The following is a 144,179-nucleotide window of genomic DNA, read 5'->3' on the forward strand; positions in this document are numbered from 1 at the left end:
TGAGTTGCTTGATGTTGGAGAAAATGGGACACAGTGAACTCTTTCCTTTCTGCTTTATTCAATTCATCTTTTTATTGTTATACTACAATCTGTCACTACGTTCTCTCAACTTACCTCTTATGCTAGTAGTTCAGGGCTTGCTCAACTCAACTTATTGGATCCGTGAAACTAGATAAGCAAGGATTTATTATTAAAATTATTATTGTCAGTGACATCAATCAAGGCACATGTAACTCTATCTAGTAACTTGAAACTATCCTGAACATCTCCTATTGCTAGCACAGTACTATAACAGTCTGGACACATACAAATAAGTCCATGTTAGAGTGCAAGTAGGGAGACCCACCCAGATCCATTTCTGTTTCCTTGATGCTGCCAAATGAATTCTTGCTTCCTGCAGGCAGCAAGCATGAAAAAAGACACATAGCCAGGTAAACCCTGTACACCTGCAGGCCACAATTGGAGAAACTTGCTTCCTTTTCATAGTCTTTGCTCACTAGAAGAATCAGACAAACACACCTCTGTGTGCCTGCCACCATAGGAAATTAAAGATGATTACTGTGCTATATCCTGATATTTTGGGATAGCAGTATCTTCTGCTGTCTTTTTAAAGACTATTCTTCTCCTTTCACTCCCTCAGGGTGTACTGAGTATTTTTGGGTCTCCTCAACACCCTCGGTTTTATATTGGACAAACTGCTATTTTCCTAAGTGTTTCCAAATCCTTTCACTCCTGGACTTTATCCCTAGTGGTATTTCTTTACTTATTAAAGCCTATCTCTCCAACCTATCCATAAATACTGGTCCAATTGCCCCTATTACTCTCTGGTTCCCTAACACATAGAATTCTGTTTTCTGATATTTGATTTTGGTCCATATACCCTTCTTCAGGTTAATTTTATTTCCAATAAAATGTATCTCAGTGGATCCTACCACTTGATCCACTCTGCCTGCAATTCTGTTTTTTTCCTTAATTTAGTGTATCTAGGCCACCTATATTAGAAATTATATCTAACCTTCTCTACCTCATTTCTGTTGTGCTCTTTTTCCATCATCAGTTGTTTGTTTGTCTTCTTCATTTCGCTTTTTGCTCCATTCACTGGGGCCTCTTTGCCACCATTCCTGAAATCCTGGTGCTTTTCTCTCTCTTCAGAATGTCCTGTAGTATTCTCTGTAGGGCTGATTGGTGGTTGTGAATTCTGCAAGTTCCTTCCTTATCTTGGAAGCATCTTGCTTCTGCATTAATTTCCAGGGACATTTTTGCAGGGTACATAAATCTTGACTGGAGGTTGTTTTCGTTCAAGACTTGGAATACTTCGCTCCACTCTCTTCTTGATTTGATAGGTTGTGCCTAGAAGTCTGTCGTAATTCTGATGGGTTGTCCCTTGTAGGTAATCTGTTTCTTGTTTCTGACAGCTTTTACTACTCTGTTCTTATATTGGATTTCTGGGATCTTGATTATTGTATGCCTGGGTGTAGTTCAGTTTTGGTTGTAGGTGGATGGGACTCTGTATGCCTCATACATCTGAGCAACTTTTCTTTTTCCTATGTTTGGGAAGTGTTCCTTAATCATTTCTGTGAACAGCCTTTGTAGTTTCTTTGTATGTACCCCTGCTTCTTCATTCACATTCTTTATTCATAAGTTATAGATCCTCTTGTTGTCTCCTAGCCTTTGTATTGTTACTGCTTGTTTCCTTGTTATTTTTAAGAAATTTTTCCTTTCATGATCCCACATTGCAAACCTGTCCTCTAGTTTGGATAATCTATCCTTAGTTTCTGTCAAGCAGTTTTGCCAGCTTTCAATGGAGTTTTTAATTTCCTGGTAATCTCTTTGAACCTGCTTCATGTATTCTATGTTTTCTTTATTTCCTTTGTCAAAAAACAATTCTCCCCTTTTTTGTGGTCTTTCATCTGTTTTTTCTTGAGATGTGCTTAGTAATTCTTCAATTATTCTATTTATATCTTACTTTACTTGGTTAAATACTTCACTTTTGAACTCGTCTATGAGGTCCTGAAGATGTCACTTTATGTCTACTGGTGCTGTGTCTGATACTGCATGTTTGCTGTCCTCCTTCTCCTTTGCATTTACCTTTCCTGGATCAATGTTCTCAGGATTAGGGACTGGGGACCCATTCTTGTTGCCTCCTCTTCTCATATTTTTTGTTCCTTCCATACAGGTGTATACAGGAGGCCAAGCTTCTTTCTTTGTTGGTTACAGTTTGTCTGAATCATACTGGCTCTGTGCTCCCACCCACTGCAGTGAACTAGGGAGACACAGACTGGGGCAGCCTATGCTGGGCCCACCCCGCCGGATCAGCCAACCTGCTGAAGGCTTCACTGCATTAGGGTGCACTGCCAGGCATAGAAACTTGGTTTGGGCTAGCCTACTGGGACTAGTCCAGGGCATGACACAGGTTAAGTGCTCCCCACCAATCCTGCTTGAGAAGGGAGTAGCTGAATGAAGTCACTGCAGCCCCTTGTTCTGGCCAGTTGGCCCTGTCCCAGAATGTCGTCTGTTGGAGCCTCTTTGTCTATGGAAGTGTTTCCACTCCCGTCACTCACCACAGGTTGATGCAGTGTTCCCCACCACCTTGGCTCTCAGTTTGGTTCATGAATTCCTGTCTTTAGTGCGAATGTGTCTCCAGGGAGTTGAAACAGTGGCAGTGTGTTTCTGGGTAGCTTGGTAAGTTTCCACTGCATGGGTTCAAGTGCAGCAGTAGCAGCAAGTTCAAGCAGCAGTACTGAGACTGCAGCTGTTCTGATAGTAGCACCAGGACTGTATTTTTAATTAGTTTCTCTCAGCTTAGTTTGTACCTGGGTCAGGAAGGTCCTTCTCCCTCTGTTCAGAACTCCCCATGCTGTATTATTTTTGGAATCTAAGTTGACTATCTCTGAGGGCCTCTGTAGCTTGCTGTTGTCTATCTGCCATCTTTTTTAAGTCTCCAAGACTCCCAAATTTAAAGACCAAGTCCAGAAATGAGTGTCTGTGATGAATATATTTTTAGATGAAGACATACTAATAGTTTACACAAATTTAAAAATGTACAACAATACTGGTTACTAGAGAGATACAAATTAAACATCTCACTACAGAAAAAACAGCTATCATCAAGAAATCAACCAACAACAAATGATGGAGGGGCTATGGGATTAAAGGAACTTTTCTCTACTGCTGTTGGGAGTGAAGACTGATTCAACCAGTGTGGAAATCAGTATGGAGATTCCTCAAAAACGAGGTTTGTTGGTCTTATTTGACCCAGCTATTGTCCTGGATATCTTCCAAGAAGAGTTATAAATATCATACATCCATGATATATGTGCACCCATGTTTACAGAAACACAGTTTGAAATAACTAAATCATGGAAACAGCCCAATTACGTATCAACCAAGGAATGAATAAAAAATATGGATTTATTTACAATGAAATAATAGTCACAAATAAGGATAAATTTTAGACATTTCTAGGTTAATTGTTGTACCATGATACCATGATGTTAAGTTAAATAAATTGAGCACACATATGTAAACATTGCATTGGCTCCCTGGTGTGAGAAACTGAAAGAGTAAATGAGGGTAAAGATGTACATTATATATTGTGAAATAGAAAGAAATGATTTGTTACGGTTTGATTCTGAATGCTCCCCAAAATCTCATGCGGTCATGGGAAAAGATTTCTAAAATTTGTGACTAATTCAAAGCCCAATGTCTGGGTTATGGATGTGAGTGCTGTACCCAGCTTAGGGTGGGTGTGGCTTACATACAATATAAGGGACAGAAGTAATCTCTTCATACTCCTCTCATTTAGTGCTTGATGATTTTGCTATCTTCCACTGCCATGAACTGTTGCAGTCTGCCATGTTCCACTCTGCCTTGGAGTCAGCTGATTATAGACTTCAACCACCACAAACTGTTAGCTAAATAAAACTTTCCTTCCTTAATTTTGAGTGTCAAGAATTTTGCCTCAGCAATGAGAAAAAAGTAACCAGCTCATGGGTCTAAAGAAAAGAGGAACTAGGGAAGGGAATGGAGGAAAGGAAGGATGTGAAAAGAAAACAATGCTTTGAAAAATATAAAATGGCAACAAATCTTTGTCATCAGGGAAGGGAAGAGAAGTTGAAGAAGGGAAGAGAAGTGACTTGGGAAAAAAGAAGAGTCAAAATACATCATGTATGGGTACAAATTCTCTATGATGAATGTTGGGAGCCGCGGCCGACACCGGTCGCCTTACTTGGCGGACGTAGGGCCTGTGGGTGGGAGCGGAGCCTGAGCTAGATTGCCCCTCCCATCGAGTGAGCCAAGTTGGCGCCTGCTTCCTGCCCCCTGATTGCGCTGGCGACTTAAACAACCCGCTCTATAAGATAGTCTGCCTAGCAACAGCTGATGTTAGCCAGTCAGCCCGCATCGCGCGCTTTAAACTGATTGGCTACTGTCACCCTATAAAAGTAAATGCCTCTCCCGCCACGAGAGAAGAAGCACGAGAGAGATAGAGAAAGTCCACCGGCGAGAAAGGACTGGTGGCAGAGAGGAGGCCTCGCGGGGCCCACGCGGAGACAAATAAAGACAAGGTTGCACACCGCCAGACTTTGTCGTGTGTCTTTCCTGCCGGCCGGGAGCGACCCCGACAGATGAATATGATTATTACGTGTATTTAAAATGCCCCAATAAACTTAATAAAAAACACTATGTCCAATACTTAGGAGGCCATGTAATGTCTACTTGATAATAAAATATGCTGAAGGTTAACCAATATCATACAAAAAATTTCAAGTGCAGCTCTACACACTGTCGAGTGCACAGTGCATTCAGCTCTACAGTGAGTAGTTAACATTTTTCTGACTATAGGTGCATTATTTCTGTGGGTGCTCTCATTGATCTAAGACTCAGAGGTGTACTCATGCAAATTATCATGCTCCAGCTGGAGTTAGGTAAAAGGATCATGCCCTACCTAGCATGGAAGAAGGCCTCTGGTGTTGTTTGAGGTCCTGCAGTTGACATCCCAGGCATATTTGCCTGGGGCCACAGCCTCTGTCCTCTAATTGTAGACTCACAACTGAGTTTTAAAGAGATGGTACAAAATTTTACTTCCTATGAGAAGAAATAAAAAGTTTCTTCTCTCTGGTTTTCCATAATTCTATATATTGTATAAAATAAGAAGCTTCAATTGTAAGATCTATTCTTGAAAAAAGGAAGAAATAAAAGAAGGTATATAAAATAAGATCACAGTATCAAGTGACGCATGCCCATGTAAAAGTTACTTAATCATACAACAAAATAAAATGGTGACTAGCCACATGGCAAGGTAACATGGCAGCATCCTTGACCAAAACACAAATCATAAAAAAACTATTAATAAACTAGAGTAAGTAGAGACTAGGCTAATTTTAAAAATAAAGGTATCAAACACAGCATAAACGAAGAAAGGAAATCATTTATAAAACTGAGGTATGAGATTATCTGGTTAATTTCCAAGAAGAGTAACAAAGCAATACAAAAAAAAAAAAAAACAGAAACTGAGAAAGACATCAAGTTAATCTCAAAGTAAAACAAACAAATGCATCGAAAATAAGGTATACATCCATAGTAGCAAATGACTACAAAGAAAAATTGAATCCTTCATCCCCTTTCTCCATTCTTCATGGCTCAAAAAAGCAGCAAAGTGATCCCTACCTGCCTTGAGAACAGTCACGTATATTCCCAGCCTGAGAGACAGAATATAGGAAGGGAGAAAAAAATTCTAGAAGAAAAACATGATCTTTATACTGAAACTTCTTTTCCAGAAGTACCAAAGGACTCTTGTTCCTCAGACACACAGGAGTTGAGCAGAAGACACTCCTTTTCTTTCCATTGATCTTAAAGATCTGTTTCCTAAATTCCCTATTCCTACATTCCATTCAATTCCTAAGTTTCCATTTTCCATAATTCTGCTACATTCCATAGTCTTTACTAAAATATACATTTATTAGTCATCCATTTCTTAAGGGAAATCTGACATAAATTACTGTAATTCATGACATTATAAAAGTTAGTGGTGTTGTTGCTTTCTCCACGAGGCAATTACACAAATTAGTCATACCTTTTATCCAATAGGGAAAAGATTACTCTATCTCCAGTGCACTTTACTTACTTTCTGTCTCTGTCTCTGTCTGTGTCTCTCTCTCTCTTTCTCTCTCTCTCTCTCTCTCTCTCTTCTATCATGACTCATACCCCTGATCATGATCACTACAATTGCCTATTCTCCCAGTCATACATAAACAATACTGATTTGTATATAAATTTCACTTAAGTTATCAGTTAAATCATCAGTTTATGTATCAGTTTGTGATGGGTTAGGGAAACATGTCACTCAAAGTTCATGTGTTGGAAGCTTGATCTCTAATTTAATGATGTTGACTGATGGGTGCTTATTGTCATAAATTTGATTAAAAGGGCAACACTATCATGAAAACATTAATGTCATTAATTCAGGAGTAGAACATTTATTTTTAAAACTGAGTTTGCCCCTTTGACTTTCTATTTGGCCTTATGCCCCGGGATGACACAGCACCTTTAATCTTGAACTTCCTAACTTCCATAAATTTGATTAAATTACACAGATCTAGCATGGGAAGAAATTTCAGAGTGCTGAAAAGCAGCAATTCATACTCATAGATTCAGAATCCAGACACTAGAAAATAACAACGTGGTATAAAAAGAGAGAGATAATTAGATCCCCTTGAATCAGGAAGGAACAGAGAAGAAAATTAAAAACTACAGAAAAATTAAAGAAACAGGTCACAATCAGAGAAGAAAACAAAATTGTATTCTTTCCCTGGTCCCTGACTCACAGATGGTGAGAAAAGGAGACTGTGTTTGTATAATAAAGTAAAAACTGAGGACACCATGAGACCTCAGAGAGAAATGGCAGTAGTGGAATGGACTGATGGTTGTAATATTGCACAAAGACAACAAATAATTTCTCTTCTATGGAATCTTTTCACAGGCAACAGTGGGTGAGTGACCCCAATACTCAGGATCACCATGTCCCTTAAGAGAGCACAAGCTTGAACTCCATTCCAGGAAAGTGCTGGAGGCTTAAACCAGAGATTCAGAACAGCCACAGGATGAGTTCACTTCAGGATTCTCAGTGTTAAACTTCCAAAGTATTTGAGAGAGAAAGAGCCATAAGAAACAACTGTAAACAGTGGACAGGCTGGAAGGAGATATACGGAGGAGTTTGGGCTCTGCTGAGAAGATGAATATTTCTACTGATGAATAATTAATTTTAATTTTATAAATTTTCATATTAAACAATGAGTATTAAACAAAAAAGTACAAAAAGTATGGAACTTTTAATATTTTCTGAGCATAAAAGACTATCAAAATTTTCAACTTTGAGTTTTCTATTGTACAATATATAAAGAGGCACAAGAAATAAATTCTTATAGGGACTAAAATGAAAATACTAACCTGCAGTGACTCTGAGGTGCCTGCGCTCCACCTCATGAGCAGAAAGTGCATGCCCCCAGTTCTATCCTATGGTGCAGCCTCTGTACATCACTCTGAGCATGGTAAGACATCACCCATCTGCCACCATGATGAGAGGATCATCGAGAAGTTCCTTTCTAGTCTAGTTGGGCCCACCCAGCAACCTGAGTGGCCCAGAGCCACCTTCTCTCCAACTTGAGAGCTGAAAGTGTTCACAACAAACTCCACCCAGCCTTGCAGCCATGGCACATTGCTCAGAGCCTAGTAGGGCACTGCTCACAATCCCCCATCATGACAGGACACCCAGGAAGGTTCCTCATGGCCTAGTTGGGCCCCACTCAGTGACACTGAGAAGCTGGCAGTCACATAGTAAGGCTGTCTAATGACCTCCAGTCAACTGTGGAAACTTCCTGCAGTAGGGATAGATATTCTCAACCAAAGAAACAATTGAGGGTTTGTCTTCAGCTTCCCTAAGGGCATATAGGAAAATGACAAAAATGAAAGAGCAAAATGCAATCTCAAACTTCCAGTCTATCCAAAGCAAGCTTAGTACACATGGACATAGAAGAAAATGTAATCCATGCAGCTGAAAGCCCAGATATGGTAGTGAATGCAGTAAAGAAACAACTCTGGGAAGCTATAAAAGAACTCAGATCAAAAATAATCTTGCAGGTAAAAGAATAAATGATAAATGTAATGAAAGAAATGCTGAACACATCTAAAGAAGGCATAGTTAAAAAATTAGAGGAACAATGCAAAAAGATGGAAACCTTGAATGAACAATATAAGAAAGAAACAGAAAGCATGAAGCAGATACAAAGAGATATACAGGAACAAAAAATCGCCCTGAAAGTCGGCAAAATCACATCAATAAAAGTGAAGATAGATTTTCATACCTTGAAGACAAGACTTCAGCTAGTGAACAAGAAAAGAAAGATCTTTTAAAAATAACAAGGATTCAGGAAATAACAATTCAACAGCTGCAAGACAATGTAAAGAAAAACAACATTAGATTGATAGGTATAATCAAAACAGAAGGTGAAAACACAAATGAGATCAAAAGACTATGCATAAGTAATAGCTGAAAAATTTCCAAACATGAGAATGGAAACTGATATACAGATAAGTGAAATATATAGATCTCCAATTATGAAAATGGCCATTCTCCAACAATTGTTATACAGATTTAATGCAGTTCCATTTAAAATACCACTAGCATAACTGACAGATCTAGATAAAACATTTCTAAAGCTTATCTGGAACCTAAAAGCACCTAGAATAGTAAAGGTAGTTGTGGCCAACAAAGGCAAGTCAGGAGGCATCACAATCCCTGACTTGAGGTTATACTACAAAGCTACTGAAATAAAATTAGCATGATACTGGAATAAAAACAAACCTGAAGATGAATGGAATACATTAGAAGATAAAACTACAACTACAAACTCACTCAGCCAGCTTATCTTTGACAAAGGAGCCAAACACTTTCCCTGGAAGAAAGAAAGTCTCTTTAATAAATAGTGCTGGAAAAACTGGCTCCTCATATACTGAAAATTACAACTAAACCCATGACTATCACCATGCACTACACTAAAGTCTAAATGGATCAAAGATATAAATATTGAAACAGAAGCACTAAATATGCTGGAAGACAAAGTAGGTAGAAATCTTGAAGACATAGGGGTAAGCAAGGAATTCATGAAAAAAATCAAACCATAAGGGAAATACTTCCCAGAATCAACAACTGAGATCTCATCCTATTAAAAAGTTTTTGCATGTCAAAAGAAATCTCTAGCAGAGTAAAAAGAAAATCCATGAGTTTTGAAAATTTCTTAAGTCGACTGTCCCTCAGACAGAGGACTTCTCTCTAGAACATATAATTTTTAAAAAATCAGATGCCTGAAATTCAAAGACACAATCCAAAAATGGATATCTGAGATGAATGCACAGTTTTTAGATAAAGAAATACAAATGCAAATAAATACAATCAGCATCATTGGTCATTAGAGAAATGCAAATTAAGACAACACTGAGATTTCATTTCACTCATGAAAGAATAGCCAGGATCAAGAAAATAAACAATAACAAATGCTGGAGAGGCTGTGGGAAAAAGATCACTTCTGCACTCTCGGTGAGAGTGTAGACTAGTGCAGCCACTGTGAGGGTCAGTCTGGAGGTTCCTCAAAAAGCTGAGATTGGAGGTCCATTTGACTCAGCTATTCCACTTCTTGGCATAGTCCCAGAAGAACTGGAAATATTATGCCACAGTAAGATATGTGCACCCATATTTACAGCTGCAAAATTTTTAGTAGCTGATTCTTGGGTACAACCAAATTCCCACGAACTGAGGAATGTATAAAAAGATGTGATAGTTTTATATGATGGACTACTACTCAGCTATAAAGAAAGACCACATTGAGGTCTTTATAAGAAAATGAATGTGACTTGAGACCACACTTATAAGTGAAATAAATCAAATTCATGTGTAAATACCATGTTGTCTCCTTAGTGTAAGAAATGGTAAGTGTACATGAGATGCAAAATCCTCAGTAAATACTGTTTAAGGGCAAGAATCTGCTCAAAGGGGAAAAATAATATCTCAGGATAAAATGAGGGGAAAAAAGAAAAGAAAAAGTATCTAACTTTGTATAAACACATTTAAGATACCTAAGATAATTGTGTAATAAATTCTAGTAGTGATAAAAGGTGGTACTAGTTACTGATTCTGGGAAGTATTTGCCGTGCCGTTTGATTCCTGTTCATGAATTCTCTACCTACACCTATGTCTTCAAGATTTCTACCTATTTTGTCTTCCAACAAATTTAGTGTTTCTGTTTTAATGTTTAGATCTTTTATCCATTTAGACTTCACTTTAGTACATGGTGATAGACATGGGTTTAGTTTTAGTTTTTGGCATATGGAGAACCAATTTTTCCTGCACCATTTATTAAAGAGACTATCTTTCTTCGAGTGGACGTATGTGGCCCCTTTATCAAAGATAAGGTAGCTGAGTGTGATTGTAGTTGTAGTTGTATTTGTATCTTCTAATCTATTCCATTGATCTTCAGTTCCATGACTGAAGTTTGGAGATTTCTCAAAAAACTGGGATTGGAAGTCCCATTTGTTCCAGCTATTGCACTTCTAGGCATACTTCCAGAAGAACTGAAAATATCATACCACACTGATATATGTGCACCCATGTTTATAACAGCACAATCTGTAATAGCCAGATCTTGGAAACAACTTAAGTGTCCATCAACGGAGGAATAGATAAAAAAAGTTGTGATATTTTTACACAATGAAGTACTATCCAGCTATAAAGAATGATCACATTGAGATATTTATAAATAAGTGGACACAGCTTGAGACCATACTCATGAGCAAATAAATCAAACTCACATGTATAAATACCGAATAGTTTCCCTAGTGTATGAAATGGTAAGAATACATAAAAGTATGTGGTAATCACGATTCCCCATTATATTGTTTTGAAGCCTTATAATGTTTTCATTCATTAATTGTAATGGTATTATTCTGGGGTATTTGATTTTATTGTCTGTGATGGTATGAACAGTTATTTTGAAGAAAACAAGACATTATAGTAGCTAATGATGATTTAATATCAGCTTGTTTTGAAATCCCACCAAGCTCTTGTTCTTCTGTCTCCATTGGTTTTATCATGTTGTATATTATTGGATTTTATTATATGTGATAGTGTAAACAAAAATTTTATAGTCAAAGAGATAATATAAAAACTCTTGCTCATTTTCTGTTAGCTGGTTCTAAATACCCTGTTGAATGGTTTTACACTGTCATGTTATGTTTGATAGATTACGAAGGCATACTCAAATATTTCAAGGAAAGAGACACTATGGTAACTACTGTTGCTGAAAAGTCCAAATGCAAATTACACTCTGAGGTTTAAGACAAATTCTTAAATGTGAGTCACTGTGCAAATGAAAAAATAAAAGCTTCCAATGTACAACGACATAAGATAAATATTAACATTCCAAAAGGTACAACTAAGAGGATAGAAAGCAATAAGAACAAAGCAAGTCCAAAATCCAGGAAGGTATGTTCAGCATCCAAGTCATTCTGTAGCAACAAGATAGGTACGCCAAAGGGTTTGGATGTTTCTGCCCTTATGACAGTCAGTGGTTTTAGCTCTCACAGATTCTCCTTGTGCTGGCTTTGCACACTCCTTGCAAATTTCTTCAGATGATTCATGTTCCTGGATTCTGCAACCTCTTGGTGCTTAGCACTCACAGCTATACACACTGTCCTCTCAAGGGCACACGGACTGGCCTTTCAGGTCTTCTTCTGAAATCTTGGTGGAAACCTTGATTCCATAGTTCTTGAAATTTTCACACACCAAATCCAGCACCATACAAATGATGTCAAGGTCTATGCAAGCCAGAGCAGTAGGCAGGCTTCTTTTCTCTTAACTATAGGACTTGTGTACCAATGGACTTAATACCAACGTATGATGTTCTGTGGCTCTCTTCTCACAATAACGTCTTTCACTGATGTAATTCTAGAGTCCTCCTGATTCTTGTGATATCCTGAGGTCACCTTTTATATTTTACCATTCCTTCTCAGCAACCAAATTCTCGCTGCTCATTTTGAAGGCCATAGCTTTCCTGGAATTCCTTTGTGGCCAAATTCAAGACTTTTCAAATTATTTTGCTACACTAATTTTCTTAGATCTGGTTTAAAGCACCAAAATGTAGGCATGACAGCACATCAGCATTAGACTGTACTGAAATCTCTTCTGACCTAGTTAGTCTTCCACCCTTAATCTCAGTCTCATGCAAAGTCTTGGGACAAGAGCAAAATGCACACAAATTTCCTTATGCAACACAGTCTGGATTCCAAACCCAATGCATTCACTGTTCCTAACAGAATCCTTTTGAGTCTGGTCTGCATTGGCTGCAATTCTATCAACTTTATGGTCTTCTGAACTGTGACAGAATCTCCCATCAAGTACAGCTTAAAGTATTCCAAGGCTACTTCTTCATCTGGCACCACAAACCTTTCCAATCTCTTCCCACAAGCCACTTCCTAAAGCTCCTGAACCATATGGTTAGCTACTGTCATAGCAATGACTCCACTTCTCTGTTATCAAAATCTTTCCTAGATACATTTCTCATTGATAAGACAAATACCTGACACTGAAAATTAAAGGAAGAAAATTTTATTTTTGCTTTTTTTTATTTAAAGAGAAAGAAACAAAAAAAATACATGGAGATAAAAAAGGGTAGAAATAATACAGAATTACAGAAAAATAAGCAGTGAGAAATCACCAGTTGATAAGTTACATATTGTCATCTTAGAAATAGTTCTTCAGGTTACAAAATTAAAGTACATAGAGTGACATTCAAATAGTGACACTGCCAACAGTTCTGCTCAATGATCTAACAAAAACTTAGTAATATGGTTATCAGTCCTACACACTTGTTTTTTTTTATCTTAAAGAGTAAGGTTAAACATATCAAAACAGAACAAAACAGTTCAAAAAAACAATTTAAAGAAATACAGATTTCAAAGCAAGTCCACTGGAGATCTTCACTGTTTATCAAATTGTCTTTAGTTTCTTCCAAATAGTTGTCCCCACCTTCACACACATCAAATACATACTGTATATGATAGAACTAATCAAATCATTACAGGATGATGAAGGCTTTTTAGGTCTTCAAGATCTGACTTCGGGGAAGACAATAATAACTACCATAGTGTCTCTCATTCTCTTCATAGTAGTTGTCCTTATCTTTACATATGCTGAAATTGAACTTAAGAGACTAGACTAATATCACTCTGATCAGTGAATAATAGTATTGCTAGATTTTATATCATAATGCTACAGAATTAGCATTGGGTTTCTTAGTGTCTCTTCTTCTTCAGAGTATCTGTTCATTATATCTTGCATTATATAATCTGTTCCCATAAATAGTTTTTTAAAAAAATCTCTTGTGTGAATTTCTACATGTATATCTATTCTCTGTGTGTCGTAGGAAAAAATAAATCATAACAAGACAGCATAACAAATTCTTATAAAAACATGCAATGAAAAAGACACATAAGACCACAATATTAGGTGATCTACCATCGTTACTATGCTTTCTCTTGCTATTTTCAATAAACTTGTCCATATCATCAGGCTTAATGTAGTTAAGCATAGTATTACATAGCTATTTTTATAAAAACACAACTTTGAAAACATTGTAGGACTTGAGAGCTGTTAATAATCAATAACGGTATGGATATCTTTTATATCTTGTCACCTTCAGAGTAGTTGCTTCTACTTTTAGGGTTGATACTATCAAGCATACCAAATTCAAATACAATCAGCCAAGGCAAAACCATGGTCTAATGAGTCGGATTCAAATAAGATCAGTCATAGTAAAACAATGTAAGTAATACAGAGTTTCAATTTAAATTAATAGGAAATTAAGAATAATTACCATGGTATAACTTGCTATTTTGGGGTCAGATGTCTGTGCCCTCAAATCTGATATGAGTGGACAGACCAGAACAAATTAAATTCAAACTAAACAAGGTGATAAGACTACTGTGTCTTTTAAATCCTGATACACTATTAACAATGACCTCTGCCTTTTTATAGTGTATCAAAGCTATCTATACTAAAGATTATAGCTCACCATCTCTGCCTCATGTCTGCTACTCCACTTTACTGCTATAATTTGTCCACTTAACTCCCTCATTCCACTGTCTGCCCTGTTCATTGAGGCCTCTCTGCCACTGTTGCTGGAATCCTGGTATCCCTTCCTCTCCTTCTCTGGAATGTCCTTCAGCACTCTCTGTAGGGTTGGATTGGTGGCCATGAACTCCCACAGTTCCTCCTTGTCTTGGAAGCATCTTATTTCTCCATTAATTTTGAGAGAGAGTTTTTCTGGGTATATGAGTCTTGGTTGCAAATTATTTTCTTTCAGGACTTGGAATATTTACCCCCATTTCCTTCTCGATTTGAGAGTTTGTGTTGATAAGTCTGTTGTTATTTTGATAGTTTTTCCATTCTAGGTTATGTGCTTCTTTTCCCTGGCCACTTTTAGTATTCTGTTCTCTTGGTGGATTTCTGGAATCTTGATTATTATATGTGTGGGTATAGATCTGTTTTGGTTGTAGATAGCTGGTGTTCTGTATGCCTCTTTAATCTGGATATCATTTCTTTTTCCTATACTTGGGAAATTTTCCTTTAATATATCTGTGAATATTCTTTGTAGTTCATTTTTGGTTGCTCCTGCTTCCTTACTCACATGCTTTATTCTTAAGTTATGTATCCTTTTAACATCTTCTAGCCTTTGAATTGCTTCTTTCTGGTTCCTTATTATTTTTAAGAGATCTTTTCTTTCACAATCATGTGTCATAAGTCTCTCTTCAAGTTTCAGAAGGTTACCTTTAGTTTCTGTCAAGGCATTTTGCCAATGTTCAATGGAGTTTTTAGTTTCCTGGTAATCTCTTTGGATCTGTTTCATGTATTCTAGGTTATGTTTAAATTCTTCATCAGAGGTTTCTCTTTCTTTTCTGATTTCCTCCATTCTTCCATCTGTGTTCTTTTGGGCAGGGCTTATCATTTCTTTAATTAATCTCTTTATATCTTGCCTCACTTGGATCAGGAGTACAGTTTTAAGTTCGTCTATGTGGTCATGAAGCTATTTTTTATTTTGGCTGATGCTGTGTCTAGTATTGGGTAGTTACTATGCTGGTTCTCTTCTCTGTTTACTCCTCCTGGACTTATTTTCTCATGTTCGGCAGCTGGAGATTTTTTTTCTATCTCTTGTCGTGTTTTTGGTTTCTTTAAGATTGGAGTGTTCTTTAAGTTTGGCCCTCTCTGTATTGCTTAGAGCCTTTCCGAAGCATGCTGACTTGAGTTTTTGCTGCCCTCCCCAGTTTGCTGTTATCTGAGGTAGGCAGGGATGCAGGGATGGTTCAGGCTAGCCTCCAGCTTCTGTGCCAATCAATCCGCAAGTTAGGCTGTACTTTGTGGATGTCATAGAGTCACGACAATTTTGTATGTGCTTATTGTGTCCCAACCAGAGGCTTGGTTCAGCCCCAACAGATCCGGCCAGTTTTCTCTGTGCCAGAAGCAGCTGACTAATGTCTCTGCAGCAAAGGGCTCTGCCCAAATACCAGCTGTCCTCTACCAGACCTGTCTGCACCAGAAGCAACTATCTAATGCCACCAAGGCACTGGGTCTGCCCAATTCCAAGATGTCCTCCACTAGTTTTTTCTGTGTCGCTGACACCATCATGGCACCGGGCTCTGCCAATTTCAAGATTTCCTCTATCAGACTCTCTGTGTCACTGATGCTGCCATGGTGATGGGCTCTGCCCAATTCCAAGATGTCCTCCAGCCAGCAACAGAAGCTGCAGGGGACCCAGTCCCTAGTACTCACTGGGACTCAATGCAGATCTTTCTCTTGGTTCCACTGCACATTGTGCCGCTTGTCTTCACTGCGTTCCTGACACAGCACAGAATGGTCAGGAAACTGCACAGTGCCCAGCTTTAGAGCTCCAGAGCTTCTCGCAGTCTCCTCCGGCTCAGCCAGGCAGCACTGGCTGCTTCGCAGGGTCCCAGGTCTCAGTTTCCAGCAGTTGCACAAAGCCAACTGGATCCTCTTGGATCCACTGGTCAGTGTGCCGCGTTAAACGTGCGGGATTCGCAGACTCCCATTATCAGCAGCTGCAGTCAGCATGACCTTAAATCCTCTGGCCATGCCTAGTACAGCATGGAATGGGGCTCACTGAGTACATCAGGCTTCAGCTCTCCATCCATGCTTTTCCTTCCTTTTCTCAGTTTTATTTTTCCCTTTAGTAACTGCCTTGGCTAATAAGAATCATTATCCATTCATCTGGCTCTCTCCATGTTGTCATATTCTAGCATCTAAGGGCAGAGACTCTCTAGCCAATCTCCTAGCAAGCTGCCATTTTTGAAACTTTCCTATTTTTGCTTATATTTGTAGAGGCTTCAAACCATACTTGGCTGGGTCCAAGACAGGTTGGCATGGCAGAGGAACGTAGAAGAAACTGTTCATGGCAGAAAAAAAAGCAGCAAAGCAGTGAAGCAGCAGAATGACCCTCCCTTTCATCCCTTCCAGATTATCTAACTTTATGTTAGGGCATCCTAAATCCCAGCATCTATTGTTAATCTTAACATCACACCCTCTAGACCCATCCACTTTTGAAAAACCCTACCTAGGAGAGCATGAAAGTTTTTTGGGGGTACAGCTAGATAGAAATCATAACAGCATCCTTGGATGTGAGTGCAGCACTCAAAACACTGATAACTTTGAGGGGACAAAATGGAGAGACAGGCTTTCAGGTGTTGTGTCTGTTTCTCTGCTGATACTTGCTGCTTCTGTCTTCTAATCGCCATGCCACGAACTACTTCTTCTCTATAATGAACCTCCCACTTACTACTGTGCCTTAGAACCAGCTATGAAATAAAACCTCTGCAAACTGTGAGCTGAAATAAACCCATACTCGTTTAAATTTGTGTGTCATGTATTTCGTCACAGCAATGAGAAAAGGAACTAAGACAGTATGTTAATATCCAGTTTGACTTGGATATTACCATGCTGAGTTTTTTTAGATTTTCTTCATACATAATTGATATCATTAATGCATTTTATCTGTATGTGGATACCATGGTTACCTTTGTGGCATTAAGAATACTTGGGTACTATTATGTCTTTTAAATCTCCTCCAAAATCCTCTTGAACTCATAGATGCGAATTTGGGGAGGTGGCTCTATAATGAGTGTGTGATACAGGGTTAGGGTATGTGATAATTAAATTGGTTTAGCATAGCTCCACGCAATGCATCTTGCATGTGGGTGATGATAATCAATATACTTTCTCTCTGTGGGAACTGTAAGGGGAAAATTGGAGTACAGGATGCTTCTCATTGCCTCATGCTTGTCTTGTCATGGACGGTTTCTCCTCTGCCATGACCTTCTGCCTTGTTGCCTGCTTTGTGGGCAGTTGACTATAGACTGAAACCTCTACAAAGTCTGAGCTATAATAAAACTTTCCTCCTTTAAATTATGGGTGTCTGGTGTCTTTTCTCAGCAATGACAAAAATAATGAAAATATTTACAGTCTCAGAACCCAGTGGGAGGGCCAATTATACCATGTCTTCCACTCACAAATTAACCCACATGACTGGATTTTAGGATACAGACAATGGACAAGAATCAATCATATGACACTCACTCTCCCAATACAACTTTCTTTTGGTGCTATGGTTTAGATCAAGAAAGATCCTAGTTGGAAACCAATGGCAAAAAAAAAAAAACCACAAAAAATTCATAAGCATATGGAAATTAAATGGCACCCTCCTTAACAACCAAGGTTCACAGATAAAATTATGCATTTTAGACAGTTAAACAATAATGCAAGTACAGCGTAATGGAACTTCTGGGCCACAATGAAAGCAGTCCTAGGAGGCAAACTGATAATAGTGAACTCCCATATCAGAAAAACAGAATGAGCTCTAGTATACAGTCTGATGTTGAATCTCAAGTAGAAAAAAATGAGCAAGTTATACTGAAAGCATATATGAGGAAGGAAATTATAAAAATCAGATTAGAAATTGATGCAATTGAGAATAAGAAAACAATATAAAGGATAAACTAATGGAAGAATTGGTTCTTTGAAGGATTAAATGAAACAGAAAAACCCTTAACCACCCTTATTATAAAGGAAAAAACCCTCAGATTCATGCAACTATGAATGAAAAGTGTGAAATCACAAAATATCCTGAAGAAATCCAGATCTTTGATACTTACTGCAAACACTTATTCTAATAAGACGGAGAACACAGAAGAAATAGATAAATCATATGAATTATCAAATCTGAATCCAAAGAGTATAAGAATTCTAAGTAGCCAGACTGTTTGGGACCGTCCAGGCTTCCAGGTCCAGTGAAGTGGCTAAGTGGGTCTGAGGTGCCTACATGTGCCTCCCCATTCTGGCTGCACTTGGAGAACTGTGGAGTTTCCAGCAAGCAGGTGGGCACACACTATACCCGGAGCCCAGCCTATTTGGGACTCTTGCAACATCTGGGTGCAGAGTAAAGACTGGGCGGATCTGGAGTGCCTGCATCTGCCTCCCCATGTCTATGGAGGACTGTGGATTTCTCAGCAAGCAGGTGAGCATCACCAGTTCCAGAGGTCCTGCAGCGTGGGGTAAGAGTCCAGTACACTCTGCCCCAAGCCCAGACGGTTCAGGACCCTCCAGGCTACCGGGTTCAGTGAAGCGGCTAAGTGGGCCCCAGGCACCTATATCCACCTCCCCATTCCTGCTGTGCTCAGAGAACTGTGGAGCTATGAGCAAGCAGGCGGGCACACAGTGTCCTTGGAGGCCAGCTTATCAGAGTTCTAAACAGGCAGAAGACTGCCACTGGTTCCAGAGGCCCAGCAGCCTTGGGGAAATGGGTGCCAGAGTCCCCAGAGCTACAAACATAGAAGTGGATTTCCAACAGACCCTGAGGAAGCTTTCCAGTAACACTTGAAACACAGAAATATAGGAAAATGACAAAACAAAAGACCAAATTAAACCTCAAACCTCCAGCCCATCTCCAGAAAACCTAGGAGTGATGTATATAGAAGAAAATATATGCCATACACCTCAAATATCGGACATAATAGCTACTGAAATAAACAAGCAACTCCAGGAAGCTTTAAAGGAATTCAAACTTGAAATAATCTCCCAGGTAAAAGAAGAAATGATAAAAGAAATGAAAGAGATTCTGAATATATCTAAAGAAAACACAGTTTAAAAATTGGAATAACTAAACAAAAAGATAGAATCCCTAGATGAGCAATATAAGAAACAAACAGAATACATAATGCAGATGCACAGAGATATACGGGAATACTCCACTGAAAGCTGTAAAAACCACGTCAATGAAAGTGAAGATAGAATTTCAGACCTTAAAGACAGGATTGCAGCTAGTGAACAGGAAAGGAAAGATCTTTTGAAAATAACAAGGAATCAGGAAATAACAATTCAATAACTGCAAGATGATGCAAAGAAAAACAACATAAGATTGACAGGGATTAATGAAAAAGAAGAGGACGGCATAAAGGATGTCAAGAGGATATTTAGAGAAGTAATACATGAAAATTTCCAAAGCATGAGATCAGAAACCAACATCAGGTTCAGTGAAGCCTATAGAACTCCAAATAGTCATAACCAAAATAAAAATACACCCAGACACATAATAATCAACATCCCAGAAATCCAGAACAAGAATAGATTATTAAAAGCTGTCAGAGAGAAAAGACAGATCACTTATAAAGGAAAACCTATCAGAATCACAGCAGACTTGTCAGCACAAACAATGAAGTCAAGAAGAGCATGGAGTGAAGTATTCCAGACCCTAAAGCAAAATGATTTCTAACCTAGATTTATGTACCCTGAAAAACCATCATTCAAAATCGATGGTGAAATACGATATTTCCAAGACAGAGAACAGCTGAAGAACTTCATGAACACCAAGCCAACCCTGCAAAAAATATTGAGAGACAGTTTAGATACACAAAGGAAAAAACCACTAAGCAAAGCACATAATTAAACAGAACAGAAAGATAAAGATGCAACAGCAAAGAGACAACATGTCAACAATAAACCAGCATATAACAGCTATAACCATTAATGTAAATGGTCTCAATGCACGAATCAAAAGAAACAGACTAGCAGAATGGATCAAGAAACAAAATCCAACCATATGCTGTTGACAGGAAACCCGTCTAACTCAGAAGAATACTCACAGACTGAAAGTCAAAGGATGCAAAGCAATCCTTCATGCAACAGGACCCCACAAAAAAGTAAGAGTAGCCATTCTGTGCGCAGACAATGTGAACTTTAAACCAACAATGATCAGAAAGGACAAAAAAGGTCACTACATACTCATTAGGGGAAAACTCCAAGAGGAAGAGATAACAATCTTAAATATACATGCACCAAACTCCAGAGCACCCAGTTATGTAAAACAACTATTAACAGAAATGAAAACACAAATATCAGTAACACAATTGTAACACGAGACCATAACACGCCATTGACACCAAGGCACAGATCAACCAGACAGAAAATGAACAAAGAAATAACAGAACTGAAAAACACCTGTAAACAAATGGACTTGATAGACATATAGAGAATGTTCCACCCAACAAGATCACAATACACATTCTTCTCATCAGTACATGGGTCATTCTCTAAAATAGACCATATATTAGCTCACAGAACATATTTAAACAAACAGAAAAGAGTTGAAATCATCCCTTGCATGTTATCAGATCATAGTGCTTTGAAATTAGAAATTAATGATAAAAGATACTGAAAAATCCCACAAACACATGGAAACTGAATAACACACTCTTGAGTAATCAGTGGGTCACAGAGGAAATTAAAGAAGAAATTAAACAATACCTACAAGAAAATGAAAATACAGATACAAGTTACCGGAATCTGTGGGATGCAATGAAAGCCGTCCTCAGAGGAAAATTTGATGCACTGAGTTCCCACATCAGGAAAACAGAATGAATACAAATAAATAACTTGATGCTACACTTCAGACAGCTAGAAAAAGAAGACCATGTCAAGCCCAAAGCCAAAAGAAGGGAGGAACTTATAAAAATCAGAGCAGAAATCAATGCAATAGAGACTAAGAAAACAATCCAAAGAATCAATGAATCAAAGAGTTGGTTCTTTGAAAGAATAAATAAAATTGATAAGCCCCTAGCCAACCTTATTTTTAAAAAGGGAAGAAAATGCTCCAATTCACGCAATAAGAAATGACAAAGGTGAAATCACTAAAGATTCTATAGAAATACAGAAGATCATCAACACCTATTTCGAAAACCTCTACTCTCAAAGTTTTGATAACACAGAAAAAATAGACAGATTCCTAGAAACACGTAAAGTACTAAAGCTAGATCAAGAGGATGTAAAACTGCTGAATAACCCAATCTTTATTAATGAAATTGAAAACATAATTAAGTCCTTACCTACAAAAAAGAGCAAAGGCCCAGAAGGATTCAATGCAGAATTCTACAAGAAATACAAAGAAGACCTAATGCCGACAATCCTCAAACTATTCAATGAAATTGAAAGGGAAGCAATCCTTCCTAAGTCATTCCTGGAAGTAAATATTACTCTAGTACCAAATCCTGAGAAAGACCAAACTAAAAAAGAGAACTATAGACAAATCTCCCTAATGAACACAGGTGCAAAAATCCTCAATACAATATTGGCAAATAGGATGCAGCAAATCAACAAGAAGATTATACACCATGACCAAGTGGGATTCATCCCAGGAATGCAGGGATGGTTCAACATACGTAAATCAATAAATGTAATTCACCATATCAATAAATCCAAAAGTAAGACTCACATGATCATTTCTATAGATGCAGGAAAAGCCTTTGATAAGGTCTAACATTCATTCATGATAAGAACTTTACAGAAAATTGGAATAGACGGTCTTTACCTCAATATAATAAAAGCCATTTATGACAAACCAACAGCCAGCATCATACTAAATGGCCAAAAATTGAAAGCCTTTACTTTAAAATCAGGCACAAGACAAGGATGTCCTTTATCACCACTCCTATTTAATATAGTACTGGAAGTACTAGCCACAGCAATCAGAAAAGAGAGAGAAATAAAATGGGTAAAGACAGGAAAATAAGAAGATAAATTATAATTGTTTGCAGATTACATGATACCCTACATAGAAGACCCCCTAAACTCCATTGAAAGACTCCTAGAATCGTCTGATCAGTAGATATAATAAATAAATTCAGTAATGTACCTGGATACAAAATCAATACTCAGAAATCAATAGCATTCTGATACACTAACAACAAAATCACAGAGAGGGAAATAAGAGAAACCACACTCCACACTAGTAAGCAAAAAAAAAAGAAAGAAATATTTAGGAATTACTCTTACAAAAGAAGTGAAAGACCCATACCGGGAAAATTATAATACACTGAAAAAAGAAATTGAAGATGATCTCAGAAAATGGAAAGACATCCCTTGCTCATGGATAGGAAGAACAAACATTGTGAAAATGGCCATTCTCCCAAAACTGTTACACAGACTCAATGCAATCCCAATAAAAATACCATTAACATACATTATAAATCTAGAGAAATCACTCCTAAAATTAATCTGGAACCAAAAGAGACCTAGAATAGCCAATGCAATTCCAAGCAGCAAAGGCAAGGCAGGAGGCATCACAATCCCTGATTTGAAGTTATACTACAAAGCAACAGTAGTAAAATGAACATGGTACTGGAATCAAAACACAGCAGAAGATCAATGGGATAGATTAGAAGATACAAACACAACTACAAACACACTCAACCACCTTATCTTTGATAAAGGAGCCAAGCAGGTTCACTGGAAGAACGACAGTTTCTTTAATAAATGGTATTGGAAAAACTGTCTCTCCATTGGCTGAAAACTAAAACTAGACCCATGCCTATCACCATGTACTAAATTAAAATTTAAGTGGGTCAAAGATCTGAATATTAAAACAGAAACACTAAATCTTTTGGAACACAAATTAGGTAGAAACCTTGAAGACATGGGAGTGGGTAGAGAATACATGAACAGGACTCAAACCACACAGGAAATACTTCCCAGAATCAACAACTGGGACCACCTCTTATTAAAATGTTTCTGCATGTCAAAAGAAATCTCCAGCATAGTGGAAAGAAAACCCACAAACTGGGAAAAGATCTTAATGAACTCCCCCTCAGACAAGGGACTTTTGTCTAAAACATATAAAGAATTAAAAAAAACTCAGACCCCCAAACTTCAAAGATCCAACCCAAAAATGGGCATCTGAGATGAATACACACTTCTCAGATGAAGAAATACAAATGGCAAATAAATACATGAAAAAATGTTCAGCATCATTGGTCATCAGAGAAATGCAAATTAAAACCACACTGAGATTCCATTTCACTCCTGAAAGAATGGCCAGGATCAAGAAAACCAAGAACAAATAATATAAAGGCTATGGGGAAAAAAGAACTCTCCTACACTGTTGATGGGAGTGTAGACTGGTACAACCTTTGTGGAGGTCAGTCTGGAGATTTCTCAAAAAGCTGGGATTGGAAGTCCCATTTGTTCTAGCTATTCCACTTCTAGGCATATTCCCAGAAAAACTGAAAGCATCATACCACAGTGATATATGTGCACCTATGTTTATAGCAGCACAATTTGTAATTGCCTGATCTTGGAAATAACCCAAGTGTCCATCAACTGAGGAATGGATTAAAAAGTTGTGGTATTTCTATACAATGGAGTATTACTCAGCTATAAAGAAGGATCACATTGAGATATTTATCAATAAATGGGCGCAGCTTGAGACCATACTCATAAGTGAAATAAATCAATCTCGCATGCGTGAATATCAAATAGTTTCCCTAATGTAAGTAATGATTCAAATATATAAAAATATGTGATAATCATGATTTCCCGTTATGTGGCCTTGAAGCCTTATAAAGTTTTCACTTATTAATTGGAATGGCTTTATTCTGGTCTGCTTGATATTTTGCCTGTGATGAAATGAACAGCTATTTTGAAGAAAATAAGTCATCATAATTGCTAGTGCTGTTTTACTATCATCTTGTTTTGAAGTCCTACCAAACTATGGCTCTTCTGTCTCCATTGGTTTTGTCATGATGCATCTTGCTGAATTTTGTTATATGTGATAGTATGAACAAAAATTGTTATAGGCAAAGAGATAATATACAAACAATTGTTCATATTCCGTTAGCTGGTTCTAAATGCTTTTCTACAATGCTTTCATCCACTTGAATGGTTTTACACTGACTTGATATGTTTGACGCTATAGTATATAAAGTTATATTCAAATATTTCAAGGGAAAGACACTATGGTAACTACTAGTAAGTCGGGTTATTTGGTGATGAAGCACTAGGTTGCTGAAACTGCCATGCTTTGACCTGTATTGTTACGTTGTTATGTCCTTTTTTATCTCAATCTCTCCCTTATTCATTAAAAAATTATTTAGTTATTTTTAATGATTTTTTAACTAAGGGGAAAAATAAAAAAATTAGCAGGATATATTATAGTAACTTTTTTCATTTCCTATTAACTTGATTTGAAGTCCTGTAATACTCCCACTATCTTGTTTTGACTGATTAGACTCTGTTCCATTCTGCATGATAGTATCAAGTTTGAGGGTATAGGCAACTACTTTGAAGGCAATAAGATTCACTAAGATGCCCATTCCGGTTGGACTATTGTCTCCTTTGAAAGTCCTGTAATGTTTACAAGGTTTAGGCTTTATTGGTCTTGTTCTCTACTGTTTTGTTCAACTTTATAATACCTAATGAGATAGACAATTCTTTTTAAGGAAGCAAGAGGCATTATGGTAACCATTGTTGATAACCTTGTACTCTGTTTTTAAGTCATGTGCTGTGTCTATCGTTGGTTTTGACTGACAGCTTTGTTTTGCCATATTTGACTTTATTCTCTTCCAAAAAAAGTAATAAGAACTAAGGAGTAATAAAACCCAAAACGTGTAAATTTTGTTGTAAAAAAGAGGAAGAAAAAATGCTCTAAAGGACACAACTGCAAGTGTGTTTAGGGGTGTTAAATAGCTGACCATATTAATATTTTTGGTTGTATCATTGAACACAACTGTCTGCAGTCTCACTGTTTGAATGTCCACTTTTTATGCTTTGATACTGTTACTTGAGCAACTATCTCTAAGATGACAATGTGTAATCTATTAACTGGTGATTTCTTACTGTTTTGGTTTTTTTGTTGTTGTTGTTGTTTTTTTTTTTTGTAGTTCTGTATTACTTGGACCCTTACACCACTATTTTTTTTAGTGCTGCCTCATTTCTTTTTTTTAAATTTTATTTACAAGGAAAAAGAGAAAAAACAAAGCAATGTAAGGGTACAAGTAATACAGAACTACAAAAAAACAAAACAGTAAGAAATCACCAGATTAGATATTATCATCTTAGAGATAGTTGCTCAAGTCACAGTATCAAAGCATGCAAAGTGGGCATTCAAACAGTGAGACTGCAAACAGTTGTGTTCAATGATCCAACCAAAAACATTAATATGGTCAGCTATTTAACACCCCTAAACACACTTGCTGTTGTATCTTTTAGAGCACTTTTTTTCCTTCTCTTTTTTACAACAAAATTTACACATTTTGGGTTTTATTACTCCTTAGTTCTTATTACTTTTGCGGGGGGGAGAATAAACTCAAATATGGCAAAACAAAGCTGTCAGTCAAAACCAAGGATAGACATAGCACATGATGTAAAAACAGAGTACAAGGTTATCAACAATGGTTACCATAATGTCTCTTGTTTCCTTAAAAAGAATTGTCTATCTCATTAGGTATTATAAAGTTGAACAAAACAGTAGAGAACAAGACCAATAAAGTCTAAACCTTGTAAACATTACAGGACTTCCAAAGGAGACAATAGTCCAACCAGAATGGGCATCTTAGTGAATCTTATTGCCTTCAAAGTAGTTGCCTATACCCTCAAACTTGATACTATCATGCAGAATGGAACAGAGTCTAATCAGTCAAAACAAGATAGTGGGAGTATTACAGGACTTCAAAACAAGTTAATAGGAAATTAAAAATGTTACTATTATATATTGTGCTAATTTTTTAATTTTTCCCCTTAATTAAAAAAACCATAAAAAATAACTAAATAATTTTTTAATGAATAAGGGAGAGATTGAGATAAAACAGGACACAACAATATAACAATACAGGTCAAAGCATGACTGTTTCAGCAACCTAGTGCTTCACCACCAAATAACCCGACTTAATAGTAGTTACCACATTGTCTGTCTTTTTCCTTGAAATATTTGAATAAATCTTCATATACTATAGCTTCAAATATTTCCATATCAAGAAGCTTTGTTTTGTTTTGTTTTTTCTCTTTTTCCTTTTAAATAAAATTTAAAAAAAAGAATTCTAAGTAATCCATCATTAGTCATTGAAAACATACTTAAAAATCTACAAAGAAGGGCTGGGAATTTAGCTCAGTGGTATAAGCGCCTGCCTTGCAAGCAGGCAGTTGTGAGTTTGGACCCTGGTACCGATAAAAATGAAAAGGACCAAAAAAAATTTTTTAAAAATCTACAAAGAAATAAAAGCCCAGGTTCTAATGGATTCACCGATGAATCCTATAAGAACTTTAGAGTTCTAATGAGACTGCTCCTCAAGTCTTTAATGAAATTGGAAGGGATATAATATTTCCAAAGACATTCCTGGAAGCAAGCAGTACCTTATAGTAAAACCAGAGAAAGACCCAATCATAAAAAGACAGTTATAGGTCAATCTTCCTAATGAACATATATGAAAAATCTTCAGTAAGTTACTGGCAAACAGAATGCAGAAAATCAAAAAGATTATACAGTATGGCAAGGTAGAATTCACTCCAGGAATGCAGGGATGGTTCCACATATGAAAATCAATAAATGTAACCCACCACATTAGCGAAACCAAGGAAAAAAACCGCATGATATTTTTGGGGGGTCTTTTTCATTTTTATCGGTACCAGGGATCGAACTCAGGACTGCCTGCTTGCAAGGCAGGCGCTTATGCCGCTGAGCTAAATCCCCAGCCCCGCACATGATATTTTTGATAGAGACCCAAATAAAAGCATTTGAAAAAGTTCAGCATCCATTCATGACCACTCTTTAGAAATTTGGAATAAATGGTTTTTATCTATAACTCTTAAAGCCATCTATAACAAACCAGTAGCCAAAATTTTATTAAATGGTCAAAAACTTAAAGATTTCACTCCAAAATTAAAAATTCAACATAGATTTGGAAACATTAGCCAGAGCAATTAGATAAGATAAAGAACTAAATGGAATAAAGTTAGGATAGGAAGGAGTTAAATTACTATTATTTGCAGATGACATGATATTATACATAGAACGCAAAAACTCTGTCAAAATACTTCCAGATTGAATAAAAAAATTCAGTTATATATCTGGATACAAAGCCAGTATCCAATACCTAAAAATAAAATTAAAAATGTTTATTTAGCTCACAGTGAGACAGAGAGAGAGAGAGAGAGAGAGAGAAAGAGAGAGAGAGAGAGAGACGAGCCTCTTTGTGTTCTTTACATTGTATGCAGCCTATCTGCCTTAGTGTGGGTGTAGCACTCAATCCTTAATTCCAGCATTGGATAATGAATCAGTCACAAACTTGATTCAGCCACCTCTAAAAACCTTGCTCCTTATTACTGCATAAGGCTTTTGGAGGCATCTAGACATAAAACACAGCAACACTCAAAAATCAATAGCATTCTTGTATATAAATAACACACTGAGAGAAAAGTTAGGGAAACCATACCTTTTACAATAACATCAAAAATGAAATATTTAGGAAACAGTTTAATGAATGAGGTAAAATATCTTTACATTGAAAATTACAGTAATCTAAAAAAGATATCAAAGAGAATATCAGAAAATAAGAAATATCCCTTGTTCTTGGTTATGAAGAACCAATAAAATGAAAATGGCCATACTTCAAAAATTTATATACATATTTAATGCAATCCCAATCAAAATACCAACATGATATGTTACAAAGCTAGAAAAAACAATCCTAAAATTCATGTGGAATTAGAGGATACCTAGAAGAGCAAAAGCCATTGGTGGGCAACAAGGACAATGCAGGGAGGGAATCACAATCCCCAATTTATGCTATACTATAAATCTGTCATAATAAACACAGCATGGTATAGGGAAAAAATAAACCTGAGGATCCATGGACAGATTAGAAGATGCAGAAACATTTCCAGCACATTCAGCTACTTCACCTTTGACAAAGACACCGAACACCTTCACTGGAAGAAAGATACTCCCTTTAATAAATTGTGGCAAAAAAAAGCTAGCTTTCCACATGTCAAAAATGAAACCCAGACACATTTTTTCTCTCTTTTCTTTTTGTGGACGGTTATTGAGCTTAGGACCCTACACGTGCCAGGCAGGTGTTGCACCGCTGAGCTAAATCCTTGGCTCCTAGACACATGTCTTAAAGATGTAAATATTAAAACAGAAACACTAAATCTGCTGGAAGACAGAATGGGTAGAACTCTTTAAAACCCAGGTGTAAGCAAAGATGCTATGAACAAAACCCAATCTCACAGGAAAAGTTGAACAGAATCAACAACTGGGATCTCATTTTCTTTAAAAGTTTTTGCACAGCAAAAGAAACCACCAATAGATTGAAAAGGCATCTCATAAAGTGAGAAAAATTTTATCACCTACTCTTCAAACAAATAATATCTAGAATATATAACAATAATCATACACCTCCCATTTAAAGACTTAGTTCAGAAAATGGGAATCTGAAATGTATAGACATTTCTCATACGAACAAGTACAAATGGCAAAGAAATATATGAAAAAAATGTTCAGCATCACTGGTCATTTGAGAAGCTCAAATTGAAACAATACTGAGATTTTCATCTCATTCCAGAGAGGTCTACCATCAAGAAATAAACCAATAAAAATGCTAGTGAAGCTGTGTAGAAAAAGAATGTTTCTCTATTTCCAGTGGGAGTGTAAACCAAATGCAAACAATATGGAAATAAGCATGCAGAGTCCTCAAAAAGCTAAAATTAGAGGTTCCATTTGATCTATCTATTGCCATTCTTGGCATTTTCTCAAAGATTTAAAAGTATCATATTATAGTAATATGTGCATTCTCATGTTCACAGAAGCATAATTTGTAATAGCTAAAATTTTAAAACAGCCTAAATGTCCATCAATGGGTGAATAGATAAAGAAAATGTTGTATTTATATACAATGGAATACTCCTCTCACATAAAGAAAGATTAAACTTTAATTATTCTTAGGAAAATGAATGCATCTCAAGACCACAATCTTAAGTAAATAAATCAGACACACATAATCTTTATTTCCTTGTGTGAGAAATCCAAAGTGTAAAAGAAGAGAATAGTGGGTAATAGATATTGGGAAATATAAAGAACTTATTGAAATAGAAATGGAAACAAGTAGGAGGAGGGGAAAGGGAAGAAAGGGAAAAGAGGTAAAAGATAGTGGAAGCAAAACATGCAAATAAAATTTGTGTAAATGATGAGAAGAAGATGGTTGAAGGGAAGGGAGAGGAATGGGAGGGAAAAAAGAAGGATTAAAATATATTATGTACAAGTATTAAATCTCTATCATGCATGTGGTCAACATGAATGACAATTTGTACTAATAAAAATGTTTAAATATTTGAAAAAAGAAACACACACAATCTTAAATCTATAAACTGTTCAAAGGGAACACAGATTAAATATTCCATTGAGACACTGTGTATGTGATTTCCAACAGCTTCTTTAACAAAGAATATGTGTTCTTGTAGTCCAGTGATTACTCTGATCTCTCTAGCACCATACTGAACCTAACTTAGACTCAGGACTTCTTTCTGTCAGGTTTCAGATGTTCTTACAGGGTTCGATTCATTCTGAGTTCTTGGATTGTAACTCTTGATGTTTGTCTACCTGGGTGTGATGATGGATTGGGCAGACAGGTTCACTGGCACGAACTTGTCTACTGGGTCAGCATTATTATTATGCAGTCAAACCAACAGTCATAAAAGGTTAGCTCATAAAAATGGTACCTATCCACGCTAGTTGAGAAGTAACATACCATAAGATCCTATTTTGAGTCTCCCTTTAGGCAACCATGGACCTTCCAAAGTCAATTCAGAAGCAGCATACTACACTCTTTCTGCTGTTTTAATTTTGCCAATGTTTCTCTCCATCCTGATGCAGGCCTCTGGTTTTTCTTTAAATGTAATTAAGCTAGGTAAATACAATGATCACTGTTATAGGGAATTTTTATCTGTACATGACATACCTCGTAATTTTTTTCTTTTCCTACCATTCCCCTCCCCTCCCTTCAACCTCTCTTCCCTTCCTTATTTACAAGGATTTATTTCCGTTTTATTCTTCTTTTCTCATTTTTTCTTTTTGCTTTCTCCCATTCTGCCTTCCCTTCCCAATCTTCCTTTCCCTTTGAAAAATTTCTTCTCATTTGACCATGTCTCTTGTACAGTTTGGCTCTTGTTTACATTATCAGTTTCTCACACCAGTGAGAAATATTTACACATGTGTCTGATTTATTTCACTTAAGAATATGGTCTCAAGGTTCATCCATTTGATAATGAATGTCTCAAGTTTGTTCTTCTTTATGGCAGAGTAGTATTCCATTATATATTTAAAACACATCTATTTTATCCATTCATCAGTTGATATATATTTGGGTTGTTTCCAAGATTTGGTTATTACAAACTGTGCTGAACATGGATACACGTATATCACTGTGGTATAATGCTTTTAATTCTTTGGCGAAAGTATGAAAAAGGGTAATGGCTGTGTCTAATGGTATTACTAGGCCTAGTTTTTGAGGAATTCCTACACTGATTTCCACAGTCATTGCAGTTTTCACTCCCACCTACAAAGTTCCTTTTTTCCCACGGCCACCCCAGAAATTTTTATTGATTTTTTGTGATAGCCATTCTTTCTGGAGTGAGATGAAATGTTAGTGTTGTTTTAATTTGCATCTCTTGAATGATCAATGTTACTTTTTCATGTGAGAAGTATATATTCATCTCCGATACCCATTTTTAGATTGGGCTCTTTAGAATTTAACGGATGTGATTTTTTTCAGTTCTTTATACATTCTGCATATCAGCCCTTTGTCTGAGGGGCAACTAGCTAAATTTTTTTTCAATCTGAGGGTTGTCTTTTCACTCTGCTGGTGATTTATTTTGATGTACAAGACATTTTGAATAGAATGGGATTTCAGCTGCTAATTCTGTCTAGCATTTCCTGTTCAATCAAGGCTTTGTTTATGAGTCTTTGCCTATACCTTTTTCTTCAAGAGTTCTACCTATTTTATCTTCTAGCAGATATAGTGTATTTTTTAACTTAGATCTTTGATTCTTTTCAATCTCAGTTTAGTGCAGAGTGATAGACATGAGTCTACTTTTAGTTTTTGGCATGTGGAAAGCCAGTTTTTCCAGCACCATTTATAATAGAGACTGTCTTTCTTCAGTTAACATATTTGACTGCTTTTTCAATGATAAGGTTGCTCTCAATGGCATAGAGAGATCCAGTAGGCTCAGCCTGGCCTGGAGAAGCCACACCCTGAGACCACATATCAGTAGCCCAGAGAGATCCAACCAGCTTAGTGCTGACTCAGAGAAGAAGTCACACCCTGAGGCCTCACTGCCATCAAGGGAGCATAGATGAACTACTTCCCTGCACCTCTCCACCAGATCAGAGGATCCCAGGTGCCTAGTCCAATCCACTACACCAAGGAACTAGCAGCCAATGCAGGAAGCACTCAGGATGCAACAATGGGATGAATCCAAGGAACACAGGAAAACAAGAAGATGAAAGAGCAAATACAATCTCAGACCACTAGCCCTCTTAGAACACGTTCGGGAGACACAGACATAGTAGAAATTAGAGATCACACATCTGAAATTTCTGGAAAGTTAACAACTGAAGTAAAGGAGCAGTTTAGTTCTTGCATTGTTTGATTAATTTTCCATGTCTATGTCTGATGATCTGGGCAGCTATTTTGAAGATATTAAGAGGTATTGTGGTAGCAATTGTTAATTTCCTATTGTGTTGATTTGAAGTTTTGTATCACTTTTATTGTTTTGTTATCTTTGGTCTTATTCTGTTTAATTTTGTTTGATTTTATTATGTCTGATTATATGGGCAGTTATCTTGAAGATAACAAGATATATCATGATAGCCATTGTTGATTTCCTATTATCTTCCTTTGAGGTCCTTGTATCACTTGCATTGTTTTGTTTTGATTGGCTCTATTGTTTTATTTTGTTTGGTTTTATTCTAAGATAAAAAGATAAGGTGATTCAGTATATTTAGACTTTTTCCTGCATCCATTAATCTGTTTCAGTAATCCTTTGGGTTTTTTTTTTTTTTTTTTTTTTGCCAGTGTCATGCTGCTTTTATCACAGTAGCTCTATAGCATGACTTCAAGTCAGGGATAGTGATGTCTCTAGTCTTGCATTTTTGCCCAGAGTTGCTTGTGCTATTCTAGCTCTATTCTGGTTCCGAATGCATTTTAGAATTATTTTCTCTAATTCTGTGAGGTGTATTAATGGTATTTTGATTGGGATTTTATTAAATCTGAATAACAATTTTGGATTGAAGACTTTTCCCCTATGTTTGTTCTTCCTTCCCAAAATCAAAAGATCTATTTCCATTTTCTGATATCCTCTTTGATCTCCTCTTTCACAGTACTGTAGTTTTCAATGTAGAGGCATTTTACTTCCTTTGCTAGATCAATTCCTAAGTATTTCTTTGTTTTGATGCTATTGTGAAAAATATTTCCCTAATTTCTCCCACAGTGGATTTGTTATTTATGTACGGGAATGCTATTGATTTTCAAGTGTTGCTTTATATCTAGCTAAACTACTGATTTGATATTTAAATCTGTATGTCTTCAGATGGGGTTTTGGGGGTGTTCTATGTAGAGTTCTATGTAATATGCTGGCAAGGCACTTCTCCCTCACTTTGCTTGCTACAGGGTGGAGTGGGGTGCAGGTGCTGTCCAAAGCTACTCAGTACCAATTCCTTCTCCTCTCCTGAGGGTGGAGTGTTAACCTCCCAGCTGATTACTCTGTGAGTTGTAGTGCTGCTTACATCCCTCAATCTACTAGTAGCAGGGCAAGAGGGTGTCATGCTTTTACTTGTATATCTGTTGCCACTCCCACTCACATCTACTGTAGTATATAACCTCTTGTTTTTGGGCAAGGTGAATGAGGGTGCTATGGGGTGACTTTCTGCAACTGCAACTGGCATGTGGACATCCCTGGGCTGCTCAGTTCTGCATGCAAAGATGTTTGAGTCCTTCAGTCCCTCTAGCCACTGGTCACAGGAGGAGTCATGCCATTCCATTTATCACATGATCCTGCAGTCTTTAATCTTGTCCCTAGAATTTCCAGTTATTGCTCTAATGCATTAAAGAACAGAAATCAGTGCCAATCCATAAGCAGGTATATCTGATTCAAACAGGCAATAGCTTTTATCCTTAGCTTGTAAAGTCCCTTCTCTCACCCCAGTTATTGACTGAAGTTGAGGGTACTGTCTTTCTGATTGTCATTCAAGCTCCTTTCAGTTTTTTGGTGAACCTACTTTTCTATGTGCATTCTTTTGTGGAATGTCACTTGCTTACAAATTTACCTGGTTGTAACATCTTGTTCTGGGACATTTTGGGTGAGGTCATTTGGTGGTTAAGCTCAAAATAACTACCTTTACTGCCTGTGTATTGGTCAGCAAATTTCCATCCAAGCTGAAAATGGATTATCTAATATCTATTTCTCACACATTCTTAATATATGGGATATTTAAAATAGTAAATACGTTTCTAGCATGCAGCATACCATTAGTTTTTTATCCTTTCTGCCACTCGCTCAATTTGAGAGTTAAGACCATTTACATTGATAATTATCACTGAAAATTATTGGCTGATTTTTGTTATTACATTTTTTTTCTGTTGCTGATTTCTTTTTCTTCATGTTAAAACTGTTTACTTAGGTTGGGGTATTAATTCCAGTAGGCTGATTCTCACTGTTGTCTTCATTGTCTCTGTCTAGGGTATCCTGCAATATTTTTGTAATGCTGGTTTGGTAGTCATGGATTTCTTAAGGTTCTCTTTGTTGGGACAGGTCCTAATTTCTTCACTGGTTTTGAAAGACAGTCTTGTCAAATACATTGACCTGGGTTAAAGGGTTTTTTTTATTTGTTTGTTTGTTTAAGTGCTTCAAGAACTTTTCTCTGTGCTCTTCCAATTCTTTAAGATTTGTGCTGAGAAATCAGTTTGTTCTACTAAGTTTACCTTTATAGATGATTCACTGCTTTTCTGTGACAGCATTTAATTTTGTCCTTGTGTTGGACTGCTGGGATTTTGACTATGATGAGTCATGGAGAAATTCTTCTCCAGTTATGGCTATTTGAAGTTCTATATACTTTACTTACTCTTATGTTAAGTTCTTTCTAAGCACTTAGAAAACTTTCTGTTGCAATTTCCATAAACAGGGCTTTTTTATGTCATTCACATCATGTTGTTACTTTTCTCTAATTTCAATTAATCTTGGGTTAGTCTTCTGTGTCATAACAGCTGTGGTAATCTTGTTTACAAGGCATCACTTAACCTGTCTCAGCCTTATCTTCTTTTTTCACATTGCTCATTTCTGCTGCCCATAATCTCCACAGAATTTTTGTCTTGTATTTTTATTTGGCACCTTTTCTGGACTTTTTAATTCTTCGCTAACTTCATGTTTTGCATTATTTTACCTGAAGTACATTTTTATTCATGTTGTTAAATTCATTGATCATTTAGTTCAGTAAGTCTATTATCTCTTTAGTTATATCATCCTTGAGGTTACCACATTATTGATGTTTGTTCTTTAAACCGCTTCATATAATCCAGTCTTTTCATTTTTTATTTCTTACTTGTTGATGTCCATTTGATCTATTTTGGGGGACTTAGGAGTTTTTTGATGCATTTTGTTTTCTTTTTTCTCCTGTTGCTCTTTCTCCGTGTGTGTGTGTGTGTGTGTGTGTGTGTGTGTGTGTGTGCTGGTTGAAGATTAGAATTTAAAGACTTCTTTGATAATATAGTCATCTTTTTAGTTACTGTCTCCTTAGTGATGTGTTCTTGGATTTGATTGCTTTTTGGTATTTACCTACCTCTTCAACCTAGTCAATATAATAGGATCAGACCTGGCTACTGTGTTGCATGGAAAGAATCTCTATCAGTTACACCAACGTTGGCAGATCTAACCATCCATCAGTTATGTACATCAAAACTTGCACTGATAATTTCATCCTTTTTCAGTGCCTTATACAGACTACACTATACTGCTAACAGGTTGATTGGGACGTGGGTAAGAGGGGGAAGGAAAAAGAAAGGTAAATAAGTTGAGACAGAGAACTACTCATAGGTGAAATATCAAAGATTGGACTCTATGGGAATTACTTTTATAGCTGGACAGAAGGCTAGTGTTGAGGAGGTTTGAGAAAGTATTTATAAGAGCAGTAGAGGGGACAAATTGAGGGAAGTTGCAAGAATGTTGGAACCTGTTAAGAGTTAGCTTATGTTTGGATCCTCTATACACAATTTTGGTGGTTTGCACTAAATTGCCTCTGAAAGCTACCATTTAGAGTACCAGTTATTCTCCTTTCCATTTATACACACTTCATACACACTTATACTAGATGTAAAGATGATAGGAAGAGATAAAGCAATGAAAGAGGAAGAGAAAAAGAGAAAAAATAAGCAGCAAAAAATGTGGTTGCAAAAGCACATTATTTAAGTGTTGTCAGTATTAAAGTGTTGCAGTTTCGTTCAGTTCTTTCCCCTCTGTTCATAGGTGGATAAGGTGCAATCTGTAGGGAAAGCACAGGTGACCCTTGACCATGGTTCTCTATTGCTTCTAGCCTTGTTGGACAGTTGATGTTTTCACATGTTCTCTCTCTCCTTCACTTTTTCTGGTCCACAGTTACCTGCTTATTAGTGCAGGTCTCTCAGTTGGTTTTCCCCATGACATGCTCAAGTGGCTGCCAGTGAGGAAGTTCATAGATCTCAATGTTCCTCTAAGTCTTCTAAGCTGCAAGTGCTGGGAATGGCCACCTGTAGGCCTTTGTCCTTGTCTTAAGGCCAGACTCCCAATTGGAGGAAATGGTATAATGTGACTGGTTTAGTAATTAATGTTCACTGATTTCTGTCTGGGTCCTTCTCCATTCCAATCCTTTCCCTGAAAAACAAATCCTGCTGCAGCTTTTGTATTCTTCCTCACAAGGCTTCTGCCTATCACACCACTGAACACCCTCTGGCTAGTGTGCCTGATGTCTAGTGAGCAGAGAGCAGGATGTCCCACAGACATCCTGTGTTTGGAGGTGTTTGGAGGAAATATTGGCAGATTTCTATTCTGGGATCTATTTGTTCTCCTCTCCCCAGGTTCTCCTTATTCACAGATACTTCTGCTTTATAGCCTCTGAACTAGTCTTCTCAGTACTCAGATCAAGGTCCCTAATCAGGGTTATTAACACACCTGCTTTCAGCTTCCCCAAGGGCCCACCAAGACCATCTCAAACACCTCTTGTTCACTTTCCTTTCTCTAATGCGCTAGCTTTTAAGCATCTTGCTGTGTTCACATTGCAGGGGGGGGTGGAGGGTAGAAAGCTTAGGAGCAGCCTGGACCTTTCCTTTAATTTTAGGTAGGCATGAGGAATGAAGGAAAAGTCACTTTGAAATAACTTTCCACCTAGCCACATGCCCAACACGAGGCGCAAAAAGCCCTCCAAATCCAGTAAATGTCATAAACTACACATAGATCAGACAAGACTAGCCAATGTGCGAAGGAGCAATATGTAAATTACAACTTTCAAAAGAACCTTTAAATAATTATCTTATAGTGATGAAACTACAGAGATGTGCCCCTAAAAACACACAATTATATTATACAGATTTGCATTTTATTTTAATTTTGCATCCTGAGAATAATGTTTTGACAAGTGAACAATGACAGAAGCAGCAGTTAAAGTTCCAGAGAGGCAGGTATTCTTTATTTTGGCACAGCTGTATATAGATTTTTTCCAGAATTGTCATCCTTGGACTCATGGGAGAAACATGAATTGATTCCACAGGCTATGTAACACTACAGGAAGCATAAAAGTTCTTTGAGTGGACTCAGTCACTATTACTCTCTTCTTATAAAGCTGTCCCAATGAGGGTCTTCTGCCAAAAAGTAGAAATTACAGGCTTTTTGACCAGATGTTTTAATCAGTGCCCATTTTAGCTATCTGGATGTTCTTTTCTTGTCGCTGAAACTCACATTTGATTGTGATTAGTCCAACGATGGCAAACTAGTTTGGAGATTATATAATTTTAAGCATTTGTAACTTGCTCCAAAGTCCAGGCATTAAAGCAATTTTACACTATTTGATTAACAGGAAAATGGAAAATTAAGCCAAGATAAAAGCTTAAATATTATAAATATAAATTAAAATATTTGAGAAATTATTGCCCTGATTCATGTTGAGTTTATACACAGAAACATTTGAGACTCAGAAATGCATATATAAACCAATGCTAAAACTTAACACTTTCCACATTTGCAGTCATATATATATATATACATATATATATATATATATGAGAATTACTTGAACACACCTCAGTGAATTAGTTCAGTTACACTGTCCTAAAAAAGAAAACTGAAAATGAATTCTAACTTGATTTATAGACCTATCTACCAAACACACGCACATGCTTTCATTATTTAGGGACTAGGTAAGCAATCTGTGGAGAATCAAATAATCTTAGTTTCTTTACAAAAGTGGTTTCTAACATTTTCATCATGTGAATCTCTTCATGATTTCTTTTGCATATTTTCAAGTATTTAGTAAATTGCATGTAATATTTTATTAATGAAAATACTACTAGTCACACCTTCTGATCAGTGTGATTAAGCAGTGCTTATAGACAGAACTGAAATATAAGCAAAATGCCTGAAAATTCCATACCTTGATTGGCTTGTATAGTAGAAATATGGGTCAATATATGACTCCCAGGATATTTTTTAAAATAATTCAAAAGGAACAAGGATATCCCTCTTTTAGCTTCATCTGCCCCAAACTGGGAACAACTGGTTTACTCCATCTGCTTTTCTTCTCTAATCAATTATTACCACAGTACAATTAGTCATGTTTAGCAAATAGGGGATTAGTAACAAAATTTTTTGACTGAAAAATAAACACAACAGCAACATTCGTTCTGTAGGGTCTTACTGAGAAAGAAAAACACAGATTTAAGTGACTCTATTTAGGAATTACATAATTATGATATCTAGTATATATTTCAGTCAACTTCAGAATACATTTATATACAAAAAAATCCTCAATTCCCCTGTGAGGTAGGTACAGATTATTGTCTCCACTTCAGGAATGAGGACATGAGGTACAGAGGAATTAGGCAACAAAGCCAAGAATTAAATCAGAATTAACTTGGGTTTGAATTTTACATTCCTTTTCACCTAGACTTACCAGTTTGTTCCAATAGATAATTTTTGAAGGTATGTTACCTGACAAAATACTAAAGCAGATGCTGAGTCGGTTATGAAATTCCCCACATAAATGATGGACCATATATATTCACTGTCAAAGCTGTAATTCATTCCCGGATATCAACTGTACAGTCAGATTCCACATAGGTAAAGCAGAGACCTCAGTACTCAGTTCCTGGGGAATTATATTCACTTTTACCAACATGGAAAGACTAAGATCCAACAGGCATCAATTTGAGTCTAAGTAATAATAACACACTTGAACTAACAGCCAGCCAGCAAACTAAACTTTCACTGTGTACAAGGCACTGTGAGAGTTTCCCTCACAGGTAGTAGATCTGAGAAAAAGCATTCTAATAATGAGTAGAGTAAAAAATTGCTAAGAATTCCAAACATCACAGAGTATTGGTTAATCTCTAATTTTCTGTTCAGCTCTAGGTTCAACCCTGTCATTTACAAATCAAGAGGCTGACATGCAATTTAGGTGACTTGTATGGGGCTCAGAATATTAGATCATTTCTTCACTTAATAAGAGTTTGACAAAACCTATAGAAAATGGAATATATTTTCAGGCTGCCATCAACAAAATGAAAAGCTTGGCTTATAATCAGGTTATATTTCTGTCTATCATCTATTGTTTAGCTTATATATTACATGTACAGATATTAATAACTTATTCCTTTTCTGTGAAAAATTTTCCAAAAGTTCACCACTTATGGGAAATGGAATTTGGCATATGTTGCAAAACAGAATTTTTGTAAAGAGCAGACTTTTATAGGCATAAGATGACCTAATTTTAATAAATTTGAGCATTTATAATCAAATTGGCAAACAGTATTCCCACCATGTGGGAACACAATCACTGGATTGTGCTCCAAACAATCATTGGATGAATATAATTTCTGTATCCTTTGTATATATCTACATCAATATGGTAACTTCTAATGAAATATCACTTGGGAGCTTTATGTTGTAGTAGTAAGGTTAGATTTTTTTTAAAAAAGTGGCAGTTATATATAAAGAAAAGAAAAATGCTAATGATTTTTAGAGCTCCCAGACTCTTGAAAAATCCCTATTTGTTTAAGGCTTACAAATGCTATCAAACTTTACTCAAATTATGAAAAAACAAGAAAAATTTCATTAAAAGATTCATAAATATTGTTTCATTTCTTAGAATCAGTGTTTACAGACAGAATAATATGAATCGTACAGACATTAAATACTTAGTTGTGTTTTGGTAGGGCTTTAATCAAAGACCTTTATCCTTCCAGAACTATGTTAAATTATGATTACTAGCATTAAAATTACCCTAGTTCTTCAGTGACTAATAGTCCTGTTCTATGATAGTCTGTCCTTAATATATCACTTGATTAGAGGGAAACAAAAAAAAAAACAGGTTTTGTATAAGAAATACAATACATTGGTATTCTTGTATCTAGTTGAAGATGATGATTTGCAATCTAATAATATATCAATTAATTTATTCTGCTTCCTTCCTCATAATATGTTATCTTTGTTCAAAAAAGACAAGGCACTTCTACATCTACTGCAAAAGTCTTACTATAATGTTCTCTTGTTCTAAACTAAAATGGAGGTAGAAGACAACAAACAAAAGACATGCCTCAGTATGAAACTAAAATGTAAATGACACTTATTCATATTGTTATTAATAATATCAGTGATACTGGTCTTTTGGATGAGCTTAAAATGACAAACTTGATCAATTTATTAAGCCAGAATCTTGGGTCCAAAGAGAGGCATTCAAATGTGAATTTTAAAGATATCTCTTACCTTGTAACCTCAAAGCTTAATGAAATTTATATGCTTGGGCAAATGATGCAACTATGGTGGATTTTATAAACCAGTATAATGTAACAAAGAAATTCAAAATTACTTTTTTCAACCTTAAAACAACTCACAAAAATAGTAACCCAATGAAAAAAACAAACATTCTCCATCCTGAGGATAGAACAAAAAGACTTGATGGGCGAGGAATGTCATTTCAGCATTCATTGCTGCCAGTTTCATTGAAAAGAAAGTAATCTCCTAAACACTTCAAAATATCCACTTCTTGTCAGCCTCTTGTAAGAGAAAACAGTTTGAATCAGCAGTTACATGAGAAAAAAAATTGTGTTTTCTGAGTAGTCTAAGTCATCATCATGAGAAACAATAAAATAACCAATTTGGGTCACTAAAATTAGGAGGCACAAGTCCCAGGTCAGCTTGGTGACTTAGTGAGAAACTGTTTCCAAAACAAACACACACAAGATGTAGCTCAGAGGTAGAGCATTTTACTAGCATATGTACAAAGCCCTAGATTTGACCCCCATTATTGCAGGGAAAAATTATATATGTCAGAAAATGATTTTATGACAAATACCATACACTGTCACCTCTAGCTAGTCTCTATTCCTGTCTTAATATTTGTTTCATGAGAATAATTCAATACTTTCTGCTTTTTTTGAAGAAAACCAAGTGAAGTTTATACATGACATGGCAGAAAAAGTTACAATCATCAAATGGTCAAATTCCAAGTTTACAGAAGAAAAAGAGTTCAAAGGTTGATACTAAGAAGCAATTTATTCTACCAGTAACAATTAGAAATTGTGTATTATGCAGGAAATCATTTTTGGTGTTAAAATTTCACAGTATGAATCATAAATCTGATGACATTAGCTGGAACATAAGCCATATGTACAATTTTTCCTTGACGTTAGCTATAAGACAAAATACTACATATGCATTTTCAGAGATTTCCATCTTATCTACAAAAATACACCTTCAGTTTTATAGGAGGCAAACACGTATTTGCAGGCACACACAATATATTAAAAGTTAGAGATCTGGGGTTCCCGGGTGGCATGTGGATAAAGGAGCTCCACAGAGGGAGGTGGGAAAGCATTTGTGCAAACAACCATAATCATATATCAAATAAGTCTTTCTCCACTCCCCTCCTTTTTTACTGGTCAAAGATTGTGGATTTAAAATTAGGCATAAATTTTAAAAGTAGCATAAAAGGCTCGATCTTGTATGAATAAATAATGTTGTCTTCACTGGGATGAATGCTTGCCTACAAGGCTTACTAAAAGCAGTAAGAGTAGGATGGCAAATAGAGTATTATTCAGTCCCAGACACTTTTCACTTTTAGCACTATGAATGATAAATAACACATACACACAAAGATACTTTGCAGCTAATTAATGTGACATAAAGCTTTTGTTATGCTAAAATTTCCCATTCTACTCAAACTAGAGTGGTATTCTCCTTCATCTTGTGAAAAGAAATAGAAAAATACGCATACATCAATCAAATGGCTACTATGAGTTAAAATTACATGGTAAATTATATTTGTTTAAACATTTGTCTTTCTTCAATAATGTCCATGTGTTTAAAAAAATTCCTCAAAAAATGATTGAGAGTATTTTCTCAACTATGTGTCAGCCACAATACATTCTTTAGACAGTTTACCAACTAGCTCTTTCCCAGAACAGAGTATCTGAACTCCAGAAAAGGACCATCAGTGGCTTTCATAGGGGTCTAAATAATTCCCATGAAGATATGGGAAATTTCAAAATACTTCTTAAAAGTTTTATTTCTGAGCATTTTCAAAGGAAGGAGTAAATTAACAAAAGAATAGTAAGGCTATAAATTGTATCAGATGTCAAATAAATTATTTGATAGAAGCAGCAGAGGTGAAAATTGGAACTGCAGAATAAATGGGGAAACATAATGTCCTTAGTTTCAGGTGCAATGCATGATAGCTGAGGCAATGATATCAATTTTAATCTGCTTATTACACAAAAGGCAACCTTGCCCTACATCTGAAATTTTAACAAACTCATGGCTTTGCCATAAAACTGTATGTTAATGGTCTCTGCATTCAAAAGGACGCTTGCAAATTTCATTCATATTAAAATCTATGCAGAAGTGTTGGCAATACAGTAAGAGTAATATTACATTCTGTAAACTATGGCATACCACATTTGACATTATGCAAAGAGACAATATTTACAAGTCTTTAGAAGTTTAAATATTTTGTTCATTAACATAAAATAATAATTTAGCAAAGTGCAGGACAAAACCAGAATGATTAATTGCATGTCCTTTAAGAGCAGAGTAAAACCATTTCTAAAAGCTACTGAAAGCTTATTTAAGTGTTCAGTAAGGGATTACAGAGCATTAAGTAGTCTAGAAAAATGACACGTATTTAGAAACACTGAGTATGAAAATTATAAGGCAGCATGCTCAGAACAAGGTTGTTTTTGTTTTTAAACACCAGTATTGATGTTTTATTTTTAGTGGCAACTATGTATATGAATATATATATATATTTATATATATGTGCATGTGTATGTATATGTATATTTAAAAATTTTAGAGTGCAAAACACAAGCTAATTTAACAACAACAAAAAAGATGTGCAAATTTTCTTCTTAAATCAACACAAATAGAAGAGTGAGGAGAATATTCTACTATTATAAAGAATAAGCTGAATACAGCAAAGAAGACCGTCTTCATTCCAAAATCATCTACAAGGCACTAAGGGTAGGAAATGACAGATAACACAGAAGTGACTGAATAAAACTTCTCAGTCAGGTCGAAATATGGGATATTTTGGTAAGACTTCTATTAGTATTACCTGTAAAATAAAAACAAAATATTTTTCATTTAATACAGTGCATGTAACCTAAAAGTCTGGTCATTTTTTCACAAGACTGTATTTTGATCCCGCACTATATGAAGTAAGTAAAATTTATGACCAAATTCTCACACGTAACCTACCTTAAATTGTGATTAGATTGGCAATTTAAAATTTAAACTGGTAGATAAAAACTATGCCGAGCCACCAAACCCTATTAAATTATGCTATTACCATGTCCTTTTGCTTTTAGCTAATTAGCAGAGATTAAAACTGTATTATATGGAATAGAAAAAATGAATAATATGTTTACATGTTTTTCAATTAAAGCAGCTGATATTAGTTGAGGATTACTATCTTTTACAAGTTGTTTGTGAAAAATAAGAATGTCCAACTGGATTGACCAAAACATTTTATAGAAAGGTTTAGAAATAAATACCTAATATATTTTTGAATGTTTTATCCCTAATAGATTTTACATTTGTGGTCATTTGCACATTTTCCCCAAAACTATTCAAAGTGACAACAGATTCCATAATAATCCAGGTTTAAACAGTATCTTTATTATTAAGTATATACTGTATTACATGTCAGCAGCTTGAAGTTTGGATAAATTTAAAATTCTTTTGAATGTTAATGATGTTAAATTGATCACATTAGCTATATGCAAACTTATGAATTATAACTAAGATGTATAGCTTTCAGTAAAAACTGGAATCTATATTAAAACTTGTAGTTTCTTCATTAAAGAAGTAAATGTTAGGCAATAACAAAGCCAGAACTGTGAATCCAGAATGTATAAGTCAATTTCTGGTTTATGCAAGTTTTGACATTTGAAAACATTTTAACAGCAGCTCTTCTCACCACAATAATGTGGTTTTATGTCTGTATTAAAAGAACATATACAATGTTTGCATCTAAGCATATTGTTACACAATGCTATACAATGTTTGCATCTAAGCATATTGCTAAAGACTTTTCTACGATCTAAATAACTGTTAGCTTTCAGCATACTTTAAATTGGTTACAACAAGATACAGGGAATCCTGTACATTGCAAATGAAAGTTCAGATTGTGTAGAAAAATGGCAAGAAGAATAGAAGACAGATGATAAACATAGTAAAACACTACATTTAGGATGAAATCCAAAAAATGTAATCAAAACAACTTCGTACTTACATACTCCATCATATTGCTAGTTTCACATTTCCTTTTAGTCAACTTCCAGTGCAAAGCAAGCTAAGAAAGCATAGTTTTGTTAAGTTTTGTATGAACTTTTCAATTATAACCTATGTATTTGAATAGGTCATTGAAAGCATTCCAGGTATATGATATGAAACACAACACTGGTAAATACCTGGTAAACAATATATATTAAAAATTGAGTTATTAGTTCTCTAATCCATTTCTTCATGGCCTGAAAGATTCTTATTTAGTACTTATTTCTTTTTCGATTTAATAATGTGGATTTACACGTAGAGCATTCATTTGCTTGTAGTTTCTTTCCTTGTGGGTTTTTTTTTTTGAGACAGGCTCTCACTATATAGTTCAGCTTGGCCTTGAACTCACTATGTAGTTTAGCTGGTATTAAACTGGTGGCGATCTTCCTGCCTCAGCCATCAGAGTGCTAGGATTACACATGTGTGTCACCATGCCCGGTTTTGCTTACTGTTTCTTACCTTGTGATATAATCTGTTATTTTCCCATTCTAGTAACTTCTGAATTGATCTTCTGGTCTAAGAAAAAAGAGCAAGGCATTGTTACAAGACAAACTGAGGAATTTTGTAAACTGTATGTATCTATATTTTTCTGCTTACATATAAGATCCAATTAATTTTTCCTCGTTTGTCTATTATTAATCAGAAAATAAGCAATGTGACCAATAGAAACTGCCAAAAGGGAAATAATACAGCAAAACAGGACTGATTAGCATATAATTATTATAAGATATCTATCAAATTTTAATTTATACTTTTCAAAATAAAATATTTATGAACTGCTCTGAGCTGTGAGATCATTCACTGCCTTATTATACAAACCTTAACAATATTGCCAAGTTTAAATAGGAGTCCACTTATAAATCTAACATAGATTTTCACTTACCTTTCATAGGATTATTTTTTCAATGACTATCTAACATGCAAAACTAATCTTATTCCTCAGAAAAAGTCTTCTGTCAGAGGTCCCAATAAAGAACAATAAGGGCCCTACAACAGTCTGTAAAGGTCTAGCACAGGTGAGCCTGTCTTAGCATTCTGCACTGAAAAGAAAGTGGTAGGAATAACCAGTGGAAACATTTTTATTTAGAGGAAAAAATATAAATAAAAGAAACAAGTATCTAGTAAAAGAGGGTCAGAGACTGAGTTTTGCCATTCAGAATGTATGTTTTGGGTATGTGGTTAAGAAAAGCTTACAAAGCCTTTGAAATCATTAAGATTGTCATATGTATTCTATTCTTATTGGAAGATTTTTATAAGGTCTTTAATTTTTTAAAAATTTCTGGTAGGCACTATAACTTTGAAAGGTATTCTCTCAAATTAAATTATTTTCAAGACAGACTATTTCTTAAATAATTTCCAAAGTATCAATGTAAACTACTCTACCTGTTCCAACTACAAAATTTAACAATCAATGGCAGTTGAAGTCTAATTAAATTGATTCATTTATAGTTGACTAGATGAGCAACAGTACTAATTAGATTGTACCTTAGGGTCATTACACTTGATAGAATCTAGACAAAATTAGAGGAATAGCAAATAGATTGAATTCTGTCAAGTACTTTAAGAGGATGTAATTCCAATCCTTCACAAATTCCTCTGGAAAATGGAGAGATGCTTCCCAATTCATCCTAGAAGACATTATCTTTCTTATACTAAAGACAGACAAACATTTCACACACAAACAAAGAAAATTATAGATCTATATCCCTTATTAATAAAAACATAAAATTGTGAATAATAATAGCAAACTGAATCATGATCAAGATCAATCTACCCCAGGAACACTAAACTAATGTAATGTATTAATAGAATAAAAGGCAAAAATCACATGAATTTTTAAAACACATTTGGAAGAACACTGGGGAAAATCCAGTAATCATTCATGTTTAAAAAAAAAAAACTTTTAAAAACTAGGACCACAAGATAACTTCCTCAGTTTCACAGAGGATATCTATGGGAAACAGAGCTACCATCACACATTACAGAGAGAGAACAAATGTTTCACCCTTACAAGTGGGAAAAAGACAAGTATGTTTCCTACCACAGTTTTCAACATTGTATTTAAAGTTATAGCCTGGGCAATTAGATAACTATAAGAAATAAAAGGCATTCAGAATGGGAAATAAAATAGAAAAACTGTCTTCATTCACAAACATGATTTTGTGTATAGAAATCATCATTGAAACCTAATACTATTAGAAACAGTAAGTGGCTCAGTCAGTTTGCAAGACACAAGATTGTGATGAGTACATTTCTAACTTCTCATACAAGCAGGCCCTGGTATTACACTTGTGAATATGGTATGTTACATTACAAAGAGGATATTACAGATATATTAAAATAATGATCTTAATGTTCAACTGGTGTTAGAATAAGATTATGCAAAATTTTTTGCATAAAGCCAATATAATTGCATGAGCCCTTAAAAGCAGAGAATATTTCCTGCCTAATGCTAAGGCATATTTGAAACACAGAAAGGACCCAACTCACTACAATTGGCTCTAAGATACAAAAGGTCACATAAAAAGTTAGAAAAAAAATAAATTTTACCAAGATGTGAAAGGGATTAGAAGCAAATTCCTTTGCAGGACTGCCACAACAGAATGTAGTCCTGGCTACTCCTCAAATTTGGCCTTGTGAGATCCCAATAACAGAACCCAGGTGAGCTAGATTGTGCCCAGATTTCTGACTTGAAGTAATAGATGGGTGTTATTTTACATTTCTGTGTTTGTGAAGATTTGTTGTAGAAAGAATTTAAAAACGAAGATTAAAGAAGCAAGTAAACATAAAATATTCCACTTTCATATATCAGAAAATTTCATACCAAGAAGGCAATGTACATGGAACACTCTCTAGTATAGATACAGTAATATCCCTTCTATTCTGTTCATGAATAGAAGAGTTCAGCAAAAATTTTGCTTGTATTTTTGAACTCTGCATCAAATAATGAACACAACACAACCATCTTTTCCTGCTATGACACGTGATTGTAGATTTCTGTAGCTGAGATCATGGTCACAGCTTCACTTGCTATGAAGCTTTTTTACATGCTTTTTAGCACATACAGTACTGCACAGTACTATTCAATCCAGCACAACTCCAAAGAAACTGCACAGCAAGCATGGCAGTAAAAAGAAAGTACAGAGTGGTAATGAAGGCGACAAGCATGTGCAGAGCTGTACTGGAGATAACCAGAATGTGGACAGCAATAATGGTAAGAAGATATTTAAGAAAATAACCATTTAATTGAAGAAGAAAATTGAAGTAAAGCATGAGCATGGTATTTGTATGCCTGATCTGGCCTTAGCGTACAGGACAGAAAAGTCTAGAATCTCAACTATTTTGAAAAATAAAGATTCCATCAAAGGAGCTGATGTGGCAGAAAGCAGTAACATTGTTAACCAAGCAGAGGACACAAGCAATGGAAGAGGTGGAAAAGTTTTTGTTAGTGTGGCTGGAAGGTGATAGTGTTAGTAAAGCTATCATTTGTGAAAAAGGCAGAAAATTACACAGTAATTTACTGCAAGAAAATCCCTCTATAAGTGCAACAAGTGATGAATTTAAAGTCAGTAGAGGGTGGTTTGATAAGTTTGACAAGTGAGGTAGCATCCACAGTGTGGTAAGACATAGTGAGACTTCCGGTTCTGACAAGGGCACTGTAGCAGCCTGTAAGAAAGAATTTGTGGAATTCATGAAGGCAGAAAGTACCTTGTTCAACAAGTGTTCAACTGTAATGAAATAAGGCTCTTGTGTAAGATGATGCTGAACATAATTGCTGGGGCACAGGTCCTTGAAGGACAGATTGAATCTTGCTGTGTGCGAACATAAGTGCCAATCTGAAGATTAAGTCACTACTGGTACACCATTTCAAGATCCCCTCATGCATTCAAGGAACAGAATATGAACAAGGTCAGATTGCCTGCTGTGTGAAAGGCCAATGACAAAGGTTGAGTCACAAGGCAACTAACTATTCATGTAATGGCTGCACAAGATGTTCACACCCACTGTTAAGAAATATCTTTCAGACAAGCAACTGTGTAAAAGGTGCCTTCTGATGGACAATACCTCCAGCCTTGGTGAATGATATGGATGCTGAGCATGATTTCATAAAGGTCAAGTTCGTATTCCCCAAAAAAACACATCTTCTGTAGCCCACGGACCAGCAAGTGATATGCAGTTTCAAGAAGCTGTACACAAAGGTGCTCTTCACCAGGTATTTTAATGGCAATGAGGAAATGTCCTCGACTCGAAAGAGTTCTAGAAGAAATATGTCAGTGTCCTTCACTGCATCAACCTCATTAACAAAGCCTGGGAAGATGTCATATACCACACGTTAAACTCAGCCTGGAGGAAACTGTGGCCAGAATGAGTCACTGAATGTGACTTTGAGGGGTCTAATGTACTAGTAGTGGAGGAGGCTGAGTCCATGGGCAAGAGTTTGCTTCTAAATGTTGATGGTACAGACATACAGGAGCTTGTTGAGGAGCATAAGGAGGAGCTGATGATGGAAGAACTTGCTGAACTCCAGAGTAAACAGCAAAAGGTGCTTTTTGAGCATTTCACTAAGGAAGAGGAAGACAGGGAGAAAGTTAGCAGTGATGTGATAAAATTTATTAGGGGAAACTGAAATGAGTGCTAGGATTGGCATCTCAAGTGGTGTTTGACAAGCACCATCCTATCTCAACTCACCCTTCAGGTAAGAGACAAAGACAGTTTCTACCCCAATGAAGGAGTTCTACCCCTGATCTTATGGAGGGAAACTTTCCTTCCAAAATATAACCCTCTCACTCACCTTCCTGTCCTCCAACCTAGAAGTTGCCTCAAGCAACATTAGTGTTCTCAGTCTGCATGCTACACTATAATATACCTGTTTTACATTTTTATGGTTAAAAATACATATAGTTCAGAATAGATTCTTTATTTACATTGAACCTTGTGAGGTTCAATTCATGATTCAGTTCATGACCAAAACTGGTTTGTGAGCACACTGGTAGGTGCTATGGCTTGTGTCTAGATGCTCTCCCACATCAATGAGAAATGTAACTAAGACTGTGGGGTTCAGAATAGATGAACCTTATTTATACTGATCCTTATGAGGAAATTTAATTTGGTTTAATCAGGTTCACGACCAGAATGGTGGAATGAATTAAGTTTGTGAACCAAGGTACCTCTGTAACATGTTAAGCCATAAAAACCAGTCTTAACAAATCTAAGAGGACTAACATCCTATTATTTTAGGGAGCTAAGTTAGATAGGAATTAATACACAGTAAGAAATGGACTAGGCTCTTGAGGATATTGGTGAGATATACAGATATCAGAGTTGTGGCTGGAGGTATGTCTGAAGAAGGCTGGGCCTCAAGATAAAGATGCAATACCCAGGTCCACATGCCTGCCTAGAGATATGCAGTGATTTGAAATTACACTGCAATTAGCATCACCTGGCGCAGGAATATATCTAGGATCAATTACCCAGGTGTGTGACCAGAGAATTCAGACACATCCTTTCCCAAAAACGTTTTTTATTCTTTCCATTTAACCTTACTATACAAACCCACTTACCCACTAGATCAATTTATTTAAGAAGCTATACTTGTAATTCTATAGGTTGATTATAGTTTGACCTATTTTGTATCCACATTATAAATTTGTTGCATTAATTACCCCTGAAAAAGGGCCTCGATGGTAACCCATTCAGGACTCAGAAGCTGTCTCTCAATAAACCTTTCTTACTCTTAACCTGCAGGGTACTTTTAAATTCATTCTTCAATTCTAGGGGACATGAATGCAGCACATCTGACATCTAGCTTGTTGGGAGTAAATTTCTCATATATCACTATCAAGTGATACTGTTCCAACAATAGTGATACTGTTACTGTATGAACAAAGCTCACGGCTCCACAAACATGAAGGAATGAAGTCTTGAACCAAAGGAGATTAGGACCATTCTTATTGGAAAAAAGAATAGTTCTTGGATTTCCAAGAGGGGTCCTGAGTGGGTAGTCACATGATGCCTCAATCTACAGTCACTTTTATTGGTAAGCAGGGCACAGAAATTATTTGTTTAGTGGTCACTTATCAAGGGCGGCTCTGTGAAGTAAAAACAACAAATTGGAACTCAGGCCTTCTAATCCAGTTCTTTTTTTTTCTTTTAGAGACAGGGTTTCACTATGTAGCCCAGGCTGGCCTCAAACTCACAGTGATCTTCTTGCCTCGGCCTCCCAAGTGCTGGGATTACAGCTGTGCACCACCACACCTGACTCTAACCCAGCTCTGTCATATGCAGGGTTTAGAGCAAACTGAAATCTTGGGGAAAAACTTTATTTTTGTAGCTAATGTTCCTCAAAACTTGGGAGCTTGATAAGCAAGTGTTGAAACTCCTTTCAGTAGGGAGGAGGCCACATTCCATATAGCCCAAGGAAGTTTATTCTTGGTCCAAAATCCTAGTTTACAGTCTATTCTTATTTTTATTATCAATATGGCTGATCACTCAACTCTATCACATGCTCTTCCCTTAGTAAGCTATCTTAAACATAAACTAACTAAAACTATCTTTTACAACATGAAAGGAGAAGTCAGTAACATAAAGGGCCTCAGGAAATTCACAAATATGTGGACATTAAACAGCATGTCTAAACAACCAATAAATCAAATAAATAAAGTTGAAATTAAAAAATCTCTTGAGACAAATGAAAATGGAGACAATATACCAAAACTAATGGTATGAAACAAAAGCAGTTCAAGAGGAAAGTGTATAGTAAAATATATCTGCATAAAGATTGCAAAAGATCTGAAACAGTGCAATTATTATACCTCAAGGAACTAGCAAAATAGTAAACTAAAGCTAATTTTTGTGAGAGGAGACAAATAAAAGCCAGAGTAGAAATAAAGTGATACGCATATCATGAAGCAATGGGAAAGATCACAAAACTAAAAATTAGCTTATTGAAAAGAAAAAAAGACCTCTAGGGACCTCCATGTAGATGGCTACTGCATGTGAGCTGAAGCCTGCCACAGCAAACTCTACCTAGCTGTGCAGCTTTGGGATTTTGCTAAAAACCTGGTAGGGTCCTGCCTGGCATCCACAAACAGTTCAGGACCTTTGGATCCTCACTTGGTTCCTGGCTGGGCCCTGGCCAGTGACCTCCAGGTAGCCTGGAACTGCTGCGTGTGAGCTGAAGCCTGCCACATCGAACTCTTAACTAGGTGCACAGCCATGGGTCTTTGCCCCGAACCTGGTAGGGCTCCACCCAGAGACCTTAAGAAGCCAGGGAGATTTGGTATGCCACGTGACGAGAGCTTAAGGACTCGCAATTGTACTCCACATACCATTCAGAGTTAGTATACTGCTCATAAGCTAGTAGGGCCCTGCCTAATGACCTCAAGCAGCTGGGAAGCTTCAATGAGCCATGTGGAGTGTGCTGAAGGTCCAACCAGTGCACACCCCCCAGTCTGGGGAGCCTTTGAGTGCCACTAGGAATCCTATAAGGACAGCTTAACATCCCCTATTCAACAGGGGAAACTCCCTGCAGAATGGTCAGACATACTTAACCCAGGAAGCAAGTAAGACCTTGCATTTTGCATCCCCAGGGGAATACAGGAAAACAACAAAATGAAAAAGCAAAATGCAATTTCAAACCTTCAGCCAATCCCAAGTAAGCATAGGAGAAACAGACACAGATGCAAGTGTAAGTCATACACCTCAGACTTCTGAAATGGCAGCAATTAATTAAAGAAGCAACTCCATGAAGCTGTAAAGAAACTCAGATCAGAAATAATCTCCCAGAGAAAACAAGAAACAATAACATACTAAAAGAAACGCTGATCACATTTAAAGACACAGTTAAAAAATTGAGGATTACTGCAAAACGATGGAAAACTTGTGCGAACAAGAATAGAATAGAATGCATTAAACAGATTTAAGGACATATCCAGGAACTCCAAAATTCCACTGAAAGCTGGCAAAACCACCTGAATGAATGTGAAGATAGACATTCAGGCCTAAAAGGCAACACTGCAGCTAGTGAACAATAAAGGAAAGATCTTTTTAAAATAACAAGGAATAAGGAAGTAATAATTCAAGAGTTACAACATGATGCAAAGCAAAACAATGTAAGATTGATAGGTGTAAATGAAAAAGGTGACAGCACAAATGATATCAAAAGACTTCTTACAGAATAGCAGAAAATTTCCCAAACATGGGAAAGGAAACTGATATACAGATAAGAGAAGCATATACAACTCTCGTTAACCATAACCAAAGTAAATCTATACCCAGAAATAAAATAATAAACATCCCAGAAATTCAACGTAAGAACAGAATATTAAAAGCTGTTAGAAAAAAGACACAGATCACATATGAAAGAAAGCCCATCAGAGTATAACAGCAGACTTCTCAACACAAACAATAGTCAAGAAGAAAATGGAGTGAAGTATTTCAAATCCCAAAGGATAACTGACTTCCAATCTAGATGGATGTACTCAGAAAAAATTTCTTCAGAATTGGGGCAGAAATTACATACATTCATAAAAATAACAGCTGAAAATTTTCTTTTTCTTATTTGTTTTTTGTACCTGGGATCAAACTCACAACCTCACATTTGCAAAGCAGGCACTTACGCTGCAGAGCTAAACTTCCAGCCAGCTGAAAAACTTCATGACCAAACTGACCCTGCACAAAATACTGATAAATATTCTAGATAGACATAAAAATAACTATCACTTAGAGAACACCAAAAGAAACAAATTCAAAGCAGGGCAAACAATTAAACACAGGGGAAAGGTAAAGAAGAAATAGCAGAAAAATAATATGATAAAAGATATATATATATATATATATATATATATACATATACATCAGTTATAACCATTAATGTGAGTAGCTTCAATTCACCAATTAAAAGAAACAGACTAGCAGAATGGATCAAGAAACAGCATCCAACAATATGCTGTGTACAAGAAATCTATCTAACCCAAAAGGAAATTCATAGAATGAAAGTCAAAGGATGGACAATAGTGTTTTACGCAATAAAAATCCAAAAAAAGACAGGGACAGCTGCACTGTTTTGTGGGCAACATGAACTTCAAAGCAAAAATGATCAGAAGAGAGAAAGAAGGTCATAACATACTAGTTAGGGGAAAATTCAAGAGGAAGAGATAACAATTCTAAATATACACAGCAAATATGGGAGCATGCAGTTGTGTAAAACAAATACTAATAGAAATGAAAAATCAAATAAGCAATAGCATAATTATAATGGGAGAATGTAACACCCCACTGACACAAAAAGACAAATCAATTAGACAAAAACTCAGCAAACAACAGAATTAAATCAAACTTGCGAACAAATGGACATAGTAGACGTGTACAGAATGTTCCACCAGTCAACATCAAAATATACATTCCTCTCAGCTTTACATGGGACATTCTTTAAAATGAACCACATACCAGCCCACAGAACATGCTTAAGTAAATGCAAAATAATTTAAATTATCCCACACATATCATCAGATCATAGTGCTCTAAAACTGGAAAATAATAAAAGAAACTGCAAAAACTCCGTAAACACACGGAAATGAATTAATAAACTCATGAACAATCAAAGGCTCAGAGAAGAAATTAAACAATATATATAAGTAAACAAAAATAGAAATACAATGTACCGGAACCTGTGGGTTGCAATGAAATCAGTTCTTAAAGGGAAATTTATTGTCGTAAACTTCTACATCAGGGAAACAGAATAAAAACAAATAAACAACTTGATGCTATATGTCAAACATCGAGAAAAAGAAGACCAAGCCGAGCCCAAAGCTAAAAGAGTGGAGGAAATTATAAAGATCAGAGTGGAAATCAACACAACAGAGACTAACAAAACACTACAAAGAATTAACAAATCAAAGAGCTGGTTCTTTGAAAAAAATAAATAAAATTACTAAGATCCAAGCCAACCTACCTTTAAAAAGGAAAGAAAAAAAGTCAAATTCATGCAATAAGGAATGAAAGGGATGAAAACACTACAGACCATGTGGAAATACAGAAGACTACTAACACCTATTTCAAAAATCTTTACTCAGAGGTTTGATAACACAGAAGAAATAGACAGATTCCTAGAAACATGAATTATCAAAGCTGAATCAAGAAAATGTAAAAACTGCTAAATAATCCAATTACAGTTAATGAAATTGAAAATGGAATTAGAACCTTATAAGAAAAGAAAAGCCTAAGTCCTGAGACATTCACAGCTGAATTCTACAAGAAATTTAAGGAAGACTTAATGTCAATATTCCTCAAACTATGCAATGAAACTGAAAGGCAAGCAATTCTCCCTTACTCATTCCTGGAAGCAAATATTATTCTAATACCAAAATCAGAGAAAGACTCAAACAAAAAAGAGGATTATGAGCCAATCTGTCTAATGAACATAGATGTAAAAATTCTCAACAAATACTGGCAAACAGAATGCAGCAAGTCATCAAAAAGATTATACACCATGATCAAGTGGGATTTATCCCAGGAATGCATGTATGTTTCAACATATGTAAACAAGTACACGTATTACACCATATCAACAAAGCTAAGGATAAGAAAAACATGTTCATTTCAATGGATGAAGAAAAAGTTTTCAACAAAATCCAACACTCATTCATTATAAAAACCCTACAGAAAATTGGAACAGATGGTCTTTACCTCAATTTGATAAACACCATCTATGAAAAACCAACAGGCAGCATCATATTAAATGGTCAAAACCTGAAAGCTCTTACTCTAAAATCAGGAACAGGACAAGGCTGTCACTATAACCACTGCTATTCAATACAGCGCTGAAAACATTGGCCACAGCAATTAGACAAAAGGAAGAAATGAAAGGAATAAAGACTGGAAACGCAGAGGTTAAACTATAATTATTTGCAGATGATATGATACTCTACATAGAAGACCAAAAAACTCCATTGAAAGACTTCTAGATATAATAACCAAATTCAGTAATGTAGCTGTATACAAAGTCACCTCTCAAAAATCAACAGCATACCTGTACACAAACAAGAAACTCACTGAGAGAAATAAGAGAAACCATAGCCTTCACAATAGCATCCAAAAAATGAAATACTTAGGAATAAGTCTAACAAAGGAAGTAAAAGATCTATTCAGTGAAAATCACAATACTCTGATAAAAGAAATCGAAGAGAATTGCAAACAAAATTGAAAAGACATTCCTTGTTCATCGATGGGAAGAAAAAACGTTGTGAAAAGGGCCATTCTCCGAAAACGGCTATACAGATTTAACATAATTCCAATCAAAACAGCATTAGAATAGCTCACTGATCTAAAGAAATTGTTCCTAAAATTCATCTGGACCCAGAAAAGACCTAGAATAGCACAGGCAATTTTGGGCAACCAAGGTAAGGCAGAAGGCATCACAATCCTCAACTTGAAGATATAGTACAAAGCTACTGTGATAAAATCAACATGGTACTAGAATAAAAACAGACCTGAAGATCAATGGAATAGATTAGAAGATACAGCCACACAATACATACTCAGCTAACTTATCTTTGACAAAGGGGCCAAAAATGTTCACTGAAAGAAAACTAGCCTCTTTACAAAGTGGTGCTGGAAAAGCTGGCTTTCCATAGGCTTTTTTAAAAACTAAAGCTAGACCCGTGCCTATCACCATGCACTAAACTAAAGTCAAAATGAATCAAAGATCTGAATATCAAAACAGAAACACTAAATCTGCTAAAAGACATAATAGGTAGAAATCCTGAAGACATGGGTGTAGGCAGAGAGTTCATAAACAAAAAATCAAACTGTATGGGAAATACTTCCCAGAATCAACAACTGGGGATCTCATCTTATTAAAAAGTTTTTGCATATCAAAAGAAATCTCTAACAGAATGAAAAAAAAACCATGAATGGGTAAAAAAATCTTAGTGAACTGTCCCTCAGACAAAGGACTTCTATCTAGAATATATAAATAATTTTCAAAAAATCAGGTCCCCAAAATTCAAAGACTCAATCCAAAAATGGGCATCTGAGACAAATACAGTTCTTAGATGAAGAAATACAAATGGCAAATAAACACATGAAAAAAATATTCAGTGTCACTGGTCACTAGAGAAATGCAAATTAAAACCACACTGAGATTCCATCTCACTCCAGAAAGAATGTTCACAACCAAAACAACACCAATAACAAATACTGGAGAGGCTGTGCAGCAAAAGGAACACTTCTGCACTTTTGGTGGGAGGGTGGAATGTTGCAACCATTGTGGAAATTATTGTGGAAGTTCCTCAAAAAACTGGGATTAGAGATCTCATTTGACCCAGCTATTCCACTTCTGGGCATATTCCCAGAAGAACTGAAAACATCAGCACAGTGATATATGGGCACCCATGTTTGTAGCAATACAATTTGTATTAGCCAAATTCTGGAAACACCGCAAATGCTTATCAACTAAGGAATGGATAAAAAAGACACGGTATTTTTATGCAATGAAACACTACTCAGCTATAAAGAAAGACCACATTGAAGCTTTTATAGGTAAATGGAAGCCACTTGATACCACACTCATAAGTGAAATAAATGAAACTCACATGTGTAAATATCACATTGTCTCCCTAGCGTATGAAACTGAAAGCCTAAATAGGATCTGGAATTTTCAATAAATATTGTGAAAAGGTAAGAAGCTGCTCAAAGAGGCAAAAATAACTCAGACAGAGAAAAGGAGAAAAGAAAAGAAGTAAGTTTGTATATGTACACTTAATATTACTACAATGACTGTACTACTAATTGTTAGTTCTTGGAATAAAACAGTTCACATCCATAGGATTAGATCAATTTTGCGTGACTATACCTGGTAATTTGAGTAAGACTTTTGAAGATAACTATGCAAAACAACAGAATTTGTTATGTCCCTACCACCTTGTTTTGAAAGCCTACATTGGTAGTGTTTTGGGCTCTTATAGTAATTTATTTGTTGTTTTGTTTTTCCGTCCAATACAGAAAGGATAGATGTACATGTATAGGCTCATATTTGCCTAGAACTTCACCTAAGGTGTTTATAAGAATTGATTTCAGTATGTGTGATAGTAATAACAATTACACTAAAGAAAACAAGACATCATGTAGCCATTGATGATTTCCTGTCATTTTGTTTTGAAGTCCAATAATGCTTTTATTTTTAGTTTTGATTGGTATTATTCTGTTTTCAATTATTTGATTTCAATATGTATGAAGGTATGGACAGCTATTTTGAAGAAGAGACATTATGGTAGCCATTATTGATTTCCTAGTGTCTGGTCTTAAAAGACCTTAAGGCTCTTATTCTTTTGTTTCAATTGCTTTTGTACTACTTGAATTTGTATTAGCCGCTGTTCTATCATCCAGAAAAACGTGTTTCACTGGGGTGTTTGGCCTGAGCCCTCTTTAACACTCACGGAATGGAATGTCAATCCTCCTGTACCTCAGTTTCCTTTCTGGCTTGATTCTCCTCTGGCAAGGGAGAATTTTTAGCTTTTGATACATTTGCTTTGTGTTTTTCTGGACAGAGAATGCCAACTCTTAGGCACATTATTCCCTTAATTCACTGCCCATATAATGAGAGAAAAAACTCTTCCATTGTTATGTTAAAGACTGTTAACTACATCTTTCTCCTGCCATTTTTTTCTTTTCTCTAGACTAAAGACCAAAGAAACCCATCTTGAAAAGATTTTTTAGTCCTAATTTGTCTGACTTTTTGCCCTTAAGGTAGGGCTGGAAACTACAGAATATCTTCACTCTATTAATCTCCCCTCACTCTTCAGAAATACTAATAGGGCAGGGTGGACTAATAGGTTTTTTAAGGGTAGGGATATCCCTGTAAAGCTAATTACATTAGCAGATCTGAAAACAGTCTTCAACAGATCCACAAAGTCCGACAGCAACTTTGTTAGAAAGGACATTAAGGAAACCTTGAACTGCCTCTCTCTCTATCCCAACCTGTCTCTGTCTCTGTCTCTGTCTCTGTCTCTCTCTCTCCATGATTTCTCTCTAGAGCTTTATGCTAGTCAACAAATAGTAAATGAGGGTGGAAGGTCCGCTGCAGTTAGTATGAGCCAAAGGTCCATGATGAACGGTACGTATAGGTGCTGGTAAGAGTGGTATTCTAGCCCCATGTGACTTTCTTTAGAAAACATTAGTGGCAGGCCAGGGAATAGCTCAGCAGGCATAAGCACTTGCCTGGCAAGCGTGAGGTCATGAGTTCAGTACCCAGTACTATAAATAAATACATAAATACATACATAAAGATAACAACAGTGGCTGCTGCTACCATTGGAAGGAATGGAGCTGGGGAATTACCCAAGCTACTGGCTGAAACAGGCAGATAAAAGGGATGCCTCTCTGCTTGTTTATCAGAATACAAAACATGAACTTGGCACTTTCCTGCATGTTTATGGAATACACATTAACTCACCAGAGATCATTTCACCCTCAAGAGTTTATAAAGAAATCACCTAATTTTTTTCTCCACAGAACATTGGCCTGGCTATGACCTGAAAAATCAGAAATGAATGTATCAGAGAAATGTCAATTATGAAACTGTCTGCCAACTCAATCAGTTTTGCAAGAGAAGGTAGAAATATTCAGACAACCTTATGTCCAGGTATTTTCTGCTTTAAGAGACAATCCAGACTGCTGTGGCAAGGCAGGCTAATGCCCAAGTAACTTGTGGGCTTAGAAGGACCTGCTGAGACTCAGGCAGCTCAACCTATCCCTACTAGTCTACCCACAGAACACAAATTGCTGCACAGGCCAAAAGAAGCCTCCACAAGGGGGACTATATACTTTTCAGGAGGTGAGTAGGGGAGATATGTTCTGGATCAATGTGTCCTTTGCATTGACATACTTAAAGACATATAAAACAGGATTTAGGAAGGTTTTCTGATGACCTTGATTAAGCACATAGAGATACTGTGAAGTACAGCTCAATCATTTGATCTAGCATGGAAAGATAAGCTTCATTAAAGCACATATTAACCCCTAGTGAAAAGTAAGGAAACCCACATATAACAGAGGTCTGTGGAGATGAATTACATATGATTAATTATAGAATGCCTGAGGAAGTACAGACAGAGGAAAGACCATTTCCAACAGGAAATCAGGCCTTCCCAAGAGAGGACCCTGACGGGGGCCCTGATGGTGAGACAGGAGATTAGGCGCATGCAAAGCTGGGTAGGGTAGTAGCAGGTGACCTGTTAATTACGAAACACTGGACAAGTGCAAAGAACAATTTCAAAGCCCTGCACATGGACTTCTAGCAAGAATTAGGGGACATTTTAAACAGGATAGGGTAGAACTGACATTAGCCTGAGGTATAGGATGCCAGCACTCCTTCTTACGACCCATGTATAGAAGTTATTGCAGGTTCGTGCTCGCTTCAGCACCACATATACTAAAATAGGAACGATACAGAGAAGATTAGCATGGCTCCAGCGCAAGGATAACATGTAAATCCATGAAGAGTTCCATATTTAAAAACCTGTCAGAGAGAAAAGACAGATCAGGGAATCGGCGAACAGAGCTGAGAGCAGGACTGCCAGGGAGACCTGCATTGACCTACGGTGAGTGAGAGGAACGGGGACCCTTCCACAGACTAGGAATCTCTAAAGAGGACATTCTGGGAATGGGCAGACTAGCCAAAGAGGACGCTGCAGTGACCTTAGTCTCATATTCCTCTCTCAAGCGGGATTGGTACAGAGCACTTGGCCTGGGTGAAGCCGCAGACTAAGACCCATTAGGCTAGTCCAAAACAGGTCCCGGTGCCCGGCGGTGCACCTTAGCACTGGAGCCTTCACTAGGTTGACCTGAAGGGGTGGGCCCAACAGAGGATGCCCAGGTCTGTATCTCCTTATTACACTGCAGTGGGAGAGAACACCTAGCCGGCGGATTCAAAGAAACTGTAATCAATAAAGAAAAAAACTAGACATCCTATATACCCTTATATGGAAGAAACAAAAAGTATGGGAAGAGGGAACATCAACAAAGGGTCCTTGGTCCCCAATCCTGAGAACACTGATCCAGGAAAGGTAAATGCAAAGGAGAATGAAGACAGAAAACATGCAATATCAGACATGGCACCAACAGACATAAAGCGATATCTCCGGAGCCTCATAGATGAGTTCAAAAGTGGCATTTAATGAAATAAAGCAAGATATAAGTAGAATAATTAGAGAAATGCTAAGGATCACCCAAGAAAAAACAGATGGTGGAATGGAAGAACAGAAAAAAGGGGGAGAATTGCTTGATGGAGAAAATAGAGAAAACATAGAATACGTAAAGCAGGTTCAAAGAGATTATCAGGAAACTAAAAACGCTATTGAAAGCTGGCATGACAGCTTGAAAGAAGCTAAGGATAGATTATCTGAACTAGAGGGCAGATTTGTACTGTGGGAGCATGAAATGAAAAACATTTTAAAAATAACAAGGAAACAAACAGCAATAATACAAAGGCTAGAAGATGAAAAGAGGATTTATAACTTAAGAATTAAGAACATAAAAGAAGAAGTAGGGACACAAAAAAATGATCTACAAAAGCTATTCACAGAAAGAATCCAGGAGAATTTCCCTAATTTAGCAAAAGGTAAAGATTCTCAGATGTATGAGGCATACAGGACCCCAGTCACCTACAACCCAAACAGAACTACACTCAGGCATATAATAATCAAAATTCCAGAAATCCAATATAAGAACAGAATATTAAAAGCCATCAAAGACGAGAAACAGATCACTTACAAGGGAACACCCATGAGAATTACAGCAGACTTCCTGGCACAAACCATCAAATCACAAAGAGCATGAGGAGAAATAATTCAAGCTTTGAAAGATAATAACCTCCAGCCAAGATTGATATATCCTGCACAACTGTCCCTAGAAATTGATGGAAAAACAAGATGATCCCAGGATAAAGAGGAACTAGGGGAATTTGCAACCACCACTTCAACTCTACAGAAAATACTGCAGGATATTCGAAAAAAGAAAAATACCAAGATTCCAGAAACAGTGGCAGAGAGGCCAAAATGAATGGAGCAGAAAGCGAAATGAATAAGACAAACTGACAACTAATGACAGAAAAAGAGCTCAACAGAAATGAGGCAGAGAAGGCTGGATGGTAGGAACAACTATTTTGGAGAAAACAAGACATCGTAATAGCTGATTTAATATCATTTTGTTTTGAAGTCCCATCAAGCTTTTGTTCTTCTGTCTCCAAAGGTCTTAACATGTTGTATCTTATTGGATTTTATTATATGTGATAATATAAACAAAAACTTTTATAGACAAGACAAGATTATACAGAAACCATTGTTCATTATCTGTTAGTTGATTCTAAATACCCTGTAATACTGTCATTCTCTTGAATGGTTTTACATTGTCTTGATATGTTTGATGCTACAGTATACGAAGTTATACCCAAAGATTTCAAGGAAAGAGACAATATGGTAACTACTTTTATGTCAAGATATCTTGTGGTGAAACACTATTTTGCTTTATATTTTGACCTGCGCTGTTTTGCTGTTATGAACTCTTTTATCTCAGTCTCCTTCTTTTATTATTTACTTTTTTATCTTTTTAATTAAGGGAAAAATAAATAAAAAATAGCAGGATATATTATAGTAACCCACTTTGATTTCCTATTATCTTGATTTGAAACCCTGTATTGCTCTCACCATCTTGTTTTGACTTATTTTCCTCTATTCTGTTTTGCTTGATAGTACCAAGTTCAAAAGTATAGGCAACAACTGTGAAGACAGTAAGATTCATTATGACACCCATTCTGGTTGACTATTATCTTCTTTTGAAGTCCTGTAATGTCTCTAGTGTTTTGGTTTTATTGCTTTTGTTTTTTACTGTCTTGTTCAATTTTATTATCACCGCTGATATAGGCAATTCTTTCTAAGATAGCAAGAGGCAGTATGGTAACCATTGTTGATCACCTTGTATTTTGTTTTACATTATGTATTATGTCCATCCTTTGATTTGACTGACTCTCTTCTACTATGTCACATTTGGTTTTACTCTCTTCAAAAAAAAGTAATAAGAACTGTGGGAGTAATAAAACCCAAAATGTGTAATTGTCATTGTACAAAATAGAGGAAAAGAAAGTGCTCTAAAGGATATAACTGCATATATATTTAAGTATATAAGATAGATAACCGTATTACTGAGTTTCATTGGATTACTGAACAGAACTGTTTGCTGTCTCACTGTTTGAAAGTCCACTTTATATGCTTTAATCTTGTAACTTGAACAACAATTTCTAAGATGAAAATATATAATCTATTAACTAGTGATTTCCTACGGTTTACTTTTTCTGAAATTCAGAATAACTTGTACCCTTTTTCTGTTTTTTTTTTTCTTTTTCTCCTTAAATAAAATTTTAAAAAAAGACAGATCACCTATAAAGGAAAACCTATCAGAATCACAGCAGACTTCTTAGCACAACAATAAAGTCAAGAAGAGCACAGAGTGAAGTATTTCAGATCCTAAAGGAAAACGATTTCCAACCTAGACTGATGTACGCTGCAAAACTGTCCTTCAAAATGGATGGGAAAAGAAAATATTTCCATGACAAAGATCAGCTGAAGAACTTCATGATCATCATGCCAACCGTGAAAAGAATACTGAAAGACAGTTTAGATAAACTCAGGAAAAAAACACTAAGCAAAGCCGAGAATTAAACACAGCGGGAAGATAAAAATGCAACAGCAGAAAGATAACATTGTCAACAATAAACCAATATATAACAGTTAGAACCATTAATGTAAATCATCTCAATGCACCAATTAAAAGAAACAAACTGGGAGAATGGATCAAGAAACAACATCCAACCATATGCCATCTACAAGAAACCCATCTAACCCAAAAGGATACTCGCAGACTCTAAGTCAAAGGATGGAAAACAATACTTCAAGCAACATTACTTCATGCAACAAGAATCCAAAAGAAAGCAGGAGTAGGTATTCTGTTTGCAGACAATTGAACTTCAAACCAAGAATGATCAGAAGAGATAAAGAGAGTCATTACATACCATTTAGGGGAAAACTTCAAGAGGAAGAGATAACAATCTCAAATATATATATACACTTAATTCCAGAGCACCCAGTTATATAAAGCAAGTATTAATAGGAATGTAAAATCAAACTGGCAATAATAAAATTTTAACAGGAGACCTTAACACACCACTGACATCAAGGGTCAGGTCAAGCAGGCAGAAAATCAGCAAAGAAATAACAGAACTGAATCACACCTGGGAACAAATGGAGTTGATAGACAAACACCAAGTGTTCCATCCAACAACATCAGAATATACATTCTTCTCAGCATTACATGAGACATTCACTAAAATAGACCATATATTAGCCCATAGAACATACATAAATAAATGCAAAAGAGTTGAAATTATTTCATGCATCTTATTGGATCATAGCATCATGAAACTAGAAATTAATGATAAAAGATGCTGAAAAATTCCCACAAAGACATGGAAACTGAATAACACATTCTTGAGTAATCAGTGGGTCACAGAAGAAATTAAACAATACCTACAAGCAAAAAAAATACAAATACTACTTACCACAATCTGTGGGATGCAATGAAACTGTCCCAGAGGAAAATTTTTTGCACTAAGTTCCCAATCAGGAAAACAGAATGAAGACAAATAAGTACCCTGATGCTATACCTCAAATGTACAGAAAAAGAAGAGCAAGTCAATCCCAAAGCCAAAAGAAGGGAGGAAATTATAAAAATTAGAGCTGAAATTAATGCATTAGAGACTAAGAAAACAATCCAAAGAATCAATGGATCAACGAGTTGGTTATTGGGAAGAATTGATAAAATTGATAAGCTCCTAGTCAAGCTAATTTAAAAAAGGAAAAGAAAAGGCTCAAATTCATGCAATAAGGAATGAAAATGCGAAATCACTAAGGACTCTGTAGAAATACAGAAGACCATCAACACGTATTTCGGGAAACCTCTACTGTCATAGGTTTGATAAGACAGAGGAAACTGACAGAGTTCTAGAAATATATGAAGTACCAAAGCTACGTCACGAAGATGTAAAACTGCTGAATGACTCAATGTCCATTAAGGAAATTGAAAATGTAATTAAGTCCTTACCTACAAAGAAGAGCCCAGGTCCAGACAGATTCACTGTGTAATTCTACAAGAAATACAAAGAAGATTTCATGCCGACACTACTCAAACTCTTCAATGAAATTGAAGGGAAGCAATCTTTCCTAAGTCATTCCTGGAAGCAAATTAGTATGAAAAACTAAGCCTGAACTAAAAAAGAGAACTGCAGACCAATCTCCCTAATGAACACAAATGCAAAAATCCTCAATAAAATACTGGCAAATAGAATGCAGCAAATCATGAAGAAGATTGCATAACATGACCAAGTGGGATTCATCCCAGGCATTCAGGGAAGGCTCAACATACATAAATGAATAAATGTAATCTACCATATTAATAAAGCCAAAAGTAAGAATCACATGATCATTTCTATAGATGTAGAGAAAGATTTTTAAAGGTCAAACACTCATTCATGATAAGAACCTTACAGAAAATAGTAATACATGGTCTTTACCTCAGTATGATACAGGCCATCTATGACAAACCAGCAGCTAGTATCATATTAAATGGCCAAAAACTGAAGGCATTTACCTTAAAATCAGGCACAAGACAAGGATGTCCCTTATCACTGCTCCTATATAATATAGTACTGGAAATACAAGCCAGAGCAATTAGATAACAGAGAGAAGTAAATGGGGGTAAAGATAGGAAAAGAAGAAGTTAAATTATCATTATTTGCAGATGACATGATACTCTACATAGAAGATCCCCCAAAAAACTCCATTGAAAGCCTCCTAGATATAATAAATACAGCAATGTAGCTGGATACAAAATCAATACTCAAAAAATCACTAACATTTCTATATACTACTACAAAATCACAGAGAGAGAAATAAGAGAAGCCACACCCTTCAAACTAGCAACCAAAAAAATAAAATATTTAGGAATTATTCTCACAAAAGAAGTGAAAGATCTATATAAGGATAATTATATTGCAATGAAAAAAGAAATTGAAGAGGATCTCAGAAAATGGAAAGACATCCCTTGCTCATGGATAGGAAGAATAAATATTGTATAAATGGTCATTCTCCCAAAACTGTTATACAGATTCAATGCAATCCCAATAAAAATACCATCAACATACCTCATAGATCTAGAGAAATCAATCCTAAAATTCATCTGGAACCAGAAGAGACCTATAATAGCAAAGAGAGTTCTAAGCAGCAAAGGCAAGACAGGAGGCTCACAATCCCTGACTTGAAGTTATACTACAAAGCAACTGTACTAAAATCAGCATGGTACTGGAATCAAAACAGCGCCAAAGATCAATGGAATCGATTAGAAGATACAACTACAACTACAAACATACTCAACCACCTCATCTTTGTTAAAGTGGCCAAACATTTTCACTGGAAGAACAACAGTCTCTTTCATATAATAAATGGTGTTGGAAAAACTGGCTCTCCATATGCCGAAAACTAAAGCTAAACCCATGTCATTCACCAAGTACTAAACCAAAATCTAAATAAATCAAACAGAAACACTACATCTATTGGAAGACAAATTGGGTAAAAACCTTGAAGACACAGGACTAGGTAGAAATTTCATGAACAGGAATCAAACTGCATGGGAAATACTTCCCAGAATTAACAACTGGGACCATGTCTTATTAAAAAGTTTCTGCATGTCAAAAGAAATCTCCAACATAGTGAAAAGAAAACCTACAAACCGGGAAACAATCTTAGTGAAATGTCTCTCAGACAAAGGACATCTGTCTAAAACATATAAAGAATTAAAAAAAAAATCAGACCCCCAAAATTCAAGTATCCAATCCAAAAATGGGCATCTGAGAGGAATACACAATTCTCAAACGAAGAAATACAAATGGGAAATAAATACATGAAAAAATGTTCATCATCATTAATCACTAGAGAACTGCCAATTTAATCAACACTCAGATTCCTTCTCACTCCAGAAAAAATGGCTAGGATCAAGAAAACTACCAACAACAAATGCTGGAGAGGCTGTGGGGAAAAAGGAACTCTCCTACACTGTTGGTGGGATTGTAGACTGGTGTAACCATTGTGGAGGCCAGTCCGGAGATTCCTCAAAAAGTTGAAATTGGAAATCCCATTTGACCCAGCTATTCCACTTCTAGGCATATTCTCAGAAGAACTGAAAGCAACATACCACAGTGATATATGTGCACCCATGTTTATAGCAGCACAATTTGTAATAGCTAGATCTTGGAAACAACCTAAGTGTCTATCAACTGAGGAATGGATAAAAAAGTCGTGGTATTTTTATACAATGGAGTACTACATAGCTATAAAGAATGATCACATAGAGATATTTATAAACATATGGATGCAGCTAGAGACCATAGTCATAAGCGAAATAAATCAAACTCACATGTAAAAATACCAAATAGTTTCCCTAGTGAAAGAAATGGGAAGAATACATAAAAATATGTGGTAATCATGATTCCCCATTATATTGTTTTGAAGCCTCATAATTTTTTTTCATTAATTGGAATGGTTTTATTCTGGGTTGTTTGATTTTATTGTCTGTGATGGTATGAACAGCTATTTTGAAGAAAACAAGACATTATAATTTAAGCTAATGATGATTTAATATCATCTTGTTTTGAAGTCCCACCAAGCTTGTGTTCTTCTGTCTCCATTGGTTTTATCATGTCATATCTTATTGGATTTTATTAGATATGATAGTGTAAACAAAATTTTTTGTAGAAAAGTAGGTAATATAGTAACCATTATTCATTTTCTGTTAGTTGGTTCTGAATACCCTGTAATAGTTTCATTCTCTTTAATGGTTTTACACTGTCTTGTTATGTTTGAAACTATAGTATATCAAGGTATACTCAAATATTTCAAGGAAAGAGACACTATGGTAACTACTGTTATGTCAGATTGTCTCATGGTGAAACACTGTGTTGCTCAGATTGTTCTGTTCTGACCTGTGTTGTTATGTCCTCTTTTATCTCAATCTTTTTTTAAAATAAAAATTAAAAAAGAAGTTATTGCAAGTTTCCTCAAGATTTGAACAACAGAAAGGATAACATCAATGCTATGAAGAAATTGCTGTCATAACTTTCCATGATAGCCCATGCTGCATTTCCTGGACACAGCATATACTTTTATTTTTGGTTTCACGCTCTTTTTTTCTTTACTCGGCCCAAGCTCACTCTGCAGAGCCAGTTTCTTCCCCACTCTACACTTTTACTTTCTCAAATAAACTTGGTCACTGCTTTTCACTTGTTTTATTCAATTCTTTTTTTTTTTTTTGAGATTAGAACATTAAATCTTAACTCCATAGGGAGAGGACAGCAATCCAAAACCCAGTAATATTTAGTATAAAGCAACTTTTAAAAGCAGGTTACTCAATAACGATAGTATTATAGATAAGTTAGGTAGAAATATAGGCAGTCAGACAGGGATCAGTGGAGAAGATGAAAACACACTAAAACTGTGGGTGGAGGTGCATTCATTGAAAGCCAGGCCTCAAGAAAAAATAAACTATAATAAGTGATATTCTAAATCGGCATCAATCATCTGGGGGAAAAACCGAGACCTTGACACCTCACTTCCAGGAAAGATCCTTGTTCTTTTCATGCATACTTGCTATGTGACTTGCTTCCCCCATTGGATCAATGGGGAATATAGTCTTATTGGTTGATCACAGTTTTGTCTCATGTTATATCCACCTGTGACCTATGGGACCAATACTACCTAACTGACTATACTTGTAATCCTTTTGGTTGATCACAGTTTGTCCCAAATTGTATCCACCTCATGACTTTGTATCTACCTTGTGATTTTGCTATATAAAACTTCCTGCAAAAAGTAGACTCATGTGCAGCCCACTTTCTGGGTCCTCTTCTGTCTCTCTATCTTTCTCTTAGTAAGTTATTTCCTACTCTTAACCCCCACTGTCTTTACAATTCATTCTTCAATTTTAAGGAGTACAAATTTGGCACATCAGATATCTAGTAGGTTGGGAGTTATGATATTTCTCTTACATTAGGTGGATTATTTGGAGGTCTCTATATTATCCCTGTATCAATAGAGAGGATGAGAAGGCATATAAATGGTTCCAGGCCTGTATCCTAGAAGGAGAGCAAAGGACTATTCATTCTAAATCTGTTAATTATTCCAAATTACTATGTATCAGGGCAATGAAGAGAATCACTCTGCCATTTTACAAAGCCTCCTGGAAGCTTTAATGAATTCTGTTCTTCTATCTCCAGACTCCATAGAGGAGCAGACAACACTCAGGAATAAATTTGAAATCCAATCTACCCTGGACATAAGGAGAAAACTGTCGAAGAAGACATTTGGCCCTGACTGTTCTTTAGATTCCCTATTCAAACTAGCCACTGAAATCACTTATAACTGAGACTCAGAGGAAGCCAAAGAAAAGAAAAAGCAACATCAGAGAAAAGTAAGTGTGCTAGTGCCTGCTCTCTGGCAGGGGACCAAATTTCCAGGCAATAATGGCAAGTTATCTGCTGGATATAACTGGAAAGATATGAGACTTCTGTAAGGACTGTGGTGAGGATCATTGACACTAGAAAGGCGAAGTGTCGCCTGTCTCCTGCCCTGTCTGTAAGGGGTACCACTGGAAGCAGAATTGATTCACAATTCTTTTTGCATTTGAAGATCCTTCTGATTGAGCTACTCAGTTAAAATTTTTCTGCACTGCCCCAGCGAATTAGACATAGTCCTCATCTATTTGGAGAAGCTCTTTCTCAAGACTTTTCCTGATAGAATCTTAACTCTATGTGGATGATATTTTCTTATGTGCCTCTTCTAAGGAACTCTCATACCAAGTTACCCAAGTCCTATTAATCTTTTTAACTGATAAGGGATATGAAGTTTCTTTTTATCTGAGAAGGGATATGAAGCTGAGGCACAACTCTGTCATCTCTCTGTAAAATAAATACCCTAGTCTCATCCTCTCCAAGGGACCCCAAACGCTAGGAAAGAATGCATTGGACCAATTGCTTTTTTTTTTCCTTCCTGAAGACTTCAAAACAATTTAGGGGATTCTTAGGCATCACTGACTTTTGCTGCTCTGGATTCCAGGTTATGATACAATAGCAAGGCCCTTTTATCTGTCAATTAAAGAGACTCAAAAGTCTAATACTCATTTTAAATTGAAAATGAAGCTCTCACTGGCTTTTCAGAAATTCAAAAGAGCACATCTACATGTCCCTGCATACAGTCTCCCTGTAGACACTGTTTTAACTTGTATTCTCTGAGATTAATAGAATGGCCCTGGGAATCTTTACTCAGGACAGAGGGCCTACACAACAACCAGTAGGAAATTTGACCTGAGAATAAAATACAGTAGCTGACGTTTGGCCAGCCTCCCTTTCAGTAGTGGAAGCAATGGCCTCTCTGATTCCATAAGCTTTTAAACTATCTTTAAGAAAGGCTTGTACTGTTTTTATGCCTTATCATATTGCCAGACTTCCCTTTTGCAAAAGGAACTTATGGCTCTCTGATAACCACCTTTCTAAACATCAGGCATTCCTTTTGGAAGAATCAGCTGTCCAATTAAAGACCTACTTCTCTTTAAATCCTGCTATCTTTCTCCCAGAAGAAAACGAGGTCTCAGACCACGACTGTAAACAGGTAGTCCTCCCCATCTATCTAGCTAGAAAGACTGCTAAGATATCCCTATAGCTAAATCTGAAATGCTTTTCTGGAATGAAAGCTCATATGTAGAAAACAGGGTACAAAAGGCAGGATTTGCTGTGGTAAATTTGTATGTCACACTTGAAGTTTTCTCTCTGACTCTTGGAACTAGTGTCCATGTGGCAGAGCTTATAGCTTTTATTAGAGTAGTAGAGTACCTGGTTCATGAACTTAATTCAATGATAAATTTTTCTAGTCCATGAACACAATATACATCGTTTAGCTCGTATTAAGTTGTCCATACAACCCAAAGCAACCTACAGGTTCAATGCAATATCTATGAAAACTCTCAAGAAATGTTTTCAGAGAAGCAGAAAAACAATCCTACGGAATATCCCAAGTAACCAAAGGAATCTTGAAAAACAACAAAGTTGGAAATTTCACACAGTTTGATTCCAAACTATATTTCAAGGTTGTAATAAAGTGGTATAACACTGGCATACATCAGACATTAAGGACAGCAGGACATAGTAAAGACACCAGAAATAAACAATCTTATATGAAAAAAATGATGTTTAAAAAAAGCATAAAAAACACAAAATGGAGGAAGAAAAATTTCTTCAATATGAAGTGTTGGAAACTGGATATCCATTTGGAAAACAATGAAATTGGCCTTACCTTATACTACACACACATGCACAAAAAAAATAACCCAGAATGGATTAAAGTCTTAAATATAAGACCTGAAACTGTAAAATTTGTACAATAGTACATAAGGAATAAGTTCCTCAACACTGCCACTGGCAAGGAAATTTTTGGATAACAGAATTATAGTCAACAAAAGCAAGATAGCATCAAACTCTAAAGCACAGCCACAGAGAATATATTTGCAAGCCAGCTATCTGATATGGGATTAATATCGAAAGTGTATAAGACACTTCAATAACTGAGTAAAAACAAAAAGCAAAAAATAAACAATGGGTAAAAGACCCAAATAGACATTGCTCAAAAGAAGACATCCAAATTGTCAACACATACATGAAACGGTGGTCAACGTAACCAATCACAAGGGAAATTAAAATCATAACATAAGGACATATCATCTCACATTTATTTGGACATCTATTGTTTTTATTTCATTCCTTTTTATCATGTTTTTGAGGTAGGGTTGAGCTCACTATGTAGTATGGGCTAGCCTCCAACTCATGGTGATCCTCCTGTCTCAGCCTCCCAAGCACTAGGATTATAGGCATGCGTCACTATGCCTGGTAAATTGTTATAAAGATAAGTGTTGGAAAGGACATAGAGGAAAGGGAACCCTTACCCTTTGCTGGTGGGAACGTAAATTAATAAAGTCAATGGTAGAACACTAGAGAGCTTCCTCAAAAATTAAATACAGAATCACCATATGATGTACCTACCAATTCAACTTCTAGGTATATATATCCTAAAACACTAAAATTAGAATCTCAAAAATATAACTATACTCCCATATTCACTGTATAATTATTCAAAATAGCCAAGTTGTAAAAATAATCTAAACATCTTCTGACAAAAGAATGGCTACAGTAGTTATGATATATTCCCTCAGGGTATATTAAAAAGAGAGAGAGATGGGGAGAGGAAAAGAAATATGTGTCATTTAGAATAAGAGGTATGGAGTACAGGGTATGTTAAGTGAAATAAGCCAGATATATAAAGACAAATCATATATAATCTTATTTACATGTGAAATCTAAAATATTCAAATTCATAGAATCAGAGGGTAAAATGGTAGTTGCTGGATCATAGGGAGATAGTAGTAGTCATGCAAGACATATAAATACTGGAGATCAATTATGTAGCACAGTGCCCACTAGCTAACAATACCATAATGCATACTTAAAACTGCTAAGTAAGTAGATCTTATGTTAAGTATTCTTACTGAGAAGAAAACATAATACACATGGCAGGAAGAATCTTTGGAGGTGATGAATATGTTTATGGCCTTGGTGTTGCTGATGATTTCTAGGTTATACATTTATCTTCAAACTCATTAAGAAGTATACATTAAATACATATGGTGGAATGGACTATGGAATGGACTGAACACAGATATTCATATCTTAACCATCTTCTTATTTAACAGTTGTTTGGACTTACAAGCCACTGCTTGGACTTACGAACTGTCTTTTGTTTTTGTACATTTGTATAGTTCTGCACATTTTATTTTTAGATGCATAATGTCTTTTTTTGTAAAATAAACCCTGTTTATATACAGTATTGTAGTTTTATGTCTATTATATATTATAGTACTGCATATAAGAGTTATGCAAATAAACACAGGGTCATCAAGTAGGAGTTTTCTTTGACTATTTCTTCGTTCTGAATATTGTATTGCATACTATATACAGTTGCTCATTTAGCAATCATTTTAACCAATGACTTAGTTGCAGGAGTAGAATCCAGTCATTAAATGAATAATATTCGTACTTATGTACCCTTCCTTTCAAGGTCATATGTTGAAATTCTAACCCTCAGGGTGATGGTATTACAAGATAGAGACACTGGGGGGAATTCTATCATACAGGTAGTTATAATGAAAACCCTATAGAGTGAGCTAGTCCCCTCAACTGTGTGAGGACACAGTGAGTAGGTTCTCTCTATGAATGAAGAACAAGAACACTTTCATACTATTTCACAGTTTCTATTATAAATTTTGACCCTTATTTCCTCTTTCAGATTCTAACGCCAGGGAGACAATGTAATATTTACATATGTGTATCTGATTTCACTTACAGTATGGTCTCAAGATCCATCCATTTAGCTATAAATGTCTCAAGTTAATCCTTCTTTATAGCTGAGTAGTACTCAGCTATAACATATATTAAAAACACATATTTTAATATATTAATCAGTTGATGGGCATTTGGGTTGTTTCCAGATTTACTTATTATAAACCATAATATTATAAACATGTATTCACATATACTACTGTGGTATAAAGCTTTTAATCCTTTTGGGAAGATGCCAAGAAAGGAAACAACTAGGTCAAATGAGACCTCTAGTTTTAGATTTCTCAGGATTCTTCATGCTGATTTCTATAGTGATTGCACCAGTCTATACTCCAACAAACAGTGGAGAAGCATTTCTTTTAATCACATCCCTGCCGGCATATTTATTGGCCAATTTCTTGATAACAGCCATTCTTTCTGAAGACAGAATCCCAGCATTGTTTTAATTTGCATCTCTTGAATGATCAACGATATTGAACAATTTTCATATATTTATTTAGTGTTTCTACTTCTTAATCTGGGAATTATGTATTTATCTCAGATGCTTGTTTTTGAATTGGGTCTTTAAATTTGGGGGGTCTCATTTTTTTGATTCTTCATATGATCTAGAGACTAGTCCTTCATCTGAGGAGCAGCTGGCTAAAAGGATAACAAATCCTGGGTAAATCCAGAAAATCATTAATACCTACTTTGAGAATCTGTAATAAGATGGAAAATTAAGAAGACATGGACAGATGAATTACCAAAGTTGAATCAAGAAAAAATAAAAGTTTAGCCAGGAGAACATAGCGGACAGATAGCAGCAGCTATGGAGGCTCTCTGAAAGACTCGGCTTAGAATTCAGGAATGGTGCGGAATAAGGAGTCATAAGCAGGTGGAGATATGTTCTGCTGACCCAGGAACGAACTGGGCTGAGAGAAACCAACTTGGAATGCAGTCCTGGTGCTAGAACAGGAACAGAGGGGCCTCAGTGTGGAGGCTGGAGCCCACGCCATTGGAAGCCGCGATTTGGGTTTCCCGCCACGCGGCTGCGTCTACATCGGCTCGGCAGGGAGAGAGACGCGAGGGAGCTCTGAGAATGGGAATCAGCAAACGGAGTTGAAAACAGGACAGGCGGGGAGCTGTGCACTGACTTGCAGTGAGGTGAGTGAGAGAAACTGACACTCTTCCCACGGTTTGGGAGACTCCAACAGAGGACATTCTGAGACTGGGCAGACTTGCGGGAGCGGGGCGCGGCAGCGACTTCAGCCACGTATCCCCCTCTCAAGCAGGATTGGTGAGAAGTGCCTAGCCTACGTGATGCTGCTGGCGGAGACCCAGTAGGCTAACACAATACAGATCCCAGAGCCTGAGGGTGGCCTGGAGGGGCGGGCCCCACGTAGGCTGCCTGGTCCATAACTCCCTGGTGCGCTGCAGTGGGCGGGAATACCTAGCCGGCACAATTCGATCAGGCTGTGGTTGACAGGGAGGGAAGCTGGGCCTTCTATATAAGCTTGCATATATAAGGAACAAAGAATATGGGAAGAGGCAGCAACAAGAAAGGCTCCTCGGCCCCCAATCCTGAGAAATAGGCAATAGCGGACACACCACCAATAGACATAAAGCGCTATCTCCAGAGTCTCGTAGATGAGTTCAGGAATGAAGTTATTAATGACCTGAAGCTAGAAATAAGCAGAATAGTTAGAGAAATGCTAAGCACCGCCCAAGAAAAAACAGATGGTGGAATGGAAGAACAGAAAAAGAGGGGAGAATTGTTTGATGGAGAAAATAGAGAAAGCATAGAATACGTGAAGCAGGTTCAAAGAGATTACCAGGAAACTAAAAACTCTATCGAAAACTGGCATAACAGCTTGAAAGAAACTAAGGACAGACTATCTGAACTGGAGGGCAGATTTGTAATATGGGAGAATGAAATGAAAAACTTCTTAAAAGTAACAAAGAAACAAACAGCAATAATACAAAGACTATAAGATGATAAGAGGATCCATAACTTAAGAATTAAGAACATAAAAGAAGAAGTAGGGACACAAACAAATGAGCTACAAAAGCTACTCAGAGAAATAATACAGGAGAATTTTCCTAATTTAGCAAAAGGTAAAGATACTCAGATGTATGAGGCATACAGGACCCCAGCCACCTACAACCCAAACAGAGCAACACCCAGGCATATAATAATAAAAATTCAAGAAATTCAATACAAGAACAGAATATTAAAAGCTGTCAGAGACAAGAAACTGACCACTTACAAGGGAACACCCATCAGAATTACAGCAGATTTCTCTGCACAAACCATCAAATCATGAAGACAGTAGGGGGAAATAATTCAAGCTTTGAAAGATAATAATCTCCAGCCAAGATTGATATATCCTGCACAACTCTCCCTGGAAATTGATGGAAAAACAAGGTGCTTCCAGGATAAAGAGGAACTAGGGGAATTTGCAACCACCAATTCAACTCTACAGAGAATACTGCAGGATATTCTAAAAAAAAGAATCCAGAAATAGTGGCAGAGAGGCCACAATGAATGGAGCAGAAAACAAAATGAAGAAGACAAAATGACAACTAATGACAGAAAAAGAGCTCAACAGAAATGAGGCAGAGAAGATTGGATGACAGGAACAGCTATCTTGAAGAAAATGACGTCTTAATAGGTAATACTGATTTAGTATCATCTTGTTTTGAAGTCTCATCAAGCTTTTGTTCTTCTGTCTCCATTGGTCTAAACAGGTTGTATCTTATTGAATTTTATTATGTACAATAGTATAAGCAAAAACTTTTAAAGGCAAAGAGATTATACAGAAACCATTGTTCATTTTCTGTTAGTTGATTCTAAATACCCTGTAATGCTGTCATTCTCTTAAATGGTTCTACATTGTTTTGATATATTTGATGCTACAGTATACGAAGTTATACTCAAAGATTTCAAGGAAAGAGACAATGTGGTAACTACATTTATGTCAGGATTATCTTGTGGTGAAACACTATTCTGCTTAAATGGTTATGTTTTGATCTGCGCTGTTTTGCTGTTATGCCCTCTTTTATCTCAATCTACACTTCATTATTTACTTTTTTATTTTTATCCTTTTAATTAAAGGAAAAATAAATAAAAAATAGCAGGATATATTATAGTAACCCACTTTGACTTTCCATTATCTTGATTTAAAGTCCTGTATTACTCTCACCGTCTTGTTTTTGACTGATGTCCCCCTATTCTGTTTTGCTTGATAGTACCAGGTTCGAAAGTTTAAGCAACAGCTGTGAAGATAGTGAGATTCATTATGACGCCCATTCTCGATGACTTTTATCTACTTTTGAAGACCTATAATGTCTCCAATGTTTTGGTTTTGTCAGTTTTATTCTTTACTGTTTTGTTCAATTTTATTGTGACTGATGATATAAGCAATTCTATTAGAGATAGCAGGAGGCATTATGGTACCCATTATTGATCACCTTGTATTTATTATGCTTTTACATTATCTATTATGTCCACCCTTTTGATTTGATTGACTCTGTTCTGTTAGGTCACATTTGGTTCTACTCCCTTCCAAAAAAGTAATAAGAACTGTGGGAGCAACAAAACCCAAAATGTGTAATTGTCATTGTACAAAAGAGAGGAAAAGAAAGTCCTCTAAACGATATAACTGCATGTATATTTAAGTGTATAAGACAGAAAATGGTATCACTGAGTTTTATTGGATCATTGAACGGAACTGTTTGCAGTCTCACTGTTGGAATGTCCACTTTACAAGCTTTAATTTTGTGATTTGAACAATTATTTCTAGGATGACAATATGTAATCCATTAACTAGTGATTCCTACTGTTTATTTTTTTCTGTAAATCTGTATAACTTGCATACCCTTTCTCTGCTTTTTTTTCTTCTTAAATAAAATTTTAAAAAAGAAAAAATAAAAGTTTAAAATAACAGAATATCGTCAATGAAATCGAAAATGTAATTAAAAACTTTGCAACAACAACAAAAAAGCACAGGTCCTGATGAATTAATTACTGAATTCTGCAAGAAATTTAGAGAAGATCTACTGCCATTACTATTCAAACTCTCTAATGAAATTGAAAGGGAAGGAATACTCTGAAAGTCATTCCTGGAAGCAAGTACTACCTTGATACCCAAACCAAAGAGAAACCAGACAAACATAAATGCAAAAATCCTCAGTAAGTTACTGGAAAACAGAATGCTGCAAATTATCAGAAAGATTATGCACCATCACCAAATAGGACTCATCCCAGAAATGCAAGGATGATTTAACATATTCAAACCAATAAATGTAATACATCATATCAACAGAACCAAGTACAAAAATCGCATGATCATCTTAATAGTCATAAAGAAAGCATTTGACAAAGTCCAACACTGATTCATGACAAAATTCTTACAGAAATTTAAAATACATGGTCATTATCTCAGTCTGATAAAGGCCACCTATGACAAACCAACAGCCAACATCACACTGAACAGCCAAAAGCTGAAAGCTTTCACTCAAAAATCAGGAACAAGACAAGGATGTCCACTATTATCACTTGTACTTTTTATACTTCTGCAAACATTAGCAATTAGACAAGAGAAAGAAATAAAAGGACATAATTCACTACATAGAAAATCCCAAAAACTCCACCAAAAGACTTCTAGACTTAATAACCAAATTTATTTGTATAGCTGGATACAAAGTAAACATTCAAAACTCAATAGCATTCCTATACACATATAACAAACTCACTAAGGGAGTGATTAGGGAAATATCTCTTTCCACAATAGCACCGAAAAAAAATGAAATATGCAGAAATCACTCTAACAAAAGAAATAAAAACCTGTACACTGAAGACTAGGGTACTTGGCAAAAGGGGATCAAAGAGGATATCAGAAAATGGAAAGATATCCCTTGCTCTTGGTTAGGAAGAACCAACATAGTGAAAATGGTCATACTTCCAAAGTTGTTATATACAGATTTAATGCAATCCCAATTAAATACCATTAGCATATCCTATAGAACTAAAGAAAACAATTTTAAAATTCATTTGGAAGAGACCTAGAATAGCAAAAATATTCCCAGGCAAGGAAGAAGTCATCACAATCCCTGAAATTATACTACAGATGTATGTGATACAAACAACAGTTTACTGGCACAAAAAAAGGCATAAGGATCAATGGAACAGATCAAAAGATGTAGAAACAAATCCAACCACACTTAGCCACCTTATCTTTGACAAAGGATTCAAACATGTTCACTGAAACAAAGATAGCCTCTTTAATAAATTGTGCTAGAAAAACTGGCTTTCTATGCATCAAAGACTAAAACTGTATCCATGTCTATCACTCTGCACTAAACTAAAATGAAAATGGATCAAATGTGTAGATATCAATACATAAACACTAAATCTGCTGGAAGATAAAATAGGTAGAACTCTTGAAGACATAGATATAGGCAGAGACTTCATGAACAAAACACCAACTGCACAGGGAATACTATAAAGAATCAACAACTGGGACCTCATCTTATTAAAAAGCTTTTGCACAGCAAAAGAAATCCTCAACAAAGTGAAAAGACAACTCATAGATTGTAAAAAAATTTGAGCCAATTGTTTCAAGGTCTACTATGGATTTTGCCAAGCCTGACCAATCTAGGGAAAGGTAGCATTTCTATGTCACATATGGGGAAATAACAAGACAAAACAAAATTGAGAAGCACTTATAAAGGTCATAGTCTAGGAGCATGGGCCCGCTTTAAAAAAAAACTGAGTTCCAGTTGTTAAGAGTATACAGTGTTTATCCTTCTTTCATGCCACGAATTAATCGATAGGGGAGTTCAACTGAAAAAACCTCCGTGTCAGAGTATACTTAGTAATCTAACACAAAGAAATGCAATGAAAGTAGGCTAGACAAAACAGAAATACAGGGACAGTGTAGCCTCCAACATTTATGGTTATAGCGAATAGTTAACAGTGTAAACTAGCCAGATGATCTTAAAATCTTATCTTAAAGTTCTATTTAACTCCATTCCCTTTACCCAATACATTATGTTTACTTTCAAAAACATTAGAAGTCCAAGTAAAAAACAATAATCAGTTTAAAGAGATAGAGTAAGTGTCAGAATCCAAGTCAAAAGTGAATAAAATGCTAAAAGCACCAGACTGAGAATTTAAATAAGCTAAGATCAATATACTATAAGTACTAGTGAAAAAATGAACAACATGTAAGAACAGAAGAATATTAACAGAGAGATGGAAACTAAGAAAGAATAAAAAGAAAATGTTAGAAAGTAAAACAGAAATAAAAGATTGTTTTCCATGGCCTAATAACTAGACAGGACATGACTGAAGGAAGAATTAGTGAAGATGGAGATACACCAATAGTAACATCTGAAATGAAAAACAAATATTCAAGATAATTTCAAAACACATAACAGATATGTAATGGAAAAACGAGACAAACAAACAGAGGAAATATTTAAAACAACAGTAACAATTTCCCCAAACCAATGATAGATCATGAAAGCTTAGAGAATACAAAGCTTGGATAAATACTTGAAAAGTCACAACAATGAATGCTATACATAAACTGTAGAAAATCATAAACAAAGGGGAAATCTGGAAAGAAAGCAGAAGGAAAAAACACCTTATAGATAAAATATTAAGTATAAGTGTTACATTGAAAATCATGCAAGCCAAAGAGTGAAGTGAAATATTAAACTGTTAAAAGAACCACAAGATTTAGTCATGAAAAAAATGACCAGTGAAAACAAAACTTTTTTTCTGATGAATACAGCTTAGTAATACAGTTATCTTTTCCCTTCTTTCTTTTCCCCTTTCCCCTACCCCAATTGTTCTTTCCTTTCGAATATTCTCTTTCTCTTTCATTTTCACAATATCTATTGTACATTTTGGATCTTATTTACTCTTTTTTTTACACTAGGGAGACAACACAATATTTACACATGCAAGTCTGATTTATTTCACTTACAAGTATGGTTTCTAGTTGCATCCATTTATCTATAAAAGCCTCAAGTTTATCTTTCTTTATAGCTGAATAATATTCCATTTATAAAATAACACGTCTTTTTTTATTTCAAGATAACAATATGCAACATATTAACTAGTGTTAATTTCCTAATTCTTCCTTTTGAAATTCTGTATCATTTTTATCTTTTATTTTTAAAATTCGAAAATTCATTATTGACTTTAAAAAAAGAATCACAAATCTGAAATTTTGAACATAGTACAACAACCCTTCAATGATGGAGAAATAAAGATTTTACCAAAAAGATAAAACAAGGGAGTTTATAATCAGTAGGCTTGATTTGCAAGAAGTGCTAAAAGCAGTTCTTCTGAGAGCAAGAAAATGATATACATTAGAAATTCAGATCTCCATAAAGATGTGTTAGAGAAGAAGTAAATGAAGGTTAAACAAATTATTTTATCTTATTTTTAACTGACCTAATAGGTAACAATATATTCAAAATAATATAGTGATAATTCTAGTTTGCAGACAAGGGAAATAAATGGCAGCAATGCTATAACAGACAGGAAGGAGAAACTGGGAATACCGTGCTACAGGATACTTGCACTCCCTGAGAAATGCCATATAGTTAATTCAAAGTAGATGCCAGGGATACAGCTAAGCAGAACAGCACCTGCCTGGCAAGCATCAAGTTGTAAGTTTGATTTCCAGTACAAAAAAAAAGTAAAATTGGACTGGTTGAAAAAGTGTATTGCAAAATCAAAAACAATCACTAAAAAAGTTAAGGAAATATAATTGATATGCTAAATGAGGAAAAAGTGGCCTTATATACAATACTCAGTTAAAAGAGAAAAAAATAGTGAAATATAAAAAGGAAAGAACAAGCACAATGAATAGAGAATAGTAATGAATATGGTAGACATCAATTCAGCCATATTAATAACTTTACTTGCCAACAATCTAAATGTATCAAATAAAAAACACTGTCAGAGAGTAAAGTAAAATTGATTTCTTGTCTTCAAGAAACACACTTTAAATATAAAGACATATATAAACTATGTAAATTAATGGAGAAAGATACACCATGCTAACAGCAGTCAAAGGAAAGGTGGGTATAGTTTAGTAATTACTAAAAATTAATTTCAGAGTAAAAAAATTATCAGATAAGGTTGCATATGATGAGAAAAATGTCAGTTCTAGAAGAAGACAATATACTCTTTGATGTGTATGTATCTAACAGTGAGCTATCAAATATGTGAGGCTAAAACTGATAGAAATACAAGAAATTAATAAATCTACTCTTATAGTTGGCGCTATCTATACCCTACTATTAGTAACAGTCAGAAGCAGAAACAAAATGAGGACAATGAAGTGAACTGCATATTTGAAAGAACCAAGATGTCAAATTCATTTGTACCATTTCCCCATTATGAATGTATTTATGATGTAGTATAAACTAATAAATATATGCAAAAATAAAGACCTATAATACATCATCTAAGCTCTCCCTTTAGGCAGTTAGAAAAAGAACAAATTAAAAACAAAGTAGTCAGAAGAAAAGAAATAATAAAAGAATAGAAAACAATAAAGTTGAAAAACAGGCTATCAGTTAAAAAATGAACACAATCAAAGCTGATTCTTTGAACTGATCAGTAAAATTAATGCATCAATAGTCAAGGTAAACTAAGAAGAAAAGAGAACATACAAAAGTTATTAATAACAGAAAGAAACAGGGGCTGTTACTGATCCCACAGACATTAAAATGGTAGTAAAATAGCTGAGTATGCTAAGAAGGGCTAAGAGAGGAGGATCAAGGATCATTGTGAGTTTGAGGCCTGCCTAGATTTCACAGTGAGTTCAAGGACAGCCTAAATTGCAAAGTTAGGTTCTGTAAAAAAAAAAAAAAAAAAAAAAAAAAAAAAAAAAAAAAAAAAAAGGATGTAATAAAGGAATATTATTTAAAAGTCTATGCTGGGGCTGGGGGTTTAGCTCAGCGGCATAAGCACCTGCCTTGAAAGCAGGCAGTCGTGAGTTCGATCCCCGGTACCAATAAAAAGGAAAAAGACCAAAAAAATTTAAAAAAAAATAAAAGTCTATGCTAATGATTTTGACAGTTTATGGTAAGTGGACCAATTACTTGAGAGATATACAACTCACACATACAGAAAGAAACAATCTGAATAGTTTTACCTTTTTAAAAAAAATTGATTCAGTAATAAATAACTTCCTAAACAGAAAAGAATTTGGCCCAGATGGATTTACTGATAAATTCAACCAAATATTTACGGAAGAATTATACTAATTCTCTACAACATAACTGAGAAAAAGGAAGAGTGGGAATATCCCCTAATTCTATAAGGCCAATAGTTTCCCAATACCAAAAAAAGACCAGGATACTACACAGAAGAAAAATTGCAGACCAGTATCTCTCATAAACATAGATGAATTAACACTGAACAAAATATTAGTAAATCAAATACAACAATGAATTTACCACAAAATAGTGGAATTTTTTCCAGGTATTCAAAGCTGGTTCAAAATTTTAAAATCAATTCAAACATTCCATCAAATCAACAAGTATAAAGAAGAGAAACCATATCATCATATCAATAGTTGTAAAAAATTCATAATAAAAGCTATTTACAAATTATACATAGAAAGGAATGTTCTCAATTTCATAAACAACATCTAAGAAAAACATTTATTGCTAACATCATACCTTAAAGGTGAGAAACTAGATGCTTTTCTGCTAAGATCAGTTATACCGCATCTAGGGTTCACTCGCCCTATTCCCATTCAAAGTAACAGTGAATGTTATAGGTAATACAATGAGAAGAAAGAAAATAAAAAGTAACCAGATTGGGGTGTGTCTTAAACCTGCTCAGACTATGTCGGCGTGGTGGCTCATGCCTGTAATCCCAGCACTCGGGAGGCTGAGGCAGGAGGATCGTTGCAAGTTCGAGACCAGCTTAGGCTACAAAGTGAGCTCAAGGCCAGCCTGAACTGCAGAGAGAACCTGTCTCAAAAAGACAAAACAAAAATCTGCTCAGACTGTTATAAAATACTATAGATGAGGTGGCTTATAAAGAACATAAATTTATCCAAGAAATTCAGTATCATGTGAGAGCCCAATTCTTAGTCTACAAATAGTCATCTCATTGTGTCCTCACTTGGCAGAAGGTTGAGGAAGTTCTCTAAGGTCTCTTTTGTGTTTGTTTGTTTGTTTTTAATGTTTGCAATACTGAGGACTGAACTCAGGCCCTTCTAATGAGTTCCACCCCCAGACCTTTTGTAAGACGGTTTCTCACTGAGTTGTCCCAGCTGGACTTGAATTTGTGATCATTCTGATTCAGCCTTCCAGAGAGCTGAGACTACTGGTGTATGCTACCACACCTGGATAGGGTCTCTTTTACAAGGGCACTAATATCATTCATGACGGCTCTGCCTTCATGACCTAATCACTTCCCCAAAGAGCTGTCTTTTAATACCATTACACGGTGATTAGATTTTGTTATGGATTAAAAACTGGTGATCAATTTAATACCAGCTGAATTAAATCAGCATGGTGCTGAGTGTAGATTGCTCATTTGAAGAAAATGGCCAGCATAAAAGGAGATGTGGAGAGGAAAAATGTAGTGTTGTAGGTTCTCGTGTTGTTGTTTGGAGCTACTGGTTCTCCTAGAGGAGCTGGTCATGACTGCTTCCCCAATATGAATTCAGCCATTATCATCAGGAGAGCTTGGGACTCTGTTGTTGAGGATGTTGTTGTGGTTCACTTGGGGGAACTCTGGTCCTTACTTCAAGCATCACTTCCTGGCTCCATAGGGGAAGATATGTGCTGTTTAATCTCCAGGAGAAGTTTGTCACACTGGTATCCTGATATGTACTCGGCCACAGGAGCTCAGGACCTCAGTGTCACTGAGGATGGCTGTGATACTTTCTAGGTGAGCCTTTGCACTGAGCTACATCCTTAACTCATTTTTCTATTAATTTTTATTTTGAGATGGAATCTTACTAAATCACTAAGTTGCCCAGAATGGACTTAAACTTGCAGTCTTCCTACCTCATCCTCCCAGAGTGCTGAGATTACAGTTGTGCTCTTCCATAGCTAGTATTGTTTTTAATTTCCAATTCCATTTCAATTAATGCTGGAGTGGGGCCAACTGGGCTGTAATAGTTATATACTCATGTGATAACATCCATTTGGAGAAATCAGGGATAGAACGCTAAATTAAATGTTTACATCTCTCCAAAATTCATGTTAAAATCTGTTGTAATCAGGGGTTGTAAGGAGAACAATTGTATGCAGGACACAGAATTTATAGTATTGATGGTCACCCAGAGTTAATTACAAGATAACAAACCAAGGAAATCCAGCCGAGGTCCCGGGGCAATGTCCTGCATGAGTTCAGCTGAGGACCTCAAACCCATGGTAGTGCCTTGTGGGAGGCCAACTGGAGGCCTAGAGCCTGTGACAATGATTCATGCAAGTCTGTTTTACAGCTCTGTACTGGGAAGGCCCAAAGGTCAGTGGTGGAAGCTAGAAAGTCAGTGCCAGCAGGATGAAGAATCTATGCTAGTAGGTTGAGGGTTCTACACTGGAGCCAAGAAGTGACACTCAAAATAAACAGCCAGATCGATACACAAAGCCAAAAACAAAGCAAAAGCAAAAAAGAAAAAACAACCCCCTACAGTCCCACTTTCTTTAGAACTCTCAAAATGGAAATACTAACATACACATCTAACAAAATACGTCTAAGATCTCTAAGAAGAGAACCACAAAACTCTGAGGGAAGAAATAAAAGAAGATTTTAATATACAAAGTTATTCTGTAAACATATATAATAAGACTCATTGTCAAGATGTCTGATCTTTCTAGGTTAATGCACAGATTCAATGCAATACCAATCAAAACCTCAGAAAGTTATCTTGTAAATATTAGTAACGTGATTATAAAGTTTATATGGAAAGGCAAAAGATCCAGACTAGTCAACGCAATATTTAAGGATAAAAAAGTCAGAGGACAGGCATGATCTGAGCTCAAGACTTACAGTTATAGTAATCAAGAGTGTGCTGTCAAAAGAACTGATTGATCAATGACACAGAACAAAGGCTAGGAACACATCTCCACAAATATAGTCATCTGATCTTTGACAAGTAATCAAAGTCAACTTAATGGTGAAAGGATAGTCTTTTCAATAATCAGTGTTGATATCAATTGGCATTCAAATACACATGCATGTATGTGCACTCACACACAAGAATCTATTTACAGACCAGTCACCTTTTAAAGAATATTACTCATACGGACCACAGACCAAATATAAAATGAAGGGCCATAAAACTCCTAGAATATAACATACAATAAAATCTAATTGACCTTAATTTTGGCAATGAATTAGTAGATATGACACAAAAAAGCATGATTTCTGCTCTATAGAACAGTTAAAAGAATGAAAAACAAGCCATGGACAGGAAGAAAACATTTACAAAACACAGATATTGTAGAGAAATGGTATACAAAGTACTATATGAATAATTCTAAAAGGTCAACAAGTATAGCTGCTTAAGTAATACTGATGTAATGGTAGCAAGGGTATACGGATAATGTCACTAACCTTAGGTGATAATCTGTAAGTTTTAGTATGATCTTTAGTTTTGGTAGTCTTAGTCTTAGTAGTCTTAAGTGTTAGTCTTAGTGGTCTTAGTGCAAGAGGATGGCCCACCCTTAATAAAACAATGGGAAATCTCAAAAAGTAAACCTGAAATTTTTCAAGAAATCTATGAATTTAAAAATTACATATTAAAATAAAGATGAAGTAAAGATACTGCTTGATAAAACTGAAAGGAAGTTCTTTAGACTGAAACCTACTGACACTGGACATTAACTTGAATCTGCAGAAAGGAAAAAAGATAACTCCAGGAAGATAAATTAATTCCAAGTAGAATAAACTCAAAAGTAAGCCATGGAAGTTCAGAACAGCAACACAATGTGAGTTTTCCATGGATGGCATGACAGAATTGGGATGTGACAGCATAGAAAAGCTAAAGGCTCAAATACCCAAGATGCAATAAGAATTGAAAGAACCAGGACAATTTAAGGATTTTTACCAGTTTATGTTTAATTTTGCAAAGTATCCAGGACAAAAAGGATTATATCTAGAAATGGTCATTTCTTGCTGGAACTCAGTGTTTAATGAAAAATTTAAATTCTTAGATTTATGGAATAAATTTTTCTTGGAACATCATAAACAATCGATACCAAAAGATACTTGGAAACTTCTTTTAGATTTCAGCATAATGATTGAAGATATGTCTAATTATGATGCAGAAGGAGCAAGGCCTGTTCTTATTGATGGTTTTGTGGAATTTGCACACCCTCAAATTGCTGGGACAAAAAGTACAGCACTGTAGCACTAAAGGAACCTTCCACAATGTACATACTCTGTAAAATAAATGCAATGGAAAATTAGGCAGTCTATTTCTGCTGACTGGATTGAACTGAAGGATCAATCCTCACTATTCAGACTGAGGGCTAAGATAAAATTTTAAGAATACATTTTGGACTATAACATATTTCATTCTTCTAATGGTGGTTTGGGCTTGTCTTCTAGTTTCAGCCACTCTAAACCTTTGTAATTCCAACATTGGGGATTGCATCTTAATATCTGTGGCTCATCCTAGTTTATTCTCCTACAAGTCTTAGAAGCTTTGTGGTGATTATTTTGAGGTTTCAATTCTTGCATAAAGCATAATGCTGTATTCATCAGAAAACAGTTTGGTCTATGAGTTAAACATAATGAAAATCACAAACAATTTTTAAAAACTTGTTAAATATATGCTTTGGGCTAGTTGCAAAGACTATGCTGATAGCACATCCAATGAGAGTGATTTATTTAAGTGTGTGGGATCTGGAGTGGTATTTTGGTTTCGGAGGATTTTTTTTTCCTAGCAAATCACATGTATTGTTGAATAAACAGAGTATCTGACGACAGAAATTTCAGAAAAACCATTGTGAAAAAAATTTTAGAATAACTTGGTGCCTACATGAAAAATATATTGTGGACAGAGCTCCAGAGTTCCGGCCATGGAGGGATTCAGGCAGCTTATTCACCCGCCCTCTTGGTAAGCGTCTGCAACGCGGGCCAGGAGGAGAGCAGAGCTCCAGAGTTCGGGCCATGGAGGGACTCAGGCAGCTTATTCACCTGCCCTCTTGATAAGCACCTGCAGCTTTGGCCTGGAGGAGAACCAATACCTGAGCCAACTCCCACAAAAGCTGAAAATCAAGCACCCTTCTCCCACCCTGCCCCCTCCCCGCTTACCTACTAGGGATAGATATTTCAACATCTCTTGGGAGGATGACCATATGCAGTATAGCAAATATGGGGGATTTTCTTCTATCTTCTGTTTGAAGGCATAGGTTGTTTTCACTTTTTGTTATATTTCTTTTGCTCTACTCAGTATTCTCAATTGGTTTTACAATGTTCTATTTTGTAGAGAGAAAAAAGTTTTTTTTCTCTGAATGTATGTACTATTTCTACCTATTTTCTGTTTTGTTTAATCTTTCTTTAAATAAAAAAAAGCCTAAAAAAAGAAAAATATATTGTGTTTTAGACTCTCAATTTCAAAAAGGTTCCACAGAATCTGTCTGCACTTACCTTATCTATGTTTACATGTAATGGTCCTACAGGAAGCTTTTATTCAGCAAATAATCTGCATAATGTTAGATTCCACTGTTTTCTACATTATGCACTACATAATTGGTTTCATTATGCTTTTAAAATGCTTAAATGCCTATCAAAAGTGAAACTAATTTGTTTTGAATATTTTGAATTGTTATACAATACAATATCCTACATGTACACATGAGGGCTTATTATTTTTTTCCTTTTTGGTCATGGCACTACAGAACACAAATGAAATTCTCCTGATTTATAAGAGAATAGTATAAATTAAATTTTATAAATGTTTGTGATGAGCCATGAAATTCAAGCTGTGTAATACAGGTACTGGTCTTTCAGACAAGTAGTCTATTTTTGATGACTTCTTGTTTTGTTGAAATTACTTTAACTGCTAATCATTGTGGTTGCCAAATATTTACTTCAGGAGCAAATATTTTAAAAGATAGGCATATACTTGAAACATACCAATCTGGATTCTATTTTTGTAAATTATTTAATATCTTTACTGTTTTTGTTTCACTTGTGTTAGTACTGTTTCCACATCAAAACAGAGTGCTACCTTATACGAATACCTCTCCTTTTTTTGGTTACAATACCCATTACCAACTTTCCTGCCTAAACTGCTCGTTTTTGTTTACTGACTGTCATGTGAAGAAGGGTTAATTGCTTTCTTAAACATTTTTGTAAGGCAGGTTAAAAAATGTTGAATTTCAAGTTTTGGATGACGATGATCTTTACTAGGAACAGATTTTGCTTAGTATATCCAGGTACTCTTTAAGGCCTAGTATTGATATTAATAAAGGAATGTACTTTAGAATAGCAGTACATTTTACACACAAACAGAAGTGATGTCATGAAACAACGACTTATTAAAATTGCTTATTTACGTAATTTTGAAATTGATGAGTTATTTTATTGATAACCTAGTCATAAGTTTTAAAGAATTTACCAAAAGAAAAATTGAAAAATTTCTATTCAAGTTACTGAAATTCTTTATTAAAAGGAAAAAAGGGGGAAGAATCCTTCTGTTTTCAGTATTTCATATTTAATTTTCGTAAATATGAAAAGAGATGTCAATTATGAAAAACTTTTAAAAGACACAAATACATGTACTTTTATTTCCTGTCTTAAAGAGATTGAGTTACAATACCATTTTCAGATTATTTCAAGTGTGCTGTGTTTTCAACTGAGATTCCATTTTTTCCTCCAATATAAATTGATTTCATAAAAATCTGATATTGGTTGTGCCTAGTGCCTTAGGTTTTACAGACTTTTCTTTTAAATGCAAGCCCTTTCTAACACAATAGTGTTTGTCATCAGTTTGGTACTAACCACTTGTAATTACTGTGCAATTATAAACAAAAGTACATAAAGCTTTGAATATAATTATGTAGCATAAAAGTTAAGGTTGTTCATTATGATGTCATCCTAGAATTAAACAAAGATATTACTAGGGCTGAAAAGAGGAAAACAGAGTAATCCATACCAAGAAGTATAATTAAACTACTGAAAGCACAAAAAAAAGAAATTTTGAAAGAGAAAAGCAACTTTCTACAAGTGAGCCTCAATAAGCTTAACTGCTAATTTAGTATTAGAAACCATAAAGGTCAAAAACAGTGGGAATAATATATTTATAAGTTTTAAAAGAAAAAATTTCAACCGAGAATGTTGGACCTAGCTAAGTTATACTTTGAAGAAAAGAAACAATTAAGAAATTTTCAGACAAACAAGTGCTGAAGGAGTTTATTGCTATCAGAACTGCATAAGCAATTCTAAATGGAGTCCACCAAGCTAAAATGAAGACACTAGGCAATACTTGAATCATAGGATCAAGTACGTAGTATAGGTAAAAATGCATAGTAAATGTATTTTAAAAACAAGTATTATACTTTTGGTGTGGAACTTTTCTTCCAACACAATTAAAAAGACAATGCATGAAACAAAAATTAAGAATCTATGTTAATGGGCACATGGTATGTAACATGTAGATGGTGATAAAAACAACAAAGGTACAGGTTAGGTACAGGTAGAGAAATACACAGAAATAGAGTTTGTATACTACTGAAGCAAAAGTGGCATCAATTCCACATAGTGTGTTATAAGGTTAAGATGTTAATTTTAACAACTGGGGAAACAAAAATACACAAAAAGGAAAATATACTAGAAAAATCAATTAAACAAAATAAGGAGATAATGTACAAATTCAAGAACAATAAAGATAGTATGGCGTATGTCTAACAAATAGCAAAACAAGAGAAACAAATATTTTCCTATGTGTTACGGGCAGAATTACATCCTCTCAAAATTCATGTTTAAGTCACAATTGCCAGTACTTAAGAGTGGTACTGTATTTGGAGATAGAGTATTTAAGGAAGCAATCAAATTAAAATGCAGTCTTTTGAGTATGACTTAATCAAATAACTGATATTACTATAAGAAGAGATACAGACAAAGATACATCGAACACATGAAGAGAAAGAATAGGGCCATTTACAGGCCAAAAGGCTCAAATAAAAAATCTTCTTGATCATAAGACTTTCAGCTTTTAGAAATGTAAGAAAATAAAACTCTGCTGTTTCAGCCACTCATCTGTGGCACTTTGTTACAGAAGCATAAGCAAATTAATACCTTATCAGTGAATCACCTTAAATGTAGATACAATTAAAGTTTTAATAAAAAAGTAAAGATTGAAAAATGAATTTAAACATACGATCCATATATACGTATATACATATATATACATTATATATATATATATATATATATATATATTCTACATGAAAATCAATTTAGAAACACAAATTAAGTCAAAAGACAAAAAGCAGAAAAACTCATCCCAAGTATACATTAATCAAAAATGAGCTCTGGTAGCTATATTAAACAAAACATACTTTAAGTAAACACATACACATGCATGAAGGCCATATACATATGTCTTACTCTTCTCAGGCTGTTATAACAAAACTTATTTATTTGTCTCAGATGTAAATGCTGAGATATCTGAAATTAAGGTGCCAGCATGATTTGGTGCTGGTTAGAGACCTCTTACTGGATTATAGACAGTTGCCTTCTTACTGTATCTTAGTATGGTAAGAAGAGATAGAATTATTGATAGAGGTGGAGAGATGGAAAGCAGCAAAAGAAAGGAAGCAAAGAAATTAAGGAGAGTTCTGTAGTTTCTCCTAAGTGTACTAATCTCATCATAACAACCCTTCCCTGATGAGTTTCTCTAGGCCTAATTACTCCCAAAGAGTCCCATCTCAAATAATGTCATATTAGGGTTAGGGATACAATATAATGAATTTTGTGGGCACATATACATTCAGTTCATAATAGTAAGCATTGATAAAGAATAATTCATCAAGAAGATATAATAATTATAAAATATGTAGAACAAAAATTATGAAATTTGAAGGGATAATTCATTCTACAATAAGACACTAAAATACCCTATTTACAATAACATATAAAACAGTTACACAGAAGATCAATAAAGAAATTTAAAATTTGAACAGTATTATCAACCGATTAGAACTAACATACCAACAATAAAATACAAATTCTTCTGAAGTATACAAGGAAAATTCCTCAGACAGGCCATAGTTCATAAAACAAACCTCAATAAATTTAAAAAACTTATAACCATACAAAGTATCTTCATCAATAAGAATGAAACTAGAAAACAATAAAATAAAAAATTCACAAATATGGAATTTAAAGACCACATTCTGAAACAACTAATGGACTAATGTACAACTCACAAAGGAAGTCAGAAAATAATTAATGAAAACCAAAGCACAACATACCAAGATTTATAGAATTTAATTAAAGCAGAAATAAAAAGGGTCTCAAATCAATAACCAAGTTTTATACCTCAAGGAATTAGAAAGAAAGAATAAATCAGACTTAGAGACAACAGAAGAAAGAACAAAATAAAAGAGTAAAGATAAAGAATAAAAAAATCTAAACAAAATCTAATGTTGGTTCTTTCAAAAGACTTACAAATTTGAAAAACCTTAAGCTACATGGATTAAGGAAAAAAAAGACTCAAATTACTAAAATCAGAAATGAAAGTGGTAACATTACTGTCAATCTTACAGAGATAAATATGACTTTAAGAAAATAGTAAGATAAATGATAGATTATTGGACAACCTATATAAAATGGACAATTTTCTAGTAGAAATAGAAAATCTGAATAATCCTGTAACAAGTAGAGATAGAATAAGTGGTCAAAAACCCACCAAAAGAAGATTCCAGGAGGATGGCTTCACTAAAACATTCTCCTAAATATTTAAGAAATAATGCCAATGCTTCTTAAATTGGATAAGAGGAAGGAATATTTTTTATCACTTCCTGAGTGTAAGGGAAATGAGGAGTGACTACTTATCAGGCATGGAGTTTTCATTCAGGATGATAAAAAGTTCTGGAACTACTGTATTGATAGCTGCATAATACTATCCCTGTACTTAATGGCACTGTATTACACACTTGAAAATGGTTAAAGAGGCAAAATATATATTGTCTTTTTTTCACAATAATAACTATTTTTCCAAGCTTCAAAAGCTAGCCATGAAAGAATAAACAGTGTATGGAAATAACATATAAAATGATCAAAACAGAAAGTAAAATAGCGTTGGTTAGGATTGGGAGGACTGGGTATGAAAATGGGGACTGACTAGAAGTGAACATAAGGTTTTCTCTTTAGGATAATGAAAACATTTTAAAATTAGGTTGTAGTGATAGTTACACAATCACTATTTATAAGTATACTAAAATTTAATTGTCCTCAATATATATAAATGTCATTGCAAGTAAAGTATTTCTCAAAATGCTTTTAAAAAACTAGACAAATGACACTCAACTGATGAAGGTAAGTATCGGAACTAGCTGAATATCAAACACTGCATCTTAGAGCAGACAAAATCTTACATGCAGTGTACCTATTAGCTAGTAAAACTGACAAAAACACAAAGTGAACTTATCATACTTTAGTATTTATGTCATAAACATTTTCTTTGCTATAGTCAAATGACAGAAATTCAACATAAACATTAAAAAGTTCAAAGGCAGTAAAGAAAAGATATGCCATGACCAAATTAATACTCTGTGCACCAGCTTTATGCATATTGTTACGCCTAACAGCACAGAATGTATTCTGTGGAAGGCATAAATAAAAGATATCAATAGAGGTTATAGATAATTTGCTTAACTCTTAGCAGAAGTATTTGTCTCGGGGCTGGGGATTTAGCTCAGTGGCATAAGCTCCTGCCTTGCAAGCAGGCAGTCATGAGTTCAATCCCTGGTACCGATAAAAAATGAAAAAGACAAAAAAAAAAAAAAAGAAAAGAAAAAAGAAGTATTTGTCTCTACGGCAAAAATGGATTGTCTCTTCCATAAAACATACGATATGAATGAGGCTTTTCTATCATTCACTTTTCCTTGTTTTTATGATTAGATACAAAAACCTGGACTCAACAGTGAATTACAAGCTGCATCTACTAAAACATCACATTCAAGTTGTAAGGTGGAGGGTAGTCCCTTCTTTTTGAACATCTCTCCCAATTTATCAAGTATTAAAGAAAAATAAGGAAAGTTTAGAGCTAGAGAGTGGCATAAGCACATGCCTAGTAAGCACAAGTCCTGAGTTTGATTACTGATATAAAAAAAAGAAGAAGAAGGAAAGGTTAAAAGTACTGTAATTCAGTTTTAAAGGTGGTGGCATCACTAGGCCTTCAGCCCAATTTTTAAATTTACCATGATGTCACAGTCGTTTCAGTGATATATGTAAGAACAGGTCAATGAAAACCTTCATTTCATATATCATGCTGTCACACAATTCTCATCAGAGCCAAAATTTATTACAGGGAGTTGAAGGTATCTTTATCTTAATTCTTTTCTGTATTAATATATTTGCTATTGCAAGTGTCCAGAAGTTACAAGGAGTTAAAAATAGCTCATAAGGCAGACTATTCACATAAAAAGTTTTTTTTTGGAAAGATTTTGTAATCACTGGCCCAAAAAGCAAGTTGGTGACACAAGACAAAAGAATCAAATTATTTCATATTATTTCTATATTATTTTATGAATAAACAGACATGACTTCCATAAAGCTAGAAACTCAACCAGAGATGGCCAGAGCAGAATGGCAAATCATAACCTATTTTTGCAAATAACATTATTTTATGAGAACACAGCAATGTTCAATCATTTAGGTAAAGTTTATGACTGTTTACATGCTATAATGGCAGTTAAATAGATGAAACACAGTCCTTTGCACCATAAAGCTTAAAATACTTACTACGCGGTTCTTTATGAAAAAAAAAATTCCAACCACTATTAAAGAACTGAAACCCAGTGCTGTTTATCATACCACATATTCAAATATTTCCTGTCTCAGGAAGAGTATTTGACATCAGAATTACAATGGCAAGAGAATGATAGTGTTAGAAACAAAGACCAAATCAAGACAAAATGGAGATTTTTTTTTTGTGCCATTTGTTATGTATCCCTCGGAAAGTAATTCTCTGCACCTCAGTTTCCATATCTACACAGCACGGAATGTAGATTACATGAATATAAATTATCTTTTCAATTAAACTATGTTGGTCCACACTACGTATTTACACATTAGGAAGCAGTAGTGAAGGTATAAAAATTTTTAAATTGTACTTTGTTTTTATTTTTTCTTGTAAATAAAAAAGCAGTGAGTTATCTTAAATGTCATTATCATCACAACTATCTTATAAGAAGTATTATTTTGATTTTATAAGTGAGGAAATGGGATTCAGAAAGGACAGTATTTATATAAGATTACCAGCATTTGCTTAATATTTTACAATGTGTAGTGTAGTGTAGTGTTGACAGAACACATGCAAAATCAGGGGCTATGAACTATAATGCCTATAGATAATGTAGATGCTAGACAGTTTTGTGGTAAACCAGAAACTATATGTCCTGTTTAAAAGGAATAGGCCACCATTCAGCTAGAACTATTTGCAAACAGATAGGGAAATGCAACCAGTATTGTCAAATCTTCAGATTTCATGAGGCTGGATATTACAATTTTTATTTTAAATGCGCCAATGTTTCTTTTCTTTTTGTAGTGTTTTTTTTTTTTTTTTTTTTTTGTGGCTGAGGGTAGACCCTACAATGCAGGACTTAGTGCATGCTAGGCAAAAGCTCTCCAACTAATCTATATTGCTAGCCCCAATATTCCAATTTTTAAATGAGAACAACTGATTAAAATGAGTAGGATGCATTTGGTTCGTGACATGATGGTTTACAAATCTCTATTGAACTTTTTATTGAAATATTAGTGAATTAGAATAAACTGATACTTCAAGTTCAGTGTGAACTCTCCTTATTCAATTTTAATATTTTTTATTAGTACCTGTTGGAGTATGTAACAATTATAATCCTCATGAGGAGGTGGTACATGTATATAACATATCTCAATTCTTCTTAATCTATTAAAGTAATGAACAGCAAGGAAAGATCACAGCATTGGTATTATCTCATTTTTCATCTACTAGTAGAAGTGCTCACAGCAAAATCAACTGCTAAAAAAATACTGTTTCTCTCTATTTCAAACCCACTGGTAGAAATAGTAACAAATGGACAAAGCATGCACAGGTCAAAGAAATATGACAGGTCTTGGGTAATAATAAAACCAAAGATCTCTTTTATGAAGTAATTGAATACAACTACAATTAATTCACATTGAAGCTTTTAAAATAAAGGGGATAGGTAAGAGTTATTGGTCACAGGTTTTACAAGTCAGATATGACAATTAAGAAAATTAAAAGAAACTTGAAAGCTGGTTAAAAATACTGTATTCTCTGACAAATTAAGCTGTGCTTACTGCTAGTTTGCATTTTTCCTTTTAAAAAGTCACAGTATTGGCAATAGTTTATTACTATATTTGTCTTTTTGAAGTAGACATAAAGTTAAGTAAGAGAAAAATGGACAGAAAACAATTAGTGTTTCCTGAAATATTTTTCACCTTAATAAAGTAATTATTATTCTTCTATGAGGTGCCATAATTTTGAATCTGATTTAGTGCGCTAAATATTTAAAAGTTTGATGAAAAACATTAATATGGTACTGGGGAAAGAACTTCATATAAAATGAATTTATTATCTATGTTGGGCTCAATCACATATTTTAAAGGTATGTTCCTAAGAGGGAAAACATTCCGAAGACAAAAATGAAATTTTAAAGAACACAAGATTAAGGCAGTAGTCTTAAAATTCATGATATGACCAGTAACACTGTTAGAATATTTTTGTAACATGTTCAAGACTAAGAACTTTGTAGGTTTTTCCCTCTTGAGGCTTTCTTCAGACAAGATGCTTTGCCATACATGCACAGCTTAGAAATATTTAAGTCATAGTCTTAGGCTTTGACCAAAGAATAAGTAGTTCACTTGTATTTGTATTTATTTAAGCACTCTAATGGCAATGCATTTATTTAAAATGATAGGAACTCATACTAAATGGTAAAAGTATTGATAAAGGTTATACAGAAGACAATCTCTCTGCCTCTTTTATCTTTAAAATAAACTACTATAGAAACTATTATAGGAATAAAACAAAAGCATATAAAGTAAGCTGAAATAATTCTGAGTACACAGATAAATAGTAGCTCTTATTATCATTATATAATAAAATGGTCATACTCACTCTTTTGTTGAGACAAATAACAGGCCACAGGCTGCAGCCCAGTGTGCAACAGCAGCAGAGACATCCACACAGCAGCCATTTACCATTGACTGGGAGAGCCTTTCTCAAGCACGCATTCACGCGGCCAATGCTGGTCTTAAATTCTTCTGGGGCCACCTACAACAAGGGCACCATCTTTAACAGTCTGTGGGTGGCTCCTCATTATTTATTTCTAAACCTAAGGAAAATGTCTTGTTACAAATCCTTCAAAGAATTTCAAATGTCTACTTCCTCTCCTTCCCACCCATAAGTACATATCACACTCTTGAAAAACACTGGAAAATAAAAGAATACAATTTCATATTCACAGATCGTAGCCTGATGTTCAATAACAGTCTTCTGAAATGACCAACAATAAAATGACAGCAATAAAAGTAATGGTTAAGGATACCAATTAAATAGTTTTTTTACCAAATATTGTCATTAAGTCAATACTGTTTATGGTCCTCAGGCAAGTCTAATTTGAGTAACAGTTAAAAGCATAAGGCAATAAAAACTCAAATACAACAGACAAAATGGAATTAAAATTAGATCTTGGCAATATCCCTGGACTACTTTTTTTTTCGGTACTGGGGATCAAATTCACAACCATGGGCTTGCAAGGCAGGCGCTTAAGCCAATGAGCTAAATCCCCAGGCCCCTGGACTACTTTTTCAAAGGCAACTCTTAAAACTTTTCTCCAAGGAAAAGTTGCTACATAAATTTTAACACTTGTCACTGTTTGCAGGGAAATGTCACATTAACAAAAGACAATGCCTAGCAATTATATTTAATACAACCTGCTAATACTCAGCATAAAACAAGGTTTTGAAAGTTGACATATGCAAATTGAATATTTACAAATTACAAGTTAAAATACACAAATTTAATTTCTAGTTACTTGCTCCATTCTTGGAAGTGGCTGCTTGTGACTCACTGTAAACAAAGGCAAAGTAAGTTCAAATACATCATAACTAGATTTACACCCAAAATTCTGCTTGAAGGTTATACAATTCAAAGACATACTAAAAATAGTTTGCTTTCAGTGAAATCACATTTCTGGATCAGAAATCTGATTCTCCTTTACTTAGAAAGTGGTCAGATTTTTAAATTTATAGGAAAGATTTTTTAGCACCAGACTGTGAAAGGATAAATCACAAAATTATACAGAAAAGTAAACCACTATAAAATAAAAACCCAATTGGTATGTCAGATATCAGTAAATAAATAAAAAAATTGTGCTGGAAGAATCAATTTGTTACATTTTCAACCTTTAGTAGAGATGCCTTAGAATCAATACCTCAAAATGCATACCAATTAGCTGATGGTGTAAGATATATGATCACAAACTTCAACACTATCATGATTATAATATTAAGTATATAAACTTTATTAGAACTATTTGTGCTACCCAATAAGGTTAACTGCTAATAAATACAAAATCCAATAAATCTGATTTTCTTCCTGATGGTCAACAGTTGTGAACTACAAAGATTAAAATGTAGTTTCGACTGGACAAGTAAAACAGTTCCTTTCATCATCTAGATTTTCAGCAATGACCATCACTGTGTACAAATAATTCCAATTAAATGATAAAATTTCTGGGGAAATATGAAAATATAGTCAGAGAACCATTCTTTATCATTGAAAACAGAAAACACTAACAAGCTAAATACACTAGAAAATAAAGAGATCTTGATTCAAGTTCTTCTTGGTTAAGAAAAATCCCGGGGAAAATCATTTACTTTTTCTGAGTTTCAATTTTTGCATCAATAAAATGGAATAAAAGCTTTTGTTTCATATATTCACTGGGAATGAAAATTACAACCTAGAAAGAATTTCATGAAAAGAATACTTTGAAAAAGGGAATTTATAAATTATATTTCTGAGTAGACTTGGAGAAAAGAAAAGCTCACTTTTGTATGGATTTGTATCTGACGCAATGAATTTGATAATATAATTACTGCTCTACAGCTTTTCTGTGTATTTTATTATAAACCAAAGGATAATATGCTACATTTGAATGTAGATTCAATGTTCTTCAGTTATTCAGAGAAGATGTTCCTTTTCTTTTCCTTTCTCTTTCCTTTATTTCTCCTATTTTTGGGGAGGCTGCAGAGAATTGAACTTAGGATCCTGTGTATGTTAAGCACACATTCTATCGTAGCATTGACCTACAATGCCAACTTTTTCAACTCTTTATAAAAACAAGTTACTAAGCAAATATCTTAAGATTCATCTCTCTGAAAAAGCAATATTCAACTTCTTTATTCCCAGGAAACCAAGTAGAAGTTAAAATAAAGAAAAATGTGTGTATAAATTTAGCTCTATTTGTAATCTAATATTATATCCAGAATAAATACATTTTTAAAAATATTGCAAGGTATGATATAAATTCATGAAAATCATAAAATTATTACCTATGCCCATTAAGAAATTAAAGGACTTGCAACTAGAATTTAAAGTTTTATTTAAAAGTGAAAACAAACTACAGATGAAAAAAAGTAAAAGTAAAGAGAGTATAAATGCAGAAATGAGTCACTCTGAAAGAAAAAAAGTGTATGTTTACATAGAAAACCAAACTCTAGACCAGGCATGGTGGCACACACCAGTAGTCCCAGTACTTGGGAGGCTGAGGCAGGAACATACTGCAAGTTTGAGGCCAGCCTGGGCCACGTAGTGAGTTCAAGGCCAGCCTAAACTACTTAGCCAGACAAACAAAACAAAAACAAAGCAAAGCAAACTAGTTTAACTAGGAAAGAACAGTGTTAAAAATGTGAGGCAGACTAAAGCTAGGAAGAAAAAAAGGAAAGAAAAACTGTCCTTTTATTTAAAACATTGAGTGAAATACATTATATGCCAAAGTATATAGAATTCGTTATATGTCAAAGAAAATAATTAAAATGTAGCAATTTTCCTTCTTTCTCACCAACATTTCCACTTACAATAGTCTCAGTCTATACTCTTACCATGGACAAATAAAGTTAAAATACTGAAGTTACTAAAAATGAGAATTTAAATTTTTGAAGACATAAGATAAATATATTGAAAACCTTTTACTAGAATGACAAAAACAATCAGGTATGCATTTTGACTTTAAAAGGAAATCAGAATTGTCTTTGACCAAAACCTGTATTTGAACCACAAAAGTCACAAAATATAGTTGTAGGAAATGAGAATTAGTTAACTCTCAATTTTAAATGATATGAAAGAAATGTTCAATGAACTGTGTAGAATTAGAATTAAACAACATTTTACTCATTTACTTCCATATAATTGAGTAATGTAACCAGCTGGAAGCCACTTACTTCCTAGCTGACTAGTAGGTTTTATTTTATTTTTATTTTTCGCCTTTTTTTCTTTTTTCTGGTACTGGGGATCGAACCCACAACCGCCTGCTTGCAAGGCTGGTGCTTATGCCACTGAGCTAAATCCCCAGCCTTGACTAGTAGGTTTTAAAGAAACATTTCATTCCTTTTATTCTCTTGGAAATAAAAAAAGAAAACTACATCATAAAAGTGGAGAAAAAGGTCTTAATACTTTGTAACAGGGTGAAGGAGATTCTGCAAACAGCAGAAAATCTAAGCAAAATCCAGCAGGGCTGATTTCCTCCTTTAGTTGTGAGGAATACAGCTCAATCAACCACTTGTCATAAACTGGATCACAACAGTAAAGGTCAAATTTTATGGATTATGATTCCCAACACTACACACTAATCTTCCCATAATATCATACTATTTGGTTGTTTAAAATTAAGGGCCAGAAGCTTTATTTCTTTTCCAAAGTTCTATGCTTCTTTCATTTTCCAATTAACAGAAGTTGTGTGTACATATCTCCTTGATACACCCTACCATGACAGGTGAATCTATCTTTAATGACACAGTGAAAACAATCTTTTCTGAACTTAATGAAAATTTTTTTGCATTATGAATATTAATACAAAAGAAGCATAAAAGTAAATATTGAGCCACAGAGCTTGGCAAAAAGGTTTTTAAGTTTTCAGAATTCAATGAGGAATTTTGCTTACTTCAGGCAGGCATAAAATCTACGTAAAAATTCACTCATGCTGGAAGACTAATTTTGCAAAGAATAGCTTTGTTCTATTTCAGCTATTGTATTTATTCATTTTAAAATAGTTCAACACAAGAGCTATTCAGTCTTGAATTCAGATATTTTGTTTTTTGTTTTTTGTACAGTCACATGAAGTCTCTTCCCAGTTACTGGAGAAGCATTTTGAGAATCCAAAGTAACCTATATAAATAAAAAGTGCCTCCTGGAGAAAATTTATCTCATTAAAAACAAAAAAAAAGAATGAAAGTAATGTTACAGTTATATGACTTTTAAAGATCAGGCGTTCAGGGTCTGGGAGTATAGCTCAATGGAAGCATGCAACATGTCCTGGATTCCATCCCCAGCATCAAATCAATCCATCTATCAATCAATTAAACAACTGACTTCCAGCACTGTTTAATGTTTTTCACATCAAGAAAACTACTAGTGTCATATATGCTTTAGCCAATATAAGAGAAATTTTTGCACCAGAAATGATACATACTTGAATAAATACCCATCTTTGTGAAAAGTGCTACAAAAAATGGTTACCTCAAAAGAATGGATGTCTATAAGAACAGGTCCTATCCATATATCGTTTAGGTTATATGAAGGCACACCAAAAATAGTTTACCATTCTTACTCTTCTAGATTTAAGCAATTAAACTATCCTTTGGGTGAGTGAACCTTTTAGTCAGGACGCCTGGGAAGAAATGAGGAGATATGAAAAAATATTCCAAAGATTCCTTGAGTATATGAAACTGGCCAATTCCAAAATTAGGTAATTCTTACACCAAGGAACTGTATTTACTGACATTTCTAGTTGATTCCTTTTCTAGAATTTCTTAGACTTGTAATTCAAACTTAAAAAAGAAAGACAATGTTAATGCTAGCTTTAACTGCCCAGACAACAAACACAAACAGCAAGGGAAACAAAAAGAATATGTTTTTTATTGGAAATGTTTTAATTCACATTCTCTTTAATTTTAGTATTGAATTTATCATCTTATCAGTATGTTATTATTCAAAAGATACTTTCAAGGCTGTTTTATTCATTTGGAGAACATATTTTTAATTCATTTATATAAAACAAATCTAAGTCTAAGCTGTTGCTTTAATTGGTGAGTTATCTTAAATGATCAGGATAGGAAAACAAAATGTAGTAGAAACTAAGGCAAACGTCCCATACCACAAAATGTTTTGAGTCTTAAAAAGTGATGTGGCCATATACAGGGACTATGCTTACTATTGCATTGAATGATTTGATGTTATACCTGGAAGAGACAGAAAGGGCCAACAGTCAGTAGGATACATTAGTAGTAAAACTAGAGAATAAAATATAACTTAGATAAAAAAGGGGCTAAACCAATTAAAAAATGAAAGCCAATGAATAAATTGAAAGAAATAATCAGTGTGAAACGTTACAATGAGAATAATTAACAACAAGCCCAAACTTACATTAGGAAATTAGTAAGTATCTGAGAATACACTACAAACTTCATTTATGCACTTGCATTTAATCTTTAAAACTAAAAATTAAGATGGCACATACCTGGAAAATGTATCATGACAAAAGAAGCTAATATTAGTAGAAGCAACATATCCTGTTCTCAAACATTTTGTTCAAACAGTTTGGATAAGAGAACAAATTAGAAGTAAATGAAAGTCCAAAAGGTTCAGAAAACCTCATCCCCACCCTTCCCTCATCCATTTTACTCTCCTTTTTCTGTCAAAGGCAGTAACTTTTATTAGTTTTATGTATATCTTTCTAAAATTTCTTTATGCTAAGTACAATTATTAATGTACTAATTTCTCCCATTTCATATAGATAGACAACTTGTCACTCTGTGTACCTTGCTTCTCTAATGATATGAGAAACATTTTAACACTAAAAATAGCAATAGAAATGGGAAAGTTTTGAAATAAAATTAACATCTACACTGAAAAGCATCATTATGTTAGTACTAAAATTATTATACAGAAAAATTAAATTACAGTATCCCAAATGTAAAAATTAACAACTCTTAACCCTTAATAGTCATGTCAGTTATCTAAACTTTTAGCTAACAACCATTTCGAAATTATTGCATATTTTGCAATCTAATGGCTTTTTTCCTTTACATTTCTTCAAGCAATAAATGGACAGAAATTTTAGGCAGAAAATTTTCCTTTGGGCTGAAAAGTTACCATTACTGTTGCACAGGATTTTTCAAATATATTTTTTAAAAATACTGTACATATTTAAGGTGCACAACAGGATGTTTTGATATAAACATACAAGGTAAAATGATAACCAGTCAAGAAAATCAACAAGTTTATCTTTTTACATAATTATTTTTTCTTGTGTGCTTAGAGAACCTAAAACCTACTCTTAGCAAATTTCTAGGCTATAATACAACGTTATTATTCATAATCATTATGCAGTAAAAGTCTCCACATTTATTGTTTTGAATCCCAGTAAGTCTTTGAATTTTGAGACTAACTACAGAAGAATCAGAAAACAAGAAGGTAATAATTTATTATAGTGAGTCCAATTTTAGAAAACCAAAGTATTTAAAAGGCAAAAAACTATCTAACCAAACATTCTATTCTTTTCATTTGTAACAAATCACACCATGTAGTACACTAAAAATAACTGATATAGTTAAAAAATAACTGTGTTAACAAACATTGGAAATTATTAACAGAAATAGAAACAATCATAGCTATCATGCTAGAAAAAGAGGAAAAACTGAAAAAGCTGAATATCTAAAGAAATACTGATCAGCACTAATGAACAATTGACAAAAATAACTGGTCAGAAGTTGGTAGTCATGGAAACAGCTTTCAATCTCTCCCAACACAGTTTGCTTGAATAGAGGCCTCCTGTTATTTGACTTCATTACAAAAGAGTCAAAGCATTTGTCATGACACTAGGAGTCATAAAACAATGCATTAGGATTGGAAAGTTCAAAGCAAACTACCACTTACCTTCCCTGTTAGAACTGAGGGAAATTCAGTATCAAACTTGTTGCTCAAGCCAAACCTTAAAAACAAAGAACAAAATATATTCTATCCAACATATTTAACCCTTTCTTTCTTAAAAAAGTTAAAAACCCATGCATTTTTCTTTCAGTCTTCTTATTTAAAATGTGTCCTAAACATAAACAATTTTTAAATTTTATGTACAAGTTAAAATACGCTTAATTAAAATAGGTACAGAAGTCCCTAAAAACATTAAATTAAAAAACGTCATGAAAATATATTAAATGACATTTACAAAAATTAAATCTTTAACTATTAATTCAAATTAGCATCAACTATTATCTAACAAGAGCACATGTTAAAGTAGGATTTCAACTACACCTGTGATAATGAGATTAAATCTTAATAAACTGGAGAAACAACTGCAGTCGAGCTGAAAATGACAAAACCTTTGACCAAATTTTTTTTTGCTAAAATCTATTGGCACTGGACTTCAAAAAAAATGGCAGTGTGTGGGAAAGCATTATACTGTTCTACTTTTGTGTATGCATGAAAATGTTCCCAATAAAAAGTACTGTCTTCCAGGCTGGGCATGGTGGCACACATCTGTAATCCCAGCACTTGGGAGACTGAGGCAGGAGGAACACTGTGAGTTCTAAGCTAGCCTAGGGTACAAAGGGAGTTCAAGGCCTGCCTGAACTCTGCATACTGAAACCCGGTCTCAAAAAGACCAAAAAAAAAAAAAAAGCAAAACATGGTCACCCCATTGTTTGAACCAGGAAGCGGACATTCAGGAAAAAAGTTTCAACGTTAATTAAATGAATTGCCTCAAGCCATATATTTATCAAGTAATTTGGGAGAACTGAAATTCAAATGATGACCCAATCATTATATCTTCTCTGTTCTATATTAAGCACCTTGAGAACAGAAACTGTGGGCTATTTATTTTGCTGTTTTCCATTATGCACAGCAGTATATTAGGACTCTATCTGGTAGGTGTTTAATAAAAGTCTACAACATAATAACTTACTATCCTATTTGATTCAGATGATTTATGGCACTTTGGTCTTAGGGTCTTTTTAACAAATGTTGGGAAATCAATGTATAAATAAAACTCTATGCAAGTGTATGTTTAAGCATGTAAGATATATAACCATATTACACAGTTTTTGTTGGATCACTGAACACAACAGTTTACACTCTCATTGTTTGTCCACTTTTTATGCTTTAATTCTGTAACTTGAATAACTGTTTCTATGATGAAAATATGTAATTTATCAACTAGTAATTTCTTAGTGTTAATTTTTTTTGAAATTCTGTATTATTTCTACCCTTTTTTCTGTTTGCTTTTCTTTTTCCTTTTTAAATAAATTTTTTAAAACTCTGCAGGGATTTCATATTCTCTTTGCATCGTTTATGTTCATAGCTCATATTTGAATGTACAACACAGTCCTAATAACAAAGAGTATATTTAGCAACTAGTAGCAAGATACATATACCTGTGCATAAATATTGTACTGATACGTTGAAGATCTATTTCAAAACAAATTCTATTATTTTAAAAACTTGAGAAAACAAATTGGCAATTACAAAAAGAACTTAGCTACATTAAAAAGTCACTCAATACTTGTATTTAAGTATTATACAATATGCCATGAAACTATAATACATAAACACACATTCTCTTTAAATTTGCACACAGATAGTAATACAGCTAAATTTAAAACAAGGTGGGTCATCCCTATCCATGATTTTTAATGACAGTTCACCTGCTGCTTGAGAAACTGACACTCTTGTGTTATACACATATTTACAATTATGTGCTAACTCAGCAATCAATGGCAAGTATCTAATAGACCAAATAGTATTTCACTTAAATCATTAAACTTTATCGCTAGTCAAAGAGATACTCATTTTTTTCGCTACACAACAAAAATGACAAATTTTTCATTTTTAGAATGTATGCACATGTATTTGAAAGTAGAGCTCTATTTCCACATTTTATCTAAATGTCTTTTAGATGCAATATGAATAACATGTTCCTACCTATTTTAAGATATCGCTGTCATTTTAACTTTTACCAGCTACCATTCTTTACTAGATATCAAATATACAATAGATACAAGTACAATCATTAAAATGTTTAGAATATTTTTATTATAAAAATTCTGAGCTTTACATGCTGTTTTTGCACATTATCACTTGACAAATGAACTTTCCACTATCCAGTTCCCTAATAAACCCTCCCTTTTTAAACTTTTGAAATTTGATTTTTGATGTCATTTTACAGAAAATATTTCATGCAGTAAATTTATTCAGAAAGACAAATTTATCATCGTATTTATTGTCAAATTCAATGTATTCTAAGAACAAATTTCTCCTCTTTGCAGCCATTACACTGTTGATTACAGCCTTCCTAACAATCCCACTCTTTTCATTGAGCCCCAACACTCACCTTTTCCCAAAATTTAGTTTTAATTAATGTGCTTGTTTTTCTAGGGGAACTCTAACAGTTTGTCTGAATTTAATGTCTTTGAAAATTCCTGCTATACTGATGATCATCAGATCTATTATCTCTAATGATGTGTATTTTCAAACATGTTCCAGCGCATCTCTAAATGTATAATGAAACTTTCATTTGTATATATGCTACAAAATAATACAATTTCAACTGAAACATCTAAAATCAAATATTATCCTTTCTTGAAAATCAGTTTCAAAATTCTTTCTCAATGGCACACTACTCTTCCTTTCACCTAGATCTTGGTATCAATTTTGTACTTTCTCTCTCCTGCTTTTTGTACCTTGTTAAAAGTAAGTAGTCTCTGAGTCCTATCATTTATCCCTTTAAAATCATTCTCATAAAGGTTCGTTCTATTTCATTCCCACTTCCACTTCTGTTGTTGTCTTTGCTCATGTGGTTTGTTTGGTCCCTCTCGCTACTTTAAATCCTACTCCTCAAGCCTAAAATCAAGTTCCAACCCCCACTACGTGCCTTGAATGCACTACTAATCCACATTATACAGTTCAATAATTAATAGTTTTTTCTTTGCAGCTCCATATCAATATTTTAAAGGCAATTACCTTGTTAGCTTTGAAAAAATAAAACCTGTTTATTGTTACCTCTATTCTTCATAGAACTCACCTCTAGTGCTCAAATTCTCAAGAAATATTTGCTGAATTGACATTACTAATTTTCTTCTCTAACATAAAAAGAAAAAGGAATTATCTTTCTAAAATATAAAAAAGCATTAGAACTAGTGAAGGAAGTAGAATTTCATTTCATAAAATGCTCCCCTATTACCCACATACAGTCAGCGCTCAGTATCTGTGGGAGACTGATTCCAGGCCAACACTTTGAATATGAAAATCCTCAGATGTTGTATTAAAACAGTATGTATTTGCACACACCTACTCACATCCTCCTATACAGTTAGAATCACCTCTAGATTAACTATAGTTACCTTTGAAATACAAATGTTATGTACATAGTTTTCATATTGTATTGTTTAAGGAACAGAAAAAGCCTGTACACATTCAATATGGACGTAATTGGGCAGAGCGGGGTGATAATCTACACTTGTTAAATTCTGTGGATGCAGAACCTGTGGGTATGGTGGGTCAATTTATAAACTGACCTACCATACAATTTACAAATTTATATCCACATAGAAAAGTGTGAAGAAAAACAAACCCCAATATTCTTTCATAATTTTGGCTAACAGTAGCATTCCTACTCTTGTACATGAGAGATTTAACTTTTTTTCTTTAGAAATTCAATACAAAAAAAGTATAACTCAAAGATCTTCAGGCCCAAGAGTCTTACTTAGTTACTACTAAGATAATGGTCAAATGGCTGTTGCTGAAAAAAAAATCTCTGATTTATTTCATAAACAAACCATCAAATTAAGAACCTTGAGGTCACAGAGGTTAGACAAGCTCATCTATTCATTACTCATCTGAGACAGTCACTGGCCGAGATGTGGGACTCTTCAGCATTAAACAAACACTTGGGGACTGCACACATAGCTATTTTATCAACTTTACTAATTATAATATCTGTTATGGTTTGAAATTCACCAAGTTAGTGGTTCTCACCACTAACACCAGTACAGTAGTGGTACTGTATTTTTTGTCAAGTATTTTCAATATTCAAAATTTTAACTTCTTAGAACAATGCTTTGGAGTAAAGAAATTCAATTTTCTTCAGTTCTTCAATGAGAGCAATAGGTCCTTTTAATTGTTCTTTCCTCTATTTTTATTCCTCTCTACACTCCTCATTATTCTTAATCTTTCTGAAAGTAAACATATGTGACCCTGCAAAACCTTGTATAAATTAAAGTTCATATGCTCAGACTGTATAAGAAAATGATGCAGTAAAACTCTGACAACAATCTACACAATTTTACAAGAAAATTATGTGCTTAAGATTGAGTCTGAAGCACATGCACTGAACTCTATATTTATGATACTAAAGAAAAGGGGAAAAAGAAAGGCTATCTATATAACACAAAAAACATTTTAAAAGATCCTGGGTAGATCTCTTTATATAGAAATAACCATGTCTCACCACACTTCATAATGACATCACCATAACTTCAGTATTCACAAAGCTTAAAGCCTTATAAAAGAGTCACCTTTTATAAACATAAATTAACAGTCCATCACTGTAATTCCTCAAAGATAGTAAGAAAAAAAGCATTCCATTCTCTGATTTGAGAAGTATCAGAATTTGTAGTGCTGTTTTGGCAGAAATGCAGTTTCACAAATTGGACCATCTTCATAACCTCAGCTTTTCAAGATTAATTTTAATGAGACAATTTATGAAATCCTGAGAATTAGCAATCTATTGTCTCTACTAATGTCTATACCAGTATTCTAGCGAAGGTAAATATCCATATATTTTAAGACTATAAGGAGCATGATTGTATCTTTTAATAACCAAAAAAATCTCGTAAGATGTATTTTTTTCTGTAGTTCAATATATTTGCTCTAAATGATTACTCTAAAAAAAGGAAAGCAATAAATACACATGTAATATCATTCAGATGCATAGTAGTTCTGAAACAACAACCTCAAGAGTCTTTTCATTGTTTTGTTTTTATAGTCTCAAATCTATAGCAGTTAATGGTTATAATTTTTTTTAATTTGGAAAATGGAAATTCAAATATTCATTTATTATTCCTTTAGAGCTAGAATTACAATGGTTAGACCATTCTACTTCTTCAGAAATTATAATTAATTCCATGTTAAAACATTAATACCTTGTTAAAGTAACTACAAAGTCAAAATATTAAGATGATACATGCAAGTAGATGGGGTACTCATACATAAAAGAAAGTTTAACAAGATGTAAACTTTCAGATGTAAGGTCATGTCATAAACTCCATCAATGAAACTGATGATATTGTTGTATCCATGTATACGCATGCTTTGAAGAAGTCTTCTCCACATCATGACTCAAGTGGTACCTATGGTATGGCTTTAACTATAACGGGCATATTGCTACTAAAGGGAACCAATACTCACTCAACTCACTTCATGCCAAGTATTGTGCAAGGTACTGAAGATTCAGAGGGAATGAGAAATTGTTCTTGCTATTACAGCTTACAATTTAATGTGGGAAAAGAAGACTTGTAGGAGATGGTGATATATGGAGAGGTGGATATTGGCTCCAGTTTTAGACGGAGACTGTAGCTGGAAGACAGATAGTAAGATAAGAAACAGCAAACACATAAGCTCTAAGAGAAATGGCAGGAGATAAGCAGGGTCTACTCCTATGTGCTTAGACTCTATCCTGGGAGTAAAGCGAAAACTACAGAATAATTGTAAGTAGGAAAGCAGTTTGTTTAGATCTGAACTTGGATGTCTTACTCTAACAGCACGGAGGCAGATGAATGTAACAGTGGCAGATGGAAGCAAAACAACTAGTCAGGGTGCTGAAGATCTTGAATAATAGAAGTGATGGAAAGGAGAACTTTTAGGTCACACACTTGTTAATATTTGCTGATGTCTTAGCTGTGGGAATTATGAGTGGGAGGGGAACAAAGAATGGGTAATGGGGTAGGTGGAGAAATATTCAACTCAGGTGAAGAATACAAATTTGGACGGCATTTCTCAGATTGTGGGGCTACAAGGAGTGGTACATGAAGCTGACTTCTGTTTAAATACATTAAATGTAAGGTGACAGTGGCTCATAAAATGAAAAGGTCCAAGTAAAGGGCTGTGCAGAGTCTGCTACAGAGATACATGAAAGACATCAGATAACTGAAACCATGAGATGAGATCATCCACAAAGAAAAAAGAAGAGCGGAGAGCTGAGCACAAAACTCTATAAAAGTCACTGGTATTAAGAGGCAAGAAAGTAAGAGAAATCTATTGAATGAAATGGCTAAGAAACAGCCTGAAAAGTACAAGGAGAATCAGGAGAAGCCTTTGGCTGGCCAACTATTTTCTTCTAATTAGAATTTGAACATCTTTAGGTAAGACAGATACATTCCAGTTCAACTAAGGTCCCATCACTACTTACACTGCACCATCTGTGACTGGTTTTACTTCTGAAGGTCTGTGTGTTTTTGACTTCTGGAGAAGAAGTCTCCAAGAAAGAGGAAGTCATAAGTGTCAAATGCAGTATAGAGGACAGAAAGACAGGGAATGAAAAATGCCCACTGACTTAGCAAAAATGAGGATAATGGTGATCTCAAAGAGAGATGAAGTCTTCTGTGGCTGAGGTTCAAGAAGCTAGATCAGAGAAAATAAATATGGTTGACATAGCCACTCTTACAAAGTTTGGAGGACAAGGAAAAGAAATTAAATAATAGCCAAAGGGAATGTGGATACTGCAAGGCCTTTGTCTTATTTCATTTTTTTACAAATCAGAAAGATTAAATACATTAATAGTGTGAGCTAGTCAAGAGGTAGACAGAGGTAATACTGGAGAGAAAAGTGCCACCTGATGTGCAAGATCTATGAAGAAGCTAGAAGAGAAAGGTGTAGAAGGTATAAAAGGAGGGGTAAATTTTGGATAAGTGGAAGAACTCCTTGAACTCTGAAGAAGGCAGCATAGGAATTTAGTGCAGGTTAGAAACAGGAAAGTGACATGATTAAATTGTGTTTTAAGAAAATTAGTTTGACACAAGCACACAGGATAGACTAGAATGTGGAAAGGCATCAAACTGCCAGTAATTCAAGCAGAAGATAATGGCAACTCAAATCAAAGTGGTGCCAAATACGAGTGAAGAGGGCTGGGGATTCAGCTCAGTGGCATAAGTGCCTGCCTTGCAAGCAGGCAGTCTGTGAGTTCGATCCCTGGTACCGATAAAAAGCAAAAAGACAAAAAAAAAAAAAAAAGTACGAGTGAAGAAAATGAAAAAAAAATCTAAGAATCATTTCAAAACATAATGATGACACAGTTCTAGGAAAGATGGACGTAGGGTAATTCATGGAGAAACAAGAGCTGATATAATTCAAAGATTTTAAATATTAACCTGAGAGATATATCAGAATGGTTGTACTAGGATCAGAAATGGAGTAACTAGAAACAGCCAATGTGGAAAGGAAGTAACTGTTGGGTTTAATAGAGTTTGAATCATGTTAAATGTATTTATCACCTTAAACATCTATCACTTCTTCACAGTAAAAACCTTCAAAATATTTTCTTTGAGATTTCTGAAATGTGTGACAACTAGTCATGGTACTCACATTTTAAACTGACAAAAAACAAAGTCCTCTACAGAATAAACACTGCACAGAGAATGGAATAACATCAGGATTGAGAGAAAGAAATACTTCATTCAGAGAGGAATAGGGCTGGGGATGTAGTTCAATGATAACAGTGTTTTCCTAGCACAGGCAAAGTCCTAGTTTCAATCTCTGGCATCATAAAAAACAAAAACAAATAGGGCATATAGTTGAGGACAACTCAAATACTCCTGTGCCAGAAAAAAATTAAACAAAAACTGATATTTTATTGCTGTTATATTTGCAGTGCTGGGGATTTCCGAAGAAAATTATTTCACCTGGGGCTGGGGATTTAGCTCAGTGGCATAAGTGCCTGCCTTGCAAGCAGGCAGTCGTGAGTTGATCCCTGGTACCGATAAAAAGGAAAAAAACAAAAAACAAAAAAAAATTACTTCACCTGATTTAAGAAAGTCTTTCTCAAATTCAAAAAAAAAAACTCTTCCTAAAATTTTAATTATTTCTTCAAATCTCAGACATTTAACATCAAATGTGCTTTCTAGGTGAAAAATGTATACAATAAGACTAAATAAGTTTCCAAATTTGGCACATTGTCTAGTGATCCAAGAACTGGCCAGGGATTTTACAGTTTTGGTTTCAATCAACTAAACTATCTGTTCAGAAATGTAACTCCAGAATTTTTACTTTGGGAAGGACATTACACTTCTCACAAGGGTCAAGGTATACCAAGTGCTAGTACTCTGCTTTTAATGAAGAAAATAAATTGGTAAGTACTACACCATGGTTGTACAGAGAGTACAGAACTACTAATAAATTTCAGTGAACTTAATTTCTGCTTTCTGCTCCTTCCCTACTCTCTGAACTTTAGAAAATAAATGGTGGAGGTGGAATGCTGCAGAATACAATTATAGGCTGTAGGGCTGGGGATTTAGCTCAGCGGCATAAGCACAGGCCTTGCAAGCCTGGGGTCATGAGTTTGATCCTCAGTAAAGGTAAAAAAAATTATAGACTGTAATAAGATAACTTTGCTCTGGTTATGTAAAATAACTACATGAAAGAAATCTTCTTTACAATAATCAATTACAGTAGCTTGAGTAATATATTTTCTCCCTTTACCTAAAGGAACAAATGTAGAACACCATGGTATGCTGGCACCTGAACATTGTATGCTACCTGCAAAATTCTTGGACTAAGGACAATTTTCTTTAAATTGTCTAATCAAAAAAAACAGGCCTAAAAGTGTTTTTAAATCCTTCTACAATGTCAAAATCTTTGTTAATACGCTTCATGTAAAGGTTACAAAAATATCACAGTTAAAATCTCAAACGTTAAAAAAATTAAAAGCTAACAATGGAGCAGGTAGTGCATACTAGATGATTTTGTAGAATATGAACTCAACTGAAAATCAGAGGGTCTAGTTGAGCCATCATCAAAATTATAGGCAGCATAATAGGGAAGATCAGACCTACTTTGAAAATGCAATAAAACATAGTTAAGAGAATGAACATAACCAAATACTCAAACTTCCAATATTTCTAATTCAATAAAAAAGTGCAGGCCATCTGACTCTACATATATACATGTGTGTGTTTACATATATGTTGTTGCGTTTCCATATATAATGTTGTATTTATTATACCATAGAATATATTATATACCATAGTATTATATATGACACTTTTCCACCTCTGACTCTACAGGTGTGTGCAAGTATATATGTGTGATTATATATATATCCATAGAATATATTATATACCATATTATTATATACTATACATAAATTTATATTATACATTATTATATATTATATTACATATGAAATGTTTCTCAACAGATGGTGTTTTCCTTGTAGGAGGGACTAAAGAGGATGTCATGTATGGCAGAAAACCCACTACACTGCTGGCCCTAAGAGAAAAAACTGAAAATGCACGTGCAGCAATCTCAATGACCAAGGTTACCTAAGCAGCAGTTTACCATACTAATAAATGTCTAGAAACTACTGGTGACCACTTTGAGCACCTGTTGTCATTATAGGAGTCAAAGATAACATGTATTAATTTCATGGCGTTTCAATAAATTTAGTATTAAAATATTTTTTTAAAATGTGGAAGCATTCTTCAAAGACCAGAGAAATGACATTTTTTTCTTCTTGTTTTGCAACCAGTCTTGTGAAGCACCCCTCTCCATTTTATTTTCTCAAATATGATACAAGATTTCCATTTGTTTAAAAAAATGCTACCCTGTATGAATTTTCAGTAAGTCATCCTCAGCTCCTGGAAGACTAATTTCTATATATATTTAATTTCTGTAAATTTAGTATTTGGCATACACAAAATCCCCTGAAAGTATCTTAAATAACCTCAGAGCTGAAAGGTTTTTTAAAAATGTTTATGAACAACTCCCCAAGATGAATGTAATTATTATGTATCCCAAACATATACCAATTAAAATCTGCTTCAACGCCTCATTTTACAGATAGACAGATCTGGGCCCAAAAATAGGAAGCAACTCACCACGGTTGCCAAGAAAAAGTAAAACTGACTAGCATCAGAGACTCCTGAAGCTACAGCACTTAACAATCTGAACCATTAATGGTGTAATATTTAAGGAACGTTCAGAGTGCTCTAAACAAGGACAGGATGATAAAGATTAGATAGGAAGGGATGGATGAATATGTGAGTTAATGGATATTAATAATAGTCATAAAATATATCTGTTTTCAGAAATCCAAGTCTAATTCTTGTCACCTGTCACATCAGTCACTGTTTTCCACTAGACTCTTATCGTGGCAGGAAAGAATCCTCTCATATACCCTGCGGTTTAGAGACTATTGTCTGACAGCATACACACAAAAAAAGAAGACTCACCTCCAACCCAGTGCCTCTGGCTCTCAAACCCCTAACTTAGCAGTCTTATCCTCACTCTAAACTTGCATTAGGTATATTAACACATTCTCCTCACTTCCTTCACATCTATTCCCTAACGGCTTCTCCTTTTAGACCAGATGTCCTTTCCTAACTGCTCGGCTCAATCACCCCTCCCCCCTCCTCTCTCCTTCATCACCTTATTTTCTGTCGCCAAATCTCGGCTTTTTCAAATCCCACGGCCCCTTGTCGCTTACACAGTGATATGGCCGGCACCCCGCACCAATACAGGGTCAGGGGCATATCTCCGCAGATGCTCCTCGCTCACTACGCGAGGTGGGGGCGGCGCCTCCTCCTCTACCCCTTCCTCTTCGTCGTCGTCGTCCTCCTCCTCCACTTCTTCCTCCTCCTCCTCATCATCTTCCTCGTCATCGTCGGGCCCAGACATCGACGACGACGACGACGACGGCGACGACGACGACGTTGCTACTTCTTCCTCCTCCTCCTCCAGTTCCGAGATGGTGTCGAACTCCGCCATGTTGGGTAGCAGGATGCTCATCACGTGATCTCGTGATCGCAGCCACTCTCGCCAAAGTGAGTTTGAACCTGCAGCGGTGCAGGAGGAGGAGGGGGAACGGAATAAGAAAGGAGAGAGACGTTGGGACCTGACTTCAGGAGACGCGCCTGCGTCTTGGGGCAGATGGAGAGGGGTATGTTGGAGGCGGGGGCAAGAAGGAGACAACCAAATCGCTCTACGCTTGCGCGGCTGCAAGGGGAGGGGGCCCTTAGAGGTGAACTCCAGGGAATTATGGAAGTCCGGTCTGCAAGTGCTGATCTTAATACTGTATCTGAGAGCTGTACCTTTTGGTTTAAGTTTCTATTAACTAAAACCTGATATTGTTACAGTCAGTGCAAGCACTTGAAGCAATTTTATAAAAATGAGATTAGAACTTCGCCCAGAACATCTCAAGTAGCACGAATATCGGTTTGTTTGTTCAGTATTACAGTTTTAAGAAATTTTTAGCTTAGAACTTTGCCACAACCCAGAGAGGCTTAGTATTTTTATTAACATTTTACCAAACAAAAAGTGAACTTTCTATTACTTGTACAGTGTAGTAGTTATAGAGGACTTACTAATCACTAGAGACAGTGCAAATGTTTTATGTGCATATCTCAATTCTGCAGAACACTATGAGGTATGTACTATAATGATATCATATAATATATGACTATCTGGATATAAAGAAAACAAAGAACTTTTGTAAGAGCATAGAACTACTACATGTCAGCCGTGGTTTTAAATTTGGGAGTCTTCTGATTCCAAAAGACCAATACCTTTTTCTTTTCAGTACTGTGGATTGAACCCAGAGCATTTACGCTGAGCTACATCCCCACCCCCTTTTTTTATAATTTTTTAAATTTTTTTGGACAAAGTCTTGCTAAATTGCTACATTGTCTTGTGATCATCCTACCTTAGCTTCCCACAGTTCTGGGATTAGAGGGATACACCTTCACGCTCTGGGTAAGACCAGTACTCTTTCTTTTTAAGATCAATACTCTTAATTTTCCATGGAAAATGTGATAATATAGTAGCCATTCTTCATTCTCTGTTATTTGGTTCTGAATGCCCTGTAATATTTTCATTCTCTTGAATGGTTTTATACTATTTTGTTATGTTTGATACTATTGTATATGAAGTTATGCTCAACTATTTCAAAGAAAGAGACATTATGGTAGTTACTATTAATTATGGGTTGTTTTGTGATAAAATGCTGTGGTGCTTACATTGTTCTGATCTGATCTGCTTTGTTATGTCTTCTTTTGTCTTAATGTCTTTAAAATAAAAAAAATTTTAAAAATCAATACTCAAACAAAGGATTAACTATCCTGTCTCAAGCTGTTTGGAAAGACTTTGTAAAGTAGTGCATTTTGGGCTATTTCTTAAAATATGAATAAGAATATGCAGGTTTGAATTCAGAGGAGCGAGTGTACAGAGCATTTCAACTTAAGGAAACATTACTTAAGACCTTCCATTTTCCAAGCACTGAACTGCACTCCTTCACATACCATATTTCAGTTAACTCTTAGATAATCTTGTGGTGAGGCTTCATTATATCTATTTTTCAGATGAAGCAACTGAGGCTCTATAGGAAGTTTAATTTATTCAGACATATAGTGACCTTTTGTCTAAAATTTTGCATTTCAGACATTGTATCCAGTCTTCTCCACACCAATAAACTATTGTAAAGCTCTCATACCTTGGGTTTACAAACAATGTGCCAAACTGATTCACACTTAGCAGCAACACAAAATCTGTCATTAAAGCAATAAAATCACAAAGCTGCTAAATAACAATAAATATAAAGACAGGTATTCTAATACCGGCTTCACTACTCTTGTTGCTGTAGCTTAGAATGAACACTGCATTAGCAGTATAACAAAGTTTATAGGTATATAAGGAAGGGACAAATGAATTCAATAAAAGGGATATAGATCAAACCATTATTATCAAGGAATCTGTGTTATCAAAGTGAAAAAATTTTTATTCTATTGAATAGCTTAATTATCCAGGAACTTTAAAAATAAGTTGTAACTATAAGTAAGCAACAAAATCTAGTTTTTTGTGTTACTGAAAACCAGACAACAAACATTAATAAAAGAAGGAATCTTAAAATATCTTTTTAAAAAGTATAATAAGATTTTTTATTTGGAACGGTATTGCTTTGAAATAGTAAAGAATGAAAAATTTCTTGGAAATGAAGTCAGAAAACTCTCATGATAAATTTACTGATAAGGCTGTAAGCAGTTTTCTTCTGTCTCTCTTGATACTATTCCTCCCTAACTACTTCCTTGAATATGGATGCTCTGAGGAAAGTAATGGCAGCAAGAAAGATGTTAGACATTATCATTTTGGAGCACATTAAACCTTGACAAACAAAACTGTTCGCCCTGCTGGTTTGTGTAGCAACTAACTCTACCTCTTGTTACCACATTCAGTGCCACTTGCCAATAAAGTCTGAAAATCCTGCAGTGCGGTGATCTCCATCAGTTTTTTAAAGCTCTAAGATCCTTACAGGACTTCAGGTGCTGAGGAGGGAAGTCTTCATAATCAAATGGCACAATATGTGGTAAAAGATATCTCACCAATAAACTGGTGCAAAGGTGAAATCAATTCATGGAATTCAATTATTCTTTTAGAAAGAACAGCTTCCTGGCCTTTAGTAAGGGAAAAGTCTCCCAGGACCCATTTAAATGAACAAATTTGATTTCTTTATAATTGGCATATTACTTTAAATACTTTAAGCTTCTGAATTACCTGAAAATGTGCATCTTACAGAATTTAAGCCATCTGCACTATAAGTTACTAATAATAGTCCTGCTCCTAGGACCAGTATGCACAGAAGTTGAATAAACATCCAATGGTTTCTAAGGACTTCGTAAACCTCACACTGGTGCAATCTGAATTCCCCTCACTTGTACTTGAGAATCTGATTAAGCTTGAGGTGGAAAGATGTGTGCACAGATACCATGGTATTCTTGTGATATAATCTTAGTTAAGAAAGAGTCTCTCCTACATGATATCACCATCTGCTAGAATGTTTGCAGTTTAGATTTCCATTTTCTCCTACCTACACAATAGATTTTGTTTCAAAGAAGTGAAATTTAAGGAAATTATGGCCTAGACTTTTTTCAAATTACTCTGAAGATCAGTGCATCTCAGCAATGCTCCAAAATTCCATGCTCATAATCTGCTGTTATGATACAGGACTTGGAGAAAGTAAAAGTTCTGTCATTCACAATCTCTCTTTATTATTTTTAAGGAGGAACAGTTTCCATTATTAGAAGCAGATAAGGGATGCCAGCTCCCATTTGTCATTTAGAACAGAAAACTTACATAGTTGGGAATGAATGAAAGCCATGTGGTTGGTATGTTTTTTACAGCAATGATAACAAAATCATAAGTCAAGTCAGGAAAAATTCAAATGTGATTTTTACTTGGATACAAATATTTTGCATAAGGTTAGGAATTTTAAAATATTTTGTAACAGGATTCTGGCTAGATACACATTTCTTCAGTGTTAATGATTGCATCATGTCAACTGTTGGAGTGAAATTCCTTGGATTTAAGAATAGATTCAAAGGGCTGGGGTTTTGGCTCAGTGGCATAAGTGTCTGCCTGGCAAGGGTGAGGTTGTGAGTCTGATCCCCTGTACCAAAAAAAAAGAATAAATTCAATATCCTGCACCATTTCTTTTCCAGCAAATAAGCAGACAATAGATATTGTAAAAGTGAAAGAGGAATAAACTGCTCAAAAGGAAAGAACAACTGGGATGAAAGGAGAAAAGAAGGGAAAAGATTATATATATATATATATATATATATATATATATATGATAGCTATACCACTAATTTCTGTTAGTTCATCAAAAAGAATTGTCTGTGCTTTCATTGTTTATTTTTTCATGCCTCTGAGCAACTACTTTGAAGATAACAATATGTAATATACTAGCCATTGTTAATCTATTATGTTGTTTTGAAATTATGTTTCAGTGTGTTTGTTTTTTTCATTTTAAAATTAAAAAGAAACATAGACAAGACCAAACATATTTCAACTGTGTTATTCATGAATGTTTACTGAGGTAATGAAGGAAAATTATTTTCCTGATTGTTGCTTCACTGATAGTTTCTCTTTTTTACCATTCAAGATTAAACTAAGATTGACTATTTAAAGGAGAAAAGGGAATAAGAGTAAGGGATAGCTTTTGTGACGTGTAAATATGCTACTGGAACTATAGTAAAAGTGTAAAAGAATCATGACTATGGGGAATAGGATGGAAAGAGGAAAAGAAAAGGAAAGTAAAATTCTGTCCAAGTGAAAGGAAGCCCCTGACACTTAGAATTTGAAAGGACAAAATTTGGAGAAGTGGTGTACTTGGATAAACATACAAATAAAATCGTATCAGCTCATCAGTTTTCATACATATACATTGTGCTGAAAAGATAAAGTGGACCTCTGCCACAGAGTCTGGAATCACCATTGCATATCCTGTTTTTTAGACCCCATCTAGCATAATCATACAGTCATGCAGCAGAACTCCCAGTTTGATTGTGGGCAAGGTAGCTGGGCAAAGGATATTCGTTGTCTCCAGAGTTATAGGTGGACTTTCACACAAGAGTCCTTGATACAAAGTAATCCTCAGATTTGACAACCAACAGTGTCTTCTCTGGGCCATTAATGTTATAACTAAGTGTGGAATGGTCAGTTGCTGTCCCAAAGTCAGCTTGAAACCCTCTTGCATCAGCAAGGCAGTGGCAGCAAGGGTCCTAATACATAGATGCCATCTAGGGCTACAGAGTCTAACTGTTTTGACAAGTATGCCGTTGGACTATACCAGGATCCCATGACTCGGGTTAAGACTCCCACAGTCATTTATTGCTGCTGTTGTTGTTGTGATTGTTGTTTATGAACATATAGGAAGACTTGGTTATATCTGATAGTCCTAAGGTTGGTACCTGAGTCAGAGCCTCTTTGATTTGTTTAAATGTTTTCTCCTTGTCAGCTTTCCAGAGAAGTTCCTTTCTCTCTCCTTCGGTGGTTTATCTGAATACAGCCTTAATTTTTGTTTGTTTGTTTATTTGTTTTGGCTTTGGCCTGTGTCAAGCTCTTTTCTTGTGTTATCACCTCTGTTTTTAGCTGTATCCTCAGCATCTTACTGGCTTTTAGTTGTCAGTATTCCAGACCCTTTTCAGCCTTCTCATGAGCACTTTTGTCTACTGCTGTAACTGTTGCTTTGTTTTGTCCTGCTGCTTCAAGCCACTGTTACATGTTTTTCCTGCAGGGTGTTATTTAACTTCAAAGTCTTTTTTTGCAAATGAGGCACACTTGCATTGTAGCTTTGGTTATGTGTTACACTGAGGTGTCTCTAGGGTTACCTGTGTTCTGTGTGTTTCTGTGTCTCTGTTGCAGTTGGCGCTCTGCCTCCTTGACCTGTAGCTGCAGTTCCTTCAGTGACTGTGAAGCCCTCTGATTTTTTTAAGTTATCTCAGCTTTAGCCTTTACATTAGGGTTAGTTTTGCTTTTGCTTGATGCTTCTATTTGCTTTCCTCTGGCATTTGTCTTTGCAAGTGGTTAGCCTGCTCTCGTGCTTGTCACTTTTGGGTTTTTTGTCTGCTTTATTCATGTAGGTAGAGGCTGCAGTTCATCCTTAGACCTACCACACTGGCTTGCAGTTGTCTTTAGTCATAGGCATACCATATGGGCCTCCTTTTTTGATGTGCAGCCTCCACTTGCATTTGATTGTCTCCACCTGTAGGGTCTTAACTTGGATTTCCGCCTCTACAGTCTGTCACAGATGTTGTAGCTCTTTCTAGACACTTTGCTTTTATGTGTCTATTATTTGTTTCTGCTGTGTCATATCCTCTTGTATGTGCTATTGTAGTTTTGTGTTTCCAGCTGTACTTGTACTTTGTCCTGGGCATGTGTTTTTGTATACTGTTTTAGTCACTCTGTCTCTTTCACCTGCTGATGAGACTGTGGTTGTCCTATGCTTGGCATCTTGTTGAGGTACCTCAATTTTGTCAGTCTCTTGTTGAGTTGTCTCTGTCTCTCCATGTAGGCACTCCAGCATATTCATGTGTTTTTTTTTCCTCTGTTTGTAGTCACTTCTAAGCAGTGTCTTGGGCTGGTTGTGTCTGTTGAACTGACTTTTGTTTGGTTCACTCCTGCAGGCATCAGGCCTCTTTCACTTTGACCTCAGGAGTCACTTGACTTCCTCCAGGGCAGCCTCGAGCTGCCTTGCAGCTTCTTCTCCAGTTGTCAAGCTCTTTTGCATATATTCTTCAGTGTTGAGGTGCCAGTTTTTTCTCCACTGTCAACTAGCCTTCAATTTTGCTCAGTTTTTTTTTGTTTTGTTTTGTTTTTTTGCTACTCAATATTCTCTTGGCATTGCTGCATATGTGTATCAAGTCCAGTTCTAGCTTTGTCTTGATGACAGTAGCTTTTTAAAAGCTCACCTTCAATGCAAGAATCTTTTCTATTCATTGTCAATGCCTCAGTGTGTTCTCCATCAACCCCCTTTGTTGATTCAGATCACTCTTTGAGGTCTTGCCCAGCTTGGTGAGACACACCTCAATGGCAGCTTTGTGCTGTATTGTCTTTGCTTTATCCCTATGGCCCAAAGGTAGTTTGGGCCTATAGTTTTGGAGTAGGTTCCTTTTCAGTAGGGGAATCAAATAGTTTAGAAGATGCAAGAACTTATCTTGGGCTTCTTTTTTTTTCTATGCTATACCTTTCAGACCAGAAAAATGGCCTTTTTTTAGGGAACTTAGAGAGTGTACCAATAATCACATGATTTCTGGATAAAGGCCCAAATGTTTAGTTTTGCCACTACTAGGAAGCCCATCAATTGGCCCCCATTTTCATTGTGACCCTGGGCTCTTGGTTGCCTAAGGAGATAACTCCTAGTGTTACATACTCCAGGTAACCTTTTAGTTCTCCTCAGTCCAATTAGGTCAGCATCTGGCTTTTTGTTTGTTTTTTTTTTGGGGGGGGGCAGGAGATGATATCCTTTTGCAAGAAAACTTCTAGTTTTGGAATTTTTATCATTTTTGTTACGATTTGGGGGCATTTATTTTTCCATTGTTCATATTTTTTACTGATCCAAATCTAGCTTTGGTCAACTGGCAGATCCCAGCTTGGTTTGGCTCTTGTTTTGTCAGTGTTCTCATCTTTGCTACTTAGTGAATTTTGTCTTTTTATTTCCTGTGAGCACAGCTGTTAAACAGATCTGTTTTTGTGCCTTCTATCAGCTTTTTGTTTGGCCTCATGGTCACAATTTATGTAAATGCTCAATTGTTTCTCTGTTCTTAACCTGGGGAAGTGGGGTCATCAACTTTATTCCATAGTTTCTTCTATAGCCTATTTTAAAGTTAGCCAACATATGTTTTAATGGGGTCGGTTTTGACACCTTTCCTTCCATAACTACACTGTTGTTATGCAAATAGCTTTCCTAAACACTTTTGTTTTAGGCTGATTTGATCATTTCCCTTGTGGAAATTTTTAGAAGAAACAACTTGAGCTCTAACAAATTAACAAGTAACCATACATATTTCTTTCAATAAACTACTTCTACAAGATTTTTTCTATGGACATACAGTTCCCCATCATGTTATTATCTCTTTTTATCTCTTTAACAAGACAAAATTTTTGTCATACAAAATCCCCTCATATCAAGAGTATACCTTGGCCACACTCAGGGTTGTGCTCCACTAAAAGCTGGGCCCCAGAGGATCTGAACTCCACCCAGCCAGGTATAAGGCCCCAGCACCACATTCCAGGGGTGTGTCTTAGCTAGCTGCACAGAGGATACAAACTCTCTGCCCCACACAGGGGCCCAGCACAATACATCAGGGGAACACCCACCCAGCCTCACTGGCCATAGAGTTACCAAACCCAACCCAGCCCAGCCCGGAGCCCTGAGATAGCTCAGACCCCAGAATAAATTCCAAGGAAGCAAGGAATCAAGAAATCTGGAGCAAAGTCTTTTATTTCAGGCCTGGAGACGCAGCCCCCTTAGGATCGACAAACCCACCGAGCTGTTAAGCTGTTGACTTATTCCTGACAGCATCTGGAAACTGTAAAGCTATCGACTTAGTTCTGATAACATCTGGAGCTTTTGGTGCATTTCATTACTCCCACCCTGCGGATAAACATTATCTCGGAATTGCACATCTTCAATAACATACAGAGAAGAAAATAGAGTTAATTATCTCGGAACAACTCATTAGCACTAACATGTGGAAAGGGGAGAAAGTTACAAGAAGCTGAAACTTAAGTTTTTACAAGGATTAGAAACTTAACCCTGAACACCGCGATTTCCTGCAGTCTGTTGATTCTACTAGGCTTCTGGGTCGGTCAGCTTGTCTTATTGTGGGGCTTCTATAGCCTTTGGATTGTGAAGATTGCAGAAAGAGACTTGGAATCCAGTCCCATAAGTGTAATGAAGAAATACTGGTCTTCATGGAAGAATACAAGATTTACCAGAGCAACCAGTAAAAAAAAAGCCAAAATGCAGGAACCAGGAGAACAAACTTTAAGTCAACTTAGCAGTCCGGATGTCAGTGATCAGAAACCTGAAACATCAAGCCTTGCTTCAAACCTTACCATATCAGAGGAAATCATTACAGGGGGAGAACCAGCAGTGTCTCCTGAGATCCACGCCATGTTGGAACTTAGGACTCTGGAAAGCCAAGCAAGCACCTCTTCTCCCTGGTAAGCAGAGGCAGGGTGGCAGACTGCAGCCCTTCCAGGGGGAGAACCAGCAGTGTCTCCTGAGATTCACGCCATGTTGGAACTGAGGATGCTGTGAAAACAAATGACCATCCTGCCTCCCTGCTTAGCAATAGTGAACCTACTGCTACATAGCCTAGAGTCAAATATCCCACTTCCCCTATCCTCCTTCTCCCCCCCCCCCGCCCATTAGCAAATGGGAACCAGAAATCTGAGCATCTCCTGGCAGGTTGACCATAGCAAATAAGGGGGACTTCCTTCTACCATTTCTTTGAAGGCAAATATTTTTATTACTGTTTTGCTCTTTTCTAATTAATGGTACTGCTCTATTCAATATTCTGTTTTGATAAATTCTATAGTGTTCTGTATTTCATCTCATTTTGATATACATGACTGAAAGAACAACTATTATAAAGATAACAAAATATACTGTGATACCTATTACTGTTATCCCAGTAACCTGCTGCGAAGTTCTGTACCAATATCACTGTATGATTTTAGTTGGCTTTATTCTGACTTGTTCTGTTGTATACTTTCAAAATAAAAAAAAAATAAACAAAATAAGCAAAAAAACAACAAAAAAAGAAACTTAACCCTATCAGTTAAGTTTTTTCTGCCTACAGAACAAGAGGAGGCACATTGGTCAGAGTTAAGCTATAACAAGCCCCAGAGCTGCCCATCAGGGAGTGACCATGAGTCTTGGAAAATTTGAGCTGCACCTATCAGAGCATAAGGTACCAGCTCCATAGTTCAGCGATGCAGCCCACCTAGCCAGCATTGGGTCCCAGAGATTTCAAACTCCACCCAGCCAGGAGCAAGGCCCCAGCATCAGCACTGTATACCAGGGACTCGTTCTTGTTAGCTGCACATTCCAGAGACTCTGAACACCTCCCATCCAGAGGCAAGGTCCAAGCAGTGCCACACTATGGGGATGCTCTATCTAGCTACCTGGGTCCCTGAGGTTTTGAACTGTACCTTGCCAGGCGTTAGGCCCTGGCAACATACAGTAGTTGTGTCCCTGCTAGCCACCTGAGTGCCAGAAGATCTCAACTCCACTCAACCAGGTTCTAGGCCTCAGCAACACACCACTGGAGTGTTTCCCTATGAGCAGCAAAAGGATCCAACCTCTGTCCAGCCCAGCATTCCAAAGCAACCCAGCACAGTACATCAGGAAATCATTTGGCCACCCTCACAGATCACAGAGCACAAAGATCTGGCATCATAGGTTGAGGGTGCACTCCGGCTACCCATGAGGATATTGGAGGATTGAAACTCTGTCCAATGCAGGGTTCCAATGCAATCCATCAGGAAGGTGACTGATCAAGCACACAGGTCCCAGAGGACAATGATAAAACGAAAGAGCAAGAAGCAGTCTCAGTCCTCCAGCCCAGGAGGCTTTAGACCTACCTGAGAGGAGCCTGGTAACCTTCTTTTAATCCAGGGGCCTCACTGCCCAAGGATGGAGCTACACTACCAGAGGAGTCAAATGAGCCCAGGATATAGGAGACAATTTACTGCGGCAAAGGGGAAGATTTGGAACAACACTTGCAACACAGAAATATAGGAAAATGATAAAATGAAAGACCAAATTGCAATGTCAAACCTCAAGCTCATCCAAAGAAAACCTAGGAGACATGTACATAGAAGAAAATACATGATATATGCCTGAAATACCTGAAATAATAGTAACCAAAATAAAGGAGCAACTCGGAGAAACTTTAAAAGAATTCAAACTAGAAATAATCTCCCAGGTAAAAGAAGAAATCATAAAAGAAATGAAGGAGATATTTAAAATATCCAAAGAAGATGCAGTTAAAAAATTGGAGGAACTAAACAAAAAGATAGAATCCCTGGATGAACAATATAAGAAACAAACAGAATACATAAAACACATGCAAAGAGAAACACAGAAAATCAAAAATTCCATTGAAAGTTTTAAAAACCACCTCAATGAAAGTAAAGATAGAATTTCAGACCTCGAAGACAAGATTGCGGACAGTGAACAGGAAAGGAAAGATCTTTTAAAGATAACAAGGAATCAGGAAATAACAATTCAATAACTGCAAGATGACACAAAGAAAAACAACATATGATTGATAGCTGTTAAAGAAAAAGAAGGGGACAACATAAAGGACGTCAAAAGGATATTTAGAGAAGTAATATATGAAAATTTGCAAAAGAAGAGATAAGAAACTGATATCAGGATCAGTGAAGCATATAGAACTCCAAATAACCATAACCAAAATAAAACTACACCCAGACATATAATAATCACTATCCTAGAAATCCAACAAAGAATAGAATATTAAAAGCTGTCAGAGAGAAAAGACAGATTACCTATATAGGAAAAGGTATCAGAATCACAGCAGACTTCTCAGGACAAACAATAAAGTCAAGAAGACCATGGAGTGAAGTATTTCAGATCCTAAAGGAAAATGATTTCCAACCTAGGCTGATATACCCTGAAAAACTGTCCTTCAAAATCGATGGAGAAATAAGATACTTCTATGAAATGAACAGCTGAAGAACTACATGATCAACAAGCCAACCCTGCAAAGAATACTGAAAGATAGTTTACATGCACTTAGGAAAAATGCACTAAGCAAAACAGACAAACAGAAAGATAACAACAGAAAGATAAATATGCAACAGAAAGATAAATATGCAACAGCAGAAAGATAACATGTCAACAATAAATCAACATATAACAACTATAACAATTAATGTAAATGGTCTCAATGCACCAATTAAAAGAAACAGACTGGCAGATGGATCAAGAAACAAAATCCAACCATATGCTGTCTACAAGAAACCCATCTAACCCAAAAAGATACACATAGACTGAAAGTCAAAGGATGGAAAACAATACTTCGCAACAGGAACACACAAAAAAGTGGGGGTAGCTATTCTATTTGCAGACAATGTGAGCTTCACACCAATAATGATCAGAAGAGATAAAGAAGGTCACAACATACTGGTTAGGGGAAAACTTCAAGAGGAAGCAATAACTATCTTAAATATATATGCACCAAATTCCAGAGCACAAAATTATATAAAACAAGTATTAACAGAAATGAAAAACCAAATTAGCAGTAACACAATTCTAGCAGGAAATCTTGACACATCATTGACACCAAGGGACAGATCAACCAGAAAGAAAATCAGAAAAGAAATAACAGAACTAGGGGGCTGGGAGTTTAGCTCAGCGGCATAAGCACCTGCCTTGCAAGTAGGCAGTCCTGAGTTCAATCCCTGGTACCGATAAAAACGAAAAAGACAAAAAAAGAAAAAAAAAGAAATAACAGAACTGAATTACACCTGTGAAAAAATGGACTTGGTAGACATATACAGAGTATTCCATCCAACAACATCAGAATACATATTCTTCTCAGCAGTACACGGGTCTTTCTCTACAATAGACATATATTAACTCACAGAACATATTTAAATAAATGCAAAAGAGTTGAAATTATCCCGTGCATGTTATCAGATCATAGCGCTATGAAATGAGAAATTAGTGATAAAAGATATTGCAAAAATCCCACAAACACACGGAAACTGAAAACACACTCTTGAGTAATCAGTGGGTCACAGACGATATACAAGAAATTAAACAATACATGCAAGCAAACGAAAACAAAAATACAACTTACCAGAATCTGTGGGATGCACTGAAAGCCATCCTCAGAGGAAAATTTATTGCACTGAGTTCCCACATCAGGAAAACAGAACGAATACAAATAAATAACCTGATGTTACACCTCAACCATCTAGAAAAAAAGAGCAAGTGAAGCCCAAAGCCAAAAGAAGAGACTAAATTATAAAAGTCAGAGCAGAAATCAATGCAATAGACACTAAGAAAACAATCCAAAGAATCAGTTAATCAAAGAGTTGATTCTTTGAAAGAATAAATAAAATTGATAAGTTCCTAGCCAACCTTCTTAAAAAAGGGGAAGAAAATTCTCAAATTCACGCAATAAGGAATGAAAAAGGCAAAATCATTACAGACTCTATAGAAAAACAGAAGATCATCAACACCTATTTCAAAAACCTCTACTCTCAAGGGTTTGATAACAACAGAAAAAATAGACAGTTCCCTAGAAGCATATGAAGTACCAAAGCTAGGTCAAGAAGACGCAAAACTGCTGAATATCCCAACTTCTGTTAATGAAATTGAAAATGTAATTCAGTCCTTACCTACAAAGAAGTGCCCTGGCCCAGATGGATTCACTGCAGAATTCTACAAGGAATACAAAGAAGACCTAATGCTGACATTTCTTAAATTGTTTAGTGAAATTGAAAGAGAAGCAATCCTTCCTAAGGCATTCCTGGAAGCAAATATTACTCTAGTACCAAAACCTGAGAAAGACCCATGTAAAAAAGAAAACTACAGACCAATCTCCCTAACGAACACAGATGCAAAAATCCTCAATAAAATGTTGGCAAATAGGATGCAACCAATCCTCAATAAAATTACACCAAGACCAAGTGAGACTCATCACAGGCATGCAGAGATGGTTCAACATATGTAAATCAATAAATGTAATCCACCACATCAATAAAGCCAAAAGTAAGAATCACTTGATCATTTCTATAGATTCAGAAAAAGCTTTGGATAATGTCCAACATTCAATTATGGGAAGAACCTTACAGAAAATTGGAATAGATGGTCTTTATCTCAACATGATAAAGGTCATCTATGACAAACCAACAGCCAGTATCACACTAAATGGCCAAAAGTTGAAGACCTTTATTTTAAAATCAGGTATAAGACAAGGATATCCCTTATCACCACCCCTATTTAATATAGCATTGGAAATACTAGCCAGACCAATTAGACAAGAGAGAGATATAAAAGGGGTAAAGATATGAAAACAAGAACTTAATTTATCATTATTTGTAGATGATATGATACTCTACATAGAAGACCCACAAAGCGCCATTGAAAGACTTTTAGATACAATAAATTCAGCAGTGTAGCTGGATACAAAATCAATACTCAAAAATCAATAGTATTCCTATACACTAACAAGAAAATCACAAAGAGAGAAATAAGGGAAGCCACACCCTTCACACTAGCAACCAAAAAAAATGAAATATTTAGGAATTACACTCACGAAAGAAGTGCAAGACCTATACAGGGAAAATTATAACATACTGAAAAAAGAAATTAAAGATGATCTCAGAAAATACAAAGACATCCCTTACTCATGGATAGGAAAAATAAATATTATGAAAATGGCCGATCCCCCAAAACTGTTATACAGATTCAATGCAATCCCAATAAAAATACCATCAACAAACCTCATAAATCTCAAAAAATCACTCCTGAAATTCATCTGGAGTGAGAACAGACACAGAATAGCAATGACAGTTCTAAACAACAAAGGCAAGGCAGCAGGCATCATAATCCCTGACTTGAAGTTTTACTACAAAGCAACTGTAGTAAAATCAACATGGTACTGGAACCAAAACAGAGCCAAAGATCAATGGAATAGATTAGAAGATACAACCACAATTACAAACACACTCAACAACCTTAACTTTGATAAAGGTGCCAAACAGGTTCACTGGAAGAATGACAATCTCATTAATAAATGATGTTTGAAAAACTGGCTCTCCATACGCCGAAAACTAAAACTAGACCCCTGCCTATCACCATGTAATAAATTAAAATCTAAATGGATCAAAAATCTGAATATTAAAACAGAAACACTAAATCTACTGGAAGACAAATTGGGTAAAAATCTTGAAGACATAGGAGTAAGTAGAGAACTCCTGACCAGGAATCAAACTGCACAGGAAATACTTCCCAGAATCAATAACTGGGATCATGTCTTATTAAAAAGTTTCTGTATGTCAAAAGAAATCTCTAGCATAGTGAAAAGAAAACACACAAACTGGGAAAAAATCTTAGTGAACTGTGTCCCTCAGACAAAGGACTCCTGTCTAAAAAATATAAAGAATTAATAAAATCAGACCCCCAAAATTCAAAAATCCAATCAAAAATGGGCATCTGAGATGAATACACAATTCTCAGATGAAGAAATACAAATGGCAAATAAATACATGAAAAAATGTTCATCATCATTACTCATTAGAGAAATGCAAATTAAAACCACACTGAGATTTCATCTCACTCCTGAAAGAATGGCCAGGATCAAGAAAACCACCAATAACAAATGCTGGAGAGACTGTGGGGAAAAAGGAACTCTCCTGCACTGTTGGTGCTAGTGTAGACTGGTACAACCATTGTGGAGGTCAGTCTGGAGATTTCTCAGAAAGCTTGGATTTTGTTCTAGCTATTCCACTTCTAGGCATATTCCCAGAAGAACAGAAAACAGCATACCACAGTGATATATGTGCATCCATGTTTATAGCAGCACAATTTGTAATTGCCAGATCTTGGAAAAAGCCTAAGTGTCCATCAACTGAGGAATGGATAAAAAAGTTGTGGTATTTTTATACAATGGAGAACTACTCAGCTATAAAGAAGGATCACATTGAGATGTTTATAAATAAATGGACGCAGTTTTAGAACATACTCATAAGTGAAATAAATCAAACTCACATGTATAAATACCGAATAGTTTCCCTAGTGTAAGAAATGATAAGAATACATAAAAGTATGTGGTAATCATGATTCCCTATTATATTGCTTTGAAGCCTTATAATGTTTTCACTCATTAATTGGAATGGTGTTATTCAGAGTTGTTTGATTTTGTTGTCTGTCATAGTATGAACAGATATTTTGAAGCAAACAAGACGTCATAATAGCTAGTGCTGATTTAATATCATTTTGTTTTGAAGTCCCATCAAGCTGTTGTTCTTCTGTCTCTATTGGTTTTATCGTGTTGTATCTTATTGGATTTTATTATATATGATAGTATAAAGAAAATTTTTTATAGGCGAAGAAATAATATAAAAACCATTATTCATTTTCTCTTAGCTGGTTCTAAATACCCTGTAATACATTCATCCTCTTGAATGGTTTCTCACTGTCTTGATATATTTGATGCTATCATTTATGAAGTTGTACTCAAATATTTCAAGGAAGGAGACACTATGGTAACTACTATTATGTCAGGTTACATTGTGGTGAAAAACTATGTTGCTTAAATTGTTCTGTGTCCTCTTTTATCTCAATCTTTCCTTTTTTAAAATTATTTTTTATTATTTTTTTAAATTAAGAGATAAATAAATTAAAAAATAGCAGGATATATTATAGTAACTTTTTTGTTTTCCTATTAACCTTATTTGAACTGCTGTATTGCCCTCACTATCTTGTATTGACCAATTTTACTCTATTCTGTTTTGTTTGATAGTATCAAGTTTGAGGGTATAGGCAACTACTTTGAAGGCAATAAGATTCTTATGATGCCCGTTCTGGTTTGACTATTATCTTCTTTTGAAGTTCAGTAATGTCTCAAATCTTTAGGCTTTATTGGTTTTGTTTTTCACTGTTTTGTTCAATTTTATTATACCTGATGATATAGGCAACTCTTTTTAAGATAGCAAGAGGAATTATGGTAACCAATGTTGATCACCTTGTATTCTGTTTTTGCATCATGTACTATGTCCGTCCTATTGTTTTGACTGACTCTGTTTTGTTTTGTCACATTTGGTTTTATTCTCTTCAAAAAAAGTAATAAGAACTGTGAGAGTAATAAAATCCAAAATGTGTAATTGGTATTGTAAAAAAGAGAGGAAAAGAAAGTGCTCTAAAGGATATAACTGCATGTATATTTAAGTGTGTAAGATAGAAAACCATGTTACTAAGTTTTTTTTGGATCATTGACCACAGCTGTTTGCAGTCTCACTGTTTGAATTTCCACTTTATATGCTTTAATTTTGTAACTTGAACAACGATTTCTTAGATGACAATATGTAATCTATTAACTAGTGATTTCTTACTGTTTTTTATGAAACTCTGTATTACTTGTAGCCTTTTACCATTTTGTTTTATGTTGTTTTCTCTTTAAATAAAAAAATTTTAAAAAGAAATTATATTACAAAGCTACTATGATAATATCAACATGTTATTGGAATAAAAGCATACCTGAAGATCAATGGAGTAGATCAGAAGATACAGCCACAATTACAAACATACTCAGCCACCTGATCTTTGACAAAGGAGCTGAATATGTACACTGGCAGAAAGATAGCCTCTTTAATAAATGGTGCTTTAAAATCCTGGCTCTCCAAATGCTGACAACAAACAAAAAAATAGATCCATATCTATCACCATGAACTAAACTGAAGTCAAACTAGATCAAAAATCTTAGTATTAAAACAGAAACACTAAGTCTACTGCAAGACACAGTAGTTAGCAATTTTAATGACATGGGAGTGGGCAGAGAGTTCATAAACAAAGATCAAACTGCTACCCAGCACTCAGGAGGCTGAGGCAAGAGGATTGTTGCAAGTTTGAGACCAGCCTGGGCTACAAAGTGAGCTCAAGACCAGCCTGAACTGCATAGTGAAACCCTGTCTCAAAAAGGCCAAAAAAAAAAAAAAACTGCTAGGGAAATACTTCCCATATCAACAACTGGGATCTCATCTTATTAAAAAATTTTGCATGTCAAAGAAATTCTTCAACGGAGTGAAAAGAAAACCCACAAATTGAGAGAATATCTTAGCCAACTGTCCCTCAGACAAAGGACTTCTATCTAGAAAGTACAAAGAATTAAAAAACTCATGCCCCCAAAATTCAAGGACCCAATCCAAAATTGGGCATCTGAGATGAATGCACACTTCACAGATGGAGAAATACAAATGGCAAATAAATATATGAAAAAAATGTTTAGATTAATGGTCATTTGGGAAATACAAATTGAAACAACACTGAGATTCCATCTCATCCCAAAAAGATTGGCCAAGATCAAGAAATCAACCAACAGCAAATGCTGGAGGAGCTATGGGGGAAAAGGAACTGTTCTTCACTGTTGGGAGGAGTGTAGGATGGTGCAACCACTGTGGAAATCAGTGTGGAGATTCAGCAAAAACTAGGATTAGAGATTCCATTTAACCCAGCTATTCTGCTTCTGGGCAGGGATATATGTGCACCCATGTTTATAGCAGCACAATTTGTAATAGACAAATCTTGGAAACAGCCCAAGTGGCCGTCAATGAAAGAATGGATAAAATAATGTGGCATTTTTACACAGTGAAGTACTACTCAGCTATAAAGAAAGATCACCTCAAGACTTTTATAAGTAAATGGACATGACTTGCGACCATACTCATTACTGAAATCAATCAAATTCACATGTATCAATGCCATAATTGTCTCCCTAGTGTAAGAAACTGAAAAATTATATATGTTCCAAAATCTATAATAAATACTATGTAAGGGTAAGAAACTGTTCAAAGAGAAAAAGTAATTGGAATAAGGGAAAGGAGGAAAGAAGGAAAAGAAAAAGTTATAAATTTGTGTGTGTATGTATATATATATATATATATATATATATATGAATGACAGCTAAAATGACTATACTACTAATTTTATTAGTCATTGGAAAATAACAGTTAATACTCATATGTTTAGATCAATTTTACATGTCTATATCCGTTAATCTAAGCAATCGTCTTGAAGTTAACAATAGGCAATATAACAACCATTTTCAAATTACCACCATCTTGTTTTGTAAGCCTATACTGTTATTGCATTTGTTTTCTTGTTGTTTGTTTGACTGTACTTTTGGTTTTCTTTTCTATGTCTTTTATTCTTTAATTTAAAAATAGAAACAAAAGCATACTTCTTATGCTTGTAGCTTTCTTAATATTTTTCCTCTCTCACTTACTATAGTTACTTCTATAACAACTTCAGCTGCAACTGCTTGGATTTTAAAGTGTGCTTTTCTCTTTTTTTTTCAGATTGTTACTTGTAAATTTGATGGATTTTCAACAGACCTCTAAGTAATTTTGAATCAGTGTTCTTATCTTAAATGAACAATGAGCAAAAAAAAAGAGCAAGTTAACCCTATATTGCAATTTAAGAATTTGCAGTACACAAAAATATTTTACGTGTTAAATGAAATAAAAATATCAACTCAAATTGGAAACAAAAAGCACATTTACCAAGTATCCAAAACTTTTAATTTGCTTCCTCCTATAAAATCTTCTTAGGCCCCAACAGGACTTTGGCTTTTCAGCCCCAGGCTAGAGCTACTCTGGCTTTCAGATGGCTGCAGTCAGCACCAAGCTGATGGCACCAAACAAGAACTGGCCTTGGGGCTCCTGAAGCCAGGAGAAGACCCCAGGTACTTTCTTGCTCCATGCTTGCCTTGAAATAAAAAAACAACCTCTGCTTCATCCTTCCAATCTTGGCAAGTGCAGCTGGACCTAAGCCTCTTGCCCTCGTGCTTCCCTCTCAGTCTAGCTGCCAAAGTTGTTCAGGTATTTATTTAGTTTTGGTCCCCATCTGGACTAGTAACTGTCATTACCCATTTCATAGGGTGCTCTGTTTTTTCCTCTTTATCATCCTGCCTGTGGTGCCTTGTCTATAAGCAGGTTTTTCATGCTTTTGCCCATTATGGAACAAATATTCTTGCAATTATTTTTGTTTTCTAATGACTGCCTCACTCCCCTAGTCCCCAGCTTAGCCTAGCTCAGACTCACACACTTTGCTTACTCACAGTTATATATTTTTCTCACATCCTTCAGACTCACACACTTCATTCTGCACACACACACATGCACACACACACACACACACACACACACAGACACACACACACACACATACATTCATACACCTCCCCTTCCAGGTGCCAGATTCTTAAGCCCCTCCTGTTATGGGCCACTCACACAATTCTAACACTCTCTGTGAGCTTTTCTCATTGCAGGCCACTCCTGCATTCTCTACTTAGGGTATAGGTTTCATCTGACTTAGTCCAAATCAAACTGACTGTGAGCAACTGTCATGGTCACTCCCACATCCCTAACACTCCTATGAGCCACTTCTCCTTTTAGGCCACTTCTCATGATGCCAGTGTGGTTTGACTTGGATCCAGGTCAGATTACTAACTACTCACCTTCATGAGCCATTCTTACTGCAGGACTCTCCTGTGTTCCACTTGGGGTTTATAAGTTTTATCTGACTGAATCCATGTCAGATTGCTAGGTACACCTGGAGGGGGCAGTTTAAGACTCCCCTTCCATCTTAATCAGACAGATTTTTTTCCTTGCACCACCAAAACATTACCACAGTCCTGTAGCATGCTGTTGTTCTGGAATCATCCTGAATCCTCTCAGGTTCCATTTGCATTGACAAGGGAGATGTCTCTGAGCTGTGAGAGGGCTGATTTCCTTTCTGAGCTGAAGCACCACAAGATGGTGGTGCCAGAAGTCTCAGGACTCCCATTGGTCTCAAACCTGAAAGCCAAGGAGACAGCAGATTTTTCATCTACTGTTCCTTTGTGACAGTGAAAATAATTGCAGTATTTTAAGAGATAGGAGAGACTGATGAGAAAAGCAGAAGAACTTTATTTTTAGAATTACATTGACTCAGCTGGTAAATTCAAAATAGTCAAACATCAGAACAAAGGACTAGTTTTATATATTTTGCTTAGGGGATTGGTCTTTAGATACTGGGCAGCAGCAAGTAAGGAAAAAGAAGCAAGACTAAACAGTCCAAAGCAATTAATAGCTTAGCCTTGAAAGAAGCACAGAATTATAAATATTGCAAGAATAAGATGACATACACTTTGTTTACAGGACATAGTTGCTAATCTTATCTATACCAGAATAAGAAGTCATAGCTACAGGGAAGTAAAGGGGAGTGTGAGGGAGATTCCTCATTATGATCACCACCAAAGTCAAAATGCGCATCATTCTGAAGACCCCTTCTGTTAGTTTTAAATGATCTCTCCCTCAGCTCCTCCCCCTCATTAATCTGATTACCATTTCTATTGCTATCATTTCAGGACTGTTACGTGAATTATATTGTACGTAATCTTTAAGAATTGACTTTTTACATAGTGTATGTAACACTTGTAATAAGTATGAATCTGTAGATCAATTTGTGAATGTCTCCATTTCTCTAGATATTTTTAATTCCATACAATAATGTTTTGTACTTTTCAGTATACAAAATTTTAATGTTTTTGTTAAATTTATTCCTAGTTTTGTTTTTCAGCACTATTGTGTATACATGCTGCTGAAGTGAGTATTTTTTAATACTATTGTGAATTAAATTATTTTTTAATTTCATTTTTTTGGGTTGCATAGTGTTGATAAATAGGAATACAATTATTATATATTGATTTAGTAATCTGAGACCTCATTCAACATATTAGCTAGGTGTAGTACATTTGTGTGTATGCGTGTATGTATGCACATGTGAATGTGTGTATGCATTTATAAATTCTGTAGAATTTAAGATCAAGTAATCTGGATAGCTCTCTCTCTCTCTCTCTCTCTCTCTCTCTCTCTCTCTCTCTCTCCCTCCCTCCCTTTCTCTCTTTCTCTTTCTCTGCTTGATTGCGTGGGATTGAATTTAGAGTAATTCTGTGATTCATTCTTAATATCAATGGAAAATGACTGTCTTTACCATTTACTATTACCTTAACTGTAGCTTTTGTTTTATAAATGCCCTTTGTTAGATTGATTAGAATGTTTCTGATTCCTATTTTGTTGAATTCATTTTAAAAATTAAGTCAGGCAAGGTGCTTATAATTTCAGCTACTCAACTACTTAGGAGGTTGAGGCAAGAGGTTCACAAGTTTTGGCACCAGTATGGTCAGCTTGGTTAGACTATGTTTTAAAATACGCAATAAAAAGGTAGCATGCCCTGGGGTTTGATCCTCAGTCACACACTTACACACACACATGCACATGCACATGGACACACATGCAGAGATGAAAATTAAAAGAGAGGAGCTGGGAATGTAGCTCCATGACAGAGTGCAAGCTCAGTATGCAAGAGGCCCGGGTTTCAGCCCACAGTACCACTACCAAAAAACTAAAAAAAAAAAAAATTAAATTAAATAAATAAAGATTAGTTGCTGAGTTTTTTCAAATACCTATTCTTTGTTAATTAAATTGATTATGAATTTCCTTTATTCTCTTATGCTTTATTATTCAAATTAATTTTCTATTGTTGAATGACCTTTCATTCCTTGAATAAATCCCACCTGGCATTAATATATATTACTTTTTCTTCCCTCTTGGTGCTTTAGGATGGAAACCATGCCCACATCCATGATTTAGTCTCTTAATATTTAAACTCAGTTTCAGGGTAGGGGTGTAGCTCATTGGTAGAATGTCTGTGTAGTGTGCATTGTAATAAATCAATCAATAAAATTTAAGTCAAACTGATAATTTTTGTCTTTCTAGAAATTTATTAATTTTATGGAAATTGTTTAATTTGTTAGCCTAAAATTGTTTATGATAGTACCTTATGGTTTTTAAAATTTCCATAATTAGTAATAATGTTTATTTCTTCATAATGACTATCAATTTTCTGTTGTCTTTTTTTTCTTAGTCAGTATAAGTATAGGCTTTTCAATTCCATTTATCTTTCCACAAAGTCACATGTTGAGTTTATTGGTTTTCTGTATAGCTCTGCTATCTATTCCATTGACTTATGCAATAATATTGTTATTATCTTCCTTCTCCTTGCTTTACCTTATTCTTTTGTCTAGCTTATTAAAGCAAAGATTTAGCATATTGATTTGAGATATTATGGCTTATATTTATCTGTCCCCCCAAAGCATCATGTCCTCATAGGTTGAACATTTTAGAGGTGGCTGGTAATATATATGTATACCTATACATTCAGCATAGTCATGCATGCATACAACATACATTGATAATTCCCCCCAGTAACACCTTTGTCCTTCTCTTTCCTCTTCCCTGTCCCTTTCTTCTTTGAAAATAGTATATCATATATTTTCATGTTTCTTCTTTCTTTTTTGCTGTTATTTTTAGTTTCCACATATGAGAGGAAACATGTTATATTTTTCTTTTAGAGTTAACTTATTTTGCTTGTGATGATTATGTCTAGTTACATTCATTTTTCCTGCAAATGACATGATTTCATTCTTTCCTTGTCTGAATAATATTTTATTCCTATAATTAATATTCACATTTTCTCTATTCATTCATCATTGATGGGCATCTAGGCTGCTTCCACAGCTTAACTGTAGAGAATTATGCTACAATAAACATGGTATGCAAGTATCTCTTTAGTATGCTACTTCAATTCTTTCAGGAATATGCTAAGGTATGGTAGAGCTGATTCAAGTGGTAGTTCCATGTTTAGTGTTTTGCGGGACACTATATTGGCTTCCATAGTAACTGTAATCATATTTGTTTTCATCAATGGTGTAGAAGTCTTCATCTTCCCCTCCCATTCTTGTTAGCATTTATTTATTTATTTATTGTCTTCTTGATGATAGCCATTCTGACTTGAGTGAGACGAGTATCAATGCAGGTTTTTAAAAATTATTTTATGTTTTGGTATTGGGAATCAGGACCTCGCACTTAACTGTGCTCCAGTCCCCAATGTAGTTATTATTTTTTTTACATTTTTATGTTAAAAAGAATTTTAAAAAACAATAAAAATGATACAGAATTTCAAAGCAAGATGATAAGAAATTAATAATGGTTATTGTTACATATTACTGTCTTCAAAATTGTTGCTCAGATTACAGATATAGAATGATTAGTACAATTATCCTAGCTATCTTGTGTGTGTGTGTGTGTGTGTGTGTATATATATATATATATATATATATATATATATCTTTGCTTTTCTCTTATCCCAGTTGTTCTCTCTTTTTGAGCAGTTTCTTTTCTTTGATTTGCATTTCCCCAATGGTGAAAGAGTATAGTAATTATGGTTGAGTAAAGAACAGGCTTAATGTTGCAATTTGAGACCATGGCAGGCCACACAAAGATGAAAGATTCTCTGAAATTACTGGTAGTCAATGTCCAATGCATATTCCAAGGAGCAACCCATACTCCAAAGAGTATGCCATTAACTGAGACCTTCCTCAGTGTGAGAAACTCTCAAACAACAACCACAAACTGAAGCCTCTATGGCTTTTTACTGATAGAACCAGGAAAGAATGATAAAAAAAAGTTTCTGTCTGGGAAGAAACTCATGTAGGAAATGGGAGAGGGCAGGAGAAAGAGTAGTCTGTTAAATGACTAAGTTTGGGATCAATCTAAATAAGTCAGAATATGGCAAGAACAACGGTCAGAGCATTTATTCCTTTAGGCAATGAATTTTGACCCTACTTGAACTTGTGGTCCTGTCTGTAGTCTATCTTTCAATCTCTAACCATATATTCAAGTAAGTTTTGTGCATGTGGCTCCAAGAGTTCTTTACCTCTGCATAACTGTCTCATATGTACTTCTAGCAATGCCCCCATAATTTAATATAAAGTATGTGTGATATATAAAGGATTTATTAAGTAGGCTTATAATGATCACTTGTGGATTTAAAGGTGTAAGAATGCAAGGTTGTCATCTGCACACTGGACAGTCAGAGGGTCCAGGAGCTCAGTGCAGAGTCCAGTGTGAGTCTGTGTCAGAAATTCAGAAGGTCCATATTGGAAGGCTGAAGGGTCTGCTTGAAGCCTGAAGAAATTGGAGATCAAATCCAAAGGCAATGGCAAAGTTTGGAGCTCCTCCCAAGAAGCAAAAGCAAAGACATTTCCTCTTTCCCTTTTTTATTTCATCCAGGTTACAGACCTATTGGTTGCTGCCACTCACATCCAGGGTAGTTCTTCCCTCTTCAGTCTACATGTTGGTCATCCACAGACACATTTAGAACTGTGCTCTGCTAATCTGCTTTACATTTCTTAATCCAGTCAAATTTACCTATCACAATGAACCATCACAATCAATCCCTTGTCAACTTGACAAGCAGATACTTCTTATGCCATAGTTTTCAAATATAATAGCAAGTTCATAATTATGTTTAATGTGATGAAACTGTCCTATGTACAAATGGATATGTGCTAATGTCTTCCCCATAATAAAAGGTTGTTTTTCTTTGGGTGATGCTTATTCTTCTCTTAATAATTAATGACTTTCACATTATAATATAGATTTAATAATACTTCAACCAATATTAAGTCTATCAACATTACATTAAAGAAAAAGAAAATACAGATATCTGCTTAACATAGATGAATATATGCACAAGAATATTAACAAAAAGGAAAAATTGCAATTGCAATTTTTGTTTCTGTAACTGGACATGTGATCATAGCTGGTATTTATAACTACCTTCTGTAACTCAATCTGTACTCTCTCAACCTTTAACATGCACCATTCCCCATATCAAAATCTGCCTTAGTCACCTTTTTCATTGAAGGAAAACAATACTAAAGACTCACATTTTAGAGGAGGAGAGGTTTATTTTGGCTCATAGTTAGGGTCCATAGTCATCTTGCCCTAAGGTGGAATGGTATGGCAAAAGGCCATGATAGCAGAGAATCACCTATCATATGGTACACAAGAAGCACAGAAAGGAGGAGCTGGGAAGAGAGTTTTAACATTCTGGGTCATGCCATAATGACTTGCTTCTTCTGACCAGTCATCACTTCCTAAAAGCAAGTCAGCTGTAATGTCCCTATCATCAAATCACCTTCCAAATGTGTCACCTATGATTTCATGAGACTTTAGGGGAATGCCTAAATATAAACTATAACAAGGACATTGAACATTTTTTTCATATACTTATTAGCCATTTGTATTATCATATTTTTAAAAACTCTGATAGATGTTACATTTGATTAGAGATCCATACAAATATTTTTTTAAAAAATTAATTGATATAATTATACATATTTATGGGGTAGACCATGATATTTCAATACATGTATACAATGTAGTATTACTTGATCAGAGCAATTGGCATATCAATCAAATCAAACATCGAAATTTTCTGTGTTGGGAATATTCAAAATCTTCTCTACTTGCTATTTTGAAATATAAATTAAGTATCCTCAGTCATAGTTACACTGCCCTGTAGAATATTAAAAGTTTTTCCTTCTATCCGGTTGCATCCTTATATCCATTAACCATATTCGTTCCACCTCTGTCCTCTTGAACCCTTCCTAGGCTCTAATAATCATTATTCTATGTTTTTTTTTTTTTATTTAAGGAGAAAAGAAAAGAAAGAAAAAAAAACAGTGAAGGGGTACAAGTTATACAGATTTACAGAATAAAAAATGCGCAGTAGGAAATCACTAGTTAATGGATTACATATTGCCATCTTAGAAATAATTGTTCAAGTCACAAAATTAAAGCTTGTAGAGTGGACATTCCAACAATGGTACTGCAAACAGTTCTGTTCAATGATCCAATAAAACTCTGTGATATTATTTTCTATCTTATACATTTAAATATACATGCAGTTATATAGTTTAGAGCACTTTCTTTTCCTCTCTTTTGTACAGTGACTATTACACATTTTGGGTTTCATTGCTCCCACAGTTCTTATTGCTTTTTTTGGAAGAGAGTAAAACCAAATGTGACATAACAGAACAGAATCGGTCAAGTCAAAAGGGTGGACATAATAGATAATATAAAAACATAATACAAGGTGATCAACAATGGTTACCATAATGCCTCCCGCTATTTCTAATAGAATTGCCTATACCATTAGTTGTACTACAATTGAACAAAACCGTAAAGAATAAAACCGACAAAACCAAAACATTGGAGATATTGTAGGTCTTCAAAAGTAGATAAAAGTCAACGAGAATGGGCGTTATAATGAATCTCATTATCTTCTCAGCTGATGCCTAAACTTTCGAACCTGATACTATCCAGCAAAACAGAATAGAGGAACCTCAGTCAAAAACAAGATGGTGAGAGTAATACAGGGCTTCAAATCGAGATAATAGAAAGTCAAAGTGGGTTACTATATTATATCCTGCTATATTTTTCCCTTTAATTAAATGGATAAAAATAAAAAAGTAAATAATGGAGTGGAGATTGAGAAAAAAGAGGGCATAACAGCGAAACAGGGCAGATCAAAACATAACCATTTAAGCAGAATAGTGTTTCACCACCAGATAATCCTGACCCAAAAATAGTTACCATATTGACTCCCTCCCTGAAGTCCTTGAGTACAACTTCATATACTGTAGCATTAAGTATATCAAAACAATGTAAATCCATTTAAGAGAATGACAGCGTTATAGAGTATTTAGAATCGACTAACAGAAAATGAACAATGGTCTCTGTATAATCTCCTTGTCTTTAAAAGGTTTTTTCTTATACTATCGTACATAACAAAATCCAATAAGATACAACCTGTTTAGACCATTGGAGACAGAAAAACAAACGCTAGATGAGACTTCAAACCAAGATGGTACTAAATCAGCATTACCTATTAAGATGTCATTTTCTCCAAAAAAAGCTGTTCCTATCATCCAATCTTCTCTGTCTCATTTCTGTTGAGCTCTTTTTCTGTCAGTAGCTGTCAGTTTGTCTTCTTCATTTTGTTCTCTGCTCCATTCGTTGTGGCCTCCCCGCCCCTATTTCTGGGTTCTTTGTATTTTTCTTTTTTTAGAATATCCTGCAATACTTTCTGTAGGGTTGAATTGGTGGTTGCAAATTCCCCCAGTTCCTCTTTATCCTGGAAGCACCTCGTTTTTCCATCAATTTCCAGGGACAGTTGTGCAGGATATCTCAATCTTGGCTGGAGATTATTATCTTTCAAAGCTTGAATTATTTCTCCCCATGCTCTTCGTGATTTGATGATTTGTGAAGAGAAATCTGCTGTAATTCTGATGGGTATTCCCTTGTAAGTGATCTGTTTCTTGTCTCTTACAGCTTTTAATATTCTGTTCTTGTATTGAATTTCTGGAATTTTTATTATTATATGCCTGGGTGTTTCTCTGTTAGGGTTGTAGGTAGCTGGGGTCCTGTATGCCTCATACATTTGAGTATCTTTACCTTTTGCTAAATTAGGAAAATTCTCCTGGATTATTTCTGTGAGTAGCTTTTGTAGTTCACTTGTTTGTGTCCCTACTTCTTCTTTTATGTTCTTAATCCTTAAGTTATGGCTCCTCTTATCATCTTCTTGTCTTTGTATTATTGCTGTGTGTTTCTTTGTTATTTTTAAGAAGTTTTTCATTTCATTCTCCCATGTTTCAAGTCTGCCCTCCAATTCAGATAGTCTGTCCTTAGTTTCTTTCAAGCTGTTATGCCAGTCTTGGGTAGACTTCTTAATTTCTTGATAGTCCCTTTGCACCTGCTTCACATACTCAATGCTTTCTCTGTTTTCTCCATCAAGCAATTTTCCCCTCTTTTCCTGTTCTTCCATTCCACCATCTGCTTTTTCCTGGGTGGTGCTTAGCATTTCTCTAACTATTCTGCATACTTCTAGCTTCAGGTCATTGATAACTTCATTCCTGAATTGGTCTATGAGGCTCTCTAAATGGCGCTTAATGTATATTGGTGCAGTGTCCACTATTGCCTGATTCTCAGGATTGGGGGCCGGGGAGCCTTTTTTGTTGCTTCCCTTCCCCATATTTTCTGTTCCTTATAAAATGCAATCTTACACAGGAGGCCCGGCTTCCCTGCCTGTCAGCCACAGCCTGATCAAATTGCGCTGGCTAGGTGTTCCCGCCCACCGCTGCGCACCAGGGAGTTGCGGAGGAGGCAGCCTACGCGGGAGTCGGTCGCTCCTCCGGGCCACCATCAGGCTCTGGGATCTGGGCTAGGCCAGCCTAGGGGGTCCGCCAGCAGCGTCACTCCGGCCAGGCACCTTTCACCAATCCCGTCCGAGAGGGAAATGTGCGGCTGCAGTTGCCACCGCACCCTGCTCTTACAGGACTGCCTGAGCCCAGAAAAAACCTCCGCTGGAGTCAAACTGCGGTAGGGAGTCAGTTCCTCGCTCACCTCGCCACCAGTCAGCCTTCCTCCCTGTCCGTCGCGTTTCCGACTCCGTTCGCAAACTCCCGTTCCCAGAGCTCGGCGGTCGCGTCTCTTCTTGCTGAGCCGCTATGGAGGCAGCCGGCCGCCGGGCGGGGTGGGAAATCCAAACCGCGGTTTCCAATGGCGCGGAGTCGAGCCTCCACACCGAGATTTTTCTGTTCCTATTTTAGCGCCAGGACTGTATTCCAAGTTGGATTCTCTCAGCCCAGTTCGTTCCTGAGTCAGCAGAGCATATCTCTACTGGTTCGTATCTCCTTAGTCCGCATCATTCCTGCCCTCTGAGCCGAGCCTTTAGAGAGCGTTCAGTAGCTGCTGTTGTCTGTCCGCCATGTTCTCTTTGTTATCCCATTATTCTATGTTTTATAGTTCTCAGATAAATTTCTTTGCTTCCATGTATAAATGAGACCAGGAGGTACTTGTCTTTCTGTACCTAATTTATCTCAGTGTAGTGTCTTCCAGTTCCATCTATACTGCCATGTATTGTAATCCCAGATATTGTGTACAGTCATCCAAGTATTGTAATCCCTTTTCTAGCCTTCCTCACAATTCAAAAAGTTATATTTACAATCCCAATGAGATGTTATTGGAATCCCAGCAAGTTAATTGCAATCTACCACCCCCAATGCAGCCAGTGGCAAGAGTAAAGACATCAAGACATAGTCCAAGTTAGGGGCAACTAAGGGGACCTAAATAAAATCCCTACAAGGATGTGCAGAAAATGGCCCTGATCCTAGGCCTCTCCCAGAATTTACTATCTTGTGAAGAAGGGGGTGGCTTGAGGATGAGTGACAGTGAGGATGGCGGGAATTACATGAGTAACTTGAGCTGGCTAGTCAGCTAGGGAGAAAAGCATCTCTGCAAAATGCAGAGATAAGGATATGCAGAAGGAGCAGTTTGCATAATTAATTAAGGTAGCAACTAACTCATTTTAAGGCTGTTGTTTCAGTTTCTGATATGTAAACTTTTGTGCCCTGGGGAGTCATACCCTCTCTACCTTGAGGCTCATACCCGG

The 144,179-nt window shown here is 35.4% G+C and overlaps 1 protein-coding gene and 1 non-coding gene across 3 annotated transcripts; one reads left to right on the forward strand and one right to left on the reverse strand.

Annotated features, from left to right (window-relative positions):
* Nucleotides 1–37,114: 37,114 nt before the first annotated feature.
* Chic1 (cysteine rich hydrophobic domain 1) lies at nucleotides 37,115–114,706 on the reverse strand. 2 transcript variants are annotated; one of them, XM_003470983.5, is made up of 6 exons: nucleotides 114,228–114,705; nucleotides 103,415–103,469; nucleotides 96,377–96,532; nucleotides 44,960–45,016; nucleotides 44,460–44,519; nucleotides 37,115–43,280 (listed from the first exon to the last, which is right to left on the reverse strand). In XM_003470983.5, the coding sequence occupies exons 1-6, from the start codon at nucleotides 114,527–114,529 to the stop codon at nucleotides 43,230–43,232; spliced, it is 681 nt and encodes a 226-aa protein (XP_003471031.1). In that variant the 5' UTR covers nucleotides 114,530–114,705; the 3' UTR covers nucleotides 37,115–43,229. The 2 variants fall into 2 exon arrangements, with proteins under 2 accessions (XP_003471031.1, XP_013009209.1); XM_013153755.3 differs by lacking the exon at nucleotides 44,460–44,519 and having other exon boundaries at nucleotides 114,228–114,706.
* On the forward strand, nucleotides 59,907–60,013 carry LOC111757153 (U6 spliceosomal RNA). The gene has a single exon (XR_002791522.1). It is a non-coding gene; the product is annotated as a U6 spliceosomal RNA (small nuclear RNA).
* Nucleotides 114,707–144,179: the final 29,473 nt, after the last annotated feature.

The sequence above is a fragment of the Cavia porcellus genome, unplaced genomic scaffold (assembly GCF_034190915.1).
Source record: "Cavia porcellus strain 051 isolate PalLab524CR breed Dunkin Hartley unplaced genomic scaffold, mCavPor4.1 scaffold_3, whole genome shotgun sequence".
In the NCBI taxonomy this organism is placed as follows: domain Eukaryota; kingdom Metazoa; phylum Chordata; class Mammalia; order Rodentia; family Caviidae; genus Cavia; species Cavia porcellus.

Excerpts from the sequence above, each read along its gene's own strand:
- Chic1 (XM_003470983.5), bottom strand. The coding sequence starts at position 114,529 with ATGAGCATCCTGCTACCCAACATGGCGGAGTTCGACACCATCTCGGAA. Across the intron at positions 96,533-103,414 it reads CCTCAGTTCTAACAGGGAAG|GTGGCCCCAGAAGAATTTAA; the intron begins GTAAGTGGTAGT and ends CCCTTGTTGTAG. Across the intron at positions 43,281-44,459 it reads CTAGCAATATGATGGAGTAT|GTAATACTAATAGAAGTCTT; the intron begins GTAAGTACGAAG and ends TTTATTTTACAG.